Below are 126336 nucleotides of genomic sequence, written 5' to 3'. Positions count from 1 at the left end.
GCAGTGTTATTTTTTTTTATTTCAACCGCCATGTTTAAAAATCTGCAGCCGCAAACCGATTTATTTTCATAATAACTTCAAATCAAACTTGTATGTTATGCGGCGCAGTAGCCTAGTTTTGGTTATAGCCTGCCAACGTCTTGGAATTATAACGTGTGCTCTTCTGTTCTTTTCTTGCTTTAGTATTCGTTTTATAAAATGCTAAGCATTCGTGCTGGGACAGCATATTACGTACCAAAACATTCAAACGGATTAATTCGGTTGCTGAATATTTTCTTCCGGATTTTCTTTGTTAGCCCGCTGTAATTGAAAGTGAATGTTCACATAAAAACATAATGAATGTGTTTGAGAGGATATATAAAACAGTTACAATCTGACTATTGGCCTGTTATATCCTATTTGTTGCATAACAACGGTCCAAGTTCAACTACCAACGACAGTTTTGCTTGACAACGGTAAAATATGCCCAAACGGCTGCAGAAGAATATTTAAATTCCAGGTGATTAAATCGATAAAAATCAATAAATACAAAAGTAACCATATAGCCTACAGTCATTGTTGGTAGCCCGTTGTATATAAGTGGAATAAACCCCTCCGGGCTGTCCCGGTTATTAGAAAATAATGTAGGCTACTTCGGTGGTAGTATGGGGTTACAGAAGAAATCATAGGACAGATGGACCGACGACAACGTCGCTTTTTCATACGTCAGTGGGCTAATTTGCCTAATCTTCGCGCGACTTTAGACCGCGGTGGAAACGCAGACAACCATGGGCTGAAGGAACCTTTCAGTTCCTTGAAAAGTAGTTCCTGGGACTAAAAGTTCCGGGTACTTTTGGTGGAAACGCGGCTATAGATGCAACACCACCAAAATACTAGTGTGTTCACAGTGCTAATCAAGAACCAAACCACAAATCCAAAATACAAATAGACTACAGCCTGGAGAAGAGAAACATAAAACCGTAACATAACCAAAATCTAGAAAAATATCAGAACCTGAATTAGTAACAAAGGTGGGAGGGACTGAGGAAGAGTCTTGATGAAAGCATGCTCTGGCGTGTGTGTCCTGCTCAGAGAATTGGCTGCACTTTGCTGTTTGGAGAAGAGACCAGAGGACAGTGCTGTTGTATGAACATTCATGTTTTGTGTCCTGCTGACAACAGTCAAGCACCATCAGAAACCAAGGGAAACTGAGCTACCTACTGTTGCTAAGCTACAGATGAGAGTTCCATCATTTTGGCCATGTCCCTAACTAACGATTGTTGCTGACGTGGAGACAGCCAAGTGAATTTGTTTCATCTTGCTTGCACTTTTATGTGTTGTCACAAAGGGTTAAAACATGACTGTAAGGTGATGGGCTAACATAGGTAGGTGGATGATCGGGACTGCAGTCATAGAGCCACTCTGTTTTATTGTTGTTTTATTTAATTTGAGGCCAGAACGTAAAGAATCTGAAAACCCTGTTTCAGAAAGCTTGTTCAAACCACCACCCACAGAGGACTGTCATTCAGCATCTACAACTAAATACTTACACAAGGTCTCTCTCTCTCTCACACACACACACGTTTGTATTGCTATACTTGTGAGGACTACCCATTGACTTAGATTCATTCCATAACCTCTAACCCTAACCCCAACCACTACATGCCTAACCTTAACCCTAACCTTAATCTAATTGTAATCCTAACCCTAACCCTAACCCTAAGTCCTAACCCTAAAATAGCCTCTTGAACTTGTGGGGACCAGCAAAAGGTCCCCACCTTACGTAATTTCCCTCATCTTTCTCTCCTAGTAATACATGCCCACACACACACACACACATACAAACACTTACTGCTCCTGCCTCATGCTGAAACTTGCAGTTTACTGACCTGAAGTCACTTCTCTGTTTCAACGTGTATTTCAGATACATGGTGCCACTCTGGAGCATGGGCATCTCCCCACTGTTAGTCTGTACTCATGGCCTTTCCCTCAGCCCAGAGCAGTCCAGTGCAGCTCACTGCAGCTCAGTGCAGCCCAGTGCAGTCCGGTGCAGCTCACTGCAGCTCAGTGCAGCCCAGTGCAGCTCACTGCAGCCTAGTGCAGCTCACTGCAGCTCGGTCCGGCCCAGTGCAGCTCACTGCAGCTCAATGCAGCTCAGTGCAGCCCAGTGCAACCCACTGCAGCTCAGTGTAGCCCAGTGCAGCTCGCTGCAGCTCGGTCCAGTCCAGTGCATCTCAGTGCAGCCCAGTGCAGCTCACTGCAGCTCGGGCCAGCCCAGTGCAGCTCAATGCAGCTCAGTGCAGCCCAGTGCAGCCCACTGCAGCTCAGTGCAGCCAAGTGCAGCTCACCGCAGCTCGGTCCAGTCCAGTGCATCTCAGTGCAGCTCAGTGCAGCTCACTGCAGCCCAGTGCAGCTCAGTGCAGCCCAGTGCAGCTCAGTCTAGCCCAGTCCAACCCAGTGCAGCTCAATGCAGTCCAGTGTAGCTCAATGCAGCCCAGTCCAGTGCAGCTCAGTGCAGCCCAGTCCAGCTCAGTACAGCCCAGTGCAGCTCACTGCAGCCTAGTGCAGTCCAGTGCAGCTCACTGCACCTCACTGGAGCCCAGTGCAGCTCACTGCAGCTCAGTGCAGCCCAGTGCAGCTCAATGCAGCCCAGTGCAGCTCAGTGCAGCTCAATGCAGCCTAGTGCAGCTCAGTGCAGCTCAGCGCAGCTCAGTGCAGCCCAGTGCAGCTCACTGCAGCCCAGTGCAACTCACTGCAGCTCGGTCCAGCCCAGTGCAGCTCAATGCAGCTCAGTGCAGCCCAGTGCAGCTCAGTCCAGCCCAGTGCAGCTCAGTGCAGCTCAGTGCTACCCACTGCAGCTCAGTGCAACCCACTGCAGCTCAGTGCAGCCCAGTGCAGCTCAGTGCAGCCCAGTGCAGCTCAGTGCAGCTCAATGCAGCCTAGTGCAGCTCAGTGCAGCTCAGCGCAGCTCAGTGCAGCCCAGTGCAGCTTACTGCAGCCCAGTGCAGCTCACTGCAGCTCGGTCCAACCCAGTGCAGCTCAATGCAGCTCAGTGCAGCCCAGTGCAGCTCAGTCCAGCCCAGTGCAGCTCAGTGCAACCCACTGCAGCTCAGTGCAGCCCAGTGCAGCTCACTGCAGCTCGGTCCGGCCCAGTGCATCTCAGTGCAGCCCAGTGCAGCTCAGTGCAGCTCACTGCAGCTCAATACAGCTCAGTGCAGCCCAGTCCAGCCCAATGCAGCTCACTGCAGCTGAGTGCAACCCAGTGCAGCTCACTGCATTCCAGTGCAGCTCAGTGCAGCCCAGTGCAGCTCGGTGCAGTCCAATGCAGCTCGGTGCATTCCAATGCATCTCACTGCAGCCCAGTGCAGTCTGGTGCAGCTCAGTGCAGCTCACTGCAGCTCAGTGTAGCCCAGTCCAGTGCAGCTCAGTGCCACTCAGAGCAGCCCAGTGCAGCTCACTGCAGTCCAGTGCAGCTCACTTCACCTCGCTGCAGCTCAGTGCATCTCACTGCAGCTCAGTGCAGCCCAGTGCAGCTCACTGCACCTCACTGCAGCCCAGTGCAGCTCAGTGCAGCTCACTGCAGCTCAGTGCAGCTCAGTGCAGCTCAATGCAGCCCAGTGCAGCTCACTGCACCTCACTGCAGCCCAGTGCAGCTCAGTGCAGCTCAATGCAGCCCAGTGCAGCTCAGTGCAGCCTAGTGCAGCTCGGTGCAGCTCAGTGCAGTCCAGTGCAGCTCACTGCACCTCACTGCAGCCCAGTGCAGCTCAATGCAGCCCAGTGCAGCCCAGTGCAGCTCACTGCAGCCCAGTGCAGCTCAGTGCAACCCACTGCAGCTCAATGCAGCTCAGTGCAGCCCAGTCCAGCCCAGTGCATCTCACTGCAGCCGAGTGCAGCACAGTGCAGCTCAGTGCAGCTCAATGCAGCTCAGTACAGCCCAGTGCAGCTCAGTGCAGCCCAGTGCAGCTCACTGCAGCTCAGTACAGCCCAGTCCAGCCCAGTGCATCTCTCTGCAGCCGAGTGCAGCACAGTCCAGCCCAGTGCAGCCCAGTCCCGCTCAGTACAGCCCAGTCCCGCTCAGTACAGCCCAGTCCCGCTCAGTACAGCCCAGTCCCGCTCAGTACAGCCCAGTCCCGCTCAGTACAGCCCAGTGCAGCTCACTGCAGCACAGTGCAGCCCAGTGCAGCTCACTGCAGCTCAGTGGAGCCTAGTGCAGATCAGTACAGCTCAGTGCAGCCCAGTGCAGCTCACTGCAGCCCAGTGCAGCTCAGTGCAGCACAGTGCAGCTCAGTGCAGTCCAGTGTAGTCCGGTGCAGCTCAGTGTAGCCCAGTGCAGCTCAGTGTAGCTCAGTGCAGCTCAATGCAGCTCAGTGGAGCCTAGTGCAGCTTGGTGCAGCCCAGTGCAGATCAGTGCAGCTCAGTGCAGCCCAGTGCAGCTCAGTGCAGCTCAATGCAGCCCAGTGCAGCTCAGTGCAGTCCAGTGTAGTCCGGTGCAGCTCAGTGTAGCTCAGTGCAGCTCAGTGTAGCTCAGTGCAGCTCATTGCAGCTCAATGCAGCTCAGTGTAGCCCAGTGCAGCTCAGTGTAGCTCAGTGCAGCCCAGTGCAGCTCAGTGCAGCTCAATGCAGCTCAGTGCAGCCCAGTGCAGCTCACTGCAGCTCAGTGCAGCCCAGTGCAGACATCACACTGAGCTGTCCTGGTCTCAGTAGCTCCAGGCAAACTCAGAACAATGGCCACACTGTTTAAAAGCCACTCAGGTCTCCTCGTGTAGCCATGCCAGTTATCATAAGAGCAATCAGGCCTGTTCTGCATTTGCATGCATATTTATGCGATGCATTAAACATTTATTGTATATCTGTATCTGTGCATTTATTCATCGTATGAAATGTAAAGGTTTTGAAAATGGCACTTTTTGTTGAGGCTGTTGATTCTGACAGTAATAAAGACAAATGTCAGATAAAGGAATCCTTCATTAAAAATATCTTCAGATGGATTACACTGCCTCTGGATGCATTGGCAGAGGATTTCCTCAAATCCACATTTTTATTTAATCAATCTTTTTTTAACCATAAGAATAAAATCCTGTCCAGGATATATGTATTAAAGTTAACCATTGTTCATTAGCTGTGTTTGTGTTTGTGGTGGCTTTGTGTGTGTATGTGTGTGTGTACCTGTGTGCATTCCCCTCCCCCCATTCCAGCACTTTTTGGTAATTTATATTTGTCCTAATATTGTCGCTTGTTCTTCTGCCTAGTTGGCTTGGCAGAGGTTAGGTCAGAATAGTGGTCACTGTGTGAACTAAACTGCGTTCTTGGCTAGAAATAGCTGTACAAAATAAGTATTGTATCTTATTGAACCTGTGTGTTGTAGTTGTCCATGACCATGAAATTCACCTCTGTACGTTGCTTTGGATAAAAGCGTCTGCCAAATAAATGTAATATAATGTAAATGTGTACCTGTGTGCGTTCACGAAAGCAAATGTGTGTGTGTGTGTATGTGTGTGTGTCTGTGCGCATTCATGAAAGCAAATGTGTGTGTTCTTGTGTGCATGCGCTTGCCTGTGTGTGCATGTATATAAATTTATATGCCTGAATTCTCACATTTGTCTGTCCACATCTGTTGGTGGCACGACCTTCCCCAATTGGACAGGAAGGTGGATTTGATGGCTGTATTCCACATTTTCAGACTACGCATCAGTTTTTTTTTTTTTGTTATTAAGAAAAGCTTCTCTCCCTTCAATCTCATTGGTCTTGAGGCTTTCATGCACTTTGAAATTGGTAATTACATGACTGTAACTGTATCTCTGGTATTTCCTTTCCATGTGAGCTAGCTCTCTCCTGTAGTCCTGTGGCCTCTCCCATGATGAGCGCTAGCTCTCTCCTGTAGTCCTGTGACCTTTCCCATGATGAACACTAGCTCTCTCCAGTAGTCCTGTGGCCTCTCCCATGATGAGCACTAGCTCTTTCCTGTAGTCCTGTGACCTCTCCCTTGATGAGCGCTAGCTCTCTCCAGTTTTTAATGAACCTTCCAAATGAATCAATTCACAAATATCTCATTTAATCAGAGATTTCCATCTTCTGCTACTATTCTTCAGAAGATTTTAATCTTTAGTATTTTGGCTGGCTGGACTGTCAGGGTATGAGCGACTGAGCATGTCAGAATATGAGAGACTCAGTGTGTCGGAGTGTGAGGGACTGAGTGTATCAGTTTATGAGCGACTCAGTGTGTTAGTATATGTGTGCCAATAACAGTTTTTACATGCTGTTTAGAAGTTACAAAAAAAATCCAACATGAGACAGGATAGGGTATCAAATTCTGCACAGAAAAAAATGGAATAGAATAACTTTTTTCCCCAAAGGAAAATTGTCATATACTTGAGATATATTTAAGAACTTCAGCTTAATGAGCAAGTCATTATTTATTCCTGATGTCTTTTATGCTATGAAGAATAAATAATATTGGGCACATTTCAGTAATTAATTTTTTTTGTAATTTTTTTTTTTTTTTTTGCAGTTGCACACAATATTTCTACTTACATTTCTCTCTAAGTGGGACTTAAATTCTTATATCTAATTCTTCTGTGATTAGCATATTCTGTTATCTACTGAACAGTCCCACATGGGTGAGGTATGAGTAATGTTTTGTCTTTACTGTTAACTTGAAATTTTGAACAGCTTCAATTTCCTTTGTCTTCCCCTGGTCAACCCCCCCCCCCCCCCCCCCCCCCCCCCCGCTTTGCAGCACCAGTGTTCAGTTCGGCACTGAAATAGTTTCAGATCTCAGTTTCAATTCAGCAAGTTGCTCACTTCATTTGAGCAAGATGGGGTGAAGTTCATTTAAGGTCTAGAATAAAAAAATACTTTTTCTTTGAAAGTTTAGTAACTTTCCTTTTGCATGCACAATGCATGTATCCCATAGGCCGAACACAATTGGGAATTTACACCAATGGAATGGACTGCTTCCCCGGTACCTTTATACTCACAATTGATGGTGCAAAAAGCAAATGAAAATGCTGCCTGTTCTCATTTTGTTTTTCATAGAGAACTAAACTAGAAAGAATTTTAAGGGGTTCTGTTTGTTGGTAATCAAAAGAAGGATAAAATGGTTACTGGCCTTCTGTGTGTCTCAAATAAAAAAAGAAAAACAATCAAACATTTTTACGTACAATGCAATTTAACTGGCCTAATTTAATTGAGCGGTAACTGGGAACTGTACCTGCGCTGCTGTCTCTGGTTTGAAAGGGGTCTTATTTCTCATCAAAAGCTTAAATTAATTAAAATAGGATTTTTAATGTATTATTTTATTAGTTTTTGTCCAATAGATTATTGAATTACCTTGCAATAAAGGGTTTGCAAACAACATTTATTGTGACCACTTATTGTAATAAATTTTTTTTGGTCAGTGTGCTGTTCTTGTGTTTCACCAGTAGACGGACGCTTTGCTACCATCAAACATGTTTTTATGATGTAAAACTGTAACAATTTAACATCATAAATAATAGACTATTATAAGGTAACATAAAGATTGTAAGTAATTATTTTTGTTAATGGTAAAATGAGTGGTTCTTTGAAAGAAATAGCATTTGTTTTTTTTACTGAGTGTAAAAATGACTGCAGACATCACCAGGTGCTGAGAGTATCTTCTCTAGTGATGCTCTGCCAAGCCTGTACTGCAGCCATCTTCAGCTCCTGCTTGTTTCGGGAGCAAAGTTGCCTTAAAGGTATACTATGTAGGATTTTTCAGCCATTGTAGATTTTGTGTTTGTAAAGCGCGTCCAAAACGAACTGATACTACTATTCCTGCCAGCTAACACACATTTTTCAGCATTGAACATAATGTTCATTCTTGTAAGGTACTGACATGTTAAAATTCGCCTCTCTTATCTGTTCAAAATATGTGATTTTGACAGAAGAAAATTTGTTTTTGTAGTGTACAGTTGAGGCCAAAAGTTTACAGACAGTTAAGCCCCAAATTATTCATACCCATGCCAAATTTTGAGTTACAGTTCATTTTTATTTGACAAATAGGTTTCTTCTGGCTGGAAATGCCATAAGAATGACAAGGAAGAGTCCTTGCTTCTGGTAGCGCTCAACAAAGCAGCACGCCTTCTGACTTGACTTGACTTGACTTGAAGAAGGTGACAAAAGACGGTAAGACATTGTGTTAGAGCAGTGGCGGACCGTGCCCTCTCACCGTGGGCCTTCAATTTCCGAAATCCGCCCCCACACCCCCCTCCCCCAACCACGCGCAAGCACCCCGCTGAAAACAAAAAGAAAACAGCCAAACTGCCACCTCAGTAGGCTACATTAACATTCACAACTGGACTGGGTATCACTAGACTGATAGCTACGGCATAAAGCTACAGCTACAATTTTCTAACGAAAATTGCTAACAAGTTGCTATGTTGACACGGCAACGGTTGTCACGTGCAGGCGGGCTAGTAGCTATGGAAACTTGAGTGGCCGTTGCCAGAAAGCGACCATTGTTGTAGTTTCAATATAGCTACTTACTTTAAAAGCACAGAACAGCTTTGAAATCCATTGTAGTGATATCAATGGGTGTCACTTATCTCGTAGAACAAAACGTGGTGCTATCAGGCTTACGTTCATCGCAGACCTTATTTTCGGCAAAAATACGGAATACCTTTGCGAAAAATGAATTGGAAATCTGACGAGAGAACTCCATGGCTCAAAAAAGCTAACTTACTTCCGGGTTTTAGGACTACAAACTGTGATAATTGGTCATAGTTTTCTCTGTTCTGTTCAGACAAAAATGTTTTTGCTACAGGAAAAATGTATAATGCTATCGCCTGCTTCTATTGATTATCTCAGTGTGAGCTCTTGTATAATTCGCGCAGGAGCGAGTTTGTTGAATTTCTACAACTCTCATAGGAAATACAAGGCAGCCTCATCATATAATTTTATTTCCGGACCGTATCGAATCTGCCTGGCCATCCTGCGGCGGTGCCACATGCGGAAGTATCGAACCATGTTACCACGTTAGCCTTCTTGTTCTTATACAGTTCAGTGGTTGAAGCCTAGGAAGTAAGGGGGAACAGCCTCTTCTGCGCATGTTGAGGGCACAAGAGCCTGCTGCCCACTGAATTCAATGTAGAAAACCAAGGCGATTTAACTACCAGAAGAAAGCCTCATCGGTCAATTTTTTGTGATCATAAATGTCAGCATATGTAGCAGTTTGTGAAGCAATTGTTGTTTGGTCCAGGGGTCTTCGGAAAATATTAATGAAAATGTACATGTTTTATTACATATTTTTACAATCTGCTTTTCATATGAAACATGACGATCGTTAAACGAGTTTCAGAATACCACCAGCTAACTTTTATTTGCCTTCGAAGGTTTGACATTCCCCGTTTATTTTAATTGGAGCTCCAACGTTTTTCCCTTAGCATGCGCAGTACATGCTTACTTCCGGGACTTCACAAGCTTAGGTTAGCTGAAGGCGTGCTTGCCTATCCAGTTAAATTTGCATAATTGCAAAATCAACATGGCGGCGCCTTGCAACGAATATCCCGGTAAACTGGAATTGTATCCTTAAGTAGGCTAACTATCATGATCAAATCTGGTTTATGAAATTGTGCGTTATGTGTGAGTGCCAAATAATGTGCGCCATATTTTTATTGGTTTTGATTGTGTTGTCATAATACACATTTGTTTGCCAGCTAGCTAGTTCGCCCAAATGATCTGGAGACACAGTGCTGAAATAATTGTCTGATCATTTGGAGGGAAAGCTAGGTGCTTGCTACTCTTCCTTAACAGCGAATTCGTTCCCTGCTTGTCCCGTTCCCGTCGGCTCGAGAAGCCAACATTGCGCTGCGATCTCTGTTACCGGACCGTGAGCCGCGCAAGGGCGGAATCAGCAAGGATCTTTCTGTTTCAGATAACGCCATGTCTGTGTGAGTGATGTGTTGTGACTTTTTGCTGGTATCTAACGTTGGGGAAATTATAACAATTTATCCGAAGGTGCCCAGGTGGGCATTGCTTTGGCATCGTCGAGCACAACCTATTTTTTACAGTCTCTGAGCACAACGCATGTCTGAATAGCTTCTATGAAGGCAGGTATGTCGTTTCGTGTATGGGGGTGCACTGTGCCCGTGCGGAGAGTTCAGCGCTTTTCAGGATATCCTACACAAATAAGTCGAGTATTCACAAACGTTATAGAACAGTGTAGTTGCATGCTCACTTTTTAGTGAATATATAGTTCACTGAAAGCATGGACTTGTTGTGTTTTGGATACTCTGGTTATACCAATATTTTAAACTACTTATCAGAAAGCAGACTAAAATATTGCTCATTTTGGAGATCACTGGCTGGATGAGGAGCTGAAGGATGTAGTGAGAGGTGAAACCAGCAATTTTTTTCTTAAATAACTGTAACCCAGTTAGAGTATTTACCCTTTCATATCTCACCTGTCACAGGAAATGGACTGCAGATGAGGCTCGGATCCTCCGTGTATCAGTTGGGTCCTTTCTGGATCACCTGGCGCTTGTTTTGGAAACCATGGAGGAGTTTGGGCCCCCACTTACCCTGTAACACCCCCCATCTGTTTAACCTGTAACTCCTCCCCCCCCCCCAAGCCAGGGCAGAACTCCCTGACTGAGTAGATAGCTCAGTTAGACGGGCCACAGGTGTACATTATTGCAGGATGTGTTGGTCGTTTATCTACCTCTCTGACCAACTGTAACCCAATGGATGGTGAGACAGAAAGAAGGAACAGGAAGAAGAGGGAACGGCCAAAATGGGAAAGATTGAGAGTTCTGCAGGAGGGCTGGAACCAGGTCCTCCTTTTCAAACAGAACGCACTGAACAAACTTACTCTTTCTGCACATTTCCTTTGAATAATAACTGCGGTGTGTCATTTTTTTTGGCATGTAAATATAATACAAAAACAATATTTTATACTGCAAATGTACTATCTGTATTACTATGGTTAGTTTTTGTGTAAAAAAATGTAATACATTATTAGCAGTTTCTATTGGAATGCAAGATAAATACAATTAATCACTTATCAATGTCATGTGGTTTCAGCTAGCCTTTCATGTTTCTAGTCAACAATGACTTGCGTAAACAATTCTTTTTGTTTTGTTTTTTTGTTTTTTTACATAAGCAAGTTTTGGGCTAGGTTCTGCGTAAATTGCAACAGTTTCCATAAGTCTGAATTGACATTTAGACCAGCTCACATTTTTCCCTGAGTTGTCACCAAGAAATTAAGTGAACTAACAGAAAAACAAAAAAAGCAGACTAAACACACTAAACACAGCACATCCATATCTGTCATATATGTAAGCTTTTATTTAATTTGATCTTGTCAAGTAAATTATATTAATATAATATATTAATACAGCATGATTGTTCAGACAAAATGTTCTACTCATGTTCAAATTTGAGTTCATAATTGGTATTGTACATATCAAATCATTCTAAATTGTGATATATTTAAATATACATATTTATACAAGTATAACTAATAACGGTAAAATACAAAGGCAAAACAAAGACTGAAAAGATTGAGCAAAACAGAATGTATGTTTGTGTGTATCTGAGTAATGCAGTCCAGCCTGTTTTCTCGCGGTTCTCTCCTTTGGGCGTATACAAGATACCCTGCATAAGCCCGGCACACACCACCACCAGACCGTAGCCAGACCAAATGGCAGGGGGTGGAGCGCCTTGGACAAGCGTGCAGCATCTTCAGTCTTCCAGGAAACATCGAAACTGAGCCTGAGCTCCTCCCAAGTTCCATCCTGGCTGAGGTATAATCACACAAATGAGAGCGGAGGCAGGAGGGGGGTGGTAGAGTAGGAGAGACTTTGTCCTGGGCTTATATTCTGCACATAAATCCCCAGCCCCGGCACTTAAAGGAGCTACACGGTGCACATGCTGACAGCAAAAGCAGTCATTAGTACAAAGGCTGTAAAGGGCTGTAATTATTGCATCTACTCCACAACTGCCCCACGGTCTCCTGGTATTGCCATTTCTCCTGCTGATGTGCCAGATACAGGGTGGGCAGTTGATCGACCATCCTCAAACCAAACTCGTCCTGCTCTGCACTCTCTGCAGGAGCCCCTTCATCCCAAGCCCCGCGCACCACAGGGCTGCCAGTTTCCCCTCAGCCAGTGCCCAGCTCCTTCCACCCACCTACAATCAGAGACGGCCACGGACGCACACAGAGATGCGCGTCTGTGTATCAGCTGAAAAGTTTAAACACACAGAGATGCGTGTCTCCGTTTAGCAACTTAAAACTTTACCCCAGTGTGGTGCTATTCCTCCGGCTAGCTCTTCCTCCCAGCTTTCTGGCCCACTCTCCGCCTGCTCGTTTTGTCTAGGGCCTGCGGGCTGGTCCGGACTGAGCACGTGGCTGAAGCTGCATCTCAGAAGCACAGAGCTCTTGGGCACCCCAGGGCGTGCAGTAGTGCCATAACGGCTACACGTACGCCACAGAGAAGGGAAAACGCTGAGATGAAGGCCGATGACGAGAGAGACACGGACGGACGGACACAGTGGAGGCAGGGCATAATCCACATGTATAACAAAAATATTTCAAAAAATAAAAAGCAATAATACCAGCAAAAACAAGGGCTAATGTTGAGGGAACACAGGATTATCGGTAGTTTCTGAAGCAGTTCTGAAAAGTTTAAACATCTTGACACTGCAGGAGGAGGCTGAGCAAATGGGCCTCTCTGCTTCCTCTGGTTTGACTTCGTTCTCTTTGGGGAGTAAAAATACAGGAACGTTTTTTTTTCACTTGCCATTTACAATCAAAAAGGGGGTAAAGCTGAGGGGTGTCAAATTGCCCCTGCAATTCATAAACAACAACTTCTCTTCCTCCCCTCCCATACCCCATACTTGCTCTCTCTCTCCCCCCCTCTCTCTCCCCTTCCATCCCACATCCACCTACTCTCTCCGTTTCCTCTCTCCCTCCTGTTCTCTCTCTGTGGTCCTGTCATTTTCAGCAGCTGCAGCTGTCGTTGGCGGAGGCTGGTTTGTCATCGCTCAGTTTGATCTGATCAGGGAAATCGTAGGACTCCACCTCAGACTCCTGTAAGCCAGAGGAAGGGGGCAGTTTACTCGGACATGATGGCTTTTCACAGTCCAGATCACAACAAGCGCACATCATTGGCAAACAGTCATTTCAAGCATCATGACTCCACTGTGGTGTGAACCCCTGAGCAGAAGGCCATTTTCAGCTCTTCTCTGTCACTGCTGGGATGCATTTGATTCTAGCTAAAGGGACAGCAAGTGCATGGGTGTGTACTAGGGATGGCTCGATACCACTTTTTCATGTCCGATACCGATACCGCAACCTTGAGTATCTGCCGATACCGTGTTTTAAACAACTGAGCTGTTAAAGGGGTAGTTTACCCAAACATTTTTCTGCCTCTATCTACCGAAAACATAAGATTTCATCATTGCTATGTAAGTATTACTGCTAAAAATATTTCAATTATATACATTATTTTTTAAATTGAGTGTCTTTAAATAGGTTAGTGGTATATCTATAAGCTAACGCTGGTCACTCACCAAGACACCTGCCCAGTTCTCCACTGGTTCTCCTCATACCACAACTCAATTTCTCTCCTCTGACCATTTTTCCTTCGAACCCTGGTCGCCTAGCAGGCTCATAATTATAAGGCTGCGGTCCGTCGTATGCGTTTGCATAAACATTTACAACCTCTTCAGAGTCAAAAACTAGCGTTGAGATCCATTCTTCTTTATTGTTCAACTTGACCGCTCTCCCTTCTGTTACGTCACTTCCGTTTTGGCATTTTTAGATGCGGAAGTATAATTTTCTCACAAAAACGACTCCAGAAATAACTGTAGGGTGTATATATATATATATATATATATATATATGTATATTTTTAACGAAAATCTAGTTCCTACATCATTTTCCTACACTTCACTGGGGTCTCCAACCTGCAATATGCTCTTTAAGCATTTACGTGATAGTTCAGGCTAATGGATCGTATCGGATTATACTTTTTTTTCTCCAATATCCGATCCAGTGATTTTGGCCAGTATCAGACCGATACCAATACTGAGTAATGGATCGGTGCATCCCTAGTGTGTACAAGCATGTGTATACCTGTCTAAATGTGTATGTGTATATCTGTCTGAAGGTGTGTGTGTGCGTATATGTGTATACCTGTCTGAAGGTGTGTGTGTGTGTGTATATATGTGTGTATACCTACTTGAAAGGGTGTGTGTATGTGTATATCTGTCTGAAGGTGTGTGTGTGTGTATATGTGTATACCTGTCTGAAGGTGTGTGTGTGTGTGTGTGTGTGTATACCTACTTGAAGGTGTGTGTATGTATATGTGTATACCTGTCTGAAGGTGTGTGTGTGTATGTGTGTATACCTACTTGAAAGTGTGTGTGTATGTGTATATCTACTTGAAGGTGTGTGTGTATGTGTGTATACCTGCATGAAAGTGTGTGTGTGTATATGTGTATACCTGCATGAAGGTGTGTGTGTATACCTCCTTGAAGGCACGTGTATGTGTGTTTGTGTACCTGTGCGAAGATTTGTGTGTGTGTATATGTACATACCTGTTTGAACAAGCATATATGTGCGTGTGTACAAGCGCATGTGTGTGTACCAACCATGTGTATACCTGTTTGAAGATGTGCGTTTGTGTGTATATACCTGCTTGAAGGTGTGCGTGTGTGTATATATGTGTGTATACCTGTGTGAAGGTGTGTGTGTGTGTATATACCTGCTTGAAGGTGTGTATGTGTGTATACCTGCGTGAAGGTGTGTGTGTGTATGTGTGTATACCTGTGTGAAGGTGTGTGTGTGTGTATATGTGTGTATACACCTGCTTGAAGGTGTATTTGTATATTTGGGTATGTGTATATACCTGCTTGAAGGTGTATATACCTGCTTGAAGGTGTATTTGTATATTTGGGTATGTGTATATACCTGCTTGAAGGTGTATTTGTATATTTGGGTATGTGTATATACCTGCTTGAAGGTGTGTGTATACCTGCGTGAAGGTGTGTCTGTGTATATGTGTGTATATACCTGCTTGAAGGTGTATTTGTATATTTGGGTATGTGTATATACCTGCTTGAAGGTGTGTGTATACCTGCGTGAAGGTGTGTGTGTGTATATCTGTGTATATACCTGCTTGAAGGTGTATTTGTATATTTGGGTATGTGTATATATCTGCTTGAAGGTGTGTGTATACCGGCGTGAAAGTGTGCGTGTGTGTAGGTGTGTATATACCGGCTTGACGGTGTGTGTGTGTGTATACCTGCTTGAGTGCATTGCGTGCGATGGTCTGGAAGGCTTGCTCTACGTTGATAGCTTCCTTGGCGCTGGTCTCAAAGTAGGGAATATTATTCTTACTTTGACACCAAGCCTGCGCTCGCTTTGCTGTCACCTGCAGACAGAACACCGTGTGAAAAACGCTGTCTTGCACACAGGTACGCTCGCCCACACGCACACACATAACAGCACCTGTTTCTCCAAAATACCTGGAGCCTCATAATGTCGATGACAGACTTATTGGGGTTCCAACACATCATCAGATACAGTGCCTTCGGAAAGTATTCAGACCCCTTCACTTTTTCCACGTTTTGTTACGTTGCAGCCTTATTATAAAATTGATTAAATTCCTTTTTAATTCTCATCAATCTACACACAATACCCCATAATGACAAAGAGAAAACAGGTTTTTAGACATTTTTGCAAATACATAAATATTTTTCAAATACACAAGTATTCAGACCCTTTACTTTGTGCACCTTTGGCAGCGATTACAGCCTCGAGTCTTCTTGGGTATGACACTACAAGCTTGGCACTCCTGTATTTGGTGTATTTCTCCCATTCTTCTCTGCAGATCCTCTCGAGCTCTGTCAGGTTTGATGGGGAGCGTTGCTGCACAGCTATTTTCAGGGCTCTCCAGAGATGTTCGATCGGGTTCAAGTCTGGGCTCTGGCTGGGCCACTCAAGGACATTCAGACTTGTCCCGAAGCCACTCCTGCGTTGTCTTGGCTGTGTGCGTAGGGTCATTGTCCTGTTGGAAGGTGAACCTTCGCCCCAGTCTGAGGTCCTGAGTGCTCCGGCACAGGTTTTCATCAAGGATCTCTGTACTTTGCTCTGTTCATCTTTCCTTCGATCCCGACTAGTCTCCCAGTTCCTGCCGCTGAAAAACATCCCCACATCATGATGCTGCCGCCACCATGCTTCACCGTAGGGATGGTATTGGCCAGGTGACGAGCGGTGCCTGGTTTCCTCCAGACGTGACGCTTGGCATTTTGCCAAAGAGTTTCATCACACCAGAGAATTTTGTTTCTCATGGCCTGAGAGTCCTTTGGGTGCCTTTTGGCAAACTCCAAGCGGGCTGTCGTGTGTCTTTTACTGATGTTGTCCTTCTGGAAGGTTCTCCCATCTCCACAGAGCAACTCTGGAGCTCTTTCAGAGTGGCCATTGGGTTCTTGGTCACCTCCCTGACTAAGGCCCTTCTCCACCGATTGCTCAGTTTGGCCGGGCGGCCAGCTCTAGGAAGAGTCCTGGTGGTTTCAAACTTCTTCCATTTAAGAATGATGAAGGCCACTGTGTTCTTCAGGACCTTCAATGCTGCAGAAATGGTTTTGTACCCTTCCCCAGATCTGTACCTCGACACAATCCTGTCTAGGATGTCTACAGACAATTGCTTTGGCTTCACGGCTTGGTTTTTGCTCTGACATGCATTGTCAACTGTGGGACCTTATATAGACAGGTGTGTGCCTTTCCAAATCATATCCAATCAATTGACGTTGCCACAGGTGGACTCCAATCAAGTTATAGAAACATCTCAAATATGATCAATGGAAACAGGATGCGCCTGAGCTCAATTTTGAGAGTCACAGCAAAGGGTCTGAATACTTATGTAAATGTGATATTTCAGTTTTTTATTTTAAAAATCCGAGTACTTTCTGAAGACACTGTATAATCATTTCACAAGCAAAGAACAGCCATGTATCATTAGCCTAATAAAGCCCATGGCCAAACACCGAAGAGCAGGCAGAAATAAGAGTGCTTGCTGCTCTGCTTGCATGCACTTCCAGGTGCAAAGGGCCACTGGTTTGTGCACTCGCCTGCCTGTTCTCCAGGTCGATCTTGTTGCCTAGCACCACAAATGGGAAGTTGTCAGGATCGCGGGGGCTGGCCTGGATCAGGAACTCGTCCCTCCAGCTGTCCAGGGTCTTAAAGGTGTTGGGTGCGGTCACATCGTACACCAGCACGCAGCAGTCTGCCCCGCGGTAGAATGCCACGCCCAGGGACTGGAAACGCTCCTGACCTGCTGTGTCCCAGATCTGATAGGGATACGCATGCACACATACACATACATACATACATACACACACACACACACACACACACACACACACACGCACACACGAATGCATGCACGCACACACACATACACGCATGCACACATACGCATACATACACGAATGCACACATACGCATACATACACGCACACACGCATGCATGCATGCACGCACGCACACATACACGCATGTACACATACATACACGCACACACGCATGCATGCACACATACACATATGCACGCACGCGCACACACACACAATGGAAAAAGAAGGAGAGTCACAATTTCAGCTGACACACATCTGGGTTATAAAGCATCAGATCAACGCTGATCCAGATAATAACACAATGCTGTGCTGTTTTGTGCTCCATCATAATAAGTGTAGGCACACAGGGGACAGGTGAACATACAGTGTATTTATAAAGCTCTTCTCATGCATGTCTAACCCAAACTGCTTTACAGAAATAAAATATACAATTAAATAAAAAAGGACCATACAAGTAAAATAGGATACCATACAACATAAATCACTGCATACAAATACAACAGCATGTAAGAGAGTGACATCCTGCTGAAATAACAGACAGACCTGCATGGTGACTAGTCGACTGTCCACCATAACCTCCTTGGTGAGGAAATCCGCTCCGATCGTGGCTTTGTACTGGTTGCTGAATTTCTTATTAACATACTGGTTCATCAGAGAGGTTTTCCCCACCCTGAACATAGAGAAAGATAGCATTTCACTGTGCATGCACTAGTGTTGTCATGATACCAAAATTTTGACTAATACCGATACCAGGTTCGAATTGACGGTGTATTAACAACCTGGTTTATGAACAACCTTGAAGTTGAAGCCTGTTCAACATATTAATAAGCATAGGCCTATAGTGTTAGAACACTAAACAATAGAAATGTGTGTGTGTGTGTATATATACAGTTGGGTCCAAAAGTCTGAGACCACTAGTCAAGATATTTCTATTTTGCATTTGTTTTGAATGTAATACTAATTCTTTCATTACAAATGATAATATCAGCTTAACAATTTGAGTGAAAAGTTGAATTTTTGAAAAATGTACATGAACTTCAGAATACCTTAGTATTTGGTATGTCCCCCTTTTGCTTTAATGACAGCATGCACTTGAGCTGGCATGGACTCCACAAGTTTGTGCATAACCTGATGACCCATGTTATCCCAGCATGATTTGACAATGTTCCAAAGAGCTTCTTGTGATGTCACAGAATGCTTGGCTTTCTCAGTCTTCAAGTGCCCCCATAAATGTTCAATGGGGTTGAGGTCAGGTGACTGGAGGAAAGTCCATGACAGTCAGGACTTCTTGGACTTCTTTCATCTTCAAGTAGTTCTTGCAAAGCTTTGAGGTGTGTTTGGGGTCATTATCCTGCTGCAGTATGAATCCTTCTCCACAAAGATGCAAACCAGAGGGTATAGCATGTCTCTGAAGAATGGAGTGGTACTTCTCCTTGGTCAGGGTGTAGTCAATTTGGTGCAGGTGTCCAACTCCAGAGTAGGCAAAACACCCCCAGACTTGAATATTCCCACCACCATGTTTCACTGTGGATTTGATACACTGTGCTATCATTCTCTCTCCTTTTCGTCTCCTTACATACACCCTTCTGTTACTGCCATAAATCTCAAACTTGGATTCATCAGTAAATAGGACTTTTTTCCAGTCATCCACCGTGAAATGCTGGTATTTCTTAGCCCACCCCAAGCGTTTGGCCCTGTTTCCCCTCCTGAGAAGTGGTTTAGAAACTGCTACTTGTCCTCTGAGACCACTACAAGACAGCCTTCTTTTGACAGTACTTTTGCTGATTGGAGTCTTGCGTTCTTTATTTATCAAATTCTGTATCTGTGATGAAGTTGCTTTTCTATCTCTCAGGGAACTAAGCTTGATGTATTGATCTTCTGATGGTGTGGTCACTTTTGGTCTTCCTGATCGTTATTTGGATACAACTGATCCAGTTTCTGCAAAGCGTTTTAGAGTTCCATGCACTGCTCCCTTAGAAACCTTTAGTCTAGCCATGATTTGACGCTGAGAAAGCCCCTCTTTGCTTAGAATAACAATTTGACTTCTGACATTTTCACTTAGTTCTGATGCCATGTTTCCCACTATCACAATGCTACTTAGTAAGCAATGATTTGCTGGAAACTTGAGGCACAGCCATATTTATAACAGGTGAACACTAGCTGCAAATTGAGTTACTTGAACGAGCCTCTGATGAGTAGATCAAATCCACCTGAGTGTCATCTGAATGCATGCTTCAACGGAAGGGATACAACTCAAGGACATCTGACCTTTTGTACAAAGCAGTTAAGTTGGTCAATGCCACAAATTTGCTTAAATTTGATTGCTGACCTAGAAGTAGTGCAGAATCTTAAATATTTCTTCTTCATTTTACATGTCATAATTTCTTGTGTTTTTAAATGTTTCTGAATCCTCAAACTTTCTGATTATTTCCAGGTTTACGTGAAAATATTAGAGATTTTCAATGTGGTCTCAGACTTTTGGACCCCACTGTATATATATATATATATATATATATATATAATCAAAAATTAAACAATTGTAAATTAAAGAATCTTTAAACAGGTATTTCACTTTAAAATAGATCTAAAAATAGCATATTTTAATAACAATACAGCATCTTCCTATAATAAAATATTTCCAAATTAGAATACCTATAGTATAGTGTTAGAACAACACCATATTAAATAACAGAAATAGAATCTTTCCAAATCAGATCATGTTGAGTCTGAGGCATTACTTTTCTGTCTCTCTCAGGCTAGTCGCTACTGAAATGAACTGAGTCGAAGCTTGCGCTGTATCAACGAGTGAATGCACAAGTCACCTGACTTGACTACCTTAGTTGCTACTGCCATCTAGCGAAGATTCACACAAATCACACCTTTCTTCCTCTCAATCAGTAATGCGGGAGACAAGTTTCACTGGAATTTACATTAAAGATAAAAAGTACCGAACGTGGGAAAATTCTAATACTGAACCGTTTTTTTAAGTACCGAAAAAGTAGGCCTACTGAAGCCTCGGTATACCGTGCAACACTAGCATGCACGCACGTACATACATACACATACACACACACACAGAGGCAAACACACAAAATCAAAAACGCAAATTCTAAATTGATATATTCTTTTTAACTTGGTGTTTATTGACAACATTTAACCAATATAAAAGTAGTTTACTCCCACATACTGATGTGGTGTGGGGATGAGATTAGCCTTTGGAATCTTATGTTCTAGCCATTCCTGTTAAACAGAAATTAAAGAGTAAATGTATAAAACACCAGGAAATCTTCTAAATGCCGAAGAATAATTGTGAGAGTCAAATGTACGTTGAAGAATTGCTTTGCGAAGAATTGCTAGGGATCTGCCCTAGAGTGATTACTGCAATAGTGGTACTCAAACAGGCTCTGCCACAACTGAGCGATGCGCATTAGCACGAATGGCTTCAATATCAACGCTTTACGTGTCAAGAAGAATACGTGGTGTCAGTGTGACTGCTTATTATTTGAGCAGGGCGTATTTTAAAAACACACTTTCCCATGTGAAACGCTGCTGTCACAGAGGTTCTTACTCACCCCGAATCCCCAAGGATTATCACTTTAAGAAGTACCTTCTTCCGAGAAGCCATCGTAGGCAAACCAGAGCTCTGAAAGAGGAAGGAGATTTTGTAGATTGATTTATTGACGTGTTGTAAAACTGACTCGGATACTTGGGCTACTTGCTTCTATTGTTTAAAAAAAAAACGCTAACTAGCTGGTTAAATGAACACACGCCCTGCAGTAAACTAGCTGTATAACGACTAACCCGCAAAGTTCTTGGAGTAACTTCAACAAACCGACGTTATGCAACGTTGCTAGCTAGCTAGCTGCTCGGATGAAACGCCAAGCAATGCAGCATATTGCTCAATCATTGCGATCAGATGGTGAAGTTTATAATAATAAATCACGTGCAGTGACTAAGCGAGTTAACCGTTGCGCAATGGACGTGTGACTTTCACAGAAACACTTCAGACCGATCACCAACGTAATACAGAACGTAATACAGACTACGCTGTTGCCAGCAAAGTACAATCAATCAGGCGTAACAGTATTTCCAAATTTGATTACAATTAAAAAAATAAAATTAAAAAATAGACGGTAAAATTAGAATTTAGATTAAGCGTGATCCATCGCCACGTATACTGGACATATTATTACGGTTTTTCGGGGAGTAAGAAGGTCGTATAGAGTGTAAACAAGCAGTAAAATATGAGGATCTGAAAAACAAAAATATGGCATCACCACAGGCAAGCTCACTTACACAATTTTAACCTTCCGGTTCCAAACTTTCGACAGTCAGATAGGGACGCCGTGTGCCAGATGTTGGTGTCCCGTGACTGACGCTTTGCAAATAGTTGACAAGCCTATTAGTGATTTTACAAAAGAAAAATGATTCCAAATTCCAATAAAAATAGTCAAGGGAAACATTCGTTGTTGTACATATCCTTCAATATGGCTGCGGTGATCACGAGGGGGTGACGTACTACTACAAACTCCACCCCTTCGCCGCAAAAGTCTCGTGAAAGCAATCACTGCAGCGCTTGCTCGAATCTATGCCATTTTGGTTTAAAATTGGTTTTGCATCACATGCAAAGTGCAACATTAATCTAGAAGTTTTGTGATGTGCTCCTGTAGTTTGCCCCTCCCCCATAAACATTACACCATTTGATGCAAGTTAGCAAAATGTAATCTTTGAAAACAAAAAATATTTTATTTTTTGCTTTGATTACGACACAGGATTCTGACACAGCAAGTGCTTAAAAAACATTTTATTCTTTACACAATACACTTATTGTCTAAGTACACCTGCAAACAGAATCTGTTTGCAATTTCACAGCAAACAATCCTCTCTTGAATCAAATCTCTCGGTTTATCATCCACTCCAAGTCTCTCAGTTATTCACACATTTCAGCCTCTCACTCTACACCCCTCCATCTTCTCTGTCTCTACCCTCCCTTCCTCTCCCTCTCCACCCTCAGAAGTCATCATCGTCACAGATATCTAGATACACATCGAAGGCCTCTCGATTGCAGTTTCCGTCAGGTGTGAACACGTACTTGTGGAATGTCCCATCCACACAAATAGCTGAGGACAAGAGCAAAGAAGAAAACAGAAGAGATATGAGGAGACTGTTGATCAAGACAAAAATGATTCCTTCACCTCTGTTTATTAAAGAGCTATAATTAACCCATGCACATCTGGCCTTTTTACACAGGCTGCAGTTTCACATGATGTGACTTTCAGGACACAGCTGAGACAATGGGGTGAGAGGTGCTCTGATACCTATGACAGAGTTGACGTTCTTGGAGGTGTTTTTCCCAAAGGCACAAATGCAGGCACACTCTGCTGGCACTGTGAAACTCGCCAAGGACCACTGGCTGTCCACGTATTGGCCAATCACCGGCCCCACCTTCCCCACACGAGCCAGTCTGAGAGAGAAGCAGTGAGAGATGGGGGAATTAAGTGGGCGAGAGAGTCGTTTACTCAACTAACTCAACTGGTCACATCTTAACACAGGGAAAATAATTTGGGCACAGTTGAGTTACAAGCCGATGTATCTGAGAGAAGAGGAAGGAGAGGTGGGGGGCAAAGAGGGAGAAGAGAGAGAACATATACAGGGAGGGCCAACCCCTCTTTCGCACAGCCAGCGATTCGGTCCACCAGTTGCCGGAAATCCATTCATTCTCCATGAAGCTGAGTGTCGGCCAGCGACCCAAGCAACTGGGCAACTGAGTGACAAAAGTGCTAGAGAAAAGGTGCCCACGGTTTATCTTTTTGTGGGCATTGCTCGTCAACAGCCAATCAGTTTCAGGCTTCTTACTTCTCCAACCAATATGATACCATTTTGTGAATAAGTGTTCCGCCCAGCTTTGCTCATTGCAATGTAGGAGCTGCAAAAACGTAAAGGATAGGCAGCAGACTATATGGCAAATATGTGACTTGTTCTACCAAAATCAGTCACAATGACACCAAAACACATTTGAGTTTCATACACCACTAGAGAGCTGGTTAAAGCAAACAATCTATACATCTCTCTCACTAGCTAGATAACATTAGTTATTGACAGAGAGATTGCTTGTGAGATATAGAGAGAGCGCTGGCTAGCTAGCTAGAGAGATATTGAGATCGCTAAGTAGCTAGCTGGCAACCGAGAGAGAGAGAAAGAGAGAGAGAGAGAGAGAGAGAGAGAGAGAGAGAGAGATCGCTACTTAGCTAGCAGCGGCAAATAATAATTATCAGTGTCATGATATACTTATAGAAACTAAAGGATAGGCTATATGGCGAATGTAGATATTTGTTACACTGTGTAATGCACTTATTTCTCTTCAAAAATGTGTAGCAGCACGAGACCACTAAGAGGACACAACGGGAAGCTCTTGCTCCTTCCTCAGCCTGGTACCCTCGAGCAACCCACCAACCAAATCGCACGATGCGTGACTGCGGGATAAGGAGAACAGACAGACAGACGGACGGATGGAGGGCTGAGGAGAACAGACAGACAGACACACAGAGGGCTGAGGAAAACAGACAGACATACGGACAGACAAAAAGCTGAGGTGAACAGACAGACAGACAGAGGGCTGAGGAGAACAGACAGAGACAGATGGAGGGCTGAGGAGAACAGACAGACAGACAGACGGAGGGCTGAGGAGAACAGACAGAGAGACAGACGGAGGGCTGGGGAGAACAGACAGACAGACAGACAGACGGAGGGCTGGGGAGAACAGACAGACAGACAGACAGACAGACAGAGGGCTGGGGAGAACAGACAGACAGACAGACAGATGGAGGGCTGAGGAGAACAGACAGACGGAGGGCTGAGGAGAACAGACAGACAGACAGACAGACAGACAGAGGGCTGAGGAGAACAGACAGACAGACAGACAGACAGACAGACGGCTGACAGCGTACGCGGAACGGCGGTTCAGTTTGGTGTCTTTCAGAGCGAAGATGTGCACAGTTCCCTTGTCACTGGAGGCACACAGGAAGGACGAGTCATGACTGAAGTTGATGCTGAGAAAGAGAGAGAGATGTGTTGTGAGTGTGCAGTCCAGCAGTTCTACAGCATACTAGGTACCTGTGACAGAGCTGGCATTCTTCACATTACATTATGTTTACATTATAAGCAGATGCTCTTACCCAGTGCAGTTTACAGAAGTGGAGCACACTCATTTTAGCATCAGGAATATAAAAGTGTGGTATGACTAAGGCGCAGAAGGCCTGTTTATAATCAGTGCGTGTAATGGTAAATGGACTGCATTTATATAGCGCTTTTATCCAAAGCGCTTTACAATTGATGCCTCTCATTCACCCATTCACACACACACCAACAGTGAAAGGCTGCCATGCAAGGTACCAATCAGCTCGTTGGGAGCAATTAGGGGTTAGGTGTCTTGCCCAGGGACACTTCAACACGCCCGGGGTCGGGGGATCGAACCGGCAACCCTCCAACTGCCAGACAACCGCTCTCACCTCCTGAGCTATATCGCCCCTTTATGCTAATGTCGCCCTATAATGCTAATCTAAAGAGTCTGCTGTTAGATCTCTTTCTCACAGTCAGCTGCAGAAATGGACAGCAGGTGAAATAAGATAAGATAAGATAAAACTTTATTGTCCGTTTTCACAAAAATTTGTCTTGCATCACAAGCTCCAGGAATCTTCATAAATATAGCGATACATAAAACATAAAACCATGATATACGCATAAAATGTGTGTTCCTCCCCTCTGTTTGCCCTGCTCTGAGCCAATCCATCAGCATCATCATCTACACCATGTGCTCTGAGCCAATCCACCATCACCTACACCATGTGCTCTCAACCAATCCACCAGCATCATCATCTACACTATGTGCTCTGAGCCAATCCATCAGCATCATCATCTACACCATGTGCTCTCAGCCAATCCACCAGCATCATCACCTACACCATGTTCTCTCAACCAATCCACCAGCATCATCATCTACACCATGTGCTCTCAACCAATCCACCAGCATCATCACCTACACCATGTGCTCTCAACCAATCCACCAGCATCATCACCTACACCATGTACTCTAAGCCAATCCACCAGCATCAGCATCTACACCATGTGCTCTACGCTCAGTCCTCCCTTCAGCAGTACTCTGTGTGAACGACCCATTGCCCATCTGCCCCAGTCTCACCAGTACAGCATGTGTGTGACCCATTCCCCATCTGTCCCAGTCTCACCAGTACAGCATGTGTGTGACCCATTCCCCATCTGTCCCAGTCTCACCAGTCCAGTGCATGGGTGACTCATTCCCCATCTCCCCCAGTCTCACCAGTACAGCGTGTGTGTGACCCATTCCCCATCTGTCCCAGTCTCACCAGTACAGCGTGTGGGTGACCCATTCCCCATCTGTGCCAGTCTCACCAGTACAGCGTGTGGGTGACCCATTCCCCATCTGTGCCCGTCTCACCAGTACAGCGTGTGTGTGACCCATTCCCCATCTGTCCCAGTCTCTCCAGTACAGCGTGTGTGTGACCCATTCCCCATCTGTGCCAGTCTCACCAGTACAGCGTGTGGGTGACCCATTCCCCATCTGTGCCAGTCTCACCAGTACAGTGTATGGGTGACCCATTCCCCATCTGTGCCAGTCTCACCAGTACAGCGTATGGGTGACCCATTCCCCATCTGTGCCAGTCTCACCAGTGCAGTGTGTGGGTGACCCATTCCCCATCTGTGCCAGTCTCACCAGTACAGCGTATGGGTGACCCATTCCCCATCTGTCCCAGTCTCACCAGTGCAGTGTATGGGTGACCCATTCCCCATCTGCCCCAGTCTCACCAGTACAGCGTGTGTGTGACCCATTCCCCATCTGTCCCAGTCTCTCCAGTACAGCGTGTGGGTGACCCATTCCCCATCTGTCCCAGTCTCACCAGTACAGCGTGTGTGTGACCCATTCCCCATCTGTCCCAGTCTCACCAGTACAGCGTGTGTGTGACCCATTCCCCATCTGTGCCAGTCTCACCAGTACAGCGTGTGGGTGACCCATTCCCCATCTGTGCCAGTCTCACCAGTACAGTGTATGGGTGACCCATTCCCCATCTGTGCCAGTCTCACCAGTACAGCGTATGGGTGACCCATTCCCCATCTGTGCCAGTCTCACCAGTGCAGTGTGTGGGTGACCCATTCCCCATCTGTGCCAGTCTCACCAGTACAGCGTATGGGTGACCCATTCCCCATCTGTCCCAGTCTCACCAGTGCAGTGTATGGGTGACCCATTCCCCATCTGCCCCAGTCTCACCAGTACAGCGTGTGTGTGACCCATTCCCCATCTGTCCCAGTCTCACCAGTACAGCGTGTGGGTGACCCATTCCCCATCTGTCCCAGTCTCACCAGTACAGCGTGTGTGTGACCCATTCCCCATCTGTCCCAGTCTCACCAGTACAGCGTGTGTGTGACCCATTCCCCATCTGTGCCAGTCTCACCAGTACAGCGTGTGTGTGACCCATTCCCCATCTGTGCCAGTCTCACCAGTACAGCGTGTGTCTGACCCATTCCCCATCTGTGCCAGTCTCACCAGTACAGCGTGTGTGTGACCCATTCCCCATCTGTGCCAGTCTCACCAGTACAGCGTGTGGGTGACCCATTCCCCATCTGTGCCAGTCTCACCAGTACAGCGTGGCGGGATCTGTGCCCCTCCGTAGCTCCACCAGTTTGTCACGGGTGGTGGTGTCGAACAAGCGGATCAGTGTGCCCTTACGGGAGGCGGATGCCACCACACTGCCGGGCTGGTTCAGTGCCAGGCAGGCGATCTCGCTCTGGTGGGCGTTGATGGTGAACGGAGCAGAGGATGTGCCTGGTTTAGTGTTGGACAGATCCTGCAGGGAGGGCGAGACAGGCACAGAGACTCAACAACTGCCCTATACCAACATCTGCCTGTTACACAAGCAGGGCCATTGTTCGTCCAATTCCCTGCTGTACGATCTCTGAGGGCATCAAATGCCTTATTTCTGTGTAAACCCCAAATGCTTCTATATCTGCGTACTCCAAAATCCCAGCACTATCCTCCGCTTCCCTTCTGGATCTCCAGACCCCTCACCTCTGATTAGGAGAATTGAAGCTGTAGATGACAGTGAGGGTGTTGCCAACCTCTTTCCATACCGCTGAAGCACAACGGGAGATGCTTTTTCATCGTAAACTATGGATAAGGTGTTGCCACCCTGCTGTCTGATAGCCTCTGACCATGCCAACTTGGCTCCCAGATAATGGATCTGCCTCCCTATGTCCTGCGTTGAACACTACAGAGAGAGAAAGCATGCATCCGCAGTATTTCAACGCCATTCACACCAATGAATGGAGAAAGTACAGTCATATTCGGCCTAACTTTTTTTTTTTGATAGGGGTTTCAAAAAGAGCAGAAGAAGCGGAGGACAGGATAACGATTGCAGGTGGCAACTGATACGGCTGAGTCGTGGCTACAGGCACTGGAAAAGCAAATGCTAAATATGGCCGATTACATGGATGATGTAAAGAACTGAGGTAGGAGAAAGAATGTTTGACTCACTGGGCTCACAGAGAATGTGGATGGCAATAGCCTAACCAAGTTCCTCCAAAATGTGGCTACCTAAATTCCTGGCCACTGAAACCAAAGCAGGTCACATTTAAAATTGAAGGAGCTCACTGTGTGCTAGCCGCAAAACCAAGTCCAAATCGGGGTCCTCATATCGTCCTGATATCATTTCACAATTACGTGGACAAGCAGAAAGCATTGGACATGTGATGCTGTCGGGCGAATGGACAGTATCTAACACAAGGTGGCTCAAAGTTGCAGATTTTTCAAGACTTCTCCACAAATGTTCTTTGGTCAAGGTCAAGGTATGTTCATGAGAAATCGGTGCCCAGCATTTACTACTTTATCCAGCCGTGCGGAGTCACCCACAATGAAACATCCAAGATGTTTGGCTCCCCTGACAAAGCGATGCCGTTGGTGGACTTCTTGGGCCAACATGGCATGGGCAACCTCGTTTCGCTACAGCAGTGTACAGGTTATGCTGGCTATAATTGTTACAAGTATTGGATTGCTGATGGGCCAGTGGTGAGTACTGTTATACAGTCAGGTCCACAAATATTTGGACACTGACAAAGTTATTGTTATTCTAGCTGTCTACCACAGCATATTGGAGTTGAAATTAAATAATGAATATGAGCTCAAAGTGCAGACCTTCAGCTTTAATTTGAAAGTATTTACATCCAAATCGGGTGAACGGTGTAGGAATTACAGCACTTTTTATATGTGGTCACCCCCCCTTTTTAAGGGACCAAAGGTAATTGGACAATTGGCTGCTCAGCTGTTCCATGGCCAGGCGTGTGTTATTCCCTCATTATTTCATTTACAAGTAAGCAGATAAAAGTTCTAGAATTGATTTCAAGTGTGGCATTTGCATGTGGAATATGTTGCTGTTAACTCTCAATATGAAGTTCAAAGAGCTGTCACTGTGGGTGAAGCAAGCCATCATTAGGCTGAAAAAATAAAAAACCCCATCAGAGAGATAGCCAAAACATTAGGTGAGGCAAAATCAACTATTTGGTACATTCTTAAAAAGAAAGAACGCACTGGTGAGCTCAGGAACACCAAAAGGCCCGGAAGACCATGGAAAACAACTGTGGTGGATGACAGAAGAACACTTTCCCTGGTGAAGAAAAATCCCTTCACAACAATTTGCCAGATCAAGAACACCCTCCAGGAGGTAGGCATATCTGTATCAAAGTCAACAACAAGACTTCACCAGAGTAAATACAGAGGGTTTACCACAAGATGTAAACCATTAGTAAGTCTCAAAAACAGGAAGACCAGATTAGAGTTTGCCAAAAAAACATCTAAAAAAGCCTCTACAGTTCTGGAACAACTATGTATAAAAATGGTTGTAATTCCTACATTGTTCATACAATATTTTTTGACAAAACCCTTAAATTAAAGCTGAAAGTCTACACTTAAATCACATCTTGATTGTTTCATTTCAAATCCATTGTGGTGGCGTACAACGCCAAAATTGTGTCACTGTCCAAATACTTATGGACCTGACTGTATGTGAGCAACCTAGATGTTTGAAGGTTTGTAGGATCTTCCAAGAATAACCAATGTTGGTAATAGAAGCGAATGGCTAATTATAGTGGTGCAGTTTTAGGACTAGTGGTGCAGTTTTAGGACTAGTTGCGAACAAGGTTGTGGAAAAGATGAAAAGGGGATTTTTTTTTTTTGGGAAACCTCCCGTGAAAGCACTAATTGTGCTGTGGTTTTCTGCAATATAGTTACTGTGTTTTTTTTAGTGCAACATTGTGAATTTGTTCTCCATGAGGGGAGAGAGAGGGGATAGAAAATCAATTATGTTAAGTACACTACATGGCCAAAAGTATGTGAACACCTGAACATCACACCCATATGTACTTGTTGAACATCTCATTCCAAAAACCATAGGCATTAATATGGAGCTGGATCCCCCTTTGCTGCTGTTAACAGCCTCCACTCTTCTGGAAAGGCTTTCCACTAGATTTTGGAACATGGCTGCGGAGATTAGCTTCCATTCAGCCATAAGAGCATTACTGAGGTCTGGCACTGATGTTGGGCATAAGGCCTGGCTCGCAGTAGGCATTCCAATTCATCCCAAAGGTGTTGGATGGGGTTGAGGTCAGGGCTCTGTGCAAACCATTTCTTTAAGGACTTGGAAGCACACAATTCTCTAGAATGTCAGGTATGCTGTAGCATTTAGGTATACCTTCACTGGAACTAAGACCCCAGACTATTATTCCTCCTCCACCAAACTGCACAGTTGGCCTATGCATTCGGGCAGGTAGAGATCTCCTGCCATTTGCTCAGCACAGTGCCCATGGGCTGCGTACAATAACAGGTACTCAGTACGGTGCCCATATACTGACTACAATAAACAGGTACTTAGTATGGCGCCTACTGTGTACAATAAACAGGTACTCAGTACAGTGCCCATGTACTGAGTAAAATAAACAGGTACTCAGTACAGTGCCCATATACTGAGTAAAATAAACAGGTACTCAGTACAGTGCCCATGTACTGAGTAAAATAAACAGGTACTCAGTACAGTGCTTGTGTGCTGAGTACAATAAACAGGTACTCAGTACGGTGCCCGTGTGGTGAGTAAAATAAACAGGTACTCAGTACAGTGCCCATATACTGAGTAAAATAAACAGGTACTCAGTATGGTCCCAATATACGGAGTAAAATAAACAGGTACTCAGTATGGTCCCAATATACGGAGTAAAATAAACAGGTACTCAGTATGGTCCCAATATACGGAGTAAAATAAACAGGTACTCAGTATGGTCCCAATATACGGAGTAAAATAAACAGGTACTCAGTATGGTCCCAATATACGGAGTAAAATAAACAGGTACTCAGTATGGTCCCAATATACGGAGTAAAATAAACAGGTACTCAGTATGGTCCCAATATACGGAGTAAAATAAACAGGTACTCAGTATGGTCCCAATATACGGAGTAAAATAAACAGGTACTCAGTACAGTGTTTGGTGCCTCAGTGCAGTGCACAGGTATTGAGTACACTGCCCGCATAATCACCACGTACTCACCACAAGCTGCAGGCTGCCACACTTGTGTCCAGGGAAGACCAACAGCAGCTTCTCCAGACTGGGGCAGAGATCACACAGGCCTGTGAGAGAGAGAGAGAGAGAGAGGGAGGGAGGGGGACAGAGAGAGAGAGAGAGAGAGAGAGAGAGAAGGGACAGTGAGAAAGAGAGAGAGAGACAGAGAGAGTGAGAGAGAGATGGAGAGCAAGAGTATCCTTTATTTAACCATCATTTATTTCCACTCTCAATCGAGTGTTACAGTGATCACGTTGTTTTGTAGGCTAACTCTGGAGTTACTTCCGCCATGGGTTCACTCTGAAAATTTCCCATTCATTTTTCTCATAGGCAATTCGTTTTCGGTCGAAAATAAGGTCTGTGGTTAACATATGTCAAAGAGAGTTTCACGTTTTGCTCTACGAGATAACTTACACCCATTAATAACTCAACGGTGAATTTAGAAGCCGCTATGTGCTTTAAAAAAGTATGTTGCTAACAAGTTGCGTTTCAACTACAATGGTTGTCATGTGAGGGCGGGCTAATTCCATTCCCTCACCCTATTCCATCTGAAAAGAACATGGAGCACCCTTAACACACTCTGAAATGCATTCCAGCTCTCCATTGCTTTGTAATGCCACAACTCCACCATCACTCTGTCACTGGTTATACTTAAACTTTCCTCCACTACTTCTCGTGTGCTATGCTTTGGCTATATTCACACCGTGCTTTGTGCTGATAAAGCACATATAGAGAGGGAGGGGACAGACACCATTATTGTCATCTCACATGTGTAACCCTCCTGCTGCAGTACTACACACTACCATGTCATGCTAATGATGCTATCTGAGAAACTGAAAGAGTGCAGCATATGTTCCAGGTACCTTTGGGGTTGTCGCGGGTATCAAACTCAAATAGTTTGACAGGGTTGTCGGGGAAACTATACACGTAGATCCTGTTCTTCAGAACGATGATTATCCTTTGGGGTAGATGGCATGGTAACAGAAAGGAAAAGACAGCAGGGTGAGGCACCGTGAGAGTGTGACTTGGGGAAGACAGTTCAGCAGACAACCAGTGTTACTGAACACCCTCTCCAGATGCAGTCCTTTTAAGCCACCCCTGACCAGGGGTCATGTAAATCCATGACAGTCGTGTGTGATTGTGCACTTGTGTGTGTGCCCGTGCAGGTGTGCGTCTATAGCAGTCTGATACAGGTTGACGGTTAACACACATCTTTTTACTACACCTACTGTGTCAGACCTCTCTCTCCTAAAAATAAGATAGCTTAACTAGGTGAAAAATGTACTACTGCTTTTATGATTGTTCTCCACAATTGGCTTAAATTTATCTGTGATTCAACTGATTTTTCTGGGTCTAGGTTCAGCTCTGTTCTTCTAGCCTTGATAAAACTACATGGAAGTCACTATGAGTAAGATAACTTAATACAATCACATATAGGGAAAGATACCGTGATAGGATTACCTAAATTAAATTACAAATACCTAAATGCAAATATAAAATTCAATCTTCACAATGAATGTTATACATCACCCTACTGAATCCTATTCATATTTTAAAGTCTGCACTCATATTGACAATGTACAATGTGCTAAAGTCAGTTTTTGTGTGGTGTTCAACCTCCTTATTGTGAGTCTGCTGAATAAATGTACGGTAAGTTATGTGTGCGTGTGTGTGCACGTGCGTGCGCATGTGTGATTTACACACTTATCATGTCTCATGCGGACGGCCAACACAGGCTTTGTGAAGGTGAACTCCAGGACCAGCTTCTCCTTGGAGTCCCGCGACTCCCGTGCATCATCCCAGATCAGCACTGCAGATACAGAGAGGATGGGACAGAGAGCCAATCAGAGGGATCAACAACCAATCAGAGTCACAGAGGGATCAACAGCCAATCATAGTCACAGAGGGACCAACAGCCAATCTGAGTCACAGAGGGATCATCAGCCAATCAGAGTCACAGAGGGACCAGCAGCCACTGAGTTACAGAGGGATCACCAGCCAATCAGAGTCACAGAGGGACCAGCAGCCAATCTGAGTTACAGAGGGATCACCAGCCAATCAGAGTCACAGAGGGATCAACAGCCAATCAGAGTCACAGAGGGATCAACAGCCAATCAGAGTCACAGAGGGATCAACAGCCAATCAGTCACAGAGGGATCAACAGCCAATCAGAGTCACAGAGGGACCAACAGACAATCTGAGTCACAGAGGGATCACCAGCCAATCAAGAGTCCCAGAGTCATCATAAAGGGGGTTAGGGGTTATTAGAGTTACAGTAGGGGTTCATACATGGGGTTAGGGGCAATCAGAGTTACAGTAGGGGTTCATACAGGGGGTTAGGGGTTATTAGAGTTACAGTAGGGGTTCATACAGGGGGTTAGGGGTTATCAGAGTTACAGTAGGGGTTCATACAGGGGGTTAGGGGTTATCAGAGTTACAGTAGGGGTTCATACACGGGGTTAGGGGTTATTAGAGTTACAGTAGGGGTTCATAGGGGTTCATACAGGGGGTTAGGGGTTATCAGAGTTACCGCAGGGGCTCATACAGGGGGTTAGGGGTTATCAGAGTTACAGTAGGGGTTCATACAAGGGATTAGGGGACACATGCTTGTCACTAGACACAGAAAGTAGCAGAGGACGTTCAAGGTCATATTGAGAAGCAAACAACACAATATATTAACTGAAAGCAAAACATTTATACAGTATTATTTACACTCTTATAGAGAGAGCAAAAATAACTGATAATAAATATTTAAAGGACAAAACACCCACCTGAGATTTCTGAGAATTTGGGGTTCACACCCCCACCCACAATGGCCAGGAGATTGGAGCGGTGCAACATGGAGCAGTGAGCTACACTGCCTACCTGCTCATGATCTGAAACACACACACACACACACATGCACACACACACATACACCATGCACACACACACATACACACCATACACACACACACACACACATACACCATACACACACACACATATACACCATACGCACACACATACACTCACACACACACACCATACCCACGCACACATACACACCATACATGCACACACACACACACGCATACACAAAAATACACAAAAATACACATACCAAGACAAGCATATAGGCATATAGTCAGTAGGATGAACCTTGAGCTTCACTGAAAGTACAGCACACACATTCAGTAAGTAGTACAGTGACAGGGACCCGGCATGTGTCTACTTTACCCAGATGTCCTTTCTCCATCAAGGGCTCCACATTATAAATCCTAACCCCGGTCTCCATGGAACAGCAGAAACAACCTGGAGAAACACACACGTGCACACACACACGCATGCACACACGCAGACACACACACGCACACATACACACGCACACACACACACGCATGTACGCGCACACACATGCAAACACACACACGCACACATACACACACACGCATGTACGCGCACACACACACACACCATGTCATACAGTATGTAAAAATCCTCCCTCCTGAATTTCAGGATAATCAAAAACATCACAAACAATTTTTTTCCATTTTTACATGGAATGACCTTGATAGCATTTGTTAAGACAATCAAGTGGACACAGTGCTTGGATTTCACACGTTTGTTTAGCTACAGTTCATGACTTGTCCCCTCATTTGGACATTATGACTGCTCACTAACTCTTAACCAATATCTACCTACTTGTCCCGTGTAGCTCTATGAAGACCAATGATGTCATCTTAAATGCAGATAGGGATGAAGCTACACCTGCAGCTACTTACTCTGGTCCTGGTTGAACTGTAGGCTGTTGACTCCCCTTTGCTGGGCCATGTCTGTCTTTCAGTTGGCTAAGACCGCTGGCTAACAAGCTACAGTATGGTCAATTTCATGTAGTCTCAGGTCCTAGCAAAGGCAGCCAAAACAAACAACGACATTTAATTGTAAGGGACATACCGACAGCATGAAAATACAGAACGCTTTATGTACGCGTTGTCAAAACATCATATGTATCAACCAGCCTAATATCCATCATGTCAGAAATGGTCGCAGAAATGAAAACAATCACAAACCACCAAGCTAGGTTCTTGAATGTAGCTTAGCAGGCATATACCATCCGTAGTATCAACAAAACCAACTATTATAAACACAAACGGCGCTTCTTACCATGAACAAAGAAGACACGTTGGAATTGGGGGGAAAAGAAAGGTTTATATTAAGACAGAGGGTTGTTTACCAAGCTCTGTATCGAAAGAACATAATACGGAGAGCGCTGTTGTTATTGTGATTGCTGGTGGAAATGGCGTCACTTGCGAGACTGACGTTTATCCGGTTTGAGAAGGCACAGCATGGATTGTGCAAAACGCAAGCGTTACGTCCAGTGGATTTCAACAGAAAATGGAGAAGACTACCGAGAGTCTGACTCCATGTTTACTTTGCGTTTGCAAGCCCGAGCGGTTGGCCGAAAATTTACAGCAGTACGGAAATACATTCAGTATGTTTTTACTTGTGATAAATTTCCAGACTGGACATTTTAAAACTCTGAATGGAAATCAAGTTTTTTGATTTGTCGTAGTATGATTTTGATATAATCGTCAGTAGAATATAGAAGATTTATAATAAAAATATCGGTTGTTTTTATTTCTACAATTGACGCGCGTTGTTGAGGAAGTTTAAACAAGACAGGGGAGAGTTCGGTGTTTTCCGTTGACGTGAATGCGTAGCGTTGAGTAAATGTGCAGGTGGATACAGACCGTTCTCAGTTCTGGGAAAAACGTCCCCCTCCCCCTCCCCCTCCCCCTGTTTAATTTTAGGAGGCTGAAGGGTGCGGTCAGACTGCATTGTTCTACCGCGATTGCTCTTTGATTGCAGTGTCATGGGAATATTGCTGGCCTTGAGCTCCTTGTAATTATCAAGGTTGCTGCCCCCTCAAGCATGCAACTGCTCTTCCTGTCGTGTTGCTGTGTGTAAACGAGCATATTGCTGGATTGCATCTGAACGTGGGAAAGGCATTTTGTTTGTAGTTGGAGTTGAAGGCAATAGATCTGTAAATAGGAGAATTTTCATAGTCATGGTTGTAGTGGTGATAATAGTGACGTGCGCGTTTACGCATGTGTTAGTCCTTCCAAGACAATCTATAAGATTAATAAATTCATTTTGATGCTGCACTTATGAAGTTAAGACGTACAGTACCTAGTATTGGGATGGCAGGTATGCCATCCGCCAAGTTACGGCTTGGCGAGGCATGCCCCAGATACAGCACTGAGAGTTTGCCACTTTTCAGGGTTTCCTGCAGAAATAACCACAATGACCACAGACTCTCAGACCTTAAGAACATTAACTTCTGTACCTTCTGACAAACGACAACTTCATGTGTCCACATAATACATAAGTTTTTTTTCTCCTTTCCTTCTTTTCCCTATTAATTGCATCACAAATGCTCCAGTACCACAACCAGCAATTCTCCTCGTTAGACATTTAGCTACATCTAGCAATAATAACATCTGAGTGCCACAACCAGCAATTCTCGTTAGACATTTAGCTACATCTAGCAATAATAACATCTGAGCTTGAAACTAGCCAATTGCAGGATACTCCGATACAGTCGACAGATGCTATTTCAGCCTAAAACTTTGTGGTCTCCATCTTTGCTTTGTGTGGAAGCTAGCTTGCTAATTCAGAATAGCCAAAACATAAAAACTATTGCTTTTACAGCTGTATAATCTTTGTGGGAAATTCAGTTATATTTCTGAGGTGCATTCTCTATAATTTCACATGTTAACCCCACATAATATTGTTTCATTTCATGACTGGGGATTGTTTAGATTTTGACGATGCCCATGCTAAAACAATAACTTTTCAAAGTTATCACTTTACACAGTTTCGCTTTTGGCATTTTAACAAAGTTTAACGTTAGCTTGCTTGCTAAAAGTACAGACCGAGTGTAACATTAGTGATGAAGATGGCACTGAAATAAACCACAAAAATTTGCGTTGCAATTCAGTGTTGTAGGTAGGCCTACTGGTCATATGGGAACTGCTGCCAGCCTACCTGCCCAATTGAGTCCATGTTTTAAAAAAATATTTATGTCATCAAATTGTTTATTCTTATTCATATAGGAAAAGTGTGAGATGCATGCAATCAATAGCAAAAATAAAGAGCTATATTATATATAGCCAACACTTATTTTAAATATGGCTAGAGCTCCGTTTCGAAAGGATTGTAGCTTGCTGGTTAACTTGCCAGTCACTTATAGCTTTTCATTTAAAACATTTCTTAATTATATGTTGATTGTGGTATTAAAATTAATTGAGAGAATGAAAAGTGTGATGTTTGGTTTTGCTTTCAACTGGCAAAGTCCTCAGAACCAGTCAGCTCATCAGTCATTTGCGTAACGTTACATAGCTAGGAAGTGGCTTGATTAGCATTGCAAGAAGTTACCAAAAGTTTGCTATTTTTTACAGCTGTTTTTTCCAGAGATATATCAATCTAGCTGGCCAGTTGCAACCATAATTATCAATCACTTGGTCGCCATTTTCAATGACGGTCAGCAGGGAAAGCGCGCGCGCGCATGTGTGTGTGATTATACAGTTGAGCCCAAAATTATTCATACCATGCCATTTCATCTGGCTGGAAATGACATACGAAAGTGACAGATATTAACGAAAAATATTACCTATTTTTAAGTTTTTTGTTTTTTTAATACATTAAACAGTTTTCAAACTACAGCGTACATTGTCATGTATTAGTAGGCTTGAATATTTGGCATCGCTTTTGATCTTATTGTTTGTCATAGACTATACAAATTAAGTGGGAAAAGCACAGTCAACAATACAGTTACAGTATTAGTTTTTTTATTAGATTTTGATTACCCAGCCTGAATTATTGTCCCAGTCCAGCCCTGTTTGGCTCCCTTATTCATTACCTCATATTAGATAAGAGCATGGAAAGCCCCTTACAGTCTCTTGTAATGGGACTATCTGCAGACAGCACCCTTCTTTCCATAAACAAACATTTGTTGGATTGAATATCCTAGGCCGTCCCCTGCTTCCTTGCCAGAGGCTGACATCACGGAGGGGCAATGGAGGTCCACGGCAGCACTGCGCTTCCCCTGGGCCTGGAGAGGGAGAGCCAGGAACCGCCCCCACACCAACCCCCTTCCTTTCCCACAGTCAACAGGAAGACCCAGGACCCAGACAGGGAGAAGGGGCAGAGACCGAGACGGAGAAGGAGACGGCCGGGGGAACAAAAAAGGGAGCTAGACAAGAAGAAAAAAGCAGGCAAGGAGAGGAAAACCACAGGAAGGAGGGAATGAGAAAAGAAAGTGTCTAAAGAGAGAAAGAGGAGAGGAAAACAGTGGAGCAGAGCAGCTTCTCTTTAGTTTTAGTTTTAGTGTGGAGGAGGGGGAGCAATCGGACGGCGTGACAATGGCTGCCTGTTCTTCGAGGAGATCTACCCAGCGCCTGAGCCGGGACCTGACCTGTTCCATCTGCCTGGACCTCTTCAAACAGCCCGTCTCCCTCCCGTGTGACCACACCTTCTGCCAGGCCTGCATCACCAGCTACTGGACCGGCCCAGCCTGCCAGGCTGGCTCGGCCTCCTGCCCCCAGTGCCGCACCGCGTTCCCCGGACAGAGCTTCCGGCCCAACCGGATAGTGGCCAATATCGTGGAGAGCTACTGCCAGGCCCTGGAGGAGAGCGGGCAGCCGTGCCGGGCAGCCCCCCAGGCCCCGCCGCCCCCCCTCTGTCTGCGCCATCGCGAGGAGCTCAAGCTCTACTGCGAGGAGGACCAGGAGCTGGTCTGCCTGGTGTGCGGGATTTCCCAGGAGCACCGGAGCCACACGCTGGTCAGCATCGAGGATGCACAGCACCGATTCAGGGTGAGACATGGGCCGGGGCGGGGGGGAAGGGAGGGGAGGGGCAGAAATATCCTTTTGTGTAATGCTTGTCTTGCGATCTGTTTCAAAATGCTTTGGTTGAAACAGTAATTTTTTCATAAAAATAAAACAGTCTGAATTAAATTGAATGAATGGTTAATTTGTATGAATGTATGTTTGCATGTGCACAAAAGACAAAGAAGAGATGAGAAGTGGAGAAAAGGAGGGGGAGTGGAGGAGAAATATAGAGAGATAGAGAGAAAGAAACTGAATGAAACTGAGGACCCCATAGGACAGGGAGAGTGTCCTGAACCAACCCTTTTGCTGGCTGGCCTTGGTCACCCCCCTGTGAAAGAGTGAAGGGTGATCATGGCTAGGCTACAGTGCAGCATAGTTCTTAGGGAACTTCACTCCATGGCCGTAGGTCTCATTCCCAGGTGGGGTGCTGCCATTGTGCCCCTGAGTAAGGTACGGAAGCTGAACTGCTTCCGGAAATGTCCTGCTGTATAAATGCATTGTATGTGAAGAATGGCAGCCATGTAAGTCGCTCTGGATAAGAGATTCTGTGAAATGTGAAACTGAAATTAGTGAAGAGTTAGCTGTGACTGAGGGCTCCCTTTGACAGGCGTCACTGAACAGCTCCATGACGGCGCTACAGGCGGAGCTGAAGGCTGCTCTGCAGTGTGAGAGTGAGGCAGAGCAGGAGGTGACGAAGCTGAAGGTGAGACCCGCCCTGTTCCGGCCATCTGAAGCCCTCTGTCCACAGTCTTCCCCTCCTCTATGCAGCAGCCTCTCCCTTTTATTCTCTCCAGACCACATGCTCCCTGTGTTGGCTTTGCTTCTGTTAGCTTTGCTTTGTTTCCATCTCAAGTATACAGTGCAGTCTATAAGTATGTTGACACATTGACACTATTTTTATTGTTTTGGCTTCGTACTTAAGCACATTGTTGCCTAAACATTGGGTGTGTCAAAATGAACTGTTTGGTACATCCTTAAGAAGCAAAAATGCACAAGTGAGCTCAGCAATAGGAAACAACCTGGTAGACCACAGAAGGCCACCATTGTGGATGGCTGAAGAATACTTTCAATTGTGAAGAAAAACCCCTTTTCAACAGTTAAACAGATCATGAACACTCTCCAGGATGTTGGCATAGATGTGTCAAAGGCTAAAATAAAGAGAGGACTACACCAGCAAAACTTCAAAGGGTTCACTGCAAGATGCAATTTACTGGTAAGCCTCAAGAACAGAATGGCCTGGTTAGAGTAGCTGAACTTTTTTAAAACGTTAAAAAAAACTGTAGAGTCCTGGAAAAGAACTCTTATAGACAGATGAGATGAGTATCAACTTGTGAAGGAAAGAGAAAAGTGTGGAGAAAGAAAGGAAATGCTCATGATCCGAAACACACCGTCACATCTGTGAAACATGGTAGTGTTATAGCTTGGGCATGTATGGCTGCCGCTGGAATTGGCTCACTTGTCTTTACTGATGATGTGACTGTTGACAGCAAGATGAATTCTGAAGTGTGCAGAAAACATCTGCTCAGATCCACCCAAATACCTCAAATCTCATTGGATGGCGCTTCACCTAGCTGCAGGACAATGACCCAAACCACACTGCTAAAGCAGCCAAGGCCCAAAAAGTGGAATGTTCCTGACTGGCCAATTCATTCACCCAACCCAAATCGAATTGAACATGCGTTTCACTGGCTGAAGAAAAGACTGAAGGCAAAAATCCCCTGGAACAAACAGGAAGCAAAGATGGCTGCAGGACAGGCCTGTCAGACCATCTCCACGGAGGACATCCAGTGTCTGGTGATGTCGAATGGACACAGACTTCAGGCAGTCATCAAATGCAAAGGATTTGCAACCAAGTACCAAATATGATAGCTTTCTTTCAGATTATGTTAATTTGATTTTGTTAATTTGTATGCAAAATGGGGTGGCAAAGTGTAAAAAGGGCTGTAATGTAAAATTTGCTGGTGTACAGACCCAAAACAACAAAAATCGTGTCGCTGTCCAAATACTTATGCACTGCATTGTAGATGGAATAGAATAGAGTGATATAATTTTATAGTCCGTTAAACATACAATGGAAATTGTGCTTCATACCTTAGGGTTACGGTATAAAAAGTCATATGCATATCAATAAGAAGAAAATACTACACTGTGCACAAAAATGATGTTATAGCTGGCATCAATCTTTAATCAATATGGCCTGGCCTTAATTGCAATTCAAATAGCCAAGGAGAGAGATTCAGCTGTACACGCATGCTCCTGCTTCCTCTGTCACTCTCTGCTGTCTGTACAAACAAAAGTATGAAAACAAACCACAACATGCACCAGGGAAACCTGCTGCGAGGAATTCACCTGTCACTCTAACCTTCATGAACCCCGCCTCCTGAAATTCTCCCCAATGGCTGTGCCCCCATGGCCAGGAGCACACAGCGGACCTGAAGCACCGCATTGAGGCGCAGTTCTCCGACCTGCACCAGTTCCTGTACCAGGAGGAGAAGCTGCTGCAAGTGAAGCTGAAGACGGAGGAGCGGCGGGAGCTGATCCGGCTGGACGAGTACAAGGCCGTGCTGTCCGTGGAGATCTCCCGTCTGCAGCGAGCCATGGGCGACATCGAGGACAAACTGCGCGAGCGGGACGCCATCCTGCTGCTCCGGGTGAGCTCTGCCGAGGAGAGAGCTTTCCGTCTGAACGTTGGGCCTTAATAGCGCAGTAAAAGTGTGGGAGACCAAAGGGTTTTGGGTTTGAAGATCAGTCTTAACTGAACCAGCAGTGGGGCTAGACTAGAAGGTTCCTCGTTCAGTCCTGCAATGGGCTCTCATGAGTTTTTGTTTTATACCTGCAGTCTCATATCTCTTAACAGCAAAATATGTGTCACTGAGCATTGCATTTAGAGTGTTGTGACCAAAGCATTCTTTGTTTGATTCCTGGGGCAGGCTCTCAGTGAAATAACAGTGCCATTTGCTTGTTCAGTCATGGACACTGTGTGAAACATGAAGGTTGTCGGTTTAATTCCTGGACTTTTACTTGTGTGTGACTTGACCTGGGCTTTTTGCAGGGATGTGGAATGTGGAGGAGGGTCTATTTAATTAGATCCTAAGGCTGTGGAATTTCACACTGGATGAGCTGATTACAGTGGCAGGAAGCCACAGTCATTTTAGTGGAATGTTTGGTTAGACTAAAGGTTCTGGGGTCAAACCCATGGCTTTCACAATGAAGGACCAAACATGAACCAGACCGTTTGGGTCATAGACTTCAGCCTGAGAATCAGTATGTTAGGTCTCTTGGATGTAGCTGTAATGACACGCATGTCAATAAACACTTATCTGTACAGTACACAGTAGGATTTCCCATTTTAAACATGCATATGCTGCAGTTAATGTGTTTAATGGGAACTACATTGTGTTCTGTTGTGGGTGTTGGATAAAGGTTTTAATAGTTAATCATTTTATTGAGATGGGGGCTTCAGCCAAAAGGGGGTCGTTCAGAAAGGTTTCATTCAGGGAGTAGGGAGCTTCTTGATATGCTGGAATTGGAGATGGGCTTGGCCAAATCTCACTGTAGCACTGCCGCTCAAACGTGAACACACACAAGTTTTGAAGCAAGACACACGTATTTAGGCCAGATGCTTAAAATGTGAAAACTGCATGTGTGTGTTCATACTTCAGTAACACTGAGTCAGGGCTGAGAAACACACACACACACACACAGGGCTGAAACACACACACACACACACACGCAGGGCTGAAACACACACACACACACACACACACACACAGGGACTTTCCCCTAATTGAAGACAGGGCTCCGGAGAGAGGAAGTGAGTAATTTCAGACTCTGAGGTAATGCTGGAACAGTTTTCTATAGCCTCAGCTTCCATCATGATCAGCCCTCTGACTGTTTTCTCCCCCTGAACAGAACATCAAGGCCCTGCTGCAGAGGTGAGTGTGGGGCTCGGGCTGGGGAATGATTAAAAACACATGCAGTCTATACGCGCATGCACAGCACACGCATATGCACACACACACTCATACAAATATGTGTGTGAGTGTCTGCATGCATGTGTGTATAAATGTGTGTATCTGTGTGTGTGTATAAGTGTGTGTGTGTATAATTATGTATTTATATGTGTGCATGTGTGTATGAATGTGTATCTGTGTGTGTGCGTGTGTGTGCATGCATGTATAAATGTGCTTCTGTGTGTGTGAGCGTGTATAAATGCGTATGTGTGTGTGTTTCTATAAATGCGTATCTGTGTGTGTGCGTGTGTGTGTATATAAATGCGTATCTGTGTGTGCATGTGTGTGTATAAGTGTGTGTGTGTGTGTGTGTGTGTGTGTAAATATAAATGCTTATCTGTCTGCGTGTGTGTGTATAAATGCGTATCTGTGTGCGTGTGTGTGTATAAATGCGTATCTGTGTGTGCATGTGTGTGTATAAGTGTGTATCTGTGTGTGTGTGCGTGTGTGTGTATGAATGCGTATCTGTGTGCGTGTGTGTATAAATGCGTATCTGTGTGTGCATGTGTGTGTATAAGTGTGTATCTGTGTGTGTGCGTGTGTGTGTACAAATGCGTATCTGTGTGTGTGTATAAATGCGTATCTGCGTGTGTGTGTGTGTATAAGTGCGTATCTGTGTGTGCATGCGTGTATAAATGCATGTGTGTGTGCGTGTGTGTGTATAAGTGCGTATCTGTGTGTGGGCGTGTGTATATAAATGCGTATCTGCGTGTGTGTATAAGTGTGTGTGTGTGTGTGCGTGTGTGTGTATAAGTGCATATCTGTGTGTGGGTGTGTGTGTGTATAAGTGCGTATCTGTGTGTGGGCGTGTGTGTACATAAGTGCGTATGTGTGTGTCTGCGTGTGTGTGTATAAGTGCGTATCTGTGGGCGTGCGTGTGTATAAGTGCGTATCTGTGTGTGTGCGTGTGTGTATAAATGCGTATCTGTGTGTGCATGTGTGTGTATAAGTGTGTATCTGTGTGTGTGTGCGTGTGTGTGTATGAATGCGTATCTGTGTGCGTGTGTGTATAAATGCGTATCTGTGTGTGTATAAGTGCGTATCTGTGTGTGGGCGTGTGTGTGTATTAGTGCGTATCTGTGTGTGGGCGTGTGTGTGTATAAGTGCGTATCTGTGGGCGAGCGTGTGTATAAGTGCGTATCTGTGTGTGGGCGTGTGTGTGTATAAGTGTGTATCTGTGTGTGGGCGTGTGTGTGTATAAGTGCGTATCTGTGTGGGCGTGTGTGTGTATAAGTGCGTATCTGTGTGTGGGCGTGTGTGTGTATAAGTGCGTATCTGTGTGTGGGCGTGTGTGTGTATAAGTGCGTATCTGTGTGGGCGTGCGTGTGGTCACATGATTGGTCTTGGTCGTCCTCATTAGGCAGCCGCTGAAGTTTGAGCGGCCAGCCCACACCGTCCCCAGCCTGTGTGAAGGCCGGTTCGCTGGGCCTCTGCAGTACAGAGTGTGGAAGTCCCTGAAAGGGATCATCTACCCAGGTACCCACCACTGTTCTGTGCTCCGATTGGCTCTGACAGATGTCAGCCTGTGTCCCAAATCCTTCACTAGTTCCATTTACAGTCTGTAAATGGGCTCTGCGCTCTGATTGGCTCTGAGCCCATTCTGTGCTCTGATTGGCTCTGAGCCCATTCTGCATTCTGATTGGCTCTGAGCCCATTCTGCGCTCTGATTGGCTCTGAGCCCATACTGTATTGCGATTGGCTCTGAGCCTATTCTGTACTCTGATTGGCTCTGAGCCCATACTGCGCTCTGATTGGCTCTGAGCCCATACTGTACTGTGATTGGCTCTGAGCCCATACGGTACTGTGATTGGCTCTGAGCCAATTCTGAACTCTGATTGGCTCTGAGCCCATTCTGCACTCTGATTGGCTCTGAGCCCATACTGTACTGTGATTGGCTCTGAGCCCATTCTGTACTCTGATTGGCTCTGAGCCCATTCTGTACTCTGATTGGCTCTGAGCCCATACTGCACTTTGATTGGCTCTGAGCCAATTCTGTATTGTGATTGGCTCTGAGCCCATACTGTACTGTGATTGGCTCTGAGCCAATTCTGCACTCTGATTGGCTCTGAGCCCATTCTGCGCTCTGATTGGCTCTGAGCCCATACTGTACTGTGATTGGATCTGAGCCCATTCTGTACTCTGATTGGCTCTGAGCCCATACTGCACTCTGATTGGCTCTGAGCCAGTTCTGTACTGTGATTGGTTCTGAGCCTATTCTGTACCCTGATTAACTGTGTGCTCCATTCTTCTTCCAAGCTCCAGCCGCCATCACCTTCAACGCCAGCACATCCAACCCCTGGCTGAGCCTCTCCCCTTCCCTTACCTGTGTCAGGTACCAGACCTTCCATAACCCGGTGCAGGACAACCCCCAGAGGTTCAACGCTGCCCTCTCCCTGCTGGGCAGCCAGGGCTTCACCTATGGCCAGCACTACTGGGAGATTGAGGTGTACAGCAGCACCGTTTGGACTCTGGGCGTGGCCCGCGAGTCCGTGGCCAGGAAGGGGGTGATCAAGGCCCTGCCGGCCAATGGGTTCTGGACTCTGTCCCTTTCGTACGGGGTCCAGTACATGGCGGGCACCTCCCCCCCCACTGTGCTGCCCCTGGAGGAGCGCCTGAGCCGGGTCGGGGTCTATCTAGACTACAAGAGGGGGCTGGTGTCCTTCTACAATGCAGAGAACATGGCACACCTCTACACCTACCAGGAGAACTTCACAGAGACCCTCTACCCCTACTTCAACCTGGGCTTTCTGGACAAGGTACATGAGAATGAACCCCTCAAGGTGTTCCTTCCCAAAATCTGACCGGGATCTCAGCCACAGGCACACAGAGTACACCCCACATCTGTCTCTAGGCTGGACCAGGACAGACTTATATACTTGTGGGGAGGACAGACTGACACAGTACCCTGTAGAGAGATGCACAGGAATTCTAGTCCCGCCCCCAGCAAGACTGAGCCAACCGTACCATGGTTCAGAACACATCAGGATCTGTTCATGTTTCATCTCATCTATTTTTTTTGTGAACATATCGCAATAATTTTCAAATAGCACATAACAATGATTGTAATAAGAAATAATCCATGCTTGTGGTAAATATATAGCAGTTGTGGTTGTGGTGTTATAGCAGTTAAAGGTGATAGCATGAAGAAATATTTTGTACTTACCTCATTTGAAATATCTACATTTATCACTAAACCATGAGGTTGTTTTAATATATACTGATTTAAAATATATACCTTAAATATGCCACTTTAAAGCTTAGCTACACCGACATGTACTAAAAATATTCAATAAATACCAAAGGCCATGAACGTTTCTGATGCATGTTGTGTGCTGCTGGGACACATCCTCCAGCTTTTATTTATGGAATTTGTTAGTCACCATGGTTTCAGTGCCAAAAGACAGCCTGAAAATAATGACCACTGCACATGCAGCACTAAGCCCATGACACTGTGACAATCAGTAAAGATGGAAGTGCAGATATAAGTTATAAAGGGGAGGAAAAGGAATTACCTGCGCTTCTCCCAATTTGGAATAACCAGCTGCAGGCCCATCATATCACTGCCTACATTCTCCATTAATATGGGAAGTGCAGCACCTGTGTTAGACCACATTCAAGCACATTCTTTTCATTTTAAACTATTGTCTTTTAAAATTTAGATGAAGGCAAAATCAAATCAAGAATATGTACAGAATATCCTGTTCTTGTTATAATGTTATACGTTATATGTTATAATGTTATGATGTTATACGTTATATGTTATAATGTTATAATGTTACATGTTATATGTAAAAATGTTATAATGCTATAATGATATACATTATATTTTTTAATGTTATAATGTTATACATTATGATTAAATGGCCTTGACTGGCTGTTTTGTGGAGCACACTGCATGACCAGCAGTTAAAGTAACCAGATCTCCCTGGCTGATGGAAAACTATTGTAAGATATTGTGCACACATTTAATATTTTGTGAAAAATACATTATATGCATTTTTATTTAGTGTAAACTACCACATTTGTATGAAGGTTTGTATGAATACATAGGTTTTCAGAAGTAATTGTGCAATCTGACTGAATAACGCAATGACTTTTGTAACTGATTTCAAGCGGAAGTGATTAAAATTTATATATATATATATATATATATATATATATATATGTATACTCTTTCCAGTTGGTATAAAATATAACCTCATACTAAACTGAACTAGCAGTTGAAAAGAATGCGGAGGTAATGTTTCACACTATGGGACTACACCCACAACATGGAATTTAACAGCTGAAGGAGTTCTACATTCCCTATGAAGAGTTTTGCAGTCATAGGTGAGAACACCTGGTATTCCCCAGTTTCATATGCACTCAAAATAAGCAAAATAAATGTTAATGAAAAAAGGTTAATAATTAAACTGGGTGTGGAATTAAATTAACTTAAAAGTGAGAATGAACAAAACTAGAAGCAAAAGATGAATTAACCCCTGACTGACTTTTGCCTTTTTGGTACAGTATGTCAGAGCAGGGTAATATATTAGATTAAATAAATTAATCATATATTCTGCTCCTGCATTCCAGTCATCCTCTCACACCTAGCTGCAGAAAGCTGTAGGGTCTTCTGCTCTTCCAGTCCGCTGTGCTCCTCCAGACTGTGCTCTTCCCCAGACTGTGCTCCTCCACACTGTGCTCTTCCCCAGACTGTGCTCCTCCACACTGTGCTCCTCCAGGCTGTGCTCTTCCCCAGACTACTGTGCTCCTCCAGACTGTGCTCCTCCAGGCTGTGCCCTTCCCCAGACTGTGTTCCTCCAGGCTGTGCTCCTCCAGGCTGTGCTTTTCCCCAGACTGTGCTCCTCCAGGCTGTGGTCCTCCAGACTTTTGTACTCCTCCAGACTGTGCTCCTCCCCAAACTGCTGTGCTCCTCTAGACTGTGCTCCTCCCCAGACTGCTGTCCTCCTCCAGGCTGTGCTCTTCCCCAGACTGCTGTGCTCCTCCAGTCTATGCTCCTCCAGGCTGCTGTGCTCCTCCTGGCTGTGCTCCTCCAGGATGTGCTCTTCCCCAGACCGTGCTCCTCCAGACTGTACTCTTCCCCAGACTGCTTTGCTCCTCCAGACTGTGCTCCTCCTGGCTGGGCTCCTCCAGACTGCTGTGCTCCTCTAGGCTGTGCCCCTCCAGACTGCTGTGCTCCTACAGGCTGTGTTCCTCCAGACTGCTGTGCTCCTCTAGGCTGTGCCCCTCCAGACTGCTGTGCTCCTACAGGCTGTGTTCCTCCAGACTTCTGTGCTCCTCCAGGCTGTGCTTCTCCAGGCTGCTGTTCTCCTACAGACTGTGCTTCTCCAGATTGTGCTCCTCCAGGCTGTGCTCTTCCTCAGACTGTGCTCCTCTACACTGTGCTCCTCCAGACTGTGCTCCTCTCCAGACTGCTGTGCTGCTCCAGACTGTGCTCCTCCCCAGACTGCGGTGCTCTTCCAGGCTTCTATGCTCTAGACTGTCCTCCTCCAGATTCTTGGGGATGAGAAGTTTCAAATAAAACTGTGTCTGTCTTTGACAAGCAAGATCACTCATCATATCCGCATCCAAACTCGCTACCTCCTACCTACCACTCCTTCCTAAATGCTGAGATAAAAAGGGATGCACTGCAGAAAATAACCACCTGGGGGAGCCAATGCAGCAGTTATATGATTTAAGGCCAGGCTGCCCACTTCAAGATCTACCATCCTGTAGGTTTTCACTCCAACCCTAACAATGCACACCTCATTCGATTAGTAGAAGTGTCAAATTATGGTTGAAATGAAAATTTACAGGGAGGTCGATCTCTAGGAACAGGGTTGGGCAGTCCTGATTTTTGACATTCAGTTTTGTTCAGAAAGTGGTATTAGCAAACGGTCCAGATCGGTTATGTCAGTATATGGTAACATCTGCTGAAATCTGAACTAAACCCTGACATAGTGAGTGATGTGCTTTGTCTGATCATCGTATTTAGAACTGATAATTCAGGATTTTTGGAATGTTTTACTGAATAGATCCAATCACTGGCCAGCCCCTTTTTTTTGGAATACCCACTCATTCACCTGGAGCTTGTAGGCGCCCAAAGCAAAATTTAATTTAGTTCGCACCCCCCCTTGAATAATTATCACTTTTAATAGCCTACAATGATACTGAATGATTGCATGGGCAATTGCATCTAAAAATACGTTCACACATTCTCTGCTGATGAATCTTGTTGTAGGTGCTTCGGGTGCGCTGTTCTGAAATGTGATAATGGTGTCTTTTAGAAAGTTTCTTACATATAAATGCTATCCTAGTTGCAACGCATGAAAGACTTCATGTGTTGAAAATTATGCAATTTAATTAGGTTTTAAAAATCATTTTGCAATGGAGATGAGAAGTCATGGTTGCACAGAGCAAGATTTGTAACTTTGAATAGTTAGCCAGATACTGTACTCTTATACTGAGTATTGTTATATACTGTTATACTGTACACTTTTATTGATCTTATTGGCTGCTCTTGCAATTAGTTTATTGACAGTTATTTTTTTGTTATACTTTACGCTGTGGAAGTTTAAAAACACAGTGCCTTTGGAGTGGCAGACTAGGCTAGTGGTCCCCATTTTTAAGAAGTGTGTTCCAATTATCAGGGAATCACACTCCTCAGCCTCCCTGGGAAAGTCTGTGCCGATAAGAAAGGCTGATAGTTGATTCAGGAGGAACAATGCAGGATTCGTTCAGGCCACGGAACAACAGACCAGCTTTTTACCCTCTCACAGATATTTGAGGGGTATGGGAGTTTGCCCGTCCAGTCTACATGTGTTTTGTGGATTTGGAGAAGGCATATGACCGTCTGCACCACGGTATCTTGTGGGAGGTGCTGCAGGAGTATAGGGTGCCGGGGTTGCTGTTGTGCACCATGTGGTCCCTGTATACTCGGAGCGAAAGCTGTGTTCACCTTCTCGCCATTAAGTCAAGCTCGTTCAAATTGTGTATCGGACTCCGCCAAGGGTGCGCTTTGTCTCCCCTCCTGTTCGTGGTATTCATGGACAGGATTTCAAGGCGCAGCCAAGGTATGGAGTGTGTCCAGTTTGGGGACATAGGAGTGGCATCTCTGCTGTTTGCAGAGGACGTCGTTCTCTTTGCCTCATCATACTGTGACATTTGATGCGCACTAGAGCGGTTTGCAGCTGAGTGTGATGCGGTTGAAATGAGGATCAGCACCTCCAAGTCTGTGGTCATGGTCCTCTCCTGGAAAAATATGGTTTGCCCTCTTCAAGTAAGGGAGGAGCAACTGCCCCAGGTGGAGGAGTTCAAGTATCTTGGGGTCATATTCACGAGTGAGGGAAAAAGGGATTCGGAGATCAACAGCCATCTAGGTGCAGCGGCTGCAGTTATGCGGGCATTGTATTGGACGTGGGTGGCGAAGAAGAAACTGAGCCAAAAGGCAAAGCTCTCAATTTACTAGTCGATCTTCGTCCCTGCTCTCACCTATGTTCACGAGCTATGGGTAGTGAGCGAAAGAGTGAGATCGTGAATACAAGCGGCCGAAATGGGGTTTCTCCATACGGTGGCAGGGCTTACTCTTCTTGATAGGGTGAGGAGCTCAGCTATCCAGGAGGACCTCAAAGTAGAACCGCTGCTCCTCCGCATTGAAAGGAATCAGTTGAGGTGGTTCGGGCATCTGATAAGCATGCCTCCTGGGCGCCTTCCTCTGGAGGTGTTCCGGGCTCGGCCACCAGGGAGAAGACCCAGGGGTAGACCTAAGACACGCTGGAGGGATTATATCGAAAGGCTGGCCTGGGATCGCCTGGGGATCCACCGGGATGAGTTGGCGGAAGCCGCTGAGGAGAGGGACGTCTGGGCTGCTCTGCTTCTCCCTTTACCACTGCAACCCAGACTTTGGACTAAGCGGTTAGAGAATGGATGGATGGATGGATAAGTAGTCCTCTGCCAGAAATCCATAATCTGTAAAACAATAATCTGTAAAACAACAGCCATAATGACTGCTGTTCGAGCCCGGATATAGCCACAGGGACAGCTACGCAGCACTTCAATTACATGCAAACCAGGAGGGTATTTTGACATACTGTCATGTCACACATCACACAGACTTTTATTGGTAAGCACACACCCCATAGTGTCCAAAACAAACACACAAATAATGCATGATGAGTGAACCTTGTAAGCACAGGGTGTGTATGTGTGTGCGTGTGTGTGTGTGGGAGTGCTGGTGGCTGGACACAGGGTGTTGTGATGTGTCTAGTGCAGTAGTGCAGTAGTTAGAGGCAAGGTGCATGCTTCCTTGGCTTCCTTGCCATTTGCTTGCAACCCTCTCGCTTACAGCTTGCTGCGCTGGCTAGCCCTTGTGGTGAACAGGGAAGCCGTGTGTGTAAGTCTTCCCTTGCCAGTACAAAGCCTCTCCTTCACCATGGCTCCTGTCGAGCCTCCTCGTGGCAGCACACGGTAAATGAATTTTTAGCGATTCCAGGCAAATCGACAGGGAATTTTCAGAGCTGCAGTGGTCCCCAGAGGTGTGATGTGCAAGCCCACTCTGAGTGGACATGCCCTGGCATCAACCAACCACTGCTCCACTGCCTTGTGGGTTAGTTTGGGAAGACAAAGGCTAGGGGAGCACACCCTGAGAGAAAAGCAAGTGTTAGTGGTGCACTTTTAAGGCGGGCCTCGATAGACTGGGGTTTCGGCAGCCTCCTGCAGCTGTGGGGGGTCTCTGGTCATCCTGAGTCTTCCTCATCCATCCGGCACTTAAAGTCTGACGGCGATGGGGAGTCTGGTAACGGGAGCAGGAATGAATGCTCTGGGAGCTCCTAGCCCGACACCTGCACGTCAGTGGCACAGGCTAAAGGTCGTCAGCAGCTGGGATGAGAGGCAGCTGCTCCCGGCAGACACCTGCGCGACTGAGTAGCCCTATTTAGGACCACACTGCTCACCCCATACGGGGAGGGGTCTAGAAAAGGTGGCCCAAACATTGCCCACTCACATTTTCCTGGATAGGATACCGCGCCTAATGGGACATTCCACATAGCGGTCGAAATAAGCACAGTAAAACTATCCCCCTAAGATCTGCAACATGGAACGTACGAACACTACCAGACACTGCCCATGGAACAGAGAGGCCCCAGTGTAGGACGGCATTAGTGGCTGCTGATCTCAAACGATACAACATTGACACCGCAGCTCTAAGTGAGACCAGGCTGCTCGCTGAAGGGTCACTCAATGAAGTTGGAGAGGGTTATACTTTCTTTTGGAAAGGTTATCCCCCTGAAGCACAGCACCTAGACGGGGTGGGCTTTTAACAAGTCTCACAGAAACTCCTATCGGCATAAGTGAGAGACTTTATGTCCCTACGCATCCCCATGGCAAAGAAACAACATGCTACACTAATAAGTGTATATGCCCCAACACTGCCATCAGACAACAGTGCCAAAGATGCTTTTTACCAATCACTCAATGCAACTCTGGCCAGTATTCCCAGGAGTGACAAGATCATCCTGATGGGTGATCTTAACACCAGAGTCGGACAAAACACACAGTCCTGGGGAGGAGTGATTGGCAAGCATGGTGTTGGGTATGCAAATGCCAATGGTATAAGGCTTCTAAGCCTCTGTGCTGAACATGACCTGGTTATCACAAACACCCTTTTTCAGCAGAAAAATCATTACAAAACATCCTGGATGCACCCAAGGTCTAAACACTGGCATCTATTAGACTACATAATTGTAAGACGAAAGGACACCCAAGAAGCCTTACACGCATGTGCAATGAGATTAGCTGAGTGCTGGAAGGACCATCGCATAATTGTTGCTAAACTGAAAATCCAAGTACGTCCTTCCATCCGATGCCAGAGGTCCACCAAGAAGAGCCTGCACTGTGCTAGGCTAAAGTCTGTGCTAGACTTATTGGGTTCGAGATTACAGCTGAAGAAAAATGAAACCTCCTTGAGCAAAGACCTGTATGACACAGCTGCCCAAACCATCGGTTACAGCAACAGGAAACATCAGGATTGGTTTGACGAGAACTCAGAGACAATACAGACCCGGCTGCACAATATGCACAAAGCCCACAACGCTGCACTTAATAACCCACACTCAAAAGTCAATGGAAGGCAAAGCATAGGGCAGTACAGGCCACAATGCGCACTCTACAGAACAAATGAAAGCCTGTGAAATCCAAGGGTATGCGAACAAAAAAGACATGCACAACTTTTATGATGCAGTCAAGACCATCTATGGCCCAAGAAGTTGCTCCCTTGCACCTCTTCAATTTGCAGATGGAACAACTCTTCTCAAGGACCAGTACCAAATCACACAAAGATGGGCTGAACACTTTGAAACCCTTCTCAACCAGCCAAATAAAGCTGACTGCAGAGTGTTGGAAGAACTGCCCAATCATCCTGCTGTGTCTGACCTTGATCTCTCACCAACCTTCTCTGATGTCTTATATGTCACCAAGTCCTTGAAAAACAATAAGACACCCAGGCCAGATGGCATTCCAGCTGAAATAATCAAACAGGGAGGCTATCTGTGCACCAGATCACTCCACCTGTGCATTCAAGAAATCTGGGAGCATGAGACCATCCCCCAATGCAAATATTGTGACAATCTATAAGAACAAAGGAGAAAAATCTGTTTGTGGTAACAACAGAGGCATCTCACTGCTCTCCATTGCAGGGAAGGTTCTGGCCAAAGTAATGCTACACAGGCTAATTTGCAACATCTCAGAAGACCTGCTGCCAGAATCCCAGTGTGGCTTTCGTAAGGATCGCAGCACTGTGGATATGATTTTCACCATCCGGCAGCTACAATAAAAATGCAGAGAGCATCACCAATATCTCTTTGTGGCCTTTATTGACTTGTCAAAGGCCTTTGACACAGTCAATAGAGAACTGCTCTGGGATGTCCTACTCAAGTATGGTTGTCCAGCAAAATTCTTCAACATCTTGCGCCAGTTTCATGAAGGGGTGATGGCTCGTGTAACTGCTGGAGGCCAGGAATCCCAGCCCTTCTGAGTCTGCACAGGAAGACATGCATGCCTGACAGAACTAAACCCACCAACACCAAATCCAACATTTGTGTGTCTTGAATGTGGTAGAGAGTGAAAGTCACGAATCAGACTTTACAGTCACAAAAGGACACACTGCTAAATGCAGAAGAAGTCATCATCGAACTTGATGGACTACCTTAAGCAAGTAAGTAAGCAAGTGTACGAGCGCACAAGTGTCTCTGTGTGTGTGTGTGTGTGTGTGGAGAGGGGAGGGGTCCATGCTGGTTTCTTGCAGTGAAGTATGAAGTATGCCTTAAAGGATAACTTTGGTTTATTCTGACCTGGAACCATTTTTCCAAACTAATTCCACCATCTTGAGTGGTACTGATAATAATTCTGTCACATCTTTCTTTGTGGTGCTTTGGTGACCCTTGAGAATTGCTTCACTCTGCTTTGCAATGCAGTCTAATGGGGATAAAACAAAGTTATCCTTTAAATAGGGATCAGATATCGACTTACCCTTAGATTTTATAAAACCACTGTGCTTCGTTTTTACTTTTTGTATATTTATTTATTTATTTTTTACAAAAATTCCTTTTTTTAAAGAAATGTCCATCAGTACACCCCCCCCCCCCCACCCCACCCCTCCAAAACATAACCCTTCATTATCAAACTAAAAGAATCTACTGCTGAATGGCTTTTCTCCTCACTGTCATAGGGGGCAAAGTTGGGCCTCCTAAGATCACTGCTGACCCTGTCATGGTTCCCCCTAGTCCAAGAGCAGTGCTGAGGTTGGGCTGGTGTCTCACTTTGGGCCCCCTACCCCGCTGAACCCCCCGCCGGCATGCATGGCCCAGAAAGGCCCCGGCAGCGTCACTTGCTGGTGTGCAGGGTGTCCTGGAACTTGGTGCTGGTGTAGCGCAGATGAAAGCCCTTCTTGTTGATGGTGTCGTCTGAGTGGAACTTGATGAGGATGGAGTCACCGGCGGAGTAGATCTCTTCAGGGGGCTAGGGGGGTAGGAAAGAAAAGAGGGCTATCACATGGAGGCCATTTTAAATACATTAGCGTAGGGTACATAAGGAGTTATACATGTGACTGCAATAGAATAGCTTATGATAAATCAGTGCAAATGAACATGGTGCATCCCATTATTACTCTCTAATTAGCAGGCTATTCTTTATAGCTTTATTTCACACATTGTCATCATTCTGTTTTCTAATAGTTTCAATGGACTTTACACCCATTGAAACTACTTAGACTCAAAACAAATAAGTGCCAATGGGTTTTTCCTGGTTAAAATGGTTAGGTTACATTTGTAATTTTATTTCCTTTATCTTTAATTATTTTTTTTGCCTAATTTTTAACAATGACAAATGTAAGTCACATATATACGTATACAGAAAAGTATGGTTTTAATGTTAGCAGTTATTCAATATTTAGTACCCCCAAATGGAAAAAATGTACTGTGACTATTCTGATGTTAAATTAATACGCAAACCCCACATGGACAGGGTGTTCAGTCTGGCAAACCCCACACTGACAGAGTGTTCAGTCTGGGCAAATCCTACACTGACAGAGTGTTCAGTCTGGGCAAACCCCACACTGACAGAGTGTTCAGGCTGAGCAAACCCCACACTGACAGAGTGTTCAGGCTGGGCAAACCCCACACTGACAGAGTGTTCAGGTTCTCGTTGGCTCCAGGCAGATGTGTGGTGGTTCTGTAATTACCCCTGATCCACAGTACCGCCCAAGCCTGGGGGCTTTGGTATCCGGCCCATCGAAGAGCTCCATGTAGTCGTAGCCGCAGTCAGCCTCTTCCTCAATCTCAAAGGTCTGGAAGATGAGCTCCACGCCATAGCCTTTCTCTGCCGTGATCACCCACTGGCAGTCTGAGGCTCCGGGGTAGTTGTTGTCCCCAAATTGAGCATGGGAGTACAGGTCCTTCGCTTTGACCTCTGCTTTCAGGCCTCCGCCGCATTCTGAGTACATACACACATGCATGCGCGCACACACACACACACGCACACACAGATGCACGCACGCACATGCAGAAACACATACACACACATACACGCACCACACACATACAAACACATACACACATTCGCATGAACACACACACACACACACACATACACACGCACACACACACGTACGCACGAACACACACACACATACACACGCACACACACACATATGCACGAACACACGCACAAACACACACACACACACACACACACGTATGTACAAACACGCACGCTCATGCATACATACACACACATGCGCACACGCACACACGCACGCACACACACGCACGCACACACACGCAGGAACACACACACATACATGCACGAACACACACACATACGCACAAACACACACGCGCATGCACACATACACACGCACACACACACACACACACACACACACACATACACATATTTGAAAGACATTGGTTTTTTACTCAAATGAAGCACACAAGATGACACTCACAGCAGAACTAAAGCCAGCTCAGCTTTAAAATGGCCCTTCTAGTGAAATAAACTGGATTGAAGTGGACCATACTGAACTGAACTGGACAGAAATTAACCACATTGAACTGAAATGAGCTGAACTCAACTGGACAGAAATGAACCCCCCGGACCTGAACTGACGGAATTGAACTGAACTCAGCTGAACCACACTGAACTGGCTGAACTGAACTGAACAGAACTGTATTGACCACATTGAACTGAACTGACTGAACTGTATTGACCACACTGAACTGAACTGATCTGAACTGTATTGACCACACTGAATTGAACTAAACAGTATTGACCACATTGAACTGAACTGAACTGAACTGTATTGACCACATTGAACTGAACTGTATTGACCACATTGAACTGAACTGAACTGAACTGAACTGTATGGACCACACTGAACTGAACTAAACAGTATTGACCACATTGAACTGAACTGTATGGACCACGCTGAACCCGCCTGAACTAAACAGTATTGACCACTCTAAACTGAACTGAACTGACCTAGCTTGCGTCTTATCTTGGTGTGAGAGGCGGAGCTCTCCTACCAGCAGAAAATGAGGCCTCGAACCCATTCATCTGCAGCGAGTTGTCGGAGAAGAAGCGCAGGAACATCTTGTTGCCGCTGGAGATGAGGGGCGTGGGCTTCTTGGTGCCACAGAAGCGGCCCAGGCTCGGAGCCTTTCCGTCGCGCCCGTCGTAGACCTCGATGTGGTCGTACGCGCACTCCAAGTGAGGCTCCATGTCAATCTGGCTGAATGCCTGGAACAGGCCAGACAGGGGATGGGCAGGGGAGCAGGATTGAGATGAGGAAATACGTATCCACAATCCACAGATCCACATCACCATAAAGAGCAAATCTTAGATCATTACAGCATTTTTACTTTCTCTTATTCTCAGCGACTTACACACTGTACATTTTTACATACAATCCATATAGCGTTCAGCCGAGGTTGGGCGGGGCAGGCTCATACCAGTTTGATGCGGTGCCCAGGGGTAGTGGACAGGGCCCAGGAACAGGCCTTCTTGCTGGGGTATTTATCAGGCCAGTTGGGACTGGTGATGGTTCCACTCACACTGTTCACCACGTGTTCACAGCTCGCTGGGAACACATAGTCAGCCAAAACAATCAAAAATCAGCCAATAGTCAGCACAGTCAACAGCCAACACAGTCAAAAATCAGCCAATACAGTCAGCACAGCCAACTCAGCCAACACAGTCAGAATACAGCCAACACAATCAGCACAGTTAAGGGGCGGTGGTAAATGGAGTGGGGCAGTAGTAAAGAGGGCGGGGCAGTGGTGAAGAGGGGTGGGGTGGCGGGAAAGGAGAAGGGTAGTGGTGAAGGGGGCGGGGCGGTGGAAAAGGGGGCAATGCAGTGGTGAAGGAGGCGGGTGGTGGTAAAGGAGGCAGGGCAGTGGTAAAGAGCGTGGGGCTGGGCGGTGGTGAAGGGGGTTGGGTGGTGGTAAAGAGCGTGGGGCATTGGTGAAATGGGTGGGGTGGTGGTAAAGGGGTGGGGCAGTGGCGAAATGGGTGGGGCGGTGGTAAAGGGGGTGAAGCACTGGTAAAGAGCATGGGGCTGGGCGGTGGTGAAATGGGTGGGGCGGTGGTAAAGGGGTGGGGCAGTGGTGAAATGGGTGGGGCGGTGGTAAAGGGGTGGGGCAGTGGTGAAGAGGGTGGGGCAGTAAAGTTGTAAAGAAGGTGGGGCGGTGGTGAAATGGGTGGGGCGGTGGTGAAGAAGGAGGGGCAGGGCAGTGCTAAAGACAGAGGAGCGGTGGTAAAGGGGGCGGGGCAGTGCCGGTACCTTCTTTGCAGTAGTGCTTGTTGTCGTGCAGCACATAGCCAGTTCGGCACTGGCAGCTGTAGCTGCCAAAGGTGTTGATACAGTCCTGCTGGCAGCCCCCATTATGCTTAGAGCACTCATCCTTATCTGGAGAGAAGAACTTGGCACTGAGCTCTCATGTTCTCCCACACAGAAACTACTGGCTTTCTGCTTTATACTATAAAAAACACTAATCTGCCCCCTCCTCCACCCCCACTAACACCCTGTATCAATACCTCCTCTATCCCACCTCCCCCACCCCCACTAACACCCTGTATCAATATCTCCTCTATCTCACCTCCTCCACCCTCACTAACACCCTGTATCAATACCTCCTCTATCCCACCTCCCCCACCCCCACTAACACCCTGTATCAATACCTCCTCTACCCCACCTCCACTAACACCCTGTATCAATACCTGCTCTATCCCACCTCCCCCACCCCCACTAACACCCTGTATCAATACCTTCTCTATCTCACCTCCTCCACCCTCACTAACACCCTACATCAATACCTCCTCTATCCCACCTCCCCCACCCCCACTAACACCCTGTATCAATACCTCCTCTATCCCACCTCCCCCACCCTCACTAACACCCTGCCCTCTGCCTCAATACCTCCTCTATCCCACCTCCCCCACCCCCACTAACACCCTGTATCAATACCTCTTCTATCCCACCTCCCCCACCCCCACTAACACCCTGTATCAATACCTCCTCTATCCCACCTCCCCCACCCCCACTAACACCCTGTATCAATACCTCCTCTATCTCACCTCCTCCACCCTCACTAACACCCTACATCAATACCTCCTCTATCCCACCTCCCCCACCCCCACTAACACCCTGTATCAATACCTCCTCTATCCCACCTCCTCCACCCTCACTAACACCCTACATCAATACCTCCTCTATCCCACCTCCCCCACCCTCAGTAACACCCTGCCTCATTACCTACTCTATCCCACCTCCCCCACCCTCACTAAAACCCTGCCCTCTGCTTCTATCCCACCTCCCCCACCCCCACTAACACCTTGTATCAATACCTCCTCTATCTCACCTCCCCCACCCTCACTAACACCCTGTATCAATACCTCCTCTATCCCACCTCCCCCACCCCCACTAACACCCTGTATCAATACCTCCTCTATCCCACCTCCCCCACCCCCACTAACACCCTGTATCAATACCTCCTCTATCCCACCTCCCCCACCCCCACTAACACCCTGTATCAATACCTCCTCTATCTCACCTCCTCCACCCTCACTAACACCCTGTATCAATACCTCCTCTATCCCACCTCCCCCACCCCCACTAACACCCTGCCTCATTACCTCCTCTATCCCACCTCCCCCACCCCCACTAACACCCTGCCCTCTCCCTCTATCCCACCTCCCCCACCCTCACTAACACCCTGCCCTCTGCTTCTATCCCACCTCCCCCACCCCCACTAACACCCTGCCTCATACCCTCCTCTATCCCACCTCGTCCACTCCCACTAACACCCTGCTCTCTTGCTACGTTCCACATCACTGTGTATTTTTTTCCCTCTGTAATGTTGCAGGAGGGCCATTCATCATTCAATTTACTGTCCTGGCTGTCAATCATTGTTATTCTGGTCCCGCCTCCACCAATCACATCCCTCCTCTGGAAGATAAAAGCTGTGTGGCTGCTGCTGCTCGTCGTCTCTTTATCGTTGATCTCTGTTCGTTTTCGCTGTGTGTTTGTGCATCCGCGTTTTGAGATTTAGAGACCTGTGTGTGTAATCGTTCCCCTGCTTGTGTGTATGTGTGGTTGTCTGTGTGTGGTCCAGGCCCTGGGGCCGGTTAAGACAGGGGCCTCTATACACCGGTGCTACACGTAGGAGGAAACCTGTATAGACACTTTAGAAAAGGTGTGGTTGCCAACCGTGTATTTTGTTTGTAAGAGTAGTTAGATAGGCAGTCTTTCGTTGTGCTTAGTTAGTTAGTCAGATTATCTTTTGTTCTAGCTCTGTTTGGTTTTGTTTATTTCATTTCTTTGGCAACATCCATGTCCCTTGGCCTTGTGACCTAGTTGTGGCTTGGTTTTGTGTAAAAACTTGTAAAAATGTAAATAGCACTTCACTTGCACTCTTTTATAATATAACACCTTTAATAGCACCTGCAACCTTGTCTGTCTTGACTGTTTCCACCTTATGTGTTCAACACCTTTCCACCCAGTCATTTTATTTCACAAAATGTTACATACTCCCTCCTACCCCTAGACGCCTGAGAGTCGTAACACCTCTGCCTCTATCCCACCTCCTCCACCCTCACTAACACCCTACCCTCTGCCTCAATACCTCCTCTATCTCACTTCCCACACCCTCACTAACACCCTGCATCAATACCTCCTCTATACCACCTCCTCCACCCTCACTAACACCCTGCCCTCTGCCTCAATACCTCCTCTATCTCAGCATGCTCTATGCTCACCAGAAAAGAACTGGGCCTTGAACCCCTTCTTGGAGACTGTGTTGTCGGACTTGAACTCGATGCGCATGCTGTTGTACTGCGATGTGATTGGCTCCGGTTTCTCCGCCCCACAGTACTTTCCATGGAGCCTGGAATCGGTGGAAAGGCCACTCCGCACCTCCAGGTAGTCGTATTTACACACCTGAGTGGGGGAGGCGAAAGTAAGAGGCTGTGAGATGTCTAGTTACTGCTAGCTAATCTGCTAGCTACACTAGTCCTCTCTTGCCATTACCTCCCACAATGCAACAGCAACAGATATTGGTATTAGCTATATGCAAACGCTGACAGGGAAATTTCCCCTGATGTAACTGTAAGGCTGCCATGCATTATGCTGACAGAATGTGACTCTTGTGGTGCTGACTGCTGTTTATTTGAGGTACTACTGCCTGACTGTTTCCTCTGGTCTGTGAAGGATATAATATTTGCAGGAAGCTGAAGGTGTTTATCTTGTCTTGTCAACTCGTACGGATCACTGCCTTCAATGTAATGTAGTTGGCTTACCAGCACAAAGCAATAAATGTCCAGTTGTCAGGTTCTACACACTGTAAACTCAAACTCCCTTTGAGTTTAAAGGCCTTCATTTTAAGGTGTAATTAATACAGAAGTGTTGCGCTTTCTTTTAATTAAGTGCTAAAGGTAATACTGCTTACCCTTTTATATTCACACATATTTTTTACTGTTGAGAACCATTCCTCTATACAATCAGTTATTTGTCATCATGGCTGATTGATAAAAGAGGATATTAAAACCGGGAGCAGATGTTACACCGCTGACAACATAAAAGGGTAAAGTTCCATATTTAGTCTTAAAACTAATGAAACGTTGGGCTACTTCTTCAGGAGTTGCCCATGATTGGCTACATTACAGTGAAAAAGCGTCTGTCTTCTTTCTCTGTCTCTGCTCCTCCTGGCGATTATAGGCCAGGCGTTTCATACTTTTGAAGCAGGACAGCCATGTTCCTCTCAATATACTCTGCAGGTTGTGCTGGCAGAGGACAGTGCTGACCCCAAAGTCTAGCAGTCCCAGGGACGCATGTTTAATTAGATTGCCTTCCTGTAGTGAAACGTGTGTGTGACCATGTGTTTGATGTCCTGTTGTCCACATGTTTGTGTGGCAGCTGCCTCTCCATGTGCATCTAAGCAAACATTGGACTTTTTTCGCCTAATGAAAAAGGTTTAAAAAATAAAAGAAATAAACAGTATACAACAGCAACAACAACAATAGTAATCATTTTTTAAAACTTAAACATAAATGTCCTCTTGCTGCCTGTACTGCCTTCGCCACGCCCATCCCCCCATGCTCACGTCGTTGCCCTCAGTCTCAAAGATGTCGAACTGCAGGGTGATAAGGTACTGGGTGGGGGCCACCAGCTGCCAGACGCAGTTCTTGTTGGGGGGGTATTCACGGGGCCAGCCAGGGCTGGTGAAGGAGCCGTTCAGCTTGGAGATGAAACCACCGCAGGCAGCTGCTGGGGTGAGAGGCAGGAGGGAAACTGGTGATGGGGTAAGCCAGCAATCAGTACCTAACCCTGTTTCAACCAACACCAAAATATTATTCGACCAACACCTAACCCTGTTTCAACCAACACATAACCACGCTTCAAACAACACCAAAATATTATTCAACCAACACCTAACCCTGCTTCAAACAACACCAAACTATACCAAGATTTTTATCAGTGTCAATCAAAAACTCCTTAGCAACCATAGTAGTAGGAATGGTATTCATATCAAGAGAAGTCACGGAGAGAGGGCGGGGACGGCTCAGCGTCAGGCTGCACTCACCCTCACAGCTGCGCTTGTCGGATGACAGCTCGAACCCAGGCTCGCAGGCACACCGGTAACTGCCCAGAGTGTTGACACAGCGCTGCTCACAACCGCCATTGTCTGGCTTGGAGCACTCATCCACCTCTGTTATTACCAGGAGGTGGCATGCCGATCACATGACCATACAAGAACAAACAGATATATAACCATAATAAAGTTTAAAAAAAAAAAAAACAGCACTGCATCAAAATCACTATGACCATCATCTTCATAACCACCATCACTATCAACAATAAACATCATCATGACCATCATCATTTTCAAAAATTCTCCTCCAGTACATGGCCAATGACCTCTGACCTTTTAAGAAGTTGACAGCAAAGCCAGCCTTGTTAACAGACCCATCAGACGCAAACTTCATCCACAGCTGGTTGGAGCTGGTCATGATATCGTCTGGCTTGTCGTAACCACAGAATCTGCCAAGCAAGGGGCTTGTTTCTGAGTTACCGTCACGCACCTCCAGGTAGTCATAGGAACAGCTGTCATGCCTCTCGATCTGTGTATGTGTGTGTTGGTGGGGGTGGGGGGGTGGATAAAACATAAAAACTAATATTATTCAGTGTGTCATCACACTTCACACCTTCTGATGGTGGAGAACAAAGGTGGACACCCAGGACTCTACAAAAAGACCCTGCGCCATCAAAATCTGATTTTTAAATGAATTAATGATTATTATTATTATTATTATTATTATTATTATCATCTGGCACCCAATGTGGAACTGTACATATCCTATTCCCGCCCTAGTAAGGTGTCCAGTTATCTAAAACGGTAGTCATGTTCTGCTGATTTAGGAGAGTGTCGACATCCATAGTTCTCTTCCCAAACTCACGTAGTGTGGAGTAGGGATATGACGGTATACCGGTATGACGGTATACCATAAAATTCAAATATGAAATAGTACCATCATAAACGTAACGTAATACCATGATAGTAAATCACGTGACAAAAGATATTTTCATGCGGGGAATTTTTTTTCCCAACCATTACCCTAATAAAATATCTAAATAACCCATATTAAATAATATACTGGACCTGAATTGAGATAATGAAATCTGATCCTAGATCTGTATTTAGAGGCAAAATCATTTAAAAAAAACAGGTCGCGTCTTTCCAACCAATCATTATGCTTGATGCATGACATGCGTGCCCCCACGGGAGCGAGCAGGCACAGCTGCCGTTCTCCCGCTCGTTCTTTCTGATGTAAAATGTAAGCTAGCTTGCTACCTACAAATTACCAGCAATGTTATTTTTTCGTTCATGTAAAAAACGAGTTAAAAAAACTAGCTAAATGAGTGCCGAGGAGTCAGGCGAAGGCAGGGGAGAGGCAAAGAGAAAGTTGTCAGATGAACTGAGGTTGAAGTTGAACTCACAGACTAGGTAGGGCCAGTTATGCAACGAGAGATTTTTTGGACGTTTTGAAAAGAGACATGCTTTCACAAGAACGAAACAAACATTGATACAGCATATTAAATACATTGACACAGCATAACGTGTCAATTCTACACTGATGACTTATACAACTGTTGTTTCCATGCTGATGAATTGTAACGTTACAGCTCTCAATTATAACGATTACATGTTTGAGCGATTGCGATTTAATTGTGGGCTATTTGACATTATCCGTAGACCAGGCTTTTCAGTGTGAGTCTCATTCATTTGAGTAGGGTCCAGGAAGTTGCCTGCTTCCACGCAGCGTTTGTGGTGAGCAAATGTTTTTCTCCCCTTTGTGGCTGTTGGTATTGCACTCATTGGCTGAAGAATGAGAGTAGGCGTGTCAAACAAGGTTGTTTCTTACAATAAACACGCTATTTTCGTGAAATTACATAGGCTATTTACGCATATGATTTCTCTTTTTTGGCTGTGTACGATAATTTTCTTTAAAATATGATAATTTTAAGCGTCCGGTACGATAGTTTAATATTTACCACCTGGCAACGCTGGTTAGCTAGCTGTTATACAGCTACACGGCATCTTCGTTTGCAGTCCCTTACAACACCTGCGATGTCTGACACTGATTCTGATAGCGACCGTAATGAAGAATTATATCCCCCCAAAAAGCGAAGTCCGTGTGGGCTCACTTTGGATTCAGGAAAAATGATTTTTATTATTTTAATATACAATTACAAAGAGTGAACTATTCAGTTGCATTTTTTGTTTTATTTTTCAATTAAAATGGTTTAAAAAATCTGCAGATCCATAAATAAACAGATCGAGGTGTAAACTTTGCGTGATTTTTTTTATTTTTATAGCTTAAAACCTGATACTGTGATATACCGAAAATCGTGATATTGAGTAATACGATTATCATACTTGTGAAATTTTCATACTGTCACATCCCTAGTGTGGAGCTGGAGGAAGACCTTTCATATGTAGCTTTAGGACACAGTCCACGGGTGCTTGATCGACCATCGGGGACCCCTAACTCTGATCTGTATGCTGTATGCAGCTGCAGGCCACGGGTGCCTGATTGACCAGCAGGGGTCGCTAGAGAGCAATGAAACGCAGACCCCTGGGTGGGTGGGTGGGTGGGTGGGTAGGTAGGTAGGTAGGCAGCCAGCCAGCAACATGGCCAAGGCCGGTGGAATGTGTTTTTGGTACAGTGTGTTATGTTATACTCTGCAGCACAATACATAGCCTAAATGGACAACAGCAGACAATCCACATATTAGCATGACACAATACAGGGGTACAGTCAACAAATCATCCCCCAAAAAATAAATAAAATAAAACAGTACACACAACCATATATAATAGGTGCATGGTAATGCATGTCAGTAGTGTGTGTGGAGGGGGCTAGAGGGAGGAGTTCAGAGTCCTGATAGCTAAGGGAAAAAAGCTGTTAGTGAAGCGTTTAGTCCTAGTGGACAATGACCTGTAGCACCTCCCTGAGGGAAGGAACTGAAAGAGGTGATGAGCAGGATGTGAGGGGGCGGAGATGATCTTCTTTGCTCGCTTTACAGTTCGGGTGAATAAGTAGAGATTCAACTGAGGGGAGTGGGTGGCCTATGATTTTGGATGCCTTGTTGACAATCCCGCTGTATTTTTTTCCATGTTTGACTGTCCGTGCTGCCGTACCATACTGTAATAGAGGATGTGATGATGGACTCGATGATGGCTGAGTAGAACAGAACGAGAAGTTGATGCTTGATTGAAAGCCGGTATTTTTAAAGCTGTCTAAGGAAGTAAAGTCGTTGTTGAGCTTTTGCAATGATGTGCTCAGTGTTAGTTTTTCACTTCAGGATATTGCTAATGTATGTTCTGAGGAATTTAAAAGAGTCGGTGGTGGTGATGTGGTCTCCATTTATTTGTATGGGTATTTTGGGATTTGGCATGCATCAGAAGTCAATAATGAGTTCTTGGGTTTTGGCTGCATTAAGCAGGAGGTCATTGTTTGCACACCAAGTGACAGCTTGGGCCACCTCAATGCGGTATTGGGTTTCATCATTGTTGGAGATGAGGCCTACAATGGTTGTGTCCTCTGCGTATTTGATTGTTTTCACAGAACTGTCCTTGGATGTAAAGTGGGTGGTAATTCACTCACTATCTGTTCATATTTCTGTATACACTGAAACTATGCTGAAATTTGTACTAATGATGTGAAGCACAGCACTGAGAGTGGGGAATTGAGTCACACCTTTGGAATGGTGGTATTGAGAACATGGTACCACTTATTCACTTAGAAATATACTTCAAAATTCAATTTCAAAAAGTTGCGCTTTGTTGAAATTTTGAATTTTGCCCACAGATTCCATATTCCAGTCCTTCACAAAAAAAAACTGGTTTTACCTTATTAGGCCGTAGACACAATAATTAAGCAGAAATCCCTGACACTGTTGACACTACAGAAACAAAGGACAAGGCAAAAACGCGTGTACCTCAAAGGACTGGAAGGCAAGACCCACGTGGAACCCCTGTGCCACAGTGATCGTCCACACGCAGACCTTGTTGGGCCGGTAGTCGTCCGGGTAGTTGGGGGACTGGATCTGCCCAATTTCCCGGTTTACCTCCCCTCCACATATGGCTAAGAGGAGAAAATGAGAGTGGGAGGTTTTCACATTTTAAGGCATTTAGCAGATGCTCTTATGCAGAGTGTGACAATCTTCTACCACGCACTGCCGTCACTCGACCCTGGGGGGTATATATTCTCCGATGTGACTGAGCTGTCCATTTGTTACTTTCATGTACTATTCTCCAGTCGTAAATATGGTCGGTACTCTAGCTTGCTAGCTAGCTAACTAATGTTTAAACCATAGACCGTAGAAAAGAAATGGACAAAGTGATGATGATGTGACCCATTCCTGTCCTATGGCTTGTGTGAAGCCAAAACCAGGATGCCACCAGTTTTTACAACCAACGCAAGCGCATTTGGGTGAAAAGGTGGAGTCCACGACTGCAAGGAAAATCCGCCCAGACTGCCATATATGGTCATTGGACATGCCCACGTATGTAAAACTGGTTTGTTGTTTTTGCATTCAGCTCACGATTGGAGGCAGCAGTATTGCAGGCTGGCACAACCACACCCACAGAACCGCATTTAGATGCCCGTATCCAGGGGACTCTCCCATTTTTTAAATTTGAATGTGTATAACCTAGCTAAAATGCTGAAATGTTCTAAAAATGTGTTCATATTTTATCAATAGTTTGTCTAATTAGCATCCTAGCAGTAGTGTCATTCATTAGCACGTTTGCTAGCGAGTGAATCCTGTTAGGGTTTTAAAATATGATTAGGCTATTTGGAGTCAAAAGGTTGCCTACAAAATTACAACAACATTGAATAAGTCTTTCTATCTTGTACCTGGGTTCAAATATTAACTCAAATTCCGAGAGTGAGGAGGAGTTTCAAAAGAAAGTAAATTCTTGCTGATATCACGTGTATGCCTCCATTCAGGCTGCGACTGACTGTGCGCATGCAGGTGTCACAGGCACGAGACACCGTGAGGCCAGGAGGGGACACAACATGGTTCATTCAATATGATATTTATGTATGGACCATAATGCCATTTTACTTGATAAAATGAATATACCACACTCCTCCCTGGAAAATCAAAATTCTGATACATTCATACACTCTGGTTTTCTGATACATTCAAAATGACCCAGTAATAACTTTTCAGTAACCCTTATGCAACACAAACCATACATATTTTTATGTGTTTCCATGGTACCTTAACTCGTTTTCTTTTTACTGGGTGTTTACAGTCAGAGATATGCCACTCTCAGGCCTCGTTGTCCATCTGTGATCGAGCTTGGACAAGTAACAAAATCATTTGGTCAACATCTTTCTTACACAGATTCTCTTCTAGCTGAATAAGGTAAGTAACAGAACTAAGTACCATTTTAACCATCCAGGTAACCACCTCTCTCTCTGCAATCCCTGACTTGTACACATTGCTCTGTCTGAAACAAACAGACACAACACAACTATGCTGGTGTTACCTGTGTCCTGCGAGGCATATTACTGTATGTAAACAGAAAACTATCAACACTATGCACTACCCATAGGAAAGCAAAATCCAAGAAGAGATTTCATAGTTGTTTCTTTCATTTCTCCTAGACACAAATGAGCTATTTTTAATGCTAAGGTGAGACCAAAGGCTTTTTCTCCTACTTCTCAAATTCAATTCAGGAGAAACAACCACATATAATCTCATTTATGTCTTACTCTGATCAAAATAAGAGATCTCTAAATGATCTTAAATAAGTCTAATTTAGGTCTCCTGAACATGGGACCATGAGATCAGAGAAAGAGCTCAAAGAAAACTCAGCTATGACTCCTAGGATCTCATGATTCTTCTCAAATATGTCTCAGTTTCCTCATAGTGACCTCATGAGAAACAACCGTATCTCAATTCAATATCCATTCGTCTTACTGAAGAATCTAATTAATTCTCTCATTATCTCATCTTTTCTCCTAAGGGGGTTTTAGGAGCAACAATTCAGATTGAAGTGATCTCAAAAAGGTGTACAATTGAGATCTTTTTACTTTCTTAAGAGTTAAAGAAAAGACTATCTGGAGCAAAAGATTTTCCTCTGGGTATGCACCTCCCTGGAAAAACCTATATTATGTGCTGCCATTTCCATGGGTGCACTGGATCACTGTTTGGCAGGTGTCTGTTTGTTGGGCAGATCTGACAGACCGGATCACTGTTTGGCAGGTGTCTGTTTGTTGGGCAGATATGACACATTTTAACCGTCTCTTCTATGTCTGAATCTAATCTAGGCCTCCAGCAATGGCTTCTTGCAAGTGCTTTCATTTTAGCCATTCCCCAGTGATTTCCATGTAGCTCATTGTGTAAGGTACCCCATACAGCAGCAGGCACCACAGCTCTGAGACCCCACAGCACACAATCACTTTCCACTGCCAATCCGCCCCTTCTTTCCCAGTAGGGTTTTAAGTCTGCATCAGAGTCATGGTTTGGCCGACCCTGTGAGTGTGAAGTGCTTTACTGGGCCTTGCAACTTTCCTTAAGCCCTAGTCACAGTTAGCCCGTTAGCGTCAGAAAACCATGTTCTATGCAACGTTACAGTAGAGGCTGCCCTGGTCACAGTTAGCCCGTTAGTGTCAGAAAACCATGTTCTATGCAACATCACAGTAGAGGCTGCCCTGGTCACAGTTAGCCCGTTAGTGTCAGAAAACCATGTTCTGTGCAACATCACAGTAGAAGTGCACAAGTAACCCTGGGGTATTCAATAATCCAAAATATATATATATATAAATTTTTCAGTGCAGCACTGTTTATTTTGACACCCAAATTTGATTCAGGTTAAGGGTTCTATTTTCAAAGCGGTGCAAGGGGCAAGCTTGTTGACAGCATCAACATCTTGAACTGGCGCTATGGCGTTTCTCAGCAATACCGCTAGGATCAACAAATTCCCTACATAACATCCTTTCGCTTGCGCTGCAGTGGGAGGGGTGGCACTGTCTGGGGTGTGTTCTAAAATACTTTCAGCGCAGTGACAATCTGAACCAACGAAGACCCATTGCATTATGATCAGCTGGAACCACCTCTTAGCGGCAATGAAATAGACTGAACGCAACTTATTAGTCATGTAGTTCTATGTAGTGTCTATAGGTGATGCCAACATTACACTTCCATTTAATGACCAAATAGCCTATAATTATTATGAATTAATTCATTTAGAATTTACTAGAATAAAACAGGACAGATTACAAGAAACCTGCGATCATGTAGGCCAATAGCCTAAAATATATAAATTATATTACACATTATATTCAACCTTTTTCGGCATTTAATGCATTCGCCACCTCCTCCCACGCCTTCCGAACGTCTGGGAGACAAGATGGTGTGGATTGTGATCCATAAATTGCTACAGTCCTAGCAATTTGAAATGAATTTGATAGCTGACAATATGAAAGTGTCATTTTCTCAGGAAATGTGCAGATAGAGAGCACCTCTGACAAAAGCTGTCTCATAAAGACTCAACAGAGCATCTCACTGACTTCAGGCCCTCTAAGATGAGCATGTGAAACCCTCTCATAAGGGCCTTTCAGTAAAAAGCATCACACTGAATAAAACTCTATTGTGACCATATATTTAATATCTAAACTGCCTCTGATGGAGAATATTATATATTTTTTCTAATATATTTTTGTACTTTTGTCGTAAGTATTTCTGGAAAAAAAAGTGCTGTTGTCGTTGACGGTCCAGTGCGTTTGGGTTGCTCATTATGAAATTGCATGGAGCGGTTGCGTTCCAACTGGATTTTTTTAAAAGCATGAGAACAACAATTTCGATTGGCTACCATAGAGACACATCTTGGACATTCAAACCCCGTCTTTTAGCGATACCGCCATCAGGTGCGCCAAGATTGGTGTCGTGAAATTACCAAATTTCTCGCCGACACGCCCTCAGAGCAATACCGCCAACGCTTACTCTTGCATTCTCCATCGCGTTTGGTTTATGAAAATAGAGCCCTACGTCTTCTGACTAAATTGGATTTTAGTTCTATTCCTTTTTTAGTCATATACCAGTGGCGTAGGTTTCATTTGAACATTGGGGGGGACACATTAAGTGGGGGTCTGGGGGTCCTCCCCAAGGAAATTTTGTGCGTCAAACACTTCATTTCCTGCAATCTGGTGAATTTTTATGCATCAATTTATGGTGGAAAAGCTTCTTTCATGTTTTTATTCATGTTTGTATCCCCTGCGTCCCCCGTCCCCCCCCGAAATCCTTTTTATTTGGGTGAGTAGGCTACATGCTCAACTGGAGAATCGAAACATCAGAATGGCGCTTAATATTGAAAATATTTAGTAGTGAAAAATGTACTACTAATAAATTTAGCTAGCTACATACATCATGTTATAGTATAATACAACTAATAGATAAATAATATAGAACAATATAAGAAGCATATAAAATCATTCATAATTCCACAAATGTAAAAGAAAAATGAATACACACTTGGCTTTTTTCATATGTGAATGAAAATAGTTCACATGAAGTCGTGAAATTTGCGTATTCATTTTTTGAAATGTGAACTACAATTTTAATGTCAAAACAAAAGATGTGTCTTGAAATAGCATAAGTTCCCTTTTCCCTCTCTCATTTTATAAGCGGGGTTATTTTTATGTGTATAGTTTATGTGTACTTTTCACATGTTGGGCGTTCACATGTGATTTTTGAACATCAGACTTGCTCATAAGAATTAAACAAACACCAAACACCCATCAGCTTCAGATTGGCACCACTCAAACAATATACCACAAACAAGCTAACTGTTATGTTTTAATATCAAAAGCCGCAACTGTTAGCGCTTTAAAACAGAAAATGTGACTGAAATAAATAAACTTAGCTAGCTCGCTAACTTGGCTGCAGTGCAGCGAACCAGTCACAGCCAGCTTGTTACTGGCTGCACAGCTGTGAGAGCAAAAGGAATATGAGACAGGCAAGGCCAGTGCTTTTTGTCTCAGTACGACTGTTTTTGCAACACGGCATGCATTAGTAGTAAGTACAGTAGTAAGTACACATGGCTTATATTGCATTTTGTTTTCCTTCAAGTCATATACAAAGTTTGTTCATATATCACTTCTTTTCTTACTCCCGAAACTGGCTGGGGCAGGGACATGGTAAGCCATGTGTTCATGTTCACAGCCTGATCGCTGTTTTTTTTTTCGCAGGTAGAACGCTATTCAATCCAATAGAAACAAGTACAGAGAAAATGAAATGCAGTTGCCGATTCGCATTTTAATTTGAAACATGACCAGATTGTGTTTCCGTACCCGTTGATGTAGATGCAGTGAGTATTTACACAGAAGCGGGTCTTATAAAAACACTATCGCCGGGCGTTGTGGTGCCTTTAGTGAGGATCTCTTGTGAGAAAAGCTCACTAAGAAACACAAAAAACATGTAGGCTAAAGGAACTGACAAAGGTAAATTCTCAACTGTTCTCCCCCTTCCCATCTCTCAGCAGTGCTCATGAGCTAATGCCGAACCTTCCAAACTCATCCTATAAAAAGAAAAGAAAATTGCTTATGTAAGGCAAGACATGGCTTTTTCTCTCTCATGGTTCTGTGCAGTTGGCTCAATGTTACAAACATCACCCCTTTTGTGTGAGCGCATAGATAACTTGAGTGGGAAATCCTAGGTTGACAGATTGATTTTATAGCAAGAATTGTGATACCCATTATTTCCATGGTTAGGATATGTAGGAGCTGGTTAACTTGGACTTGGCTTAACTAAGTTGAGCTTCTTTCATGATACGGGCCCCAGACCTGTTCGGCCATCAGCATGCGTTTCAGCTTTGAATACCAGTGGGCGTACCTTCATACACAGCTGAGAAACCTTTGCCCACCCAGTTGCTGCTGCTGCGGAACTCAATCCAGAGCCGGCTGTCGGTGGAGATGATTGGTTCTGGCACCTGGTTGCCACAGAAACGACCTAGAAACAAAAATAGCAGCACTAATAAGCTATCACTGCACTGCACGGTCTGCCCAATCAGCTCTTACCCAGTGAGGTAGTGAACCTTTCAGCACTGTTTTCATCTTTTTGTCTTTGATTAAGACCCGCCTGTTAATTTTTCCCATCACTGGACGGTTCTTTCCCATACAAGCTTTCTCCTAATGAAGCTGTTCAAAAGATAATCTTTAATTGGATTTTAGTAAGTTTTCTGAACCAGCTGTTAGAACTGAGATGGGACGGGGAAGTACAAGTCATTGTGCTCCATGGTAGAATGCACACTGAACGCACATTATTAACTCTCAAAAATGTTTGTGATGAATTATAACATTTATTCTGTGATCACATTGTCCAGTAAAATCTTGTCTTTAAAAGACTCTCTTGCAAAAGTTATTCTGAATAAGTTCTGAATCTGATTAAATAAATAATATCCACACGTTTGTTGAAGCTGAGGCTGAACCCAGTATTCCTGGCCTTAATACATACAGCTTGTGCTTCAGAAAGCTGTTGCATAATGGTTTAGTCTAGGCAATGGGTTGCTTATGTATCCCATGCCTCAGAGAGCCTGGTTCACTCTGCATTGTCCAGCTGCTAACAGGCTATATAGTCAGCTGCTAACAGGCTAACATGCTATCTAGTCAGCTGCTAATAGGCTACCTAGTTTGATTAGTATCATTTTCGTTTGTTAGCTACTTCGTGCTGCCCCCCATCCCCCCTTTTGCTAGTTATCTAACCAGGAAACTGCTGAAAGTTGATAAAAGTGTATATGGTGTTCATCACTGTGTACACCAGAGAATGGGCTCTGATGAGGGCACTCTGCTACTGCTGAGATCGCTGTTCCACAAACTGTATCCAGATGCTCTGTAGTGTCCTCTAGCTGCACTTACTCTCCAAGCAGGCACCTTGTCCCAGGTCTTAAACCTGACATGCCTGTGCACCACGGCCAGCCCCATGGTGGGGCGTGAGGGGGCAACGATCCCTCACCCAGACTGTCCCGCCCTCTCAGTCAAGATGAATGTGAAAAAGGATTTTAATTAAATAAATAAAAGACACCCAAGTGCGTCGGCTTTCTAGTGATAATATTACAATAGCAATATTTTAGTTAAGGGCAGTCTGTTAGGCAAAGCCAATTTTTGATTGGTTGTCTGGTTAAGCTTGCTCCCATAAGTTACGTTGTGTTATGTTGAACAACTCACGATTTTCAGATTTTCAGATGCATCTGTTAATCAACAGTGTGTCATTTTCTCAGGAAATGTGCAGATAGAGAGCACCTCTGACAAAAGCTGTCTCATAAAGACTCAACAGAGCATCTCACTGACTTCAGGCCCTCTAAGATGAGCATGTGAAACCCTCTCATAAGGGCCTTTCAGTAAAAAGCATCACACTGAATAAAACTCTATTGTGACCATATATTTAATATCTAAACTGCCTCTGATGGAGAATATTATATTTATTTTTAAATATATTTTTGAATTAAATTCTCTCTGGTTACCAAAGTGCATTGCTCTGATCAAAACAATGTCTTGTAAAGACTGCAGAGAACATCTCTCTGATTTAAGACCCTCCCTGCTACTGACTTTCACAGCTTGGTAAATAATCACTGTGGTAGAGACTTATAGAGACCTCAGGCAGGCCCACAGACAGAAGCTCTCAGTTCAGCACCAACGGACAGAGACCTTTGAGTGGTGCTTGCCTCCAGTAGCCCTCCCTGATCTCCACATAGTCGTACCAGCACAGGTGACTGCGGTACAGGTCCAAGGAGGTGAAGTTCAGGATGATCTTTAATAAAGAAAAACAAGTGGGCAAATCACACATTGTGAAGATTATCAGCTCACTGTGTTTTACCATTAATCTTATTGTTGGCTTCAATACCTTATTATACATTTATTAACCTACTGCTGATTATTGTTGACACTTTATATTTATTTGTCATAAACATTATGGTGCCCTGAAATGGGGGTGTCTATGTATAAACTCCTCTAATTTCTACAAGGTGAAACCAAAGTGTATAAATACCCTTAAAGAAAATAAATCAAGGAAAAATATGTCTTTGACCCAAAAGTGACAAAATTGCAGAAGTCCCTTATGTTTACCATTATAATCACTGGCACTGCTATTGTTCAGATATTAAAGTATTAAAATCATGGTTTTACAATGACATCAATAATAATCCAGTTTAACAACATTTTAAAGCTGTATTTAACAAAACATATATATTACATAGCCATAACATGCTTTTATAGCAAAGAGTCAAACATAGACATAATGCTTTTATAAATAAAAAAGAAAATTACTCATCCTTGCTCTGAACTGCATAGTATGAACTGCATGAACCCCACCACAACCTCTACCTCAGAGACACGTTAAGTCCATTATAAACTGAAAACATCATTTCATAATTAAAAACATAGTTCCTCATCTTCATTACGAACAACTGCATGCAATTAATTCCTAATGATTTTTTAGCTGCTACCGCAGCTCTATAGCTCTGTCTGTCGGTCGGTTGGTTGGTTGGTCGGTCCACAAAAGGTGTCCCACCCCATAGCGGCCACAGTTTTCGCCCCAGAAGGCTGAAATTTGGCGTGGACGAAGGTAGAGGTGAGTAACTTTCAAGGCCAATTGACCAAGAGGGGGCCTATCACAAAAAGGCACATAACTCCCAAATGGATTCACAGATTTGCACAAGATTTTGTGGGAAGGTTGCTCATGAGCCAAAGAAGAGGTCACGTGTTTGTGTGAGGGTGTGTGAGGGGGCGTGGCCTATCACAAAAAGGTGCATAACTCCCGAATGGATTTACAGATTTGCACAAAATTTTGTGGAAAGGTTGCTCATGAGCCAAAGAAGAGGTCACGTGTTTGTGTGAGGGTGTGTGAGGGGGCTTGGCGATGGGCGTGACCTATCACAAAAAGGCTCATAACTCCTGAATGGATTTACAGATTTGCACAAGATTTTGTGGAAAGGTTGCTCATGAGCCAAAGAAGAGGTCATGTGTTTGTGTGAGGGTGTGTGGGTGGATGCATGCACACATGGATGCATGGCGTGTGTGGTCGCAGCTATTGCGGATTCGTGCTTGCTTTTTTTAAACTACAAAATGTGTTTACTGTTTTTTGTTAATACTTGTTCTCCCCTCGTTGAAGCCCTACTTTACCTGTATCTCTGATTTGCATAAGCTTGGATAAATTTGAAAAAGAAATTGAAAATTTCCCTGGGTGGAATACATCTTCAGCTATACTCAAACTTTCTCAAACTGTATTTTGTGAAGACAAGCTCCTGCACATGAGCTGGCAGCGGCATCAGACATATCCAGATTTACAGCATCGATTTCTGCACCAACCTAATTTGATAAAGATTATCTTATCATATATTGCTAAAATATTTTCTTAAAATAAAAGACATAACTCAATCAATTTGCAAACCTGCTATGGACCTCTTTTTAGATGAGTCAACGTTGTATTTTTAAATTATAGTGATGTTTATATAATTATAGTGATTTGCTATATAGGCTAAAGGAAAATGTATTGAGGCATATTACAGGAACACTGAGAAAAGTGCTAAAATGTGCATGAAAAACACAAATTGGAAAAAGCAGTTAAAGAAAAAAAGTGTAATTTCTTCAGTCATAAGTAATTCAGCACATTTCTCCCTCCCTTCTCCCTGGAGTGCGCTTTTTTGTCGTTCTCCTCTTATTAATTCCACAGACAACACGCAGCTTTGGTGGTTTGCTGGGATCACACGCACTTGGTTACATTTCACGCAATTGTCATGTAACTGCTCTATTCAGTTTATTCAAAGTCTCAGTTTCAGTGAAAAACTAAAAATATATGGGTGCCATTATCTCGCAAGAGTTCTTGCCTATCATTTCTAGAACTGCAGCATCCACAATTATTCATCCCCACCCTAAAGGCTTTACAACTTCATCAGATGAATGCCGTGAATTAATTTTGGGTGATTGTATTTGCGAAGTTAGTTTCGACAGTGCTTGATTGGGAAACTCTTTTCAAAGCACTGGTCATTCAGTTGCTGAACAGCATGCTGGAGTAGACAGCGACACGTTCACAACTGGGTAAAAGCATCTGTTGTCTATTGTCAAGGGGTTGTGAAGAAAATGGCACAAACTGCCTGTATTTCTCGATTTTTTTGAATTTTAAAAACGCAGTTATTTTAAGCCCGAATATTAATTATAAAGTCCCCGAAGCACGATGGTGTCGCTCTGGCCTATCTAGTGTTAAGGGAAGTTCTCACTCACTGTCTCTCTGCAGGTATGTGTGTGCATCAAATTGAGAAACTTGGTGCTGACTTCTGAGCAAATCACATCAAAGAGATGGGAAAAAAGATCCTAATTTGAATAATAGTGGCCAAATTTGGCCCTCTTGCAACTCATCATTTTTTCACAAGACTTGTCCTATCTGCAAATACATGTCCTATCTAAGTTTAGGCCTGGATATGATATGGATTAGTTGGTAGGCCCTATTTTGGGAGGAAAAAAATAATTTTTGCTTGCTAAAAAATGTGTTCACTTGAGTATATCACCAAAACCAAAAGTATCAACTCAGGTATATCATCTTACATTGCCAATATGTTATTTGGAGTAATCACATCATAGAGCCATGTCAACAGGATATACCATTGCTTTATAATATCAGCAGAGTACCTGGTGGAAATATTCTTAGAGAACTGAAATGGTTCAATAAAACTGTTTTATTTTGTTTTGATGACACTGGAAACAATTTAAACAATAAATAACTATGATTAACAATAATAAATTAAAAAATAAAAATAAATCTACATTATATATAACTATGAGATAAAACAAAAATAAATACCTTTATAAATAACTATGCATACAACTAATTATATATATTTTTGCCATGAACTGAATGATGAGTCTACAAGCTACTGAAGCAGGTGACAAAGCCTACAGAATGTTTCCCAATGTTTCAAACATAGTTTCAGTATAACTGTAGGCTTTGTAATGCCTGTAAAACAATGGTTATATTCCTAGTTATAATCGTCAACATAGTCGTTGAATGTAGTCATAACATAGTGACATTTGTCTTTCATTACACAAACCGTAAACAACATGTAACATATTAGAACAGCATGAAGTTGTTGGTTTCAGTTCCACTTTCACGGAAATAATTATCCCAGGAAGTGCACTTTCACCTTCACCTCCCGAACCATCATCTTCGTCATTAGAATGAAGTATGGCTTGAAGTGGTAGTTCTACTAATAACATTTATTTCTGAAACATTTCTGAAGTATTAGAACTGCAGCGCTGCAAGCTCTGTGATTCGTGTTTTCAGCAGCTAGTACTGTTGGTGACGAAACAGCTTAAATTTAAATATAGCAAAATATAGTTGTGGTTTTAAAACGCAAATCTGCTTTTATTGTTGTCAGTTTGACGTATTCCAGAGATGCGAGTCTCCACTGCATAACAAAAAAAGGAAATGAAATAAGAATGTTGCTACATTCAGAAATAATGGAGTCATTCATCTGAGATTAAAGAGTGTTCATGATGCCAATAGGTGTCATTCGGGTTCATGAAGTTAACCAGTTTACGATTCAATCTGTTACGCATGTTTCGTGAATGAGGCCATTCACCCTACAAAATCTGCTAGGTTCAATTTTATTGACCCCTTCTTCCTCGAGCTCTCTGCTGACCTGATCTCATTGCCACTCTCTTACTTATTCAACCCTAACCCTCTTTCCAAATGTCCAAAATACCCAGTAATTAGAAAACTGCCTTTGTGCTGCCCCTTTGTAAGGGGGAAATTGCTCTGAATCCTAATAATCACCTCATTTCTATTATACAATGTCTCTTGAAAAAGAAGTTAACAAACAGTTAACTTGGTTTCTGGATTATTATGGTGTCTTGTCTAACATTCAATCAGGTTTTTGTACATATTTGACCTCCTTTGTTAGCCAAACTAAGGATTAATTGTTTGCGCCCTCTCCTTCCTCTTGTTTCTCTCCCGCTGCTCCCTCTGCTTCCTCTCATCTCCTGCTGCTCCCTCTCGTTCTTCTCCTCTCTCTCCCACTGTTCCCTCTCCTTCCTCTCTTCTCCTCTTTCTCCTGCTGTTCCCTCTCCTACCTCTCTTCCCCTCTTTCTCCTGCTGCTCTCTCTCCTTCCTCTCCTCTCTCCTGCTGTTCCCTCTTCTTCCTCTCCCCTCTCTCCTGCTGTTCCCTCTCCTTCCTCTCTTCTCCTCTTTCTCCTGCTTTTTCATCTCCTTCCTCTCCTCTCTCTCCTGCTGTTCCTTCTTCTTCCTCTCCTCTCTTCTGCTGTTCCCTCTCCTTCCTCTAGTCTCTCCCGCTGTTCCCTCTCCTTCTCCTCTCTCCCACTGTTCCCTCTCCTTCCTCTCCTCTCTCCTGCTGCTCCCTCTCCTTCCTCTCGTCTCTCTCTCTTGCTGTTCCCTTCTTCTCCTTTCTCCTATTGCTCTCTTTCCTTTGATCCTCTCTCCTGCTGCTCCCTCTCCTTCTCCTCTCTCATGCTGCTCCCTCTCATTCCTTTCTCACCCCAAAACCTGGTTGCCTCTGCCAGGAGGTTGAGACTTAGCTGTTCATGGACCTTTCAATAAGACAGTGACCACAAAAATACATCAAAATCAACACAGAAGGTGTTGCGGGAACACAAAATCAATGTTTTCCAATGGCTAACTCTATTGAAAACCTGTGGTCTGAACTGAGGAGGGCAGTTTACAAGTACAAGTGCCTAAGAATATCAAAGATTTTGACATTTTCGGCACAGAGGCATGGTCCAAGATAGGATTTCACTGATATATTGACAGGCTGAAGTATCAGAGCAATATCTGCCATTTTTAATATATCGGTTATCGCCTGTCGATCCCAACCAGCTGGTGATATGAAGAAGCCTCCCTGGACAACCAAACATACTGTAATTTGCACCAAGCCTACCATGTAGAGGAGAGTCCCAAAAAATAAACCACCAACAGCCAGCCCTGGAATGTGTGCATCAAAAATGTGGAAAAGGCACAGGGAAAAGCAATCCTTACACTAAAGGAGTGTAAAATATTGTCTGTTTTAACCCTTTAAAGGAAATGTTTATTCTCTATCTATCTTCAGCTCAGCAACCTGAAATCTGGTAGTGTAGTGTATGGTTGCAGCAAATCATTTTAAATTGTCTCCAGGAGAGGAATCCCTAGGAAATGGAGGTGGAGGAAGATTCTGGGATATTACGGGTTGTGGTGGTGGAGGAGGATTCTGGGGTGTGGTAGGTTATGGTGTTGTAGGAGGATTCTGGGGTGTTTATAGCTTGTGGTGGTGGAGGAGGATCCTTCTCTGGACCACCTTTGATTTCTTCCATGTGCCAATGACCATGACAAACCTGGTCAGAAACTACTTCCAAGATCTGCAGTTCTGTCTCACAACAACAGAGTACACTACAGCATGGAAATCTTTGGAAGTAGGAATAATGGCAGGCCGCACCATCTCCCCTCTAGCCTTCACCATGGCAACCAATGGAACTAATCATCTGAGCATCCAGATAGGTCGTAGGAGGAGAACGCCGGAAGTCTGGAGAGGGACTACCTCCCATTCGTGCTCACATGAACGACATGACCACCCTGACCTCAACTGTCGCATGTACAAAGCGACTGCTGGAAAAGCTTCAGTCAAACATGAAGAGGGCATGCATGAGGTTTAAACCCAGTAAATCCAGGAGCATATCCATTGCTAAAGGGAAACTTACAGACCAGAGATTCCACATCGACGACACACCCATTCCAACGGTGTCGGAATTGCCTGTCAAGAGCTTAGGGTGGTGGTACAATGCAAGCCTCACAGACCCAGACACAGACCGGAGCATCCAAATCAGGGAAGAAACTATCAAAGGACTGGTCAGCATAGACAAGGCCTTACTCCCTGGCAAACTGAAACTGTGGTGCCTGCAGTTTGGACTGCTTCCACATCTGATGTGGCCTTTGACAGTCTACAAGATTCCCATCACCAAAGTCGAGAAGCTGGAGAGAACAATCAGCTCCTACATAAAGAAATGACTTGGACTTCCACGTTTCCTCAGCACTATCGGCTTGTATGGGAATGGTGCACTGGAACTGCCTGTCTCTAGCCTCAGTGAAAAATACAAGTGCACCAAGGTGAGGCTGGACATGACCCTGGCTGAGTCTCAAGATGTTGGGATACGAGCAACTGCTCCCAGGCTGACAACTGGGAGGAAGTGGACCCCGTCTGAGGCTGTAGAGCAAGCAAAATCTGCTCTCAGGCACGGAGACATTGAAGGTCAGGTGCAGCATGGGAGAGGTGGTTTTGGTCTTGTGACAAGTTGTCCCACTTGGCACAAAGCAACATCAGCCCAGTGGCGAAAGCTGGTAGTTGCTAAGGTAGTTGGAGGTGGGCTGCAGAGGTTTTGTGGCCAAATCAACCACTGAGCTCCTGAAAGAGATGGGAGTTTGAGGGTCCTATGGCAAGCCATAAGGTCAATGTCGGAGGCTGGCGAGTGTAGCAGCAACTAGCTTTGGTTGAAGAGAAAGGACCCGATCTTGGCTGCAAGGTGACTATCAACCTATAGGAAGGGGTAAAAGTGGAGGGGGGCGCACCTGGGATGCCAGATGTTGCCGTTGAGCCCTCTGGGGTGTCGTGGGCTTATCAACGAAACACCAGAGAAGGAGGGTGCCCACCTGATGACCCCAGTGAAGTGACTGATTACCCCTACTGCCACTCAAGAAATCAAGGGAGTGCTGATTATTGTAAGGCATAGTTACAACAAGTCTTATGAGCTAACTTATGAGCCATTTTTAATGCATTTAAATAATACCCCAAAGATTTGTTCTATGTGCACAAAGATTTATTTCTCTCAAATTTTGCCCACAAATTTGTTTATATCACTGTTAGCTAGCATTGCTCCTTTGTCAAGATAATCCATCTCCTGCACAGGTGTGGCATATCAAGATGCTGATTAAAAGCCACGATCACTACACAGGAGTTCCTTATGATGGGGTCAATAAAAGGCCACCCTAAAATGTTGAGATTTTTGTTATTCAACAAGATGTCACAGATGCATCAAAAGTTAAGAGATCATGCAAATGGCATGCTGACTTCAGGAATGTCCTGTAGAGCTGTTTCCAGAGTAATGGGTGTTCATTTCTCCACCATAAGCCGCCTCTAGTGTCGTTTCAGAGATTTTGGAAGTTTGTCCAACAGGCCTCACAACAATAGACTACGTGTAACCATGCCATCCCAGGGCCACCACATCCGATTTCTTCACCTGCGGGATCGTCTGAGGCCAGCCACATGGACAGCTGATGAAACAGTTGGTTTACACAACAATAGAATTTCTGCACAAACTGTCAGAAATCGCCTCAAGGAAGTTCATTTGCATGCTCAACGTCCTCACTGGGGTCTTGATTTGTCTACAGTTTGGTGTCACAATCGACGTGAGTGAGAAAGAGCTTACCTTCGAAGGCCACTGGCATGCTGGAGAACGGTCCTCTTCACTGATGAATCACGGTTTCAGCTCTACAGGGCAGATGGCAGGCAGCGTGTATGGCACTGGGTGGGTAAGTGGTTTGTTGATGTCAACGTTGTGAACAGAGTGGCCCATGGTGGTGGTGGGGTGTTCGTATGGGCAGGCATATCCTATGGGCAGAGAACTCAAGTGCATTTTATCCATGGCAATTTGAATGCACAGAGACATTGTGATGAGATCCTGAGGCCCATTGCTGTGCTATTCATCCACTGCCATGACTTCATGTTTCAGCATGATGATGCACGGACCCATGTTGCAAGGATCTGTACACAGTTCCTTGAAGCTGAAAATGTCCCATTTCTTCCATGGCCTGCAAACTCACCAGACATGTCACCCATTGAGCATGTTTGGGATGCTCTGGACCGGCGCATATGACAGCGTGTTCCAGTTCCCACTAATATCCAACAACTTCGTACATCTATTGAAGAGGAGTGGGACAGTATTCCACAGGCTACAATCAACAATTTGATCAATTCAATGCGAAGGAGATGTGTTGCGTTGCATGTGGCAAATGGTGGTCACACAAGATACTGATTGGTATTCTGTTCTTTTCATGGTATGGTCTTTTTTGGGGTATCTGTGACTAACAAATGCATATCTGTAACCCCAATCACATGAAACCAATAGATAAGTGCTTAATGAATCTATTTCAGTTGACTGATTTACGTTTATTACCTTTGAACTCAATAAAATGCAAATGTGTTGCATTTATATTTTTGTTCAGTGTAGATAATCCTCCTTCCTCATGATGCCATATATTTTCTGAAGTGCACCAGTCCCCATTCCAGCAAAACACCCCACAACCTGATGCTGCCATCCCCATGCTTCACGGTTGGGATGGTGTTCTTCGGATTAAAAGCCTCAACCTTTTTCCTCCATACATAGTGCTGATCATTATGGTCAAACAGTTCAATTTTTGTTTCATCTGACCAGAGAACACTCCTCCAAAAGGCTATGTCGCTACAAGCTTGGCACACCTGTATTTAGGGTATTTCTCCCATTCTTCTCTGCAGATTCTCTCAAGCTCTGTCAGGTTGGATGGGGAGCATTGCTGCACAACTATTTTCAGGTTTCTCCAGAGATGTTTGAACAAGTTCAAGTCCGGGCTTTGGCTGGGCCACTCAAGGACATTCACAGACTTGTCCCGAAGCCACTCCTGCGTTGTCTTGGCTGTGTGCTTAGGGTCGTTGTCCTGTTGGAAGGTGAACCTTCCTGAGCACTCTGGCGCAGGTTTTCATCAAGGATTTGTCTGTGCTTTGTTCTGTTGATCTTTCCCTCGATTCTGACTAGTCTCCCAGTTCCTGCCGCTGAAAAGCATCCCCACCATCATGATGCTGCCACCACCATGCTTCACCATAGTGATGGTATTGGCCAGGTGATGAGAATTGCCTGGTTTCCTCCAGATGTGATGCTTGGCATTGTGGCTAAAGAGTTCAATCTCGGTTTCATCTGACCTGAGAATCTTGTTTCTCATAGTCTGAGAGTCCTTTATGTGCTTTTTGACAAACTTCAAGCGGGTTGTCATGTGCCTTTTCCTGAGGAGTGGCTTATGTCTGGCCACTCTACCATAAAGGCCTGATTGGTGGAGTGCTGCAGAGAGGGTTGTCCTTCTGGAGGATACTCACATCTCCACAGAGGAACTCTGGAGCTCTGTCAGAGTGGCCATTGGGTTCTTGGTCACCTCCCTGACTAAGACCCTTCTCCCCCGATTGCTGAGTTTGGCCGGGTGGCCAGCTCTAGGAAGAGTCCTGGAGGTTCCAAACTTCTTCCATTTAAGAATGAGGCCACTGTGTTCTTTGGGACCTGCAATGCTGAAGAAATGTTCTTGTACCCTTCCCCAGATCTGTACCTTGGCAGAATCCTGTCTCGGAGGTCTACAGACAATTCCTCGACTTCATGGATTGGTTTTCTGCTCTGACATGCACTGTTAACTGTGGGATCTTATAAAGACAGTTGTGTGCCTTTCCAAATAATGTCCAATCAATTGAATTTACCACAGGTGGACTCCAATCAAGTTTTAGAAACATCTCATACATGATCAATGGAAACAGAATGCACCTGAGCTGAAACCTGAGTGCCATAGTCTATCTCTTATAGCAAAGGGCCTGAATACTTATGTAAAGGTGAGATTTCTAAAAACGTATTTTTACGTTGTCATTATGGGGTATTGTGTGTAGATTGATGATAATAAAAATGAATTTAATCAATTTTAGAATAAGTCTGTAATGTAACAAAATGTGGAAAAAGTGAAGGGGTCTGAATACTTTCCAAAGGCACTGTACCTACATGGGTACCTACTCTCTCAAATAATAGGGATTAGCACATTACTGCTAGGTAATTAGGAAAATGTTAAACAGTATGTTTTCTTATAGCCTACAGTTTCTTTTGATTCGTAGTTACACCAAATACCTTCTGAGTTAAATTTTCATGCACCTTTTCATGCAGCTCCCCCACAACCCTGCCCTGATTGGTTGTCCCTCTGCATAATGGCCTTCGCCGAAGAAGCAGGTCTTCTTCAGTGCTTTAGGGGTGGCCTGCCTACCTTTTCCCCAGGCGTCACCGAAATCCTCCAGACACAGTGCATGTAGGCGGAGTATCCGTTGGGGAACCCAGGCGAGGAGAAGTTTCCACTGCTGTCCTGCAGGCTGTCGCCACACTCTACCAGAACACAAGATGTAAAACGCAAAGCAGACCACCACACCCTACCAAAGCAGGCCACCACACCCTACCAAAGCACACCACCACACCCTACCAAAGCATAACACCATACCCAACCAAAGCACACCACCACACCCTACAAATGCACAACGCTATACCCAACCAAAGCACACCCTACCAGAGCACAAAACCACACCCTACCAAAGCACACCACCACACTCTACCAGAACACACCATCATACCCTACCAAAGCAGATCACCACACCCTACCAAAGCACAACACCACACCCATGGCCGTACCCAGGGTTTTAGAAATACCGAGGTCCAAAATCCGAGCCCGCTAGGGGACATTTTTTTGATTTCTCTGAGTAGCCTGGCTGGCTACTTTCTCTCAGTCCCCTCATCTTGTCCTGTATCTCTTCCCTTCCCAAAGCTGGGCTTTGATTGTTTGAGGCTTTTCATTTTCTTCTCTGTCTCAGTGAAGAAAGTAAACACAGGGTTTGAATTTGAATAGCATCGTAAACAATTGGATTTGGCTGGCACGTTAACACCTTTTCATGTAAAATGATACTTAAGTTCAACGACAAGACACTATATATCTTTACCTTTCAAAATCTAATGATTATATTATGTACACTAGTATTTACCAACCTGTAGTATGATAGAAAAATATACGACAAAAACCACAGCAAGTTATTAGTGTGCATTACAATTCGATGCTGGATTTATTCTGAAATCCAAGCATGAAACATAATTCCCATTGATCACAGGCAGAAAGCGCCATTTAGCGGCCCGGATGTATAAGGTTATTATCCTACAGTGAAATGAAATGAGCTGACGTTACGTAGGCTATTCTAAATGAAATATTAGCAATGCAAATAAAAATATATATATATGTTTAACGTGGCGCGACCGCACAGGAGCTATTCGTCAGATGACGTCTAGATGAATGACATTGAACTACAAGCAGTTCAATGCAATCTGATGCTCAATTCAAAAATGAGAGGGCTATGTTTTTAAGAAATAGAGCGTTCTATTCATATACAAATTTATGAACGGGAAAACTCAGTTGACCTAAACTGGCTGATAAAAATGGACGAAATAAAAAGATTATCAATATTAATGATTGAAAACAATGTAGCGCCTCTTGTGCAAGAAATTGTGGGCAGTGAGGATGATGATGGTAATACAGCTTGACTAACGTAAGTTGGAAATATCCCATTTGTGACAATTGCAGCTAGTTAGCTAAACAATTTAACATTATATTAAATTTCGTGAGCTAGCCTATCAAACGTCTAACTTTAGGTTTAGAGACTATAGATCTGCGCTCTGCTGCTCCGTCTCCTGATACAAGGTGCCCAGAGTACGCTCTGGACACTCCGAGAGGGCGGTGCTCTGAATAACATTCCAACAGCGCTCAGAATTTACGAACAGCCCAGTAATGTTATGGAGTGCGCTCTGCCGCAAGCTTATTTGCGAACGCACCCTACATCATGCTTCACATGGATGCAGTGGTTGCCTGTCGGCTTTCCTTCAGTTGTTGATCAAAGAACCACTGTGTTGAGTAAAGATTTTGTTGTAAAGACAAGATCATCCACTTCACCACACGCACACACACAAGCAATGACGGTAATCAGATGAGCAAGTCGGCTATCTTGGCGTTGTGCAATATCTTTGCCGCACCAAGTTATTTTTAGACAATTTCACGACTTTTATTAAATACACCAACGGAAAAAATACCTCGGCCCTGACCTCGGTGACCTCAATGGCCATGACCACACCCTACCAAAGCAGGCCACCACACCCTACCAAAGCTCACCACCACACCGAACCAAAGCACAACACCACACCCCACCAAACCACAACACCACACCCCACCAAAGCAGGCCACCACACCCTACCCATGCTCACCACCACACCGAACCAAAGCAGACCACCACACCCTACCAAAGCACAACACCACACCCTACCAAACCACAACACCACACCCCACCAAAGCACAGCAGCACACCCCACCAAAGCACAGCAGCACACCCTACCAAAGCTCACCACCACACGAACCAAAGCAGACCACCACACCCTACTAAAGCACAACACCACACCCTACCAAAACACAGCAGCATACCCTACCAAACCACAACACCACACCCCACCAAAGCACAGCAGCACACCCTACCAAAGCACAACACCACACCGAACCAAAGCAGACCACCACACCCTACCAAAGCACAACACCACACCCTACCAAAGCACAGCAGCATACCCTACCAAACCACAACACCACACCCTACCAAAGCACAGCAGCACACCCTACCAAAGCACAACACCACACCGAACCAAAGCAGACCACCACACCCTACCAAAGCTCACCACCACACCCTACCAAAGCACGAGAAGTGTTTGAAATTGAGATAAAGGTAATGTATTGAGTTTTTGCATAAAGCTTATTTCTACATTGCTTTAAAATCCCAATATTGTCCTGGGTATATTAGACCCAAGGTAAACAGAACAGTAGGGTTAAAAAGAACTCCTTCATACCAAGCATTCCCCCGGTAGAGCAGGACTGGATTTGCAGTTAATTCGCCAAAGCCATGTCCCACAAATCCTGTGGTTGTGTGCTGGTGTAAAGGGCACATAACATTCTGTCTCTCAAGATACTTCCTGCCCTCCACCCCAGAAAGTGTAACCCAGGGAACGCCACTGGGTCAGCAGTGGATGCTCAGTTATTTGAAGAATATATATACAGTCTCAGAGCCACAAAGAGCCTCAATGTAAATGTATAAGCCTATGGGCTGGGACACATGGCTGGTTGGCAGCAACTGCTTATTGAAAAAACCACAACAGCTACAAGGGTTTACAGCTATAGCAACAAGTAAATGGAGCAGATTCAGGGTTTTCTGACATACTTTAAATGGCTCAGGTTTTTTACAGACTGATAAATAAAACGTTTTGATGGAAATTAACCACCGACAGGCTTTTACAGAGACATACTGTACATCAATCAATTAGAAGTTTTGCTCATGTTAAGTAGCTACATGCTTATATTGTAGTGTGTGTAGTTAATGTTTTTTAGTGTGTGCAATTAGTGTTTATTGTATGTGTAGTTAGTGTTTGTAGTGTGAGTAGTTAGTGTTTGTAGTGTAAGTAGTTAGCATTTGTAGTGTGAGTAGTTAGTGTTTGTAGTGGGTGTAGTTAGTCTTTGTAGTGTGTGTTGTTAGTGTTTGTAGTGTAAGTCGTTAGCATTTGTAGTGTGAGTAGTTAGTGTTTGTAGTGGGTGTAGTTAGTCTTTTTAGTGTGTGTTGTTAGTGTTTGTAGTGTTTATAGTTAGTGTTTATAGTGTGTGTTTGTGTCTGTAGTGTGAGTAATTAGCATTTGTAGTGTGAGTAGTTAGCGTTAGTACAGTGTGTAGTTAGTGTTAGCAGAGTGTGTAGTTAGTGTTTGTAGTGTGTGTAGTTATTGATTGTAGTGGGTGTAGTTATTGTTTGTAGTGTGTGTAGTTAGTGTTTGTAGTGTGAGTAGGCCTTACTTGAACAGTTGTAGAGCTTGTGGGCCTGTGCAATGTCCCCTTTGCTTAGCCGTGTTCTCTGTCCAATAGGAGGCCGCACCCCATTCCTATCCAAGCGAGGGAGGATAGTATCCAGAAAGATGCCTCTGCATTTAGAGGAAACACTTACACTTAGAGAGTAGTGAAAATAGGTAAAAACCAGTAAAACAGAAATGAAATACAGATCATACACTCTCACATACACTTCAGATTGATAAAAATGAGTCCAGGAAAGGATTTAAAAGAGCCCACTGAATCAGAAGCTCTAATGCTCTTCCAGGGTCTCATGGCTTTTACAGCAAAGGCATGATCACCTTTCATTCTTAACCTAGATTGTGCCTTTTAGGAAAAAAATCACATGTAAAAAAACTGCATTTCAGTAAGGACAACGTACGTATTTATATTACATATATTAATGAATATGCAATGTCATTATTTTGCTTGGTGCAAGCACCAGATTGCACTAACCTGTCAAACAGGGAGAATGGTACACCTCCCCTATTAAACAGGAGAACAATCAACCCCCCCCCCCCCCCCCAGGTGCAAGCTGGGGTGGGCGAGGGTGAGTGTAATTCTCTGAGCAGCAGCAAGGGAAGCATGCAAGGAGCCACGCTGGAGAGGTCTGACTGTCAGTTTAAAAAATGTGTGACACGTGCATATGATTGGTTGAATATGATAACATGTAGCAATGATTGTATGTTGGCAGATATCTAGATAATAATAGAAAGCTATGAGTAGAGCAGAGCACCGGCTGTATCCTGAAAGATCAGGAAGACCATATCGATATCCATCCAGAACACAAACTTTGATCCTGGATCAGACAATGGCCATACTGACATTATGCTATAGTGAGAGTACACAGCGGGGCAGTGTTCAGAAGAGCAGTGTACAGCAGTGTACAACAGTGTACAGCAGAGCAGTGTACAGCAGTGTACAGTAGAGCAGTGTACAGCAGTGTACAGCAGAGCAGTGTACAGCAGTGTACAGTAGAGCAGTGTACAGCAGTGTACAGTAAAGCAGTGTACAGCAGAGCAGTGTACAGCAGTGGACAGTACAGAAGTGTACAGCAGTGTAGAGTAAAGCAGTGTACAGTACATAAGTGTACAGTAGAGCAGTGTACAGCAATGTACAGCAGAGCATTGTACAGAAGTGTACAGTAGAGCAGTGTACAGCAGTGTACAGCAGTGTAGAGTAAAGCAGTGTACAGTACATCAGTGTACAGTAGAGCAGTGTACAGCAGAGCATTGTACAGCAGTGTACAGTAGAGCAGTGTACAGCAGTGTACAGTAGAGCAGTGCACAGCAGAACAGTGTACAGCAGTGTACAGTAGAGCAGTGCACAGCAGAGCAGTGTACAGCAGTGTACAGTAGAGCAGTGTACAGTAGTGTACAGTACAGCAGTGCACAGCAGTGTACAGTAGTGTACAGTACAGCAGTGTACAGCAGTGTACAGTAAAGCAGTGTACAGCAGAGCAGTGTACAGTAGAGCAGTGTACAGCAGTGTACAGTAGAGCAGTGCACAGCAGAACAGTGTACAGTAGTGCACAGCAGAGCAGTGTACAGCAGTGTACAGTATAGCAGTGTACAGCAGTGTACAGTAGTGTACAGTACAGCAGTGCACAGCAGAGCAGTGTACAGCAGAGTACAGTAGAGCAGTGTACAGTAGAGCAGTGTACAGCAGAGCAGTGTACAGCAGTGTAGAGTAGAGCGGTGTACAGCAGTGTACAGCAGAGCAGTGTACATCAGTGTACAGTAGAGCAGTGTACAGCAGAGCAGTGTACAGTAAAGCCATGTACAACAGAGCAGTGTACAGCAGTATAGAGTAGAGGAGTGTACAGCAGTGTACAACAGAGCAGTGTACAGCAGTGTACAGCAGAGCAGTGTACAGCAGTGTACAGTAGAGCAGTGTACAGCAGTATACAGTAGAGCAGTGTACAGCAGTGTACAGTAGAACAGTGTACAGCAGAGCAGTGTACAGCAGTGTACTGTAAAGCTGTGTACAGTAGAGCAGTGTACAGCAGTGTACAGCAGTGTACAGTAGAGCAGTGTACAGCAGTGTGCAGCAGTGTACAGTAGAGCAGTGTACAGCAGTGTACAGCAGAGCAGCGTACAGTAGAGCAGTGTACAGCAGTGTACAGCAGAGCAGTGTACAGCAGTGTACAGCAGAGCAGTGTACAGCAGTGTACAGTAGAGCAGTGCACAGCAGAGCAGTGTACAGCAGTGTACAGTACAGCAGTGTACAGCAGTGTACAGTAAAGCCGTGTACAGCAGAGCAGTGTACAGCAGTGTACAGCAGAGCAGTGTACAGCAGAGCAATGTACAGTACAGCAATGTACAGTAGAGCAGTGCACAGCAGTGTACAGTAGAGCAGTGTACCGCAGTGTACAGTAGAGCAGTGCACAGCAGTGTACAGTAGAGCAGTGCACAGCAGTGTACAGTAGTGTACAGTACAGCAGTGTACAGCAGAGCATTGTACAGCAGTGTACAGTAGAGCAGTGTACAGCAGTGTACAGTAGGGCAGTGCACAGCAGTGTACAGTAGTGTACAGTACAGCAGTGCACAGCAGAGCAGTGTACAGCAGTGTACAGTAGTGTACAGTACAGCAGTGTACAGTAGTGTACAGTACAGCAGTGCACAGCAGAGCAGTGTACAGCAGTGTACAGTAGTGTACAGTACAGCAGTGCACAGCAGTGTACAGTACAGCAGTGCACAGTAGAGCATTGTACAGCAGTATGTGTACAGTAGTGCAGCTGTTTTTTTGTTTCCTGAAGATCAGGAATTCAAAATCAACACCCTAGTTAAATACTGCAGAAGCAACCTGGTGTAACCAGAAGCAACCTTAATAATAATAATAATAATAATAATAATAATAATAATAATAATAATATTGCTTGTGGTCCACCAGCAAAGCCTAGAACCCTATTGTTTTTGATCAACTTAAAAAAAAAATCCTTCCCTCAAATGAAACAGGTAGAAATATCTGCCTGGTGAAAATATGCTGAGAGAACTGAAAAGGTAAAATAAAACAGTTTTATTTTTTTGATGACACTGCAACCAGTTCAAACGATACATTGGGATGGCAGGTATGCAGAGTTACGGCGTGGTGGGGCAGCATGCCGCAAACCTACACAGCACCGAGACTGCACAGAAACTCTCCTATACCGAGACTGCATAGAAACTCTCCTTTGCATCGCTCAGCCTTGGAGGAAATATGAACACACTGATCTGCCTTTTGAATGCAAGCTACACTTTTCTGATGGATTTTTATAGCTACGGTGGTTTCGGCCCTATATTTTCATTTCTGTAATATTTCCCATTTTATTAATTAATTAATTTTTGTATCTGTCTTGTTTTAATTTCCTCATTTTACTGTATATTGTGTAATCTTGTATCCTGTTAAGTTTTATTTTGCTTTTATTCATGTTCTCAAATGTGAAGCACCTTGCATTGCATTTTATGTATGAAATAAATGAACTAATAAAGTCTATTATATTTTCAGCATCGCCAACAGCATATAAAAATGTGCAGGTGTGAGAAAGTGGAGCCCAATACTGTTAGGGCTCGTGCTTCGCTCCAAGTTGGCAATGTGCACACCTATTAATTGCTGGAGGTAAATAAATCCCTCATGATTAAATCAGCAGTGCTCATAAAGAGTGCCGTGAAGGATCACGTCCAGCTCCAAATGCTCCCTTCTGAATGCTCTTCTCTCAGTCATGGCTCATTCATCGACAAGAACCTTGCGTTCCTTTCTGCTGTTGGTGTGTGTGCGATTTCACCGTGTGGCTCATAGGCCACGTCCCTGTTCTCCAGCTAACTTGCTTAAACCTGCAGAGGCTTAAGACTCCGTTGCCCCGGTAACAAGTCAGGCTAAATTGTGAACTGGCTTTGGGAAACCGAAAATCCTGAGTTTATTCCAAAATGTCAACAAACTAATCGAGTTAACTGAGTTGGCCACATATGCGAAACAGGACCCAGAACCGGTATTCTACCTTCTTTAACATAACAAGCACGTTTCATTGTTTGAATCCTTTTGAGTATAATATAGCCACAGTTTAAACAGTTTAGCTCTGCCCCGGGTGGGGGAGCAGGTGTGCTATTCTCCCTTGGGTGGGGGAGGGGTGTGTGCTATTCTCCCCCAGGTGGGGGAGGGGGTGTGTGCTATTCTCCCCCGGGTGGGGGAGGGGTGTGTGCTATTCTCCCCCGGATGGGGGAGGGAGTGTGTGCTATTCTCTCCTGGGTGGGGGAGGGGTGTGTGCTATTCTCCCCCGGATGGGGGAGGGGTGTGTGCTATTCTCCCCTGGGTGGAGGAGGGGGTGTGTGCTATTCTCCCCCGGGTGGGGGAGGGGTGTATGCTATTCTCCCCCGGGTGGGGGAGGGGGTGTGTGCTATTCTCCCCCGGGTGAGGGAGGGGGTGTGCTCTTCTCCCCCGGGTGGGGGAGGGGTGTGTGCTATTCTCCCCCGGGTGAGGGAGGGGGTGTGCTCTTCTCCCCCGGGTGGGGGAGGGGTGTGTGCTATTCTCCCCCGGGTGAGGGAGGGGGTGTGCTCTTCTCCCCCGGGTGGGGGAGGGGTGTGTGCTATTCTCCCCCGGGTGGGGGAGGGGTGTGTGCTATTCTCCCCCGGATGGGGGAGGGGTGTGTGCTATTCTCCCCCGGGTGGGGGAGGGGGTGTGTGCTATTCTCCCCCGGGTGGGGGAGGGGTGTGTGCTATTCTCCCCCGGGTGAGGGAGGGGGTGTGCTCTTGTCCCCCAGTGGGGGAGGGGGTGCACCAGTTTCTAAGCTTGCTCACACTCTGTTCCCATGGTATTATGCCTGTGAACAGCAGGCATGTGCAAACGGGGGGGGGGGGGGGGGGCTTGCCAGAGAACAAGGCCATTTCAGCCCCTGTCCAGGCAGACAAAAGCCCCACTGGCTGCTCTCTGTTTGCTTTAGCAAGCCTCCACAGAGAGGGCTGCTGAGCACCCCAGGGGAGGGCGGACCAAGGTGATATTCCAGAGGCACTGAGCCAGTGGCTGCCTTCCCATCATGCCTTGCTCCAAAGGCCACCTAGAGCCTGAAACACACCTTAATCCTTTATTTCACCATACCTTTACAATCTAACATCCAATCTGTATAAATTCTAATATTTACATATCAATACTTATCTACACAATTAACTAGCACATGCTCTCCACTGTAAATTTGTAAAGTTCAAAACTTAAGTGTAAAAAAGTGTTTTCTATAAAACTAAGCAGGAGTGATTTAAACTTATGTAAAAAAAAAAAGTTGCAAATAATGTCAATGCCCAAATAAATGCCCAAATTCCTCAATTTATTAAATTATCTGTTTACAAAATAACTAAAGTGTTTAAAAATCAAGCTATTTCAAAAGTACACAACTCGACCCAAATAATTTTGTCTGCCTGCTTTGGAAAGTTTCCCGTCAGCTTTCCACCCACATAGATGCATGGAAGATGGAGTGCTATCAATGTTTAAAGATATCCTCAGAAATCAAGAGAAAACAAACACTTTCCAGATTAGTTACATAAAAACAGACGGAGACTTTGTGCACTTCACCTTTGAAACTACTGCAGGCCAGCTACTGCAGACCGGAGGTCATCAGTCAGAGATCAATACTGAACCGCTGGGCCATTTAAACCAGTCACAAAATTAACAGGCAGCCAGTGTAAATATACATACTGAAGCAATGCAGGATAAGTACCTTCTCAAAGGTACAGCCATACATTCTGTGTTCTGTGTTTCATGAACTCATCTCACCGGTCCCTGTATGAGGATAGCATGGAATAAAATGGATTCCATAATGTAAAAAAGTTGTGAATGACATGTCTGTGTCATGCAAGGTGATGCTGACCAAATAATGTTACACTCATCCTTCGTTTTGTGTTGTTTACAAAACAAGACCAGGTTAAAACCTAGTATATGGCTGGAAACAGTGTTTCCTCTGGGATGTTTTTCAGCAGCGGGGGAAAGGGTTTTGTTGTACCTGGGTGGTGCGCGCGTGTCGCCGGAGTCGGAGTGAATATCAATAGGTCATTTAAAAATATGAAATAAAATGGCACTTGACTGCAAAACAAACATTAGAACATATTTATTGACAACCAGTAAGAACATAAAAATATTGTAGTAGCCACCACTAACGTTACATATTTTAGAACTAGAAGGCATTTCTTTCCCTTCAAAACTTCGGGGCATAGCTAAGAACGTTGAGCCCCTCTCTAGCGAAAGTAACGTTAGAGCGACAGCACATTATCGACCACCTGAGGGGCGGAACGTGTATCAACCACCTGAACCGCTAGTGTATTTACTTCGTAATTTATTAGAGAGAACTGGACATTGTTACTATTAAAATGTAAGTCCTGTAAAAATACACATAATAAACTGATTTAAAAAATCAACTTCATACATATACATTTAGTTATATTAATACAGCCTTATTTACTATATCAACTTTAAGACAAGTAACACGCTTGGAATTATCTCATTGCGACCCACTAAACCCAATGGCACAGCTTTCCTAATGGCTATTTTGCATCCTGCGACTTGGGAATATGTGAATATGTACGGATTCCTGGACGTGCCGATACATTCATTTATATGGGGTGGTCGATACAGGTCCCCTTAGCAACCAAAAGCTAGCGCTGGGCCACCTCTGACTTATTTTCCGGCATTGAAAAAAATCGCGAAAGTACTGAAAAAATAATCACTGGAGGATAACAAGGACATTTTTTTCTAAATAAGTAGGCTGTTAGGCGATATTTTGCCTATGTCATATGCAATTCTGTTTACGTTACCTGGCTAACGTTAGCTGGAACATTATTTCACGATATATTATTAATATTAATAAGAATTAGTTGGCCATGAACATCCATAGAGAATACATTGCGAATGTTTATTTAAACTCTAAAATCTAACTTAACGTTAGCTAGTTAAATCTACCTTTTTTCTTGTTCTCCGGTAACATAATCCTATCCTCTGCCCTGTTTGTCACTCTGCCTGAGGACGAGGAGAAAATGCTGTACTCGCTTGTTTATTTGGTTATTATGACGCATGAGATCCGGCCGACCAATGGTGCAACTTCACTCAGTCACTCAGTCACAGACATTCGTATTTGTAGGCTGGCCCTGCTGTTGCGGTCCAGCCAAAAAGAACAGGCTAATCGATTTTCATGACAAGCAGCCATGACTTCAGCCGATAGCTTCCTGTCTTCTGTAGCTACCTAGTTGACAACACCGCAAGCTAATAACACTACTTCCATTTCTTGAAATATATGACCGTAAATAATTTCTACTCACATTTTGCAATTATAAAGAGGTATAAAAAATAATAATAATCCACCTACACCTGAACGGCCTTTACCTAAGGCTGGAGATTTGGATACATTTTTTTATTTTGTTTTCTTGTGACCACAAAATAATTATCTGATCTCAAGAAACAGTAACAAGCTTGTTTTTTCACATCATGATCATGAGAAAAAGTCTTACCTTTTTTTTAAATTTTGTGATCTTGACATAACCCATTTCTGCCAGTTTCCATCTCCGATGGTGAACGCTGATGTAATAATTATCTGTAATCAGCAGGCATAAATGTCATCTCTGATTGTGCTAAGCCTTAATCAAAATAGACACAACTAAGCTCAGGTAAATCAACCAGAGCCAACTCAGCCATTGTCAATCACCACAGTCGTTTGAAACTTTTCGTTTGTCAATCCATTTATACTAATTTATTTCATGATCTCAAGAAAACAATTTTTGTTTTCTCATGATTACAAAATAAGGGAACAAGTCTGCTATGTCGAGATCACAAAATACAAAAAGCTGTTCTGTGAAAGACAAAAAATATCTAGGCTACCCATTAGGGATGGTTATTATTAGTTCATATTCATAATTTAGGTAAAAATAAAGGTATAAATGTCTTGCTTCATTTAAGCCATTTTCCAAGTCTCCGATGCTCACACCTGGAGATATAAAGCTCTCTCACGAGCACCTCCTAAATGGGCAAGGATTGGCCAGATTTGGCATCTGCGCAAAGGGGTTTAAGACCTCATTAAGTGTAAGGGGTTCCTTGGTGTCCTGGCAAAATTCCCAACCTGGCTATCTCAACCTGCCATCTAATCATCCCCTGCTTTAACTGGCTAAAAATTTTCTCTCCACCACAGCTCATGCGTGGTGAGCATTCTGGTGAAAAATAGCTGCCATGCATCACCCAGGTGGGTGCTACACATTGGTGGTGGTGAAGATCATTTAGAAAAGCAACGAAACTCAGCAATGAGACAATGAACAGGGGACAAGTGAAACGTTTCGATATGAAGAATATCCGTATAAACTCTCATATGAAGGAATGTCTTAACATGTTCATCTCCTCTCCCTCATTCTGTCTCACCACCAGTATTCTATAAAAACCTCTGTTCTTCTTGGATTCATAATAATAACCAAATATTGCAGATATGAAATAGTTTGCTATGAGTCAACTGCATAAATCACAGTTATTCAAATCGTAGTCACAGCATGTTAAACCCATGCAATCTGCCCCACTGAAGCGCCATTTTCTTTTTAGTGGTACAGCTAGTGGAAAGCAGAGGGTAACAGATAGAGAAGGGACCACAGATGTCCGCATGGGGGGGAATCGCTGCCACATATCCCCCCATAACCCGTACTTAAAGTGAATGGATGCTTACAGCCCTTTGATCTTGACCTTGACCATAAGACAGCAAATTGGATAAATGTCCCTTCAATATATAGCCACATGTTTTCCTACCTGGAAAAGGTGTTCCTAGCGTAGTGCATTATGCTGTCAAAGTCGTACACTTCCCCCAGTGAATCCACCTCCCCTGGTTCCATCTTAAGGAAATTGTACTCCTGCCCTGTGGGGGAAAGGACACTATGGCTCACATACAACTGGCACGGTGCAACAGCTGAGGGGCAAGAGCCCCATTAGTGTATAAACAGGTTTTACATATGCAACCAGAGCCTCACTGATTGGCCATATATGCACAGGTTTTAAATATGTGACCAGAGCCTCAGATTGGCCATAAATGCAGAGGTTTTAAATATGCGACCAGAGCCTTACTGATTGGCCATAAATGCACAGGTTTTAAATATGCAACCAGAGCCTCACTGATTGGCCATAAATGCACAGGTTTTAAATATGTGACTAGAGCCTCACTGATTGGCCACATTTGCACAGGTTTCAAATATGGGACCAGAGCCTCACTGATTGGCCACAAATGCACAGGTTTTAATATGCGACCAGAGCCTCACTGATTGGCCATAAATGCACAGGTTTTAAATATGTGACCAGAGCCTCACTGATTGGCCATAAATGCACAGGTTTTAGATATGCGACCAGAGCCTCACTGATTGGCCACAATTGCACAGGTTTTAAATATGGGACTAGAGCCTAACTTATTGGCCACAAATGCACAGGTTTTAAATATGTGACCAGAGCCTCACTGATTGGCCACAATTGCACAGGTTTTAAATATGTGACTAGAGCCTCACTGATTGGCCACAATTGCACAGGTTTTAAATATGGGACTAGAGCCTAACTTATTGGCCACAAATGCACAGGTTTTAAATATGTGACCAGAGCCTCACTGATTGGCCATAAATGCACAGGCTTTAAATATGTGACCATAGCCTCAGTGATTGGCCATAGATGCACAGGTTTTAAATATGCAACCAGAGCCTCACTGATTGGTCATAAATGTACAGGTTATAAATATGCGACCAGAGCCTCACTGATTGGCCAGTCATAGTTAATTTGGATTCCTTTCTTGCGAAACGCTGAAAACCCCTGCCCACTTTGGTACATGAATGATAACTACACACACAAAATCTGTAAGAATTAAAAAAGGTTGTTGGGGGGTGGGGGGGTGGCGGGGCACCACAATGATGATCTTGAATGGTAAGGATAGCCATGGTCTGGATCACTCAAAATACCTTTTAAAGCTGCAGCTCTACATGGGAGGGGGAGAAAGTTGTTGGACTGAATATAATATGATAAAATAATCATAGTATATATGACAAAATACAATCGTTAAAAAACGGTCATCTGCCATGCATTTGCAGGTTTTGATAAGAAGTCAGTATATAAGGTTGAGCCTCTACTCTGTGGTTATCCTTGTGAACTAACAGTGAAGGTACAGGCAGCTCATGTAAAACAACACTAGTTGTTTTGATGGGGGATACTGACAGGAAGTGAGCAGACTGACAGGAAGTGAGGCGTGTTACCAGGCTGGATGTTCATTCTGACGATGCTGACATGGTCATCCCTATCAGGCCTAGTGTGCTCATGCCAGAATCCAATCACATGACCCAACTCGTGCACCACGATGCCAAACTTGTCACAGTTCTTTCCAATGGAGATAGCCTGGGGACCCCCTCCTCTTCTCCCCACAAAAGAACAGCATCTGCAGGGGAACATATGCTGACTTTTGATGGGATGGGGACAGGGTCAGGGAAGGGAGTCAGCTGGAAAACTGGAACTAGTATGTGTGCATATATATATATATATATATATATATATATATATATATATACACGCACACACACACATGCACACACAAACATGCACATACACCGTGACCTCCATTTTTCCGGATTTAACTCAGACTTAGAATACTTAGAATAACTTAGAATAAAGACTAGATAATGAAAGTTCTCTTATATCTGCACTAAGGAAGCAATTGAACACACCTGACTAATGAGAAAAACCTGTGAAGCCATCTGTCCCAAACATTATGGTGCCCTGAAATGAGGGGGGGGGGGGTATTTTTTAACAAGTGCTGTTATTTCTACATGGTGAAATCAAAATGTATTAATACATCCTTTAATAAAATCTGAAAATCTGCACTTTAGAAACATGAATTATTTGACCAAAAATAAAAATTTATGGAATACAGAGTTAAATCAAAAATATATAGCTTTGTCCCAAACGTAATGCCATTCACTGTATGCATAAAGTATTGCTTTAACTAACCTGCCTTGAGCTGGATCATACACAGAAACACTTTGGGAACAGAACAGAAGTGAAACAACGTGCGTTTGGTGCATCTGGGCAGAGTGGAGGCTGGCAGCAGCAGAAAGTCCCCTTGAATAATGTCTGGGCAGACTTATCAGCCCAAGCATTCCACTGCCTGCTCTATAATTTATTCCTGAGTCTGGAGCAGTCATAAAGGACTGAGTCTGGAGAGGACATAAGGGACTGAGTCTGGAGCAGACATAAGGGGCAGACTGGAGCAGACATAAGGGACTAAGTCTGGAGCAGTCATAAGGGACTAAGTCTGGAGCAGCCATAAGGGACTGAGTCTGGAGCAGTTATAAGGGACAGTCTGGAGCAGTCATAAGAGACTGAGTCTGGAGCAGACAAAAGGGACAGAGTCTGGAGCAGTCATAAGGGACTGAGTCTGGAGCAGACATAAGGGACTGAGTCTGGAGCAGCCATAAGGGACTGAGTCTGGAGCAGTCATAAGGGACTGAGTCTGGAGCAGTCATAAGGGAGTGAGTCTGGAGCAGACATAAGGGACTGAGTCTGGAGCAGACATAAGGGACTGAGTCTGGAGCAGTCATAAGGGACTGAGTCTGGAGCAGACATAAGGGACTGAGTCTGGAGCAGACATAAGGGACAGTCTGGAGCAGACATAAGGGAGTGAGTCTGGAGCAGACATAAGGGACTGAGTCTGGAGCAGACATAAGGGACAGTCTGGATCAGACATAAGGGACTGAGTCTGGAGCAGACATAAGGGACTGAGTCTGGAGCAGACATAAGGGACTGAGTCTGGAGCAGTCATAAGGGACTGAGTCTGGAGCAGTCATAAGGGACTAAGTCTGGAGCAGTCATAAAGGACTGAGTCTGGAGCAGTCATAAGGGACTGAGTCTGGAGCAGTCATAAGAGACTGAGTCTGGAGCAGCCATAAGTGACTAAGTCTGGAGCAGTCATAAGGGACTAAGTCTGGAGCAGTCATAAAGGACTGAGTCTGGAGCAAACATAAGGGACTGAGTCTGGAGCAGTCATAAAGGGACTGAGTCTGGAGCAAACATAAGGGACAGTCTGGAGCAGTCATAAGGGACTGAGTCTGGAGCAGCCATAAGGGACTGAGTCTGGAGCAGTCATAAGGAACAGTCTGGAGCAATTATGAGGGACTGAGTCTGGAGCAGACATAAGGGACTGAGTCTGGAGCAGACATAAGGGACAGTCTGGATCAGACATAAGGGACTGAGTCTGGAGCAGACATAAGGGACTGAGTCTGGAGCAGACATAAGGGACTGAGTCTGGAGCAGTCATAAGGGACTGAGTCTGGAGCAGACATAAGGGACAGTCTGGAGCAGACATAAGGGACTGAGTCTGGAGCAGACATAAGGGACAGTCTGGATCAGACATAAGGGACTGAGTCTGGAGCAGACATAAGGGACTGAGTCTGGAGCAGACATAAGGGACTGAGTCTGGAGCAGTCATAAGGGACTGAGTCTGGAGCAGTCATAAGGGACTAAGTCTGGAGCAGTCATAAAGGACTGAGTCTGGAGCAGTCATAAGGGACTGAGTCTGGAGCAGTCATAAGAGACTGAGTCTGGAGCAGCCATAAGTGACTAAGTCTGGAGCAGTCATAAGGGACTAAGTCTGGAGCAGTCATAAAGGACTGAGTCTGGAGCAAACATAAGGGACTGAGTCTGGAGCAGTCATAAAGGGACTGAGTCTGGAGCAAACATAAGGGACAGTCTGGAGCAGTCATAAGGGACTGAGTCTGGAGCAGCCATAAGGGACTGAGTCTGGAGCAGTCATAAGGAACAGTCTGGAGCAATTATGAGGGACTGAGTCTGGAGCAGACATAAGGGACTGAGTCTGGAGCAGACATAAGGGACAGTCTGGATCAGACATAAGGGACTGAGTCTGGAGCAGACATAAGGGACTGAGTCTGGAGCAGACATAAGGGACTGAGTCTGGAGCAGTCATAAAGGACTGAGTCTGGAGCAGTCATAAGGGACTAAGTCTGGAGCAGTCATAAAGGACTGAGTCTGGAGCAGTCATAAGGGACTGAGTCTGGAGCAGTCATAAGAGGTAAGGTAAGGTAAATGGTAAATGGACTGCATTTATATAGCACTTTTATCCAAAGCGCTTTACAATTGATGCCTCTCATTCACCTATTCACACACACACACTCACACACCAATGGTGAAAGGCTGCCATGCAAAGTACCAATCAGCTCGTTGGGAGCAATTAGGGGTTAGGTGTCTTGCTCAGGGACACTTCGACACGTCCAGGGAGGAGCATCGAACCGGCAACCCTCCGACTGCCAGACAACCGCTCTTACCCCCTGAGCTATGTCGCCACCAGTCTGGGACATAAGGAACAGTCTGGAGCAGTCGTAATGGACAGAGTCTGGAGCTATAAGGGAATGAGTTGATAACAGACCCTACCCCACCCCCAGCATCTAAACTTCCCCACCTGAACTTGCCATCTCCCCCTTCCCTTCAGAGGAGCCTCACCCGCAAGGTCGGTAGGTGAACACGATGTAGCTCTCCTCGGCCGTCCTCTCGAGAAATGTCACGCAGGTGTGCTTCTCCCAGTGACGCATGGCCTGACGGAATATGGCCCGCTGACTGCCTAGAGATGAGCACCAATCAAAGAGCGTCTGGGGCCGGGGGGGAGGGAGGGTAGGCTAAGCTAAGGAAACACCAATCAGAGAGTGTCTGGGGCCGGGGGGGGGAGGGGGGGCAGGCTAAGCTACAGAAGCACCAATCAGAGAGCATCTGGGGCCGGGGGGGAAGGAGGGCAGGCTAAGCTATGGAAGCACCAATCAGAGAGTATCTGGGGCCGGGGGGGGGGGGGGGCAGGCTAAGCTATAGAAGCACCAATCAGAGGGCATCTGGGGCCGGGGGGGAGGGAGGGCAGGCTAAGCTATGGAAGCACCAATCAGAGAGTGTCTGAGGGGCTAGGCTGATGTGTTCAGCTTAACCTACCTCAGTCTAACAAAAAGTTTCATCATTTCAAACGTTGTTTATGTGTTGCAAAAGCAATAAACAAAAACCTTCTTTCAAAAAAATACACCAGCAGCACTTCACCAATGCAGCTTTGGAGCTATGTGTTTTTAAACCCATCACCATGCCCTGCCCCCACTTCAGGGCCCAACTCAATTATAATACTGTTGTTTCATGTACTTATTAATGAAAACCCGTCAAGCCACAAGTTGTACGCACCTTCTAATGCAGCAGTCCAATGGTTATTTTACAAATGGACAAATGGACTAAGGCTTCAGGCCCACAGCTTTTAGAACATACCCCTACTCACCACTGAAATTCCCGCTAATCACGTATGGGATGACCCCATCTGGCCAAATCCTCTCAGACCGGGAGGTTGCCGCCCTCTTCCTGCGACGTGAGCTTCGGTTTTCAGAGGTAGTGCTGTTTAGGCCCAGCTCAGTTACGTTTAGACCTGGTGTTGTGGCATACAGACTCAAATCAGCGGCTGAAGCATCTGTCATTCAGCATAACAAACCAAGCAGTGACTTACACACATTGGTTTCACAAACTTTAAGAAAAGCCGGCCATGCAGTCTGGAAAGAGTAAGGGGGCCTTTGTACAGAACAAAATCTTTGTTTGCAAAAATACATTGAGGCATTGTGACCCAACTTTTCATCAGAGTCTTATCCACCCCTCTACAGGGTTTAGGAATTTAAAAATAGAACACTAAACACAGAGTCCTGAAGTAAACAGACTGTTCTGTCTTTCAAAAGACACTGAGTGTTACAAAATGTCATTTGTTTGTTTGATCACCCCTTAGGCCCCTTCCATCCCTGGCCAAACAGCACTCACACCTGCAGTTGTGAGGTTGAAGGTCGGGAGGGTTTGCTGGCTTGTGTTCAGGATGCGGTCCTTCTTGAACATGCGTAGGTCATCCTCGTCCAAGGCAATGTCTCCCAGAAAGGCAGCTAAGACAGAAGCACGGACAGTCAGGCAGACGTCCTTTCCAGACAGGATGTGAGTGGACAAACGAACAGGGAAGACATATGGAAGGGAGGACATACAGACTGGGAGGACATACGGACGGGGAGGACAGACTGGCAGGACATACAGATGGGGAGGACAGACAGACAGACAGGACATACAGACGGGGAGGACAGACAGACAGACAGGACATACAGACAGGGAGGGGCACTGGGTCGGCAGTTCCAGAGGATTCAGCCAATCCGGCTGCAAGCCAGTGGGCAGAAGGATAAAATAGCTAACTCTGCTTAATGCTTTAGTGTAGGTTTTACTCAAAGCACATGTTAACCTATAGTGCCCCACAAGCCAAACTCTCTTAAGGCGCTGCTCTCTTTCTCTCTCTCTCTCTGTCTCATTTGGCCAGAGAGAGAGAGAGAGAGAGAGAGAGAGATTAATGAGGCCTTTGCAATGGCAGAACTGCAGGATCAACACATCATCCAGTTCAGTGCCAAGGGAGTTCAAGAGCCACCTGTGTGTAAGCATATGATCCAAAGGCCTTTTGATACTATGGATTTAAAGCTACTTCAAATTAACTAACATTAATCAATGTGTAAATGTGCAAATACCAGAATCATACCACAAATCTGCTAGTGTCACGCCACTAGAGAAATCCACCTTGTAATCCACATATTGCTACTTTCATATAAAGTCTTGTCACAATTAGTAATTTTAATGCATTTATTCAAAATGATGAATGTATATCTGCTTTTATATTAAGATGATGGTGGTGCTGTTGAATCCATTGTCGCCTCACAGCTAGTAGGTTCCTGGTTTCAATCCCAGAAGGGGCCTTTCTGTGTGGAGTCTGCGTGTTCTTCCCACGTCTGTGTGGGTTTCCTTCCACAGTCCAAAAACATGCAAGCCAGGCAAACTGGAAAGTCTAAATTTGCCTGTAGGCATGAGTGTGCGTGCCCTGTGATGGTCTGGTGAACTGTACAGGGTGTATACCTGCCTCACACCCAATGCATGCTGGGATAGACTCCAGCCCACCCCCCCCCCCCAACCGCGACCGTGACCAGGAACAAGCGGGTAAGATGATGGCTGAATGGACTGATACATTGTGCCGATATGTTTCATTGAGAAGCAATAATAAAATGGAACATATATTATCTGATTATTCTTCAGAAAAGTAAGTACAAATGCTGGAAGTTTAATGTTGCTGTCCAAGCTCCTGAATCGTATTTTATTGCTTTAGACCAAAAACCACAACCATCATAAAGTTGACAGGTTTACCCAACACACTAAATCTGACAGGGCCATTCAGAAGCATACACTAAGACAAGGTCAATCAACTCCAAAGTGAAGTATCCCTTTAAGGCCCGGTGCATCCCATCCCCAGACTTCAAGATCAAGTTTAAACATCCAAAATGAAATGTCTGGTCTCCTCCTGCTAAACCATCTTTCCAGGTAGTACATCAGGGCTAGAGCTATAAAGGAGAACAGAAATTAGACTGTGATGCAATTTTTGGGGAAATGTTTTGTTGGTCTACATATGCTGGTTCCATTACACCAGTGAGAGCGTAATGAACTCAAAGCTAAGCCTCATTCAGTCACCTGCCAAACTCATGAGACTTACATAGCCGGCATTACCAGGGCAACAACAGCACTAACGGCTTACACTCAGCCTTCTGTCTTCACTTCTACATCCATCATACATTCCCTTTCACTTGTACATTCTACATTCTCTAATGCTAGTCCTGTTGTGTCAAAAGTAAGAACTCTGTCAATATTTCTGTTGGCATGGTCAGTCCCAGCAGCCATCAAATTGCTCTGCTCCATCACTTGAGAGGGAAAAGACAATGGTAAATAAGAGTATGGGCTGTTCTGAGTCTGCACCAGCTATTTGTAGAAGGCATGGCCACAGCCACTGCCCAGCCTTAAATATGATGCCCTTACACCAGCTAAATGACTTCCCATTGGAGAGAGGGATGTAAACTACACACAGAAACAAAAAAATGTAAAGTAAATATGTTTATTATTTTACTTTCCAAAAAGTTCACACAGTTAGCATAGTGCAGTATATTTGATTCATTTAACAGAAAAGCCAAAAATATGTTTCCTCTAGGAGCCACTCCACAGGCCTCTCAGACCACTAGGCGGATTGTAAATTAAGATCAAATGACTTTGACAAACTTGGCAAGATCGGTCAGGCTAAGCAAAAAAACACAAAGCTCTCATCCGCCCCTGTTCAAAAGGTAAATCAATACAGTGCATTCCATCCCCTGTACAAAAGGTAAATCAGTACAGCGCATTCCAGCCCCTGTTCAAAAGGTAAATCAGTACAGCACATTCCACACACAGCAAGTGAGGTGGGAATCACTCCACATTCCAGAATTTATTACAAGGTAACTATGGGAACCACAGCTCAGGGTTAGCCAACATTTCTATATCAGAAAAGTTGAAGTTCATTTTAGACCATTGTAACTTCTGTAAAGAAATATATTTTTGTTCACTCTTAATGTGTTGTGATTAATTGAAAAGTTGCAACATTGGACAAAACTGTCACAGCATGACTAATCATTGTCTGACACTAGTCTAGGAGCAGTGACGTTGTTCGGAAGCTGTTTAACATAAAACATAACATAACATGACATAAAATATAACATAACAAGGAGAACAGGCCATTCAGCCCAACAATGCTTGCCATTTTCCTCCCTAGTGCACCTTGTCATTGGTTTGCCTACAAATTAGATAGTATCTAACACTGTATCAAGCCTGGTTTTGAAAACCCCCAGTTTCTGCCTCAACTACATGACCTAGCAGGCCATTCCACATAGAGACTACTCTCTGTGTGAAGAAACACTTCCTGATGGTGGTGCGGAATTTACCCTTTTCTAATTTCCACTAATGCACCCTCGTTCTAAAAACAGAACTCAACCAGGATAATCTCTTGCAGTTCACTTTGTTATTCCCTGTTATAAATTTAAAAGTCTCAATCAAATCACCCACAAACTTAGTTGCCCTTCTTCGAACTTTTTCCAGAGCCTCGATAAATTTCTTGTAGCACGGTCCCCAGAACTACACATAATACTCTAAGTGTGGTCTAACAAATGCATCATATAAGATCAGTATAACTTCCTTGGATCTATGCTACTTTGGGTATATATCCCAGTGTCCTGTTGACCTTTTTTTACTGCTACAGCACAGTGCCTAGAACCTGAAAGGCTTTGATCAACCATTACTCCCAAGTCTTTTTCAAATTGACCCCATTCCAATTTTGTTCCTCCCATTAAGTAATCCTGCATGTTTTTATTTCCTACATGCAGAATGTTTCATTTGGTTATATTAAATTTAATTTGCCAAGTTTCCACCCACTTCTGAATTTTAAAAACTTCTTGGATTACTTTAGTAAATTCCAAACTATTATCTGAACCTCCAAGTTTTGCATTATCTGCAAATTTGACTAATGTACCTATGTCCCCGTCAAGGTCATTTATATGAATGAGGAAGAGCAGTGGTCCCAGCACTGACCCTTGTGGGACTGTACTTCCCACTGTTCCCTGCTGAGATAAGATCCCTCCTACTACTCTTTGTGTTCTACCCTGTAGCCAGTTCCAAACCTACTTTGAAATACCTCCAGTAATTCCTACTGTCTTAATTTTGAAAATTAGTCTCTCATGTGGCATCTTATCAAATGCTTTTTGGAAATCTAACTATATAATATCATAAGCCCTGTTATAGTCAAAACACTTGCTAGCTTCCCCAAGGAATTGCAAATAGGCTCGTTAGGCATGACCTTCCCTACGGAAAACCATCAAGTTAATTCTAACTTGTCTCTAATGGTAGATGCCAGTACTTCACATGTGATGCAATGTAAACTAACAGGCCTGTAGTTTCATAGATCAGTATGGTCCCCTTTCTTATGTACTGGTACTATATGTGACAGGAGCCACTGAACCCAGGTGCAAGTCGGCTGAGGTGATTCTCTACAAAATCATGTTTTAATTGAAAACACAGAAATTACCTCTTAAACATGTATACTTTCTAATACCTTGATATTTGATCGGTAAACATGAGAAAAAGTTAAATAATTAAACTCTCTTTCTCTCTATCTCTCTCTCTGTCTGCTTGTTGCGAGGGGGCAGGACAATGGCGGGACATCCATATTAATGACCATTCCCCATGACATTCCTGCATAAGTAGTCAGGAAATACCTTGTGTTGTTCACAATCTAGTCTACTTTTTTACGAGTGATAACAAGTGTCTTGGGAGATTCTATCATGTGTGACAACGCAGGTAATGTGGCTAAAGCTCTCCGACAAATTACTGAGCTGAATTTTGATAGTGCCAGCGACAAGAACGAATGGATTGACATGGTAATGGATTAATTTGTGGATAGAGGTGATGCCTCGGAAGATGGTTTATCAGACGCATCAGATACAGACATTGAGGAAAGCGTACAGTTTTCTGATGATGACCGAGATGAATATGATGATGTCGCCGCGGAGGAAGCTAAAGTTTTGATTTCAGTCGATTCTGTGAACGCCCATAGCGAGAAGGAGATGGGGAAAATTCTTGCGTTTGATTGCAAATGTGGGAAGAAGCAAAAAGAAAACTCTGATGAAGGGTCTTGCATGCTAAAACTGTCCTCAGACGTGATCTATGATATGAGGCTGTGCATGGCATCTTTAACTTAGGACGAGAAAGATCTTATCCTTGGAAAGATATCTACGACGGTGAACAGGAGTGAGATGACAATCCCTTTACTCTATACAAATAAAGTTTTATTTTAATTGAGCATGGTGTTTCTCCCTCTTGTTGTTCTCTCTAGTAGCTTAACTACATTTCCCAGTAGCGTGTGGTAGCTTAATTACTTTCAGAATGATGTAACTTTTAAGTACTATTCTTTTCACTGGTGAGTAGTAGGAGAGCAGCTATTAACAGCTTGTCAAAGGCATCATTATTATTCAAGGTAGGGTGTGACGAAGGCTGCATAAATGAATTCAAAGTCAGAGTGGGTGTGAACAAGAGGCAGTGAGAATCCCAACTTCTGCTTTCAACCTACATTAAAGTTGATTTCTAAGCAGTTTAAGTATTTGTATTCCATGCATTCAACAACAAATAGGTAGAACATACCACCACAATGCATTATGTGTAATTTGGTGTAACTGGTATCTATTTAAACACATGGTTGCTAAGGAAATATGTCATAAATGTGTGGGAATCCCTTGTCAATCTTTGGCAGTGTAAATCTCTGGTTTTCTGGCAGCCCATTCAGCATAAATTTCTAACTTCAAAAAAACACAACTTCCTCAATAATTGTCCAATCTCCATGTATGATACATCTATTTGAAACTCTGTTTCTCGCTTGCTTATGCTACAAAAAATCAAAATCAACTTTCCTGGACATAAGTCTGATTTTCTGGCTCCTATCACATATTATCTTGCTTCCAGTCTCCAGTTTCTAAACACTGTATAAAAACAACTGCCAGTGGTTTTTAGTAACCCTGTGGGGCTACTAAAAATAAAATGAAATAAAAAAAACCCCTGACCACATTTACCTTTAATAAACAGAAACCACTCAGTTTGCTCACGACTATTCTGTTTGTGACAGACATGCATGATTACATTAATTTGCTTTTGTGAAATCTGATTAAACAGACAAATGTAAGCTATGTTAACGATACAGGGGAACACAAAATTTACTCATGAATGTTAAGAAATCCGGCCAAGGTTAGGTAGAAAGAATATATTGTATAATGCTACTTACCAGCTAAGAAAAAGATCCCCTAAGGTAGTGTACATGAATTCGTTTTTCACAAAATGCCTATCTGAACATCTGGAAATTTGGAAAATATTTTTGGTTAAGGACCTTGCTCAAGGGTAAAAGGGATAAAAACTGGATTAATCCATCATGGTTACAAGTACAGTTACAATTGCCACAGGGCTGATTTCTGCTTTTCCTGTGATGTACCCACTTGGGGATTGTCATATAATGACAGGTGGGTTGGCTTAATCAAAGCAAAGAGGGCTGTTTACCCATCAGCTTCAGCTGAACATGCCTCTAGGTTCAGCTTCAGCTGTGTGTTCCTGTAGGTACAGCTTCAGCTGTGTGCTCCTGCAGGTTCAGCTTCAGCTGTGTGTTCCTGTAGGTACAGCTTCAGCTGTGTGTTCCCATAGGACAGCTTCAGCTGTGTGCTCCTGTAGGTACACGATTCAGCTGAACATGTCTGTAGGCACAGCTTCAGCTGTGTGTTCCTATAGGTACAGCTTCAGCTGACAATGGCCCTAGGTTCAGCCTCAGCTGTGTGCTCCTCTAGGTACAGCTTCAGCTGTGTGTTCCTGTAGGTACAGCTTCAGCTGACAATGGCCCTAGGTTCAGCCTCAGCTGTGTGCTCCTCTAGGTACAGCTTCAGCTGTGTGTTCCTGTAGGTACAGCTTCAGCTGACAATGGCCCTAGGTTCAGCCTCAGCTGTGTGCTCCTCTAGGTACAGCTTCAGCTGTGTGTTCCTGTAGGTACAGCTTCAGCTGACAATGGCCCTAGGTTCAGTCTTAGCTGTGTGCTCCTCTAGGTACAGCTTCAGCTGTGTGTTCCTGCAGGTTCAGCTTCAGCTGTGTGCTCCTGTAGGTACAGGATTCAGCTGAACATGCCTGTAGGTACAGCTTCAGCTGAACATGCCTCTAGGTACAGCTTCAGCTGTGTGCTCCTCTAGGTACAGCTTCAGCTGAACATGGCTCTAGGTACAGCTTCAGCTGTGTGCTCCTGTAGGTACAGCTTCAGCTGAACATGGCTCTAGGTTCAGCTTCAGCTATGTGCTACTGTAGGTACAGCTTCAGCTGTGTGTTCCTGAAGGTGCAGCTTCAGCTGTATGTTCCTGTAGGTACAGGATTCAGCTGAACATGCCTGTAGGTACAGCTTCAGCTGTGTTCCTGTAGGTACAGCTTCAGCTGTGTGCTCCTCTAGGTACAGCTTCAGGTGAACATGGCTCTAGGTTCAGCTTCAGCTGTGTGTTCCTGTAGGTACAGCTTCAGCTGTGTGCTCCTGTAGGTACAGCTTCAGCTGAACATGGCTCTAGGTTCAGCTTCAGCTGTGTGCTCCTGTAGGTACAGCTTCAGCTGAACATGCCGGTAGGTAAGGCTGATGCTGTCCGTGGTCCTGAAGAAAATTCAGGCTTTGGAAGACAGCAGAATGTTCTGACATGAGCTAAGAAATTGGAGAAGAACTATTTTCCTCAGTACCCCTCCTGGCAGGCATCACAGTGAATTTAAACAATGCGTACCTTCAGGCAAGCACAATGTAGTATGTCTTAGCAAGCACAGCTACAAACCATGACCACACCTCATTTATTTATTATTTTAATTTTTTTAATTTGTGCCACACCTCCTCACTAACTACTTTACCATTGGCTGCTGAGGTCAAAGGTTGCTGAAAACTTCTCTGTCATGACAGACAGCCTGTCTTATACATAGATATGATAATCTAGATGCCTCGCCGACCCAGTTCAGACGCATCTGAACAGCCACCATACTGGGGCGGCCAAGATCCACATCTAAACAAATGGTAGTGTATTCACAGAGCACAGGTTACGCTTATTTCTCAACCAGTTTTCATTAAATTGGGCTTGGTGTAAATAGGAATGTATAACCTTTGGATTTTGCCATTACTGATGCTAAAACGATGCTGTTAAAATGCATACAGTGGCCAAGCAAAGAGTGAGTAAGGGAGTAAGACTGAGGTCAGAAAAAAGTGCAAAATATTGTATAGATGTGTGAAGTTGTATCTGAATTCGGTGTGTTTACATGAGGTCAGAAGGTACAGAAATCAACTGTCGGTGCTGTGTAGGTGTGGGGCATGCCGCTCCACCAAGGTGTAACTTAGCGGATGGCATACCAGCCATTCCAATTAAATGTGATGATAATATAAAAACTACAAATAACATTCCCTAGATTAAAATTGCGGGCCTTACCGCTGGTGGTGCCAGGATTTAAATATTTCTGAGCCTGGGATTATTGAGTGGGCCTGTTAAATAAACATTTGAAAACCACTCTGTTGTCATGATTGATTTTTAAAATACAGCATAGCATAATATATTTCTGTCAGTTCATTATCAGCAAGTAGCAGCTTGTAGGCACTGGAGGAAAGGAGGAGTTTTTTCTCTCTCTGTTCAGCAGAGTTTCTGGCTAATTATGTGCCATACCAAGGTGGTACTAGTGGTGCTAGTGTTTTATTGCTATTCTAAGGTACAAGGATCGAAATTGCACTTGAGAATAATTCTGTATGAAATTTTGTATTGCCAAAGTTTCCGCATACAGTGAATTCCAATAAATAGCATGAATTAAAGCTGCAGAAGGTAACTTTTTTAAATAAAGATATCAGGGAACAGTCACGCTTAATTGGTAGCAATCATAGAAAGAGCTGCTGTGGGAGAAATCCAGCACCATAAACACCATACATTCTGTGTTCTAAGACCAGGGATTTGGCCCAATTTCTTGTTTTCAAAACAGAATGAACCAATCAAAGAGACAGGCTCTTCACATCATGAACCAATCAACAATGAGATTGACCTTGCACGTTCACTTAACAGTACACATACAGTAAGCAACATAATTAATTGGACGGTGACACATTTTTTGTTATTTTGGTTCTGTACTCTAGCACTTTGAGTTTGAAAGGATACAATGACAATGAGGTTGAAGTGCAGACTGTCAGCTTTAATTTGAGGGTATTTTCATACATATTGGATGAACTGTTTAGAAATTATAGTACACAGTCCCCCCCATTTTTGGGCATCAAAAAATATTGGACAGTTTAACATAATGTAGAATATGGTAATCATTTTTAATATTTAGTTGCATATCCTTTGCATGCAATGACTGCTTGAAGTCTGTGACACATAGACATCACCAGACGCTGGGTATCTTCCCTGGTGATGCTCTGCCAAGCCTGTATTTGCAGCCATCTTCAGTTCCTGCTTGTTTCGGGGACTTTTTGCCTTCAGTCTCCTCTTCAGCATGTAAAATGCATGTTCAATTGGATTCAGATCCGGTGATTGACTCGGCCAGTCAAGGATTTTCCACTTCTTGGCCGTCAAAATCCCCTTCGTTGCTCTAGCAGTATGTTTCAGGTCATTGTCTTGTTGCATGATGACGTGCCGTCCAATGAGTTTGGAGGCATTTGGTTTTATCGGAGCAGATAAAATATTTCTGTAGACTTCAGAATTCATTGTTCTACTTCTGTCTGCAGTCAAATCATCGATGAAGACAAGTGTTCCACTGGCAGCCATACAGGCCCAAGCCATAACACCCCCTCCATCATGCTTCACGGATGAGGTGGTATGCTTTGGATCATGGGCATTTCCTTTTTTTCTCCACACTTTCCTCTTTCCATCACTCTGGTACATGTTAATCTTTGTCTCATCTGTCCACAAGACTTTGTTCCAGAACTCTTGGAGCTCTTTTAGGTGCTTTTTAGCAAACTGTAATCTCGCCTTTCTGTTCTTCAGGCTTATCAGTGGTTTGCATCTTGTAGTGTACCCTCTGTAGTCCTGCTGGTGTAGTCTTCTACGTATGGTAGACTTTGACACATCTAACACCTGCATCCAGGAGAGTGTTTTTGATCTGTTGGGCTGTTGTCGGGGGTTTTCTTCACCATAGAGAGTATTCTCGGTCATCCACTACAGTGGTCTTCCTCGGTCTGCCGGGTCTTTTGACATAATTGAGTGGACCAGTTGTTTTTTTCTTGTTAATGATGAACCAAACTGTTGACTTTGGCATGCCCAGAGATTTTGCAATGTTCCTGATTGATTGATTTTCATTTCTGAGCCTTATGACGGCCAGCTTAATTTCCATCGACACTGCTGTCTTCCTCATGTTGTCACACCACAACAACAATCTCCAAAGGCAATTGCAAAGTCCAGAATCAAGACTAGACATCAACAGCTCTCTTCTGCATTCACTAACGACACAAATGAATACACCTGCCTAATGAAACACATCTGTGAAGCCAATTCAACAAATACTTGTAGTACCTTAAAATGGGGGACCATGTACAAAAGGTGCTGTCATTTCTAAACAGTTCATCCGACATGGATGAAAATTCCCTCAAATTAAAGCTGACAATCTGCACTTCAACCTCATTGTCATTGTATCCTTTCAAACACAAAGTGCTAGAGTACAGAACCAAATTAACAAAAAATGTGTCACTGTCCAATGAATTATGGTGCTCACTGTAGCTAGACTTTCACCAATAGATCCTGTCAGTAATGACATGTTCCTGTATCGCTGGTGCTGTCTAATGCCAGAAAGAATAGAAAATTCCCATGTGAAAAAACAGTATGCTAAAGTGTGCTTGAAGGATACTATTTTATATGTAGAACACTTGTAAGTATAATTAAAGTGTATATCAAGAATGCTTATTTACTGTATTTTCCACATGGATAGAGCTTGCTCTGAATACATATGAGAGCACCGGCTGCCATAACATTGATATAATGGACACATAATCATAATGGCACAAAGCAAAGCAGTTGCTGCCAATGAAGCCAGGAAGGAGCACTGGCAAAAACTGCTGATTGTGTCATTTCCTTAGATAATGCCTTATTTGTCTTGCCACTCACAAAGAACAAATCTACTCCCTCACTAATGGTCCCACAGTTTATTTATAACAAGAAACTGCACATTCTGTAGCTCCTAAACTTTAAGCTTGATACAGGATTTTAAAAAATCTTGCCTGAAGCAATCACACCAAGGTTTATTTATAAACTCAATAATTACTCAGGCCTATCACTGTCCCATAATTAAGGGACAAATGGATATGGACACTTAGGACTCAGAAACATGCATATGCACTGTATTCCCTCCATTGAGAATCTATATCTTTGTCAGAACATAGACATTGACTACCCATGGAGAAAGCCAGGGGATTTATTATGTCTCTAAATAATCTCTGCCCTGCAATTAGACCCCTGAGCCCTATGGGACCCTCCAGGAATAGAGACGCCTTTATCTAAGGAGTTGATTGCTTTTACCACTGGCATAGTGTAGTATCTCTAACCCCTGCAATGTCCCCCCTGCGTGTGCCCCCCCCCCCCCCCCCCCCCCATTTTTGCTGGCCATTAGCCTACAAAAATGGGCTGCAAAGCAATACAATCAAGGTAAATATAAATGAATGAAATCAATACACTCCCACTTGAGAGATTCCTGTAGTCCTGTCTTGCTGCTTGTCTATACTATTGCCCTAAGGGACTGTCGCCTTGCTTTTCTTTGTGCAAATCTTTTAACCACGGCTTGTAGGTCCAGCTTGTTGGCCAGGCCGTTTTCGACATAGCCTATGGAGTAGCCTACTGAGAACCCCGACAGTCTGTCTTGAGACATGGTGCAAATGATCTCTGTAGAAGCCACAGTTACATTAATTGTTAAAGAGATGAAATGTGGCAGCATCAGGAGAACTGAAGCAGAAGGGAGTGGTGCTTAAAATACAGCAGCTTAGCAATTGAGCCTGTTTTATTCTCCTTAATTTCCGACCTTAGTGTGCTATGGAAAGCGATCACCTAGGAAACTCAGGACAGCCTACTGCAGCAAAGGTATGCCTACCTGCATCTGCATTTTGTCAGTCGATCTGGAAGCTTGGCTGACTTACTGGCTGGATGATTACTTTATTTTCAGTATTTTAGCTTTAACTTGATCAGATAATGTTCTTTTCACTGGTTTTGGGCACCGATGAGAGACTTTTTACTCATCCTCTTGAGAAATAAACCATGAACTCACTGTCTGACATGATTTAGTGAGCGATTATATTTTCGATAGCTTCATTTTATTCAGCTCTGCATTTTGTTTTTTGTTCTTAGGGGCACCACTCAGATATTTTCTCTTCATGTTAAAAACTGGACTAAAAAGTCAGTAAAAGAATTAACGGACTTGTGCAGCAGCTGAACCCTGCAGTCTGGAAGCTTTACAGGGCCAAACTCAGTGGCGTTTCTGTTTGTTTATTAAAGTTGCAGGACATGTGGTGACACTGCTGCTCGTGCCCTCAGCAGAGGTGGTTGAGCCCACTGTACAGCCACTGCTTGTTGTGGAACCATAGTTAGCAGCTTCACGTTGACCACTGATGGTCGTCCAAAGGGTAACCTGAATGTTCCCACATTAGAGTAGCAGCACTCCCCAGGAATGTTCTTCAGTGCATGAGTGCAGCAGGTTCCAAAAAGAAAGACTGAGTGACACGTGCTATTCTAAGTGCTGCCCCTCTCACCATGTGGGAATATTCAAATGTTCAGGCTTTGGAGTCTCTGGAGTACATTGTGCACATCCTGGTTTTACAAACGACAGACTATTTTCCGTCTCAACTGAAGTAACTGCTAATTACTTTTAGCCTAATGACCTACACTGTACGGTGGCCAATGCATCTAGCGCAATAACTTCGCTGCAGGAGTCCAACCCCTGCTGATGCAGTGTCATTAAAACAGGCAGGGGAGAAGAGTTCATAATGACCTTAGGACTTGCCAAATGTGGTACTGAAAAACAACTGAAAAACTATTTGGATTTTAGGAGCCAGAAGCATCCGGGCATTGTACAAGGGGTACAAGAGGTATTGTACTGCTTAACAGGGAGCAGCCAATGAAGTACAGAGGACTCAAATGATTAAAGACCCAGTGCAGCCTCCCTTTTCTTACATTTAAATTGTTCCTTTAGTTACTAAATTACAATATATATGCTTATATAAGCTTAAATAGCCAGGATCATTATCCAGCCAACTCAGACTAAGCCTAGAAAATTGCAGGTCAAGATAAAGGAGTTGCTGCTCTGGTTTAGCAAATTTCAAGCTTGCTTTGAGGAGCAGAAAATTCTGTGCTTATGTCAAGTTACCCAGAAACTTACCCAGCAGAGTTCTCCACATACGAGGAACGCGGCCAAGGTTAGCCGTGCAGCATGAGTTACCTTGACGATATACACCCATTAAAAGTGATTCAGCATCATGATATGGTAAACCCAGGGTTAAAGCTTAAGTTAGCTCACTTACCCTTATAATCTCGCTTCATAGCATAACTATACCACCCTGAAGTTGAGTAGCGCTGCTCTAGTATAAACGAGTAGAGATTCGATCATATACAATCATAGCCATGCCAAGTTGGATGTTATAAATAACCACTCAGTTGTGGTTTTCAGAAAAAGCCACTATGTAAGATAAGATTTGATCATAAGGCCATTTTTGAATGAAAGCCCTGCATTTCTCTACAGAATCATCATCATCAACAACAACAACAACACTTACTTGCTGCTCAAAGTGATCTGACAGAAAGTAAGCCTCCACTAATGTCAGTGGCAGAAATTGACAGTTTTCTCCCCCTGTACTTTGGATTAGCTCCAAGCAGGTGGTGGCAAACCAGCAGGAAGAGTTAAACCCATCTTAATGAGGCAGACTAATGAGGGAGGGCAGAACAACAGTGGGAGCTGAGTACAGCCTAATGAATCAAGGTTCAACAGGGGTTTTAAGGCCAAAAGCCCTCCGTGTCCAGAGAATGGCAGTCTGCATTCTCGGTCCGCAGTTTTCCCAGTTTACACTTGTCACAAAAAAGATGTCTCTCTCTCTCTCTCTTTCTTTCTCTCTCTCTCTCTTGCTCTCTCTCTGTTTTCTCTCTCTCTCGCTCTGCTCTCTCTCTCTCTCTTTCTTTCTCTCTCTCTCTCTCTCGCTCTCTCAGACCTTTTTCCAGCGTTCAAAAGCACCATAAGTGAACATCACATGATCCGTCAAGGGGACAGCTGGCCCAAATCCGAGCCAAGGAGTGTGGACAAGCCACCCCTGAACCTCAGGGTATTGTCCAGTGGGGTACAGAGAGCATCTCTCAGAGTTAGCAGCTTGCCAAAAATAGCTAGGGAACTCTGTGGAAGCAGAAAAACACAACATAAATCTGAAACCGTACAGGCGAAGACATGCGCACATATGAGCTTCCTCATTAGGCTACTTTGTGCACCAACTGAGGATTTTTACAGCGAATAATTTGTTCCAATACCTATATTGCTGCATACGCACACATACATTTTGTGTTGTCTGCCCGACATTGAAAATTTTCCTTTGAAAATTTTATGCACATTATTGAAAATTGGACAATCAAAAATGCGAATCAGATACGTTTCCATAAACTCATTTTCAGCGAATAAAAACGGACTTTGTGCACGTCAGCGAAACATCCCACATTTAGAGGGGTTTTCACGAACTGCTTGCTATAGGGGAATAAATAATAACTATTTCCTACAAACTATCCTTATCCTAATATTTCTTGTTTCCCGACAGCGGCGACTTGACCACGACAGGTGCCGTACTCTTGGAAACGAAGACGTGTAAAAGCAGTTCTGGCTGGTGGTCAGGAACTTTACGAACAGTCTTTGGGTGCAAAATGTCAGATTGTCTAAAACGACGTTCGATCTACAGTTCAGCACGATCTGGCCATTCGTTGACAAAGGAAACACACGATCACTACATCATGTGTACAAATTCAGTTTCCATCGCTATTTATCGAACTTCTGCATCGAATAACCTCAAAATGTAGGCTACTTCATGCGAGCGCAAAAATGTTTTTACGATATCTGTTTTGTTTTTTATAGCCTATATTTTTTTAAATTTTAATTTGGCGTTTTCTTATTCACAAGTTCAAAAATGCGCATACATGGTTTGATAGATATATGACTAATAGTGAGTAGCCTAATACGCTATCACAAAGATTAGAGTGTAGGACAAAGAGCCATTACCGTTATAGTGTGAATGCCCTCCTGTTTACAGCAGCCAGCAGCTGCTGGTGGGTGCCAGTCATTTGTTCAAATGAATTAGAAAAGTGCATTCCGCCGCATGTTGTAGACACAAAACACATCAACCATAGTCCGCATTTATCAGCCAGTTGTTTCCACAAAATGCTCGAGGAAACGGCAGCCTACAGCAAGTTAATTATTATTGTTATTAATATGTAGGAGGATGGAAACAACATTCATGACGAAATGCAAACCTGCTGGTAAAACTACAAAACTAACGTCTCTCTTTGAGTACAGCCGATCACTGCTGTCAAAACAGGGATAACTTCGACTGCTTTTTGATGTCCAGACGGGTGAGAATCTAAGTTCAGAGACGTTTGACGTAAACAGACTGGGTTAACCCCAATACAGCTCATGTTTTGCCAGGATAGGGTATAACATACATATTTGGCTAGAAAACCTTCACTTCTCAACCAAATTGAAGCCGTGCTTTCACCTGAACGCCTCGACGGCATTTAACCGTCTTTTCTCCACAGAAATGTTCACAGGGTCTTCGAGTCGTAAGATGTCCTTTTTGACAACTGTTTTCGTACTCTACAAAGCATACATTTAGCCTTGCGGTAAGCTCTAACAAAAGACATGTCCGTTCCACTATTTTTAAGGATGTAGGCTATACCGCCTGCCTATTGCTATCAGTTTATTGTACAAACTTCACTTTTCCCCAAGCCCATAAAACCAAGCAAGTCCCGATGTCAAAATCTTTCATGTTTCTGAATGGTGTGTAAAGGCATGCGAGACATTTATATGCAGTATCAGCCTACAATCAAATCGGCCCTCTGCAGTTATCACCTATATATGCTGCTTCACAAACACAGGAAGCATAATGTGACAGTTAGCTTTTGGTTTCACTTCACTTTGCTTATCCCGGTAAAGCCACGTATTTTCCCGTCAGTTTCAGAAATTGCGTCCTTTTTTCGCCACAGATTTCAGATATTACTATGTTTTCAGTTTACGGTTTCCTTTCCAACTAAACGAGAAAGTGTAACTTTTTAGAGCCATACCAGCTTTGCAGGGATCCTTGTAATCAATTGCATCCACAGTGTCCGCAGGCTCCACATAGTAACTTGTTTCTACCTCGTCCAAATCGATCGCCAGTAACACGCGAAGACTGCTCAGTATAAGCAAACATCCCGAGGGGAGATTCATGGTTCCAGACTGGAGGGTCGTTTTTTGAAAGTGGGAAGGAGAGGGGAGAAAATGCAATGTCTTTTTTGTGGTGGTGGCGGTGGGGGGTTGCTACAATGAGGTCTGGCCGGAAGGCGGGTTTAAATCGGAGCTCTTCCCCTCTCAAAGTCTTTATTCTGGGGCACTGATTCGCTGCCATAGGCGGGCACGGTGCCAGCACCAAACTTTGCAAACTTAGCAGAAACGGCGACGACGGCATGTGCACAGCGGCGGCAGGATGCGCAGGCTAATTTGCGCGTGCTACTAGGATTAACTTCAGTGCATCTGCAGTTGGCCACTGCGTCCCCTCAGAAGCAGCTATCCGTACCACTCAGACAGTGAAATCAGTTACAAAATGTTTCTAGACCTTTTCTGAACCTGGAAAAAGTTATTCACATTATTTGACATCAATTAAACTATGAAAATATGATTTCATTTAATATGATAACCCTTTAATTTCACAATTATTATGATAATGATGGTGGTGATTATTATTATTATTATTATTATTATTATTATTAAATGGACTGCATTTATATAGCACTTTACAGTTGATGCCTCTCATTCACACACACAGACACACACACACACACACCAACAGTGAAAGGCTGCCATGCAAGGTACTAATCAGCTTGTTGGGAGCAATTAGGGGTTAGGTGTCTTGCTCAGGAACACTTCAACACACCCAGGGCGGGGGATCGAACCAGCAACCCTCCAACTGGCACACAATCACTCTTACCTCCTGAGTTATGTCACCCCATAGTGCTTACTGCACCTGGTATTCCCAGGCAGTCTCCCGTCCAAGTACTAACCAGGTCCGAACCTGCTTAGGATGGATGCAATGCAAATACTGTGTAAAAAGCTGTGTAAGTTGCTCTGCATTAGACAGTAATGTAATATAATACACAGTTTATGAGTGGAAGGAGCTGATGGCATCGGATCAGCCTCCACTGTCCCATATCAGCAGCCAGAGTCATACCAACCATACACCCTATATCTACCATACACCCTATATCTATCATACACCCTATATCTACCACACACCCTCTATCTACCATACACCCTATATCTACCATAGACCCTCTGTCTATCATACACCCTATATCTACCATACACCCTCTATCATAAACTTATATCTACCATACACCCTATATCTATCACACCCTGTATCTATCATAACCCTATATCTATCATACACCCTCTATCTACCATACACCCTATATCGCTCATAAACCTCTATTTACCACAAACCCTTTATTTACCATACACCCCATATCTACCACACACCCTATATTTATCATAACCTTATATCTACCACACACCCTATATTTACCATACACCCTATATCTATCATACACCCTCTATATACCATACACCATATAAATACCATACATACTATAACTATTATAACGCTATAACTACCATACACCCTCTATCTATCATAATCCTATATCTACCACACACCCTATATCTACCATACACCCTGTATCTACCGTACATCCTATATCTATCATAACCCTATATCTATCATACACCCTATATCTACCATAAACCTATATCTACCATACACCCTATATCTATCATGTACCCTATATCTATCATACCCTGTATCTATCATCACCCTATATCTATCATACACCCTCTATCTACCATAAACCGTATATCTATCATAACCCTATATCTACCATGCACCCTATATCTACCATACACCCTATATCTACCACACACCCTATATCTATCATACACCCTCTATATACCATACACCATATATCTACCATACATCCTATATCTATCATAACCCTACTTCTACCACACACCCTATATCTACCATACACCATATATCTATCATAATCCTATATCTACCACACACCCTATATCTACCATACACCCTGTATCTACCATACATCCTATATCTATCATGAACCTATATCTACCATACACCCTATATCTATCATGCACCCTATATCTATCACACCCTGTATCTATCATCACCCTATATCTAATATACACCCTCTATCTATCATAAACCTATATCTACCATACACCCTCTATCTACCTTACACCCTCTATCTATCATAACCCTATATCTACCACACACCCTATATCTATCGTACACCCTCTATCTACCATACAACCTATATCTACCATACACCCTGTATCTATCATACACCCTATATCTATCATAACCCTATATCTACCATGCACCCTATATCTACCATACACCCTTTATCTACCATACACCCTATATCTATCATAACCATATATGTATAATACACCCTATATCAACCATACACCCTATATCGACCACACACCCTATATCTACCATACACCATATATCTACCACACACCCTATATCTATCATACACCCTATATCTACCATACACCCTTTATATACCATACAACCTATATCTATCATAACTCTATATCTACCATACACCCTATATCTACCACACACCCTATATCTATCATAACCCTATATCTGCCATACACCCTTTATCTACCATACTACCTATATCTACCATACACCCTGTATCTAGCATACACCTTATATCTATCATAGACCCTCTATCTATCATACACCCTCTATCTACCAAACACCCTATATCTACCATGCACCCTCTATCTACCATACACCCTATATCAACCACACCCTATATCTACCATACACCCTATATCTACCACACACCCTATATCTATCATACACCCTTTATCAACCATACACCCAATATCTACCTTACACCCTATATCTACCACACACCCTATATCTACCATACATCCTATATATATCATAACCCTATATCTACCACACACCCTATATCTATCATACACCCTATATCAACCATGCACCCTATATCTACCACACACCCTATATCTATCATACACCCTATATCTACCATACACCCTTTATATACATACACCCTATATCTACCACACACCCTATATCTACCATACATCCTATATCTATCATAACCCTATATCTACCACACACCATATATCTATCATACACCCTATATCTACCATACACCCTTTATATACATACACCCTATATCTACCACACACCCTATATCTACCATACATCCTATATCTATCATAACCCTATATCTACCACACACCCTATATCTATCATACACCCTATATCTACCATACACCCTTTATCTACCATACATCCTATATCTACCAAACACCATATATCTACCATACACCCTATATCTATCATAACCCTATATCTATCATACACCCTCTATCTACCACACACCCTATATCTACCATACACCCTATATCTATCATAACCCTATAACTACCATACACCCTTTATCAACCATACACCCAATATCTACCTTACACCCTATATCTACCACACACCCTATATCTACCATACATCCTATATATATCATAACCCTATATCTACCACACACCCTATATCTATCATACACCCTATATCAACCATGCACCCTATATCTACCACACACCCTATATCTATCATACACCCTATATCTACCATACACCCTTTATATACATACACCCTATATCTACCACACACCCTATATCTACCATACATCCTATATCTATCATAACCCTATATCTACCACACACCCTATATCTATCATACACCCTATATCTACCATACACCCTTTATATACATACACCCTATATCTACCATACACCCTATATCTACCATACAGCCTATATCTATCATAACCCTATATCTACCACACACCCTATATCTATCATACACCCTATATCTACCATACACCCTTTATCTACCATACATCATATATCTACCAAACACCCTATATCTACCATTCACCCTTTATATACATACACCCTATATCTACCACACACCCTATATCTACCATACATCCTATATCTATCATAACCCTATATCTACCACACACCCTATATCTATCATACACCCTATATCTACCATACACCCTTTATATACATACACCCTATATCTACCACACACCCTATATCTACCATACATCCTATATCTATCATAACCCTATATCTACCACACACCCTATATCTATCATACACCCTATATCTACCATACACCCTTTATCTACCATACATCCTATATCTACCAAACACCCTATATCTACCATACACCCTATATCTACCATACACCCTATATCTATCATAACCCTATATCTATCATACACCCTCTATCTACCACACACCCTATATCTACCATACACCCTATATCTATCATAACCCTATATCTACAATGCACCCTCTATCTACCATACACCCTATATCTATCATACACCCTATATCTACCACACACCCTATATCTGCCATACACCCTGTATCTACCATAAACCCTATATCTATCATGACCCTATATCTACCATAGACCCTATGTCTATCATATAGGGCTGCCACGATTCGTGACATGTTCGATGACGTCGACACTGAAAATGCGTCGACATAAATATTTTAAACCGACGCATCGTTTTTTTAATTCATGAATTTGCCCTTTTGATTTCTAAAACGCTTCAATTCATTATAACAAATGTTTTTCTTCAATATCACTACATTATTGCTATGTAACGTCAGTAGTTTTTGCCTCCAGTCATTGGTCGGCTCCAGTCAACGCTACAGTTTAAAAAGAATCATGGCGGCTGCAGCAGAGTCGGACTCTGTTGCCAAAGAGGTTCAGAGGTTCCAAAAATAGCTGTGTGTAATACCACACGTGTTGTTTACGACGTTGTCACCCTTTTTAGTACAGTCTGGCTTGATTGACAATTCATTTATTCAGTAGGTGAGAGTACAAGCTTTCTAACGATATAACATGTCTAATTTTGCTTTTGGAGTAGCGTTTTTTAGGTCAGCGTAACCGAACATTTTCTTATCATGGCATTCACTTACGCATTCACTCTGAGGTAGCAGTAAAAGACGCTGCACCTAACAAAACGTTGTCAATGATTTCTCGTAATTTCTTGGAAAATACTATTATTATTGAGGACTTCTGGGCATAGCTAAACCATATGTTTGCTGACATCGTTTTCTGGAGCAAAACAGAAGCGGATAGAACGGTCATTGATTTACTGTCTCTAGCCGCGTTTCCACCGCAGGAACTATACCCCGGAACTAGGAACCTTTTGAGGAACTCAGTGCGTTTCCACCGCAGGAACTAGGGTCTAAATTTAGTTCTGGGGGCTTTGTTTTACCCCCCAAAACGTTCCTGCTCGGGGGGTAGTACTTTCCGAAAGTACAGGAACCTTTTGGGTGGAGCTTGCAGTGCTGAACATTTCTGATTGGTCGAGTACTCGCAGCATTTGTGTTGTATTTATTTTCCGCCATTACCCGCCATGTTTGAAAATATGCAGCGGCAAACCAATTTATTTTCATAATAACTTCAAATCAAACTTGTATGTTATGCGGTGCAGTAGCCTAGTTTTGGTTATAGCCTGCCAACGTCTTGGAATTATAACGTGTGCTCTTCTGTTCTTTTCTTGCTTTAGTATTCGTTTTATAAAATGCTAAGCATTCGTGCTGGGACAGCATATTACGTAGGCTACCAAAACATTCAAACGGATTAATTTGGTTGCTGAATATTTTCTTCCGGATTTTCTTTGTTAGCCCGTTGTAATTGACTCAAAACGTTTGCTACAGTTATGTGAGGTATGTGGTACTTCTGCGTAATTAACATTGGTGATACAGTACAAGCAAACTGGAAATCACCTTCCGCACTTTTTGTCCAGGTAAAATAACAGGTTAATTCTAGTAATCTTCCCTTTAGCTTTTTCAGACTGCCGTAATTTTACTCAATTTTACTGCCATTTTTCAATTCCACGAAAAGACCAGGAAGACTATGGACTAATTTATGGTGCATGGTTCGCATCTGGAGGGCACACTTCGCTGCTCGGCTAGCAGTAACTTCGAAGGAAAGCAAACGGTGGCTGTACCACTACTAATTTACATTTTCACGCAAGTCCGAGTTTTCATTCTATTCTTGTCATTTTGCCATTAGCCTATATGGAATTGACGACGAGAAAGTAATCAAACAGCAAATTGTTTACAACGTGTGCATGTTTTCTGCTGTTGTTGCCGGTTATACATATAAATGTGAATGCATTCTGTCGCTTCGGATGTCAAGACATGAAAGCGAATGTTCGCATAAAAACATAATGAATGTGTTTGAGAGGATATATGAAAATCAATAAATACAAAAGTAACCATATATAGTCATTGTTGGTAACACGTTGTATATAACTGAAATAAACCCCTCCGGGCTGTCCCGGTTATTAGAAAATAATGTAGGCTACTACGGTGGTAGTATGGGGTTACAGAAGAAATCATATGACAGATGGACCGACGACAACGTCGCTTTTTCATATGTCAGTGGGCTAATTTCCCTAATCTTCGCGGGACTTTAGACCCCGGTGGAAACGCAGACAACCATTGGCTGAAGGAACCTTTTAGTTCCTGGTAAAGTAGTTCCTGGGACTGAAAGTTCCGGGTAATTTTGGTGGAAACGCGGCTTCTGTCTCTATCTGCTGAACACAGGTAAAATTTCATCATTGCTATGCAAATATTACTGCTCAAAATATTTCGGTTATATACGTTATTTTTGAAATTGAGTGTCTTTAAATAGGTCAGTGGTATTATATAGTGTGAATATTTCACACTGTAATGTAGGCGTTAGTCAGTAGTGAAAAGTTTCCAAGAGAAGAGCTAGCGTACTGTAAGTCCAGAACATGTGACATTCTTACATTAGAACACACATGTCTAACAGACATTTGATTCCAATATTTGAGTTGGACTTTGAGCTGGACACCATAGTCTCTTACACTCTAAACATGTTGCACTTTGTTTAATATGCAGACCTAACTTTTTTACTTTGATAAGGGGTTTAATAGAAACTTGGATTTATTTTGGAGAACACTACTGACTTAAATAATAAGCCCTCTTTTTATTTATTTATCATGTTGGAGTTGCCAGTGTATACCCACAGTTTTGCACTTTAATATGTAAACCTGTTTACATTTTGTTTTGCGCTGCGTTATACAATGACACATACAGTTTGTTGTTGTCAAAATAAAATGAACTTAAATTAAATGGTCAATTAGATTTTTTGGAGGAAAATTAATCGTTCAGATTAATCGACTAATAGGTAAAATAGTCGATAGATTAATTGATAGAAAAATAGTCGTTAGTGGCAGCCCTAGTGTTTACTGGGCTACCTTCTTTCAAAGCACAAGCAAATGACAGCATTAAAGAATGTATTCTTATTGCAAAGCCGTTAGTGATCATGTAAAATGTATATACTGTATATACTGCAGAAAACATATTGTTTAAACTA

At 44.0% G+C, this 126336-nt stretch overlaps 5 protein-coding genes and 1 long non-coding RNA gene across 15 annotated transcripts; 2 read left to right on the top strand and 4 right to left on the bottom strand.

The window, feature by feature from the left end:
- The first annotated feature begins 9004 nt into the window (after nt 1-9004).
- LOC118213072 (EKC/KEOPS complex subunit Lage3) lies at nt 9005-11064 on the top strand. The gene is made up of 3 exons (XM_035391720.1): nt 9005-9519; nt 9759-9887; nt 10410-11064. The coding sequence occupies exons 1-3, from the start codon at nt 9479-9481 to the stop codon at nt 10522-10524; spliced, it is 285 nt and encodes a 94-aa protein (XP_035247611.1). The 5' UTR covers nt 9005-9478; the 3' UTR covers nt 10525-11064.
- A 197-nt stretch (nt 11065-11261) lies between these two features.
- On the bottom strand, nt 11262-21867 carry zgc:100918 (uncharacterized protein LOC449549 homolog). 4 transcript variants are annotated; one of them, XR_004762417.1, is made up of 7 exons: nt 21655-21867; nt 20931-21001; nt 17902-18028; nt 17074-17292; nt 15246-15374; nt 12237-13027; nt 11262-12126 (listed from the first exon to the last, which is right to left on the bottom strand). XR_004762417.1 is itself a non-coding variant. In XM_035392319.1 (6 exons), the coding sequence occupies exons 2-6, from the start codon at nt 20981-20983 to the stop codon at nt 12938-12940; spliced, it is 618 nt and encodes a 205-aa protein (XP_035248210.1). In that variant the 5' UTR covers nt 20984-21001; nt 21655-21867; the 3' UTR covers nt 11262-12937. The 4 variants fall into 4 exon arrangements, 3 of the variants coding, with proteins under 3 accessions (XP_035248210.1, XP_035248211.1, XP_035248212.1); XM_035392319.1 differs by having other exon boundaries at nt 11262-13027; XM_035392320.1 differs by lacking the exon at nt 21655-21867 and adding an exon at nt 21160-21553 and having other exon boundaries at nt 11262-13027.
- Nucleotides 21868-22147: 280 nt separating this feature from the next.
- Nucleotides 22148-35306, bottom strand: wdr45 (WD repeat domain 45). The gene is made up of 11 exons (XM_035392318.1): nt 35137-35306; nt 34755-34875; nt 34210-34284; nt 33762-33866; nt 32695-32800; nt 31854-31948; nt 30979-31058; nt 27028-27236; nt 24306-24407; nt 22677-22822; nt 22148-22478 (listed from the first exon to the last, which is right to left on the bottom strand). The coding sequence occupies exons 2-11, from the start codon at nt 34801-34803 to the stop codon at nt 22369-22371; spliced, it is 1077 nt and encodes a 358-aa protein (XP_035248209.1). The 5' UTR covers nt 34804-34875; nt 35137-35306; the 3' UTR covers nt 22148-22368.
- On the bottom strand, nt 24495-27021 carry LOC118213406. The gene is made up of 2 exons (XR_004762418.1): nt 25194-27021; nt 24495-25159 (listed from the first exon to the last, which is right to left on the bottom strand). It is a non-coding gene; the product is annotated as an uncharacterized LOC118213406 (long non-coding RNA).
- Nucleotides 35307-35313: 7 nt separating the features above from the next.
- trim69 (tripartite motif containing 69) lies at nt 35314-46191 on the top strand. Of its 4 annotated transcripts, none has more exons than XM_035392316.1 (7): nt 35314-35464; nt 38029-38849; nt 39472-39567; nt 41282-41515; nt 42777-42799; nt 44238-44353; nt 45134-46191. In XM_035392316.1, exons 2-7 carry the CDS (start codon nt 38397-38399, stop codon nt 45676-45678), a joined length of 1467 nt encoding a protein of 488 aa, XP_035248207.1. In that variant the 5' UTR covers nt 35314-35464; nt 38029-38396; the 3' UTR covers nt 45679-46191. The 4 variants fall into 4 exon arrangements, with proteins under 4 accessions (XP_035248207.1, XP_035248205.1, XP_035248206.1 ...); XM_035392314.1 differs by having other exon boundaries at nt 38006-38849; XM_035392315.1 differs by having other exon boundaries at nt 35318-35447; nt 38006-38849.
- An 8303-nt stretch (nt 46192-54494) lies between these two features.
- On the bottom strand, nt 54495-119117 carry LOC118213089 (bone morphogenetic protein 1-like). 4 transcript variants are annotated; one of them, XM_035391753.1, is made up of 20 exons: nt 118865-119117; nt 102956-103069; nt 102430-102573; nt 101628-101745; nt 98375-98553; nt 96900-97005; nt 88134-88258; nt 84492-84607; nt 74126-74228; nt 72315-72431; nt 66408-66553; nt 62830-63025; nt 62488-62613; nt 62008-62171; nt 60665-60845; nt 58191-58316; nt 57361-57488; nt 56935-57148; nt 55593-55843; nt 54495-54871 (listed from the first exon to the last, which is right to left on the bottom strand). In XM_035391753.1, the coding sequence occupies exons 1-20, from the start codon at nt 119007-119009 to the stop codon at nt 54737-54739; spliced, it is 2934 nt and encodes a 977-aa protein (XP_035247644.1). In that variant the 5' UTR covers nt 119010-119117; the 3' UTR covers nt 54495-54736. The 4 variants fall into 4 exon arrangements, with proteins under 4 accessions (XP_035247644.1, XP_035247645.1, XP_035247646.1 ...); XM_035391754.1 differs by having other exon boundaries at nt 62008-62168; XM_035391755.1 differs by lacking the exon at nt 118865-119117 and adding an exon at nt 117807-117977.
- Between the last annotated feature and the right edge of the window lie 7219 nt (nt 119118-126336).

The sequence above is a fragment of the Anguilla anguilla genome, chromosome 14, assembly GCF_013347855.1.
Source record: "Anguilla anguilla isolate fAngAng1 chromosome 14, fAngAng1.pri, whole genome shotgun sequence".
NCBI lineage: Eukaryota > Metazoa > Chordata > Actinopteri > Anguilliformes > Anguillidae > Anguilla > Anguilla anguilla.
This window is presented reverse-complemented; position numbering and strand designations above follow the sequence as displayed.

What these genes read in the sequence shown, in the direction of transcription:
- zgc:100918 (XM_035392319.1), bottom strand. Translation starts at nt 20,983, where the DNA reads ATGGCTTCTCGGAAGAAGGTACTTCTTAAAGTGATAATCCTTGGGGAT. An exon ending in GTCGACTAGTCACCATGCAG is followed by an intron (nt 17,293 to 17,901) that starts GTCTGTCTGTTA and finishes TATCCCTATCAG; the next exon opens with ATCTGGGACACAGCAGGTCA. An exon ending in TCGACCTGGAGAACAGGCAG is followed by an intron (nt 15,375 to 17,073) that starts GCGAGTGCACAA and finishes TTCTGTCTGCAG; the next exon opens with GTGACAGCAAAGCGAGCGCA.
- LOC118213089 (XM_035391753.1), bottom strand. Translation starts at nt 119,009, where the DNA reads ATGAATCTCCCCTCGGGATGTTTGCTTATACTGAGCAGTCTTCGCGTG. An exon ending in CGGTGACGCCTGGGGAAAAG is followed by an intron (nt 74,229 to 84,491) that starts GTAGGCAGGCCA and finishes TCTTTATTAAAG; the next exon opens with ATCATCCTGAACTTCACCTC. An exon ending in TGCTGTCAACTTCTTAAAAG is followed by an intron (nt 62,614 to 62,829) that starts GTCAGAGGTCAT and finishes TGGTAATAACAG; the next exon opens with AGGTGGATGAGTGCTCCAAG.
- trim69 (XM_035392316.1), top strand. Translation starts at nt 38,397, where the DNA reads ATGGCTGCCTGTTCTTCGAGGAGATCTACCCAGCGCCTGAGCCGGGAC. An exon ending in ATCAAGGCCCTGCTGCAGAG is followed by an intron (nt 42,800 to 44,237) that starts GTGAGTGTGGGG and finishes CGTCCTCATTAG; the next exon opens with GCAGCCGCTGAAGTTTGAGC. An exon ending in GAAAGGGATCATCTACCCAG is followed by an intron (nt 44,354 to 45,133) that starts GTACCCACCACT and finishes TCTTCTTCCAAG; the next exon opens with CTCCAGCCGCCATCACCTTC.
- LOC118213072 (XM_035391720.1), top strand. Translation starts at nt 9,479, where the DNA reads ATGGCGGCGCCTTGCAACGAATATCCCGGTAAACTGGAATT. An exon ending in TATCCCGGTAAACTGGAATT is followed by an intron (nt 9,520 to 9,758) that starts GTATCCTTAAGT and finishes ACAGCGAATTCG; the next exon opens with TTCCCTGCTTGTCCCGTTCC. An exon ending in TCAGATAACGCCATGTCTGT is followed by an intron (nt 9,888 to 10,409) that starts GTGAGTGATGTG and finishes CACCTGTCACAG; the next exon opens with GAAATGGACTGCAGATGAGG.
- wdr45 (XM_035392318.1), bottom strand. Translation starts at nt 34,803, where the DNA reads ATGGCCCAGCAAAGGGGAGTCAACAGCCTACAGTTCAACCAGGACCAG. An exon ending in GATGGAGAAAGGACATCTGG is followed by an intron (nt 33,867 to 34,209) that starts GTAAAGTAGACA and finishes TGTGTGTTTCAG; the next exon opens with ATCATGAGCAGGTAGGCAGT. An exon ending in TACCCGCGACAACCCCAAAG is followed by an intron (nt 31,059 to 31,853) that starts GTACCTGGAACA and finishes TCTCTCTCACAG; the next exon opens with GCCTGTGTGATCTCTGCCCC.